The sequence below is a fragment of the Elephas maximus genome, chromosome 3 (assembly GCF_024166365.1).
Source record: "Elephas maximus indicus isolate mEleMax1 chromosome 3, mEleMax1 primary haplotype, whole genome shotgun sequence".
Taxonomy (NCBI): domain Eukaryota; kingdom Metazoa; phylum Chordata; class Mammalia; order Proboscidea; family Elephantidae; genus Elephas; species Elephas maximus.
Window position 1 is genome coordinate 153,211,713 of NC_064821.1, and position 144,179 is coordinate 153,355,891.

The 144,179-nt window shown below is 39.8% G+C and overlaps 2 protein-coding genes across 9 annotated transcripts; both read right to left on the bottom strand.

Annotated features, from left to right (window-relative positions):
- Positions 1 to 899: 899 nt before the first annotated feature.
- LRRC8B (leucine rich repeat containing 8 VRAC subunit B) lies at positions 900 to 88,567 on the bottom strand. Its single transcript, XM_049879850.1, has 4 exons — positions 88,480 to 88,567; positions 19,766 to 19,868; positions 14,626 to 16,790; positions 900 to 6,178 (listed from the first exon to the last, which is right to left on the bottom strand). Exons 3-4 carry the CDS (start codon positions 16,762 to 16,764, stop codon positions 5,906 to 5,908), a joined length of 2,412 nt encoding a protein of 803 aa, XP_049735807.1. The 5' UTR covers positions 16,765 to 16,790; positions 19,766 to 19,868; positions 88,480 to 88,567; the 3' UTR covers positions 900 to 5,905.
- LOC126073312 (translation initiation factor IF-2-like) lies at positions 20,114 to 89,384 on the bottom strand. 8 transcript variants are annotated; one of them, XR_007516715.1, is made up of 4 exons: positions 88,405 to 89,381; positions 37,065 to 37,119; positions 30,708 to 30,751; positions 20,114 to 24,302 (listed from the first exon to the last, which is right to left on the bottom strand). XR_007516715.1 is itself a non-coding variant. In XM_049879857.1 (3 exons), the coding sequence occupies exons 1-2, from the start codon at positions 88,957 to 88,959 to the stop codon at positions 25,068 to 25,070; spliced, it is 633 nt and encodes a 210-aa protein (XP_049735814.1). In that variant the 5' UTR covers positions 88,960 to 89,384; the 3' UTR covers positions 20,114 to 24,302; positions 25,050 to 25,067. The 8 variants fall into 8 exon arrangements, 6 of the variants coding, with proteins under 6 accessions (XP_049735814.1, XP_049735815.1, XP_049735816.1 ...); XR_007516716.1 differs by lacking the exon at positions 20,114 to 24,302 and adding an exon at positions 25,060 to 25,145; XM_049879857.1 differs by lacking the exons at positions 30,708 to 30,751; positions 37,065 to 37,119 and adding an exon at positions 25,050 to 25,145 and having other exon boundaries at positions 88,405 to 89,384.
- Positions 89,385 to 144,179: the final 54,795 nt, after the last annotated feature.

A 144,179-nucleotide genomic window follows, 5' to 3' on the forward strand; every position in this document is an offset into this window, starting at 1 on the left:
TTTTTTCTCCCTTTGCTAAACCTTCTCAGCATTTTCTGTCTTGCTATTCTTTAGCTTTTATCTGCTCCACCTTTCAGGTTAACAAAAACCAAACCAAATCCATTGCCGTTCAGTTGATTCCGACTCATAGCTATCCTATAGAGCTAAGCTAATAGTGGATGGAGAAAGGAGAGCCTAGAAGGGGAGGAGAGAGATGAACTGGTTTGTGGCTATCAGCCCCTGACTAATCCTAAGGATGAACACTATTGGAAAGGTGGATCCATTACTAAAGGGACAGATTTCACCTGCATACTGAGTGGTTTAGTCAGGAAAGGTGTGTGACAGGGTTGTATCCTTTCATCATACCTATTCAATCCATATGCTGAGCAAATAATCCAAGAAGCTGGACTATATGAAGAAGAATGGGGCATCAGGATTGGTGGAAGGCTCATTAACAACCCGAGTTATGCAGATGACACAACTTTGCTTGTTGAAAGTGAAGAGGACTTGAAGCATTTACTGCTGAAGATCAAAGACCACAGCCTTTGGTATGGATTACACCTCAATATAAAGAAAACAAAAATCCTCACAACTGGACCAATAAGCAACCTCATGATAAATGGAGAAAAGATTGATGTTGTCAAGGATTTCATTTTACTTGGATCCCACATACACAGCGTATTCTAGGATCAATCCAGGTCTTTTCAGGTACTTGCTATTTTAGTGACCACTGTAGCATATTTTGAAAATTCCTACTACTGTCTTGAGACTTACACGTAAACCTAAAACACATCATTTGGGGAATAATGTAACAGTACAACTATAGGGGGTGGCATGGGAGAAGGACAGGAAGCACTTTTGGAGCCTGGACCCTAATAAGTGAACACAGGTAAAAAGTAGTCCAGCCAACTTCTTCCAACATTTAATCTGTTTTAATTTGCCATATATTACAAAAATTGAATATTTATTTTACATAAAAGGAAATTCAAAAACAATAACAATTACCAAAAACTACTGAATCTCAGGCAAAGGGATTTACCACAAAAGTGCAGATTTACATGGTAAATCTGAGGGCCAAAACTACAAAATCTTACATTTTCTAATAAGTCATTACCAGAAGCAAAATTCGATTGTATACATGTTTCCAAATATGTGACAAAGATAAAATAACAAATGCTAGACTTCACTGTGAAGCTAACAAAAGAAACTAATTGGCCCATTATTTCACTGAGTGAAATACTTGAAGAATTTTCAAAATCCTTATAAGCTTTCATTTTTAGGTTTATCTGCAACACATATATGGATGAACATATCCACTCTAGCTCTATACTTTATATTTTAAAAATTGTACCATCTTTGTTAGAGATAATATGCAACATGCAGAAGGCATTCGTAACTGTTTTTCTCAGAAGTAATGTATTATACAAGTCAAACGCAAAACTTAAATATGAATTAAATTTCATGGGAAGCGATCTGGATTCAGTATTTTGGCTTGCATATTCTGTTAATGTTTTAGTGCTGACGATATCGTCCATATCAAAAAAAGTTGAAGAGAATGCAGTCCATTACTAAAGGTACTTAGATAGTTCCCAGCAGATGTAGAAATGATGGACAAGAAACAGGAAGAAACCAATTAAATAGGACTGTGGTTTGTTCACTGCTTTCGCTTTCAGTGATCTGAAGAGAAGAAATAATTACATGCAGGGCCTTTTGCAACAGTTATTGGTTTATACTATTTTGTGTGCATAATGTCTTCATAATACAAACCAGGATGCAAAACAACTCCTTCCCTTCCCCACCAGCCTTTGTGTCGTCTCCAGAAAGAAATAAACAGAGATTCTAATGTAACGTGCAGTTGCTGAAAACAAAGTGGACCTACAGTTATGTTCTCATACCTCTGGTAGGGAGTGAGGATCAGTTCTAGACACCGCGGGGATGGGTAAAGTAGAACTCTCAGTCTGGCATAAGTATAGGCTATCTGGCTTTTCCCCAAACAAACACATTCTCAATTTCACTGCAAGTCCTTTAGCACAAATACATTCTGTTACTACACAAGCGCTAGTCAAAGTAATTTATAGAGTGGGTGAGTGAAGGAAAACAGAATATCTTATGTGAGTAGGCCCATGCTAAGAGATGTAAACTTGGAAAGAAAATCTTATTGAAAACAGGAAAATAAAACTATAAATTCATAGAAAAACTGTTTGAGCATTTTAATGGTTTCTGAACCAATCAAGATTATGCAGTATTTTAATTAAACATACAAAATTTGAATCATGAAACACTTGAACAGAAACAAATATTTTCACCATCAAACAGTAACGTATGCACATAAATCACTGCAGCTCACCCCAGCACTCACAGCAGTGCTGTGCCACAGTGTGGGGACCCGAGGTCTCTATTTTTACCCTGTTAACATAAACATTTTTTAAGTGACAATGAAATATGGTGAAACCCAGGGGCGAAAGGTTAAGACTAAGGATGAAGGATGGAAATATAGTATCTATGTACCACACAGATGTATCCTGATGGAGTTAAGGAGAAAACACTGCAACTTAACCAGGAATGCTCATAACATGTAGGTTCTCAAACTGACACTGCGCATTCACTTTTATTTTTAAAGGCCATCATTAAGGGAACAGATCACTCAATGATTACAAGGAATAAATAAAAAAGAATGAATATCCTTAGCATTAACCTACTACCTACCGCAACTTTGGAAAAAAAAATACTGAACTATCAGAAACTAGCATGTTACGTTTTGTCTACATGTGGGGTGTGTTATGTTTGTGTTTGTGTGTAAATGAAATGAACCAATGCTCTTGCTAGCATAGGCCATAAACTTTTGCTCTGAATAACACACTTATTTTGTGAAAAAATGCACTATGTTCTTGGAAACAAATGCTAACTAAAGTATCATAATGATAATTTAACAAGTTTCACTTTCTTCATTTAAAATTCTCTTAAATGAAATAAAGACATGCTCCAGAAATGCAGTAAAGGTGGTTTTAACATCAAATTTTTGTATGTCAAGCGGTAGTCTCTAGAGTTTTTTTAATCAGTGATACAGCCTTTCAAAAGCTACCTAAACACTTATTAAATTTTCAATAAGATAAAAAAATTTTTAAAAAAAGGACAAAATTTATAAATTAACTATGGCATCAGAATAACAGTTGCACCAGTAACTATATCCTAGTGTGTGGGAAGCAGTTTACAATATTCATGAGTGATCCTGCTAATAACCTGCTTCCTGAAACTTAGAGAGGTGGTAAGGAAGACTTAGCCAATGATTTTTGCAATTGAACGTAGTCATGGAGTTCTAGTTTGTCAGGTGAATGACAGCAAATTTGAATTTCGTGTTTTGAAAACTCTTCCTTATAGGCCAAAACCAAAACTGTTGCAGCTGAGTCGATTCCGACTCATGGCAACCCTACAGGACAGAGTAGAATTGCCCCATAGGGTTTCCAAGGAGTGGCTGGTGGATTTGAACTGCCCACCTTTTGGTTTAGAGCTGAGCTCTTAACCACTGCACCACCAGGGCTCCTTCCTTATAGGAGAAGGTGGGATTTTTTCTCACATGTAATGGTTAATTATTGTTAAAAAAAAAAAAAAATTAAACACCTCACCATGTATCACATTCACATCCAAAACTTAAGAGAATGCTATCCAACGTTGGAACCAGAACACATGACAATTCTATTGTGAAACAAACAGGAACAATAAAACGACCATCAACTCATGAAAAAAAATGGAAACACAAAAAAACCCTGGATATAGTCAAAATCTGTTTTCTGAAGTCCTGGAAGAAAGTTTCATCAGTTATGCCTGGGTCCCTGAGAACTTGAATGTTCTGACTAAAGGCAAGTTTTGGTAAGGATTAAAATTTTAAACTGGTTTCCTCCCATTCAGAATAAATATTCAGGTGTTAGGCTGCTTTTGGTGTTCTATATTCTTTACAGCTAATATTATTCAAATTTTAATTTGATGTGAACGAACAATTCTTTTCTCTGAACTTCAGTATGGGAAGTACGGCAGGTGAAGGAAGCTACATTTTGCCATAACTTAAATGTTCACTTTCATCCTTCAGGAACAAAGTAAAAATAATATATTCACCATGCACCACGATTCCATGCTTATAGTACGCTTTAAAAGAAAAACAAAAACAAAAAAACAAACCTATTGCCTTCCACTGGATTAAAACTCACAGCAACCCTATAGGACAGAGTAGAACTGCCCTCCGAGGGTTTCCAAGGCTGCAAATATTTACAGAAGCAGATTGCCACATCTTTCTTCCAAGGAGCAGCTAGTGGGTTTGAACCGCTGACCTTTCTGTTAGCAGCTGAGCACTTAACCACTGAGCCACCAGGGCTCCTCAGTACTCTACCCATAGTGTTTTCCAGTTTTGTTGAGGTGCAACTAACAGGTTGCTTCATAGTTACATCCAAAAATGAGGTGGCATCATAACGTCTAGATCCACAAGAGAAAAACACATTAAAAATGTGCATTTTCCAAAAATGAGTCGGTCCATTTTATTCATTTTACAATAGGCATGATAATAAAAGGCCAAACACAACACTGTTTAGGAAAGGGAGCAAAATGTATTCCAGAAGAGTTAGACAAAGGCATGAGATAAATTTCAGCGTTAAATGGATCTAATTCTTTGTGAGCTTTGAGAACTCATCTTAGCTACTGAATAGAGGCTGAGTGTTTTACATTATAATCATATCTAGAGATCATGCGGATGGAGGAAAAAGAAGTATTGTGCTTTAACTCTTATTAAATGTCCACAAAGTGTTTTAAAATCAATTAAAAAAAATCCAAACCTGTATCTCTGCCCTCCGTCTGAGTCGGTGTAAGTAACTAAGGATTGTACCCGTACGACAGTGCAACAACTAGGGAAGAGAGGCAAACGATGGGCCATCTTCTCAGGAGGAAAGCCCCGGATAGTTCTGGGCAGGGAATACAAGGCCTTTGCTAACCAGATGTGACCAGCTGCAGGGTAGAAAAGCATTTTGGAGCTGACCGCACAGCAACATGAGAATCACAAGCAGCCAAAACCAAGGACGTCTGCAAGTATGTTCTTAAAGAAATGCATATGTTCTCTGTACCTTAAGAAAATTATTCTCACAGATGTTCAATCCAAGATTCTACAATAGAAAATATTTATATGTTTTATATTTAATACAAAAAATTTTAGCAAATAAAAAAGGCTTTGATGATAGACGAGAAGAAATTTTAGAGAATACATTAATTTTCAGGATGCCCCCAAGGTTAAGTCTCCTAAGTACCCTGCTCTTGTTCTATGCAAAGGCCAAAGGCAAGAATTTTCTCAGGGATCATTACTGTTGTTAAGAGAAAACCAGATTAAGAAAAAGTCAAGCAAGCTGGGAAAGGAAGCAAAAATTATGCCAAGAAGGAATTCTGCCAAACACAATGCACCCTGCCTTAAAAAAAAAAAAAAATTAAGAACATTAATCAAAGGCAGCAACGAGTATGTATCACAGAAATTTAATATGGATGTTTTTATGATCTTGGTCATAAATATCAGAATAGGAAGTCAGTTATAACAAGTGTGCAAATAAGTAATGCATTAGGGGAGGGAGAGGAAAAGAACACCCATACAACCTTCAGTGCAAAAACTGCAAGGTAGGGGTTCAATAATTTCATGTCCCCCATTCCACCCTTGACCTGTCCTTCTTGCAACACCTCAATTAGTTAATGATCAGCTATTCACAAAACTTCAGTTCAGTGGTAACACTTTTTACCTGTTTAATTTAGGCCTAGACACTGAGTTGCTTTAGTAAGACATTTGGTTATGGTTAGTCATACACGTTTCATCTTACAATTTGGAAAATTTTACTTCTCATTTAAACCTCTGGAGGTATATTTTAAAAAATGATTTTGAGACATAGGGTCTCTTCTTTCCAGGTCAACATTTATCTAAGCATGTCTGCAAACGTTCTGTTACAGGGAGTGGAAGAGTGTTGAGCAATTTCTCCTCGACAATCAGACAGCTCCGTTTCAAGGACTGACAGCCTTCCAGCTCAGGAGGAAGTGTTTCCAGGTAGTTACCAATGAGCTCCAGATGAATAAGGTTCGACAGCTCACCCACGTGAGGGGACAAACTCATGAGGCTGTTTTTCCCCAACAGTAAACACTGCAGCTTTTTGCACTGAAACAGTCCATCGGGTAGCATCTCAATCTGGAAAGGGAAAAAAAGACGCCAGTAAAACTGGTTTTTGATGCTCTATGATAACACATTTATTTATACCTCTATGTCATTCTGAAAACACTTCTGGAGGTTTAAAAATCAGCCACTGAAAACCCCACGTAGCATAGCTCTACTCTGACACAAATGGAGTCGCCATGATTTGGAGTTGCCTACCAACGAAGATGAATTTGAAGTAAATGAAAACCAGAAAGGAACAAAAACAAAGGCAGGCGTATCACCTGGAGCCAGGATTGAGGTCAGCACAAAAGTGTGCACCATGAACTTCTAAAACTTTGCTTCAGATTGGGCAACAAATTTGGCTCTACACATTCTAACCAGCAATTTTTTTTTTTTATTAACTTTTATTGAGCTTCAAGTGAACGTTTACAAATCAAGTCACATATAAGTTTATATACACCTTACTCCGTACTCCCACTTGCTCTCCCCCTAATGAGTCAGCCCTTCCAGTCTCTCCTTTCGTGACAATTTTGTCAGCTCCCAACTCTCTCTATCCTCCCATCCCCCCTCCAGACAGGAGATGCCAACACAGTCTCAAGTGACCACTTGATATAATTAGCTCACTCTTCATCAGCATCTCTCACCTACCCACTGTCCAGTCCCTTTCATGTCTGATGAGTTGTCTTCGGGGATGGTTCCTGTCCTGTGCCAACAGAAGGTTTGGGGACCATGACCGCCGGGATTCCTCTAGTCTCAGTCAGACCATTAAGTCTGGTCTTTTTATGAGAATTTGGGGTCTGCATTCCACTGATCTCCTGCTCCCTCAGGGGTTCTCTGTTGTGCTCCCTGTCAGGGCAGTCATCCGTTGTGGCCGGGCACCAACTAGTTCTTCTGGTCTCAGGATGATGTAGGTCTCTGGTTCATGTGGCCCTTTCTGTCTCTTGGGCTCTTAGTTGTCGTGTGACCTTGGTGTTCTTCATTCTCCTTTGCTCCAGGTGGGTTGGGACCAATTGATGCATCTTAGATGGCCGCTTGTTAGCATTTAAGACCCCAGACGCCACATTTCAAAGTGGGATGCATAATGTTTTCATAATAGAATTATTTTGCCAATTGACTTAGAAGTCCCCTTAAACCATGGTCCCCAAACCCCCACCCTTGCTCCCCTGACCTTTGAAGCATTCATTTAATCCCGGAAACTTCTTTGCTTTTGGTCCAGTCCAATTGAGCTGACCTTCCATGTATTGAGTATTGTCCTTCCCTTCACCTAAAGCAGTTCTTATCTACTAACTAATCAGTAAAAAACCCTCTCCCACCCTCCCTCCCTCCTCCCCTCGTAACCACAAAAGTATGTGTTCTTCTCAGTTTATACTATTTCTCAAGATCTTATAATAGTGGTCTTATACAATATTTGTCCTTTTGCCTCTGACTAATTTCGCTCAGCATAATGCCTTCCAGGTTCCTCCATGTTATGAAATGTTTCACAGATTCGTCACTGTTCTTTATCGATGCATAGTATTCCATTGTGTGAACATACCACAATTTATTTAACCATTCATCCGTTGATGGACACCTTGGTTGCTTCCAGCTTTTTGCTATTGTAAACAGAGCTGCAATAAACATGGGTGTGCATATATTCTAACCAGCAATTCTTAAAGAAAACTCAATCAGTTACATCCTCATGGTCCCTAAAATAAAAAACAAATCTGTAACTCAGAAGACTCCCAATTGTTCCTGAGTTCTAGATTAGAAATAAATTGCTCTCAAGGGTCCTCATAAACAGTTTACTATGTAATGCAATGAGCAACATCCTCAAAAACATCGTGAAAATTGACACGAACAGGCATTTCTTACAGTGTTTCTCAGTACAGACTGATAACTCTCAGAAAAAAAACGACAGATCTGCAGAGGTAGGGACAAGATACGATGATACATAAACACACATTCCACTCCCCTATACACGCACATGTGCATCTGAGTATTCTCTTCTTGTTCTCTGGCAGGTTCAATTAAATAATTCATTTTACAAGGAAATAATTTTAAGTATGATAAATAGCCTGCAATGATACCAACCCTTAGAGCTGCTCATCTGAATTGCATCCGTATATGATGGGTAGGTTGGATGTTCAGTGTAGACGTGAAAGGTTTACTGGGAAAATTCTCCAGAAAAGGCGGAGCCTGAACAATCCCTGAGCCTGAACAATCCACTGAGAGGTGAGTCTGTGCTGGGCAAAGCTGGACTGCACGCTTCATGGCCATGATCCCTGAGAGAGGCATCCCACACTATAGTGTTCTACATCTTTATAGACAGGGGTGCAGGGACAGCTATGCAACCACGAAACAGCGGAGGTTCCTTGGTTCAGGAAGGGGCCTTGTTAGTAACAGGGATGAAAGGAGGACTCGGAGCTCAGCCTTTTCTTCCAATGGGCTGTTGAAGCCCTGGGAGACAGCTTCCAGGGCCATGCAGATCTGTCTTTCCTCAAAAAAGAATTAAAATGATCCCCCAAAATGATCAAATTGCATTAAAAAAGCTCAGGCTCCCATTCTTTATGTAAACTAAAAATGACCAAATTGCATTAAAAGTTGCTCATTATGTTGGAAATCTCCCTCTCCTCCATCACCCCACACACAGTGTGACATCTTTGAAAATAAATGTAATGATTCCTACTGCTAAGACCAGCATTCAATATAGATGATCATTGTGCGCCAAAATATTAGGTATAAGCAAAGGAAAAATATTTACCCTTTTATCTAGTTCCCTTCTCAAGAATGGACTGCAAAACCATGTATATGTAGACTTGAATATTGAGAAGTGAGGCAGAATGTAGGCTCCTTCTAAAGCAGCCCATTCTGGGCAGAGACTTCGGCAGCTCAGAGGTAGGGTCAATGATGTTCAAATAGAGAAAAAAAAAATGAGACTTGTGCAATGTCTCAAGGTTGACACTGCCTGGTGGTGCCTAAGCAACAACTTAGGGCACACTAGCTGAAAGGAGGAAAGAGTTGGCTCATTTGTATTCGGTTAATGTGTGCCCAGCACCTCCTTTAATGTTAAAAGGCTCCAAGTTAGTGGTGGGAATAAAGTGCTCTCAAGGCAGATGGGCCTGCAAGAACCTTTGTCTTGCACAGTTTCTCAACCTTGGCACCGTTGATATTTTGCACCAGATGATTCTTGTGGGGTGTTGTCCTGTGCATTTTAGGATATTCAGCAGCAACCCTGGCCTTCACCCACTAGATGCTGGTGGCACCACTCCTCCAGTTGTGACGAGCAAAAAATGTCTCCAAGCATTGCGAAATGTCCCCTGGGGGGAAAACTGCCCTCACGTGAGAAGCACTGGTCTAATGTGAGAAACATTAAACAATTACACAAAACATTAGTCTATAATAGGTACTTTCTACCACCTGTTTGTCAATTTGTTGTACTGTGGTGGCTTGCACATTGTTAAGATGCTGAAAGCTATGCCACTGGTATTTCAAATACCAGCAGAGTCACCCAGGGTGGACAGGTTTCAGTAGAGCTTCCAGACTGAGACAGACTAGGAAGTAAGGCCTGGAGATCTACCTCTAAAAATTAGCCAATGAAAACCTTATGGGTCACAATGGAATACTGTCTGACTCACTTGCTTTGGACATGTCATCAGGAGTGATCAACTGCTACAGGAGGACATCATGTAAAGTAGAGGGACAATGATCGTATGGGAGATTCTCAGTGAGATGGATTGGTACAACAGCCATAATGATGGGCTCAAACATGCTGACAATGGGCCAGGACTGGCCACATTTCTTTTTGTTATACAGAACGTCTCCATGAGTCAGAGTCGACTCGATGGCAGCTAACAAGAATGGTGCTATGAGAAAGAGTGCCCTAACCTGCACTCCATAAGGGATCCCACATCTCCCTTCTTTAATCGACTTCCAGATTCCCAGCAAGTATTATGCTTAAGCGGTCTGACTTCCTAGTGAATACATACCCTGAAGCCAATTCCTGTCACCCTCCTTCTGTATGGCTATTAGCACTACCTCGTTCTCACCAAACTCCTTTCAAATCTCTAAACTTGTGATTTTAGTGACTTCTCAACCCTGGATAGAAGAGAGGGGATTTCAGCAGGCAATCAATAAGAGAGAGCCTCTGGGGCTAGCGCATCAACGTCGCTCCTTTGAAGTAAATCAAAGGCTGTGGTTAGTAGCAATTAGCGGTAACACTTCCAATGTGCCAGACATCCGTCTCGGGCTTTCTGTCTGTCAGCCGACAGCTCTTGGCACAGGACCTCAGTTCACCTATACTAATTCAATTTTTCCTAAGGAAGCTGGGAAGCTCCAAAAGAGATTTAAGACATTCCATCAATTTAGCAATTTTATCCTGAAAAATCTACTTACAACTTTAAAAATTGTTTACCTCAAAGCTTATAAGAATACCACACACATTTTGTCTGGGCCAGTACATTTTACAAAAATGTTTAGAAAGCATTTATTTATACCCAATTCGTTCAGAATGCCCTTCCTTAGACTGTACAATATATGAGCCAGAGAAACAATATCCCAAATGGACCACTAATTTCTTATCAGAAATCAAAAGAAATGTTTACAGACCAATTAAAAAAAAAACAAACCCGTTGTTGTCAAGTAAATTCCGACTCATAGTAACCCTATAGGACCTAACAGAACTGCCCCATGGGGTTTTCAAGGAGTGTCTGGTGGATTTAAACTGCCAACTCTTAGCTAGCAGCCATACTCTTAACTACTGTACCACCAGAGCTCCACAGAACAATTGGGAGATAAGAAACTTCCTAATCAGAGTGCTTGGAGCCCTGGTGCTGTACTGGTTAAGGGCTTGGCTGCTAACAAAAAAGTTGGCAGTTCAAATCCACCAGTTGCTCCTTGCAGACTCTATGGGGTAGTCCTACTCTGTCCTATCAGGTCACTATGAGTCCGAACTGACTTGATGTGAACCTAACAACAACAGAGCGCTTGCTGTATTAGTTCCCTAGAGCTGCTGAAATAAAGTACCACAAATTGGGTGTCTTTTTTTAAGAACAGACATTTATTTTCTCACAGTTCTAGAGGCTGGGAGACCAAACTCGGGTGTATGTAGGCTGTGTTGATTCCTTCTGAGGGCTCTTAGGGAGAATCTGTTCCATGCCTCTCTCCTAGCTTCTGGTAGGCCCAGGAGTTCATTGGTTTGCAGCTGCAGCATCACATGGTATTCCTTCCTCTGTGTCTCTTCCTTTTTTATAGGACATCACTCATATTGGATTAGATCCACCCTACTGCACTATGACCTCATGCTAACCTAAATGATAACATCTTCAAAGACCATCTTTCCAAATAAGATCACATTTACAGGTACCAGGGGTTAGGACTTCAACATATCTTCTTGGGGGATATAATTCAATCCATAACAGTTACTATGAAAAAAATAATGGCTACATTATAACTCTGTATCCTAGAATTTCCTGGCAATCAACTGTTTTCAGTAAAACAGATTGGAGGCCCCAGAACCAGGGTGGTTCTCTTTTTATATCTATGGCAGACATTGATAATTAAATGACCCACTGTTTCTCAGAAGTTGGGACCTCAATTGAGAATCCTTCTCAATACCAGGTTTCCTTATTTTTTGGCCACTGACACATGCTATCCCAAGATACGCTAAATAAATCCATAATATCCAATTATTTCAAAAAACAAAGCTGAATAGTTCCATTTCTAAGTAGTGATGACAAAAACAGCAGCAAACATTGTCACATAAATGATCTTCAGAAGGAATTTCTACATTATTCACCTCTGGCTATAAGTCTTGGAATTAATAAAAGGAATGTGTTGAACACAAGAATGTGGAAGTTGGACCTAGATATAAATTGGAGTGGTTCATAAGACTTGGGCCAACCCAAATCCATTGCTGTTGTTGATTCTGACTCATAGTGACCTTATAGGACAAAGCAGAACTACCCGACAGGGTTTTCAAGGCTATAATCTTTAAGGGAGCTGACTGCCACATCTTTCTCCTGAGGACTCGCTGGTGGGTTTAAACTGTTGACCGACCTTTCAGTTAGCGGCCGAGTGCTTAACCACTGCACCATCAGGGATCCTTATGTATATCCATTAAAAAAAAAAAAAAAACCCATACCTGTTGCCATTGAGTCGATTCCAACTCATAGCGACCCTACAGAACAGAGCAGAACTGCCCCATAGGGTTTCCAAGGAGTGGCTGGTAGATTCGAACTGCCGATCTTTTGGTTAGCAGCTATAGCTTGCCATAGTTCTTAACTACTATGCCACCAGGGCTCCATGTATATTCATAGTGACCAAAATATTCATATTAGTCAACTAGATAAACCTCTAGACCGATGGTTTTCAAAGTGTGGCTATTAGACCAGCAGCATCAGCTTTACCTGGGAACTTTTTAGAAATGCAAACTCTCAGGCCTCATATCTGACCTACTGAATCAGAAATCCTGGGAGTAAGGCCCAGCAATCAGCAAAAGCTTTTAACAAGCACTTCTGGTAATTCTGGTACACACTAAAGTTTAAAAACCACTGCTAGTCTAGATCAATCCTAAAGTAGTTTTAAAACCTTAAATTCTTTAAGACCTGAAGATTTTTTATTTATCTCAGAATGGGCTCCATCCTTTTACGTGTGATAAAGGCTCAGGATTTTAAAAACCAGCATGAATGTGCTCTCATTTCCCAATTCTCTGGTATTTCTCCAATAATCTGTGTCTGGTGGTTAATATGTTTATTAGTCAACACCATGCCCACAGCTATATTTAGCATGAATATAAATTACAAGAAGTCTAAGGGGTAACACACATTTTGGATGGGGTAGAAGAAAAGAGCAGCACTCATTTTCAGCCAGAACAGTTGTACTTTTGGCAGACCTGATTTCTTTTTTATTTAATCTTTATTGTACTTTAGATCAAGATTTATGGAACAAACTAGCTTCCCGTTAAACAGTTAGTACACATATTGTTTTATGACATTGGTTAACAACACCACAACATGTCAACACTCTCCCTTCTCGACCTTGGGTTCCCTATTACCAGCTTTCCTGTCCCCTCCTGCCTTCCAGTCTTTGCCCGTGGGCTGGTGTGCTCCTTTAGTTTCATTTTGTTTTATGGGACTATCTAATCTTTGACTGAAGGGTGAACCTCAGGAGTGTCTTCATTACTGAGCTAAAAGGGTGCCTGGGGGCCATACTCTAGGGATTTTTCCTGTCTCTATCAGACCTGTAAGTCTGGTCTTTTTTTATGAGTTAGAATTTTGCTTTGTCCAGGATCCTCTATTGTGATCCCTGTCAGAGCAGTCAGTGGTGGTAGCCGGGCACCATCTAGTTATATTGGACTAAGTCTGGTGGAGACCGTGGTAGCTGTGGTCCATTAGTCCTCCGGACTAATCTTTCCCTTGTGTCTTTAGTTTTCTTCATTCTCCCTTGCTCCCAAAGGTGTGAGACCAGCGGAGTATCTTAGGTGGCCACTTATAGACTTTTAAGACCCCAGACGCTACTCACCAAAGTAGAATGTAGAACATTTTCTTTACAAACTATGTTATGCCAATTGAGCTAGATGTTCCCCGAGACTATGGTCCCCACTGCCCTCAGCCCAGTAATTTGGTCCCTCAGGGAGTTTGGATATGTCTATGGCGCTTCCATGACCTTGGCAGACCTGATTTCTGACAGTGTTTTTTCTTCTTCTCAAATGGACATTACCCTTACCCTATGTCTTGCCTTTTAGATCAGCATGGATTTTCGCTTTTTTCCTCTCCTTTTGCATCATTTTCACCTAGCAAACTACTCATTTATTTTGTTTTTTCTTGTTTCAGTGAAGTTAAGTTTTCCTTAACTTGGCTTCACTGTTGCAAATTATGGTTCAAGCGTGGATGCTTCAAAAAAGCTTCTAGAAGCCCTAGTATTGCATTATAGAACCAGGCCTTTCATTTTAAATTGTCTTTCCAGGCATGCATGTAGATTTCAAGTCTTTCTTACCACAATGCAAAAAAGATCTGTGAATAATTCATGATCATGGCATTTTAAATAAAAAAACTTATTCTCCTACAATAGATTTGAAAAGCTGAAGAGTTTTACCGATGTTCCTAAGTATTTAAGACCTTTCCAAAATAAAAAAGTAAGCTCTATCACAATTGGTTTCAAGTTAAAACACTAATTTAATTTGTTTAAAATATTTTAACTTGATGCTTATGTAGAACATGGGGGAAGAGAATAAAAAGAACTAACATTTGTTGGGCAACTACTATGTGCCAAATGCTTTAAATATTTTTTTAAAAACTCTTTATGACAATTTACTTGGGAGTTAGATTAAAAGCTGATGGTCAGCGTTTTTTGTCCATTACCATATGTCTAGTTGAGTGGGAGCTGGGCCAGCCTCAGAGGACCTCAGTATGGCTTAAAGTCCATTTCCCCACTACATTACACACTGCAAGCGCAGCAGATGCTCAAGAGGCTGGCTGAATGAAGGAAAGAATGCATTTACTTACGTTGTTGTTGGTCACAGCAAAGTACTGCAAATTACTCAGATACTGGATTTCTTCGGGAATGAAGGTCAGGTGGTTATAGCTTAGATCCAAATAATATAGTTTGGTGCATAGGAAAAGCTGCAGGGGAAGATTCTCAATATTATTATGGTCCAAAGAGAGCTGCTCTAGGTTAGATAATGCCCCAATCTGGGCAGGAATATAAGCAATGTTATTGTGCCACAACTTTAAGCAGGAAAGATTCTGGAGATGCTGAAAGCTAATGATCTCCTCCACAGTTTTCAGGTTATTTTCTTTTAGGTCTAACTCATGCAAATTGTTCAGGCTGAAAATGGAGTGTGGAATGCGTTCCAGGTCACAGCTGATCAGCTCTAGGCTTTTCAGATTGACCATCTTTTTCAAGTTGTTCAACACAACCAGTTTGCTTCCCTCATTATCTAGGGACAACTTCTGCAGTGAGGGCAGGAGGTCTGTCACAACTTGTGGGATCCGGGAGAGGCTGCTCTTCAAATAGAGAGTCCTCAGGTTTTTTAAGTCCTGAAAACCCTCCATCTGCACGGTGCTCAAGTGTTCAGGTAGGACACAGCCTGACAGATAAAGTTCCCTGAGATTCTTCAGGTGAAATACCCAGCGTGGAATTTTTCCCATCTCAGTAAATTTCAGGCGTAGGATTTTTAAATTCTCCTCTAGAAAGGCCAGTGCAGGATGGTCTACCACCAGAGAGGAGTGGTACACATGAAGCTCCTTGAGGTTGACCAGCTGAGAGACTGTGGAGGGCAGCTTGACCTCAGGGATAAGCTCCAGGCTTAGCACTTCTATTTCAGTGAGCTCAAAGACATTGTCTGGAAGACCGTTGAGCATGAAAAGACGCAGTTCTACCTTGTCCTGGGAATTTCTCACAAGCTTACTTTTCAGTTTCTCAACCGTCCATTCATTGTTGAGGTTGATCTGTTTTAGTTTGTTCTCACTGACCTCCGACAGGAATATGGAGAAGCGTTTGGAATAAAGAGGATCATACTGATCAGCCAAATGAAGGATGAAGGCAAAGTCATTCTTAACGTCAGGGATATCACTGTAGTTGCTTTTTTCTCTTAATGCCTCAAAGGAATATTGTTTCAGGGAACTCCTCAGCATCCACCACAAGCTGTATGAGGAGGTAAGACCGTAAAGTATTACCAAAATGACATAAAATGAAGCCAGGACTTTAAATATTTCTGCCAAGGAGTAGACACACTGGTAGCGCTTATATCCTGTAAAAGCCTGCACATCGATGGAACAGTCAATTTCAAGAGTGATATAGCTTAAAAAATATGGAACATAAGTTATGATGATGGCAAACAAAATGACCTTGACTATTATCTGCTTCAAATACACCCTATAAATGATATCCTTCTGTTCCACGTGCATGCGGAACCTTTTCACTTTTTCAAAGATGGCTTTGGCCTGTTCCCCCTCCTTCTTGTCTAGGACACTGGAGGTTGGGCTTTCAATGCCAGCTGACTCCAAGCCCGGCTGTGGGTAGGGCAGTGACTGCTTGTTGGAATCAACATCGGCTGAACACCCTGAGGACGAAAGCAAAACCTTGGACTTGGAGAATGTCAGCGGCCTGACGGACTGCTCGGCCACCGTTTCCGATAGGGCGCGGGTAGTCCATGGAGAATCAAAGCACTTGTGAAGGATGGCCACAAAATGCTCAAGCCTGGAACTGGTACTGGGATAGTGAAGCCAAAAGTTGCTGCAGGCTGCAAAGATGAGTGTGTGCAAGAGCACCAGGTAAGGGAAGAACTTGGCGAACCAATGGAGCTGTTTCTCGTAACAGACGGCATCGATGTAGGAGTACTGCTGCCGGTGAAGGTCATTCTGGATCCTGAGGGGGAGCGGGAGCGGGGCTGCACGGTCAGAGGACATGTTCATACTGGCTCTCAGGATGTCCCAAGGCACGGCGCAGTGATTGTCGAATTCCACCTTACATGGAAGACAGCAAAGAACTCTGCTCTGCGTGAGCTGGAGCGCTCCAGCCAGCACAGCCACCAGCAGCATGATCAGGGTGATGTAATACCAGAAGACATCCCACCATGGTTTTAAGATGTGATAAGATGACTGGGCGTCTGCTAAACATTTTAGCTCTGTTAGTGTAATCATGACGTTTGCTTGTAGAAGTACAGAAACTGGAAGAGGAAAACAAAAGAAAAATCACTGAAGCAAATGCTCCAAAGAAACATTTAACTCTAATGCTTGTACAATTTAGCTCTGGGAGCAAAACCTAGGACACAGAGCGGATCCAGGGGCACACAGTCTTCTGGTTTCACCTGAAATTTTAGGCTACCCCAACTCTGCACTGTAAAGTCCTTGAGATGGGATGCCACTTGGTGAAGGTCAGATGGGATGTGTAAGGGTACATGGGGGCAGGAATTGAGGCATTTATCTAGTTACTTCCTGGATCTCGACTCCATGCTGGGTAATTACAAACCAGGAGCCAGTATTTCTTCAACTGACAATGGGAAAACTTCTTTTTATGCTACAGTTTTGTAACAGTCACAATTGATACCCTCCAAAAGGTCTGAATAACCTCTGTTCCATGCCTCACCTCCATGTCTGAAGCATCAGCTACAGGCTAGAGCAGTGTTGTAATACCCACCAGGAACCCCCTTTGAGGAAACACCACTTTATAAAGCTATTCCTTAAGCTTGGAGGGAATCCACTGATTCTATACTCAAAAAAATGTCATTTAATGTATTTTCTCCTTTTCCTTCCAAGTTCTTGGTTTGTAATATAGGTACGTGTCCAGCTTAGAGTATTTAAAAGTTAGGAAACAATAGTAATAGCTTAAAAAGGGATAGGGGAGAAAAACCCAATTAGAACACTCTACTATGGGGAATCCCTCTCATGTTTAATGTTTTGGTTCAAAGTAGTAATAAGATAAATGATTAAGGGCATACTCTACTATTAAATTTTTTTTGCTGTCAGAAAAACAAGATGGATACTGTATTTCCATATTGAAAAGTATTTAGACAATCTCCTAGGAATTCTTCTCAGCCTTACATAAATCAATCTTTAAAAATACTGTTAATTGGTAATAGCTAGACCACCTGTAAGATGGCATAAAGTAAGACAGATGAAGGGAAATATTTGGATCTTATCAAGTATCTTCTAAGAAAATGGAAAAAAAAAAAAAATCATGGAAGCATGGCTACCCTTTGCTCCGGTCTAGCTCTGACCTTATACTCAAGCGTTTCTCCTTAATTTTCTTAGGTCTGAAGTTTTATCATCTTTCCTGGGCTTCAGTTTCTCTTTAGATACTTTAGTATTAGTAGCTTTTCTCTCTCTCTCTCTCTCTCATTAGTTATCCTTCCAGGGAATGGTTTCCTGCTTAAATGCCAGAATCCCATTGCAGAGGCCCTGCTGTCTGTTAATATCTCATGTTGTGCTGGTCAGCCTCAACATATCCCTGACCATCTGATCCTGGACCATATATCTTCATGCTTTTCCAGTAGGGCATCCCACGATCTCTGATTTAACTGATAGACTGAAAAACTACTTTCTGCCTGCATAAAGGATACATACTCATATTAGGGATTCAACTTCCTCATAGGACTTACAACTTGATTATATAATTCTCCAGGGTTTTCCTCCTTTACTCTAGTTTACCAGATGCAGTTGAGTTGCCTTCAACTCATGGCGACCCCAAGTGTGTCAGAGCAGACCCATGCTCCATAGGGTTTTCAATGGCTGATTTTTTTTTTTTTTTTTTGGAAGTAGACTGCCAGTCCTTTCTTCTGGGTGGACTTAAACCTCCAACCTTTTAGTTCATTTACTGTTCGCACCATCCAGAGACTCCTTACTCTAGCTTAGAGTGCCTATTTCTAATTCTAGGGAGCCCTGGTGGCCGAGTGGTTAAAGTGCATAGCTGCTAACCAAAAGGTCAGCAGTTCGAACCCACCAGATGCTCCACAAGAGAAAAATGTGGCAGTCTGCTTTCGTAAAGATTTACAGCATTGGAAACCCTACAGGGCGGTTCTACTCTGTCCTATAGGGTCACTATGAGTCGGAATCAAATGGATGGCAGTGAATTTCATTTACTGAGTTTATTTCTAATTCTCGACTCCTCCCATTCTGCTTCACCTTACTGCAGTTAACTAGAGTTGTGTGCCCAGGCAAGACCAAAAACGCAGTAAGAGGATTACAGGAGACAAATGAAAAATCCTGGACTTAGACCCCAAAAGACCATAAGACATGGTGGGGTGGGGAATGGTAGAAAACATTGCTGGAGAAAGAACATGTAAACAAAATACCTAGGCATTTTAGTTGACTTGTATACTCTGGCCTACTTGTGACAGCTATTATTTTAAAATACCAATTACAACTTTTGGCCATATTAATAATTGAACTCAGATAAAAGGGCCACAGTACTGTGCCTGCCCAGTGAGATCACATCTAGAACTCATTGCTCAGTTATAGGTTAAAGATTAAATGGCAACAAAATAATCAGGAGATACCTGTCTACAAACCATTTCCTACAGAAGAATATAGGTAATGGATGTTGTTCAGCTAAGATAAAAGATGACTGGGGGGTCTGAGAATTTATCTTTATGTTTTTGCACAACTCCTTCATGGATGAAAGAGTTTGTTCCAGAGGCAGAACTAGGTGGGATGAAGTTTTAGAAAGTTGTGCTTTGATTCAATCTGAGGTGGAATGTCCATGGAACTGGCTGCTCTGTGAAATAGTTAAGCCCCCCTGCCTTTAGCAGGGTCTAAGTGAGTAAGATGACTGAGTCAAGAATACTGCAAAGAAATTTTCTGCAATGGAAGAGAGTGGACCAGATAATCTCTAAGGGCTCTTCCAGTTTAAGTTTATGGTTTTGTTTGTCCTCTCAAAAGTCTTAAGAGTTAATTAAACTCATTTAAGATATGCAACTAAAATTGAGGGAGAGTGTAAAGGCAAACAGCTGTAACAGTGATAAAGGTATCTGACAAAGGGATTATTCAACAAAAAAAACACAACAATGTCACTGAACAATTTGTGTAGTAATTGTTAAACAGAACCGAATTTGCTATGTAAACTTTCACCGAAAACACAATATTATTAAAAACAAGGAAATACAAATCAGCATTGACCAAATTTATGCAGTTTAAATATACTTACTATAATAAAAAAAAGTAAATTAAGTAAGTTGAATATGCTTCAATCAGGAGGTCTACACCTTTTGAAATTTCTTAGACACACCATCTCTGTGTTTGTCTTCATTCTATGAAAAAGCACAGATAATCTTGAGATAGCTGTGGTCATTCAAACAAATAAAAAAAAATTAGAGGTACTGTCTTTACAGACCCTCTCCGTTATAAGATGCGATTTAGCCAAGAGGGGCCAGTTTACTTTCCACGCTGGGGCACGTCTGGCAAAGCAGTATATATAGGACTCTACCCTGGTGGCGCAGTGGTTAAGAGCTCAGCCGCTAACCAAATGGTCGGCAGCTTGGATCCACCAACAGCTCCTTGGAAACTCTATGGGGGCAGTTCGACCCTGTCCTACAGGATCGCTATGAGTCGGAATCAACTTGATGACAGTGAGTCTGGTTTTTTTTTGTTTTGGTACCCACACATCAGACCATACTCACTCCCTGAACTCCCTTTCAATTTCAGAGAAGTTTCTACAGAAATTTAGATGGAACATATTTTAAAATCCTGTTTGCAACACTTCGCTTTTTTGAAACAGTCTATATGTGTTTATTTCTCACTCTGTCCTCATACATAGCTGGTCCTACTTGAATTTGCCAGACAGACTGTCAAACGATTGTCAAACCACATGATTCATGCACCCTTATTAGAAACCACACATCTATATAAATAAGCCTCAGTGCTCCTAAAATTTAGCCTACTAATTTTACTAGAAAAAGTCAAAATTTTATATACTTTTTCAGATATAGCTGAGAAATATGGCCAAAATTATGTTATTTTTAAATAGAGTTTGCCTTTATATTAGGTTTTTTTTTTTTAATTTGGAAGTTTATTAAAAGCCATGCTAAACATCTACTTCAAAAAATCATTTGTGATAGTTTAAATTACATATGTATTGATCGGTTTGAACTGTAAGAAAATTCTGAAACACCAGAATCTTTTTAATTAGGTGTGAAAATTGTATTTTTAGTGCCCATGCAACCTCTAAAAAGTTGCTGGAAAGTTTTTTGTATTTGCTGTGAAGATATGATCTTATTTTTGCTTTACTAAACACCTGAAATTTAAGAGTACTGATCCCAAATTGCATTTAGGATATTTTTACCAATCATCTTGGGACTTTGTCATTTCAAAGATCAAAAAGTTGGGCATGTCTAAAATTTATTTGGGATTTACCAATCCATGTGCAAAGCCTGCTTTAAAATTACCATATTTTTATGCAAATAATGCATGTGTTACACTTTTTTTTTGCCAACCACCTCCTCCATTTTTGTAAGTGCTATGCTAATTTTTTTACAGGTTGCTGTAAAAGAAAATTAGCATAGCTGGCTTACGGAAATACCTGGGGGAGGGGGAGTGCGTAGGTAGGGTGAGGTTGGCATTACTTGCTAAAAATACAAAAATCACCATACAGTATCAAATTGTTCTGTTGGCAAGAAAGGACAGTTAATATGTATGACAACCGAGCTGTGCGCTCATAATTAACATGGCACCGCTGGAGTAAACATTTGAAACTCACAATTCATTTTTAAAAGGCTTATAACATATAATACGAGTGCATTTATGTGCAGTGAGCATGGTAAAGACATTTGGAGGTATGAAGCATTTTTCATATTCTTCTATGGCATTGCATCTGTGATGTGCCAGAAAAAAATTTCCTGTGTAATCCAAGCATGCTACTCAGCCATCAAAATATTTCTTACATAATGCAGTTTCCCTTAAATACTACAAATACATTTTCTACTTTAAAAACAGTATCTCCGGGAGAAAAGGACCATGAACCTCAAACTGATGGTAATACTTTTAAATAATCATAATGACAAGCCATTATGAATTTACCTGTCAGAGGACCACAACTGAAATACAGGTTCGCCGTTATTTATTCTAAGTATTTATAAAGAGGTTTTCCTGCTCTTTTTAAAAACTACACACTTCATCTCTAATCACCTAATTTAGATTTTTTTGATGAATTCCTCAACAATAGGAGACCAAATAAAGATCATTATGAATAATCTAATATCTGCCTTCCTACTTTCATAGCACTTTTCACTTACATTAATTTGTTTCCTATTTACAACAATCCATTGAGATAAATATTATTACTCTTCATATTTTATAAACATGGAAAATGATTTAGGAGATAAAATTGGAGTCATTAGTCCCTATCCTTCAGCATAAAGAATGTGACCCAACTGAAGCTGGACTCAAAAGGACTCACAAGGACACATCAACTGGGCCCTGAAGTATAAAGACAATAGCTAGGACAATCTTGGAAAACATCTTTTAGGGAAACTTTCACATAAACAAATCATAAACAGAGCACAAAAGACTCAGATATTTTCAACTCTTCTCTTCTTTATTAGGGTTTAGTAAATAGTAGGAGCCCTGGTGGCACAGTGGTTAAGAGCTTGACTGCTAACCAAGAGGTGGGCAGTTAGAATCCACCAGCTGCTCTCTGGAAACCCTACGGGGCAGTTCTACTGTGTCCTATAGGGTTGCTATGAGTCAGAATCAAAGTGACGGCATTTTTTTTTTTTTTTAGTAAATAGTAATATTTGTTGGACCAATGAAGACCCTCCTAGCTGTCGTTTCTGAAACCTGTACCAGTGATTATTAAGGAACACAGATCAGAATGTAGAATCATAGTGATTTAGCAGTTTTTAGCTAATCTGTGAAAAGGTGAAGCTTTCAATGATTTTACCCATTTGTAATGCTAATATATACTGATGATTATGTGACATGCCTTTGGTAGACATGGCTCTGGCAGCATGCTTGTCCGTTTCCCACTTTTGCCTCTTTGAACACATGCCAAATAAAACTTTTCTTTTTTGCTTTACTATAAATTTGTGGTGATTTTACCCTAGGACAAAAATAAGGCCCAAAGAAGTTACTTTGTCCAAGGTGACAAAACCAGTAAGAAATGAAATTATCTCTAGAGCCTAGGTCCTCAGGCTAAAATCCCAGGCTTTGTCCACTCCAGACCACATTGCCTCATTCCATCCAATTAATTATGCCACAGTCTCAGTGCTCTCAAGACCTAAAGAAAAGGCCGACTACACATCCTTCTTCCCAATCTTACCCTAACATCTATATTGTAACTGGGTTCTACTGTACTCTTGAAAAACAAGAACGCAAATACAGTTTTCTGCAATGCCTTCAGTTACCTAGTATATAATCTTCTTCCTCAGCTAAACAGTTTCTTCTAAACATTTTTTGACCTATGACTTAATATTTAAATATATACCATCTGGATTTGAGGATGCACGAAAAGTCTCAAGCATTCCTATGCATTATATGATGCTAATTTTTTTAATTGAAGTGCTTAACTGGAGAGAAAGAGCATAGTTGTCCTTTGTCATTACTGTATTTTATACTGTTTGTATATATAGGAAATTTTTTCCAGACCGTATTTTAGCAAACAATGAGGACTCAATCCAAATCAGATCTCTGTTTTTAACACACAAATGTACTAAATTATATCAAGGAAACAATGTTAAGAGAAAGGGATTTTATGGTCCTAATCCCATTCTTTTAGTTTTTAAACATCATTAAAATGGCATAAAAACTTTTTCAAGTACATAAATTCATTTGACAAGCTCACCCCAAATTCTCTGAGGCTGGAACAACAACACTCAAGTTAGGCATATTAACTTCTCAGTAGCCTTTATTTTACTTTGAAAGCATTTCCAAAATAACCAGTGAAAAAATAAACAGATGACGATCACCCAGGATTCAGAGTCATTATGTGCTGAGAACTGGATGCTACTTCAGAGATGTCCATCTCTGACTCCAGGCAGGGCTATAGCCAAAGACTTCAAAATAGGGAATTTTTACACCACTGTCACTGAAAATTGATTTAAAAATCACCCTATGTCTTTTCAAAATGTTTTGTGCTACTTCTCGTTAAGATGTTTCTTGGGTCTAACATATATCTAACTGCAATTTAAATTCACATCCTTGATTATTTCTGGGGGAAAAATGCTTCAGTGCTTGATTAACTTGCTTCACTTTATACTAAACCAAACAAAAAAAAAACCAAACCCAGTGCTGTCGAGTTGATTCCGACTCATAGCGACCCTACAGGACAGAGTAGAACACCCTATAGAGTTTCCAAGGAGCACCTGGAGGATTCGAACTGCCGACCGTTTGGTTAGCAGCTGTAGCACTTAACCACTACGCCACCAGGGTTTCCTGTACTAAACCAGTTGCCATCAAATTGAGGTGCCTATGGGTAGACTGGGACCTCTAACCTTCTGGTTGGCAGCCCAGTAAATTAATTGTTTGCACCTCCCCAGGACTCCTTTCTTTATACTCAATAACCGCTTGAGCCACTCTTCAGAGATCTGATGACAAGCATTTAGCATTCCTCAGGTACTTTTAAACGATCACTAGCAAGACACTGGATATACAAGTTTCTTTAGGCCCCTTACCAATCCTTTCAGATCTTGTCAGTACAGTGACTTTCAAATAACAAACACCATTTCCAAACTTAGTCATAGTCTGGAAACCTGGAAGGGAACAAAAAGATTTATCTTGTAGAGTGTTTCTCCAAAGTTAATGTCCATAAAAATCACCAGGAAAGCTTGTTAAAATTCTCAGTGATAGGCTCCATCCTCAAGAGTTTCTGATTCATTAAATTGGGGTTAAGCCCTCAGAATGTGCTTTTTTTAAAAGCAGAAAGAAAGTTGTATTGAGCATATATTCAAAAAGGCAAAAGTGGGAAACAGACAAGCATGCTACCAGAACTAATGTCTTCCCGCGTTCGAGAACATTACAGAATCATCAGTATATATTAATATCACAAAGGCGTAAAATCACTGAAAGCTTCATCTTTTCACAGACTGGATAAAAAATGTTAAGTCACTATGATTCTCTATTTTGAATTGTTTTTCTTAATAGTCACTGGTATAGGTTTCAGTAATGGCAGTCAGGAGGGTCTTCGTTGGTCCAACAAATCTTACTATTCACTAAATGCTAGTGGAAAAGGTAAGAGTAGAATATATGTGAGTCATCTGTGCTGTTTCATTCTTTTATGTGAAAGGTTCCCTAAAAGATGTTTTCCAAGATTATCCTAGCTATTGCCTTTATACCTCGGGGCCTAGTTGATGTGTCCCCTTGTGGGTCCTTGTGAGTCCAGCTCCAACTGGGTCACATTATAGGATAGGGAATAGTGGCTCCAATATTATCTCCTAGATCATTCCCTCCTTTTTTTTTTTTTTTTTGAAGATTGGAGATAACACATCGATGATTAATACCTGGATTTAGTCAAGCTCCTAGATGGTGGCCATGGCAGGCTCTTTAAACTCACGGTACTGGTTTTCACTGGATTCCGTCTGGTTCTTCACCAGGATCTTAAGTAAGATCAATGTTCTCATCAATAGCATTGCCAAAAACAGCAGACTCCATGTACATCAACATTTTAGCCTGAAGCTTTCTTTCGTGTTTTAAGTGTGTAAGATAATAGACGATAAGTTTTATTATGCCTAATATTATCAGTTTGTAGACTAAGAATATTACTATTTTTTTTAATAGTGATCTAGTCTATGTATTTATTCCTGATGGCAACCAGCCAAATAAATCTGTGTTTGTGAGGGTGTTACAGGGTGTAACCAAGTAGGTTGCTGTCTAATTCTACAGCACAGACTACCTTCTTGGACTAATAAAACATCTAAAGCTATTCTACTATCTCATGTCATCTTGGCTTTGATGAGGTCAGAGATAGCTATTGTGTTTCTATCTCATTAGCAACTTCATCTGCTATTCGTTCCATAGTAACTGATAAATTTCTTAAAGATTTCTCCAATTCAACTATATCATAAAAATATCATAAGTAGGAATTAAAGCTACCAATTCTACCCTTAGTGCTGAACCAATGGGTTTTCTTCTGACTCTCATTTTACAATGTGTAGCAATTTAACATTACCTTTCCAATATTTACTAGCATCATTACTATGACTATCTAAAGGTAATCCTAAAGTTCCCAAAGTGCATTGCCCATGCATTCACCAGTAATCTAAATAAGGAACTGCCCATGTAAATTCACTGTCAGTTGAAAAGAGATCATCTAAACTAATATAGTTGGATCTACCACACAAAAACATATATCCATAAAGAGCACACAAAGTTTGTCTAGGGGAAACAGATGGTACAGAAAAATTACATATGAACCAAGTTTCCATTAGAGAATACATGATTAGCAAGATAATACCTATGGACCTCTCCAGTTGGAAGTCTTCAGTTAATCTATTTAAAACAACTTTAAAAAAGTGTTTTTCCTGAGATCAAGCTGCCCCTCCTTGGTTTACCTACTAACAGTCATGGGTCACTTTCTCAGAAGCAGAAGACAAAATAGTGTCTGAGTCATGAGGTCAGTCTTCTCTGAGAACCTAGTTTCTTTAAGATACATAATTTTCAATAGAGCAAGGTGACAGTTTGATTACAAGCATTAGACAGATGTCACAAGACACTGTCTTGAAGACTAATTAAACTAATTACTGATTTAACCTAGACATAGCTCTTGGTCTAATCTTTGGAGTCAGTTCCCCAAAACAGACTGAATTCTTCCAAAAAGCACAATGTTCAGAGCAAAATGGTCTTATAGTTTATCTGGACAGAATGTGCATTTCTAACAAGTTCGTAGTTAATGTTGATGTTGCTGGTCCAGGGATGACTTTCTGAGAACCACAAATCCAAGATCACAGTTCTGTCTTAACCAAACCTAAACCTAGGCCCTACCCCACAATGATTTAATTGGTCTAGATGAGGCTAGAATCTACATCCTACTCCTTCCCTCCCCTCACCAAAATCTCCCCAGGAGAAGAAAGTTCACAAGATTGAAAGGCAATAAAATATCTGGGAAAATACTTACCTTTTAAGTCTTCCTGGAAGTTGCACTATATTTTTAGGATTTCCCCCACCCTCGGCCCCACTCCACAGACGACAAACCAAAGCTACCATCTCCTGCCTAAACCCACCAGACTTAAGTGAGAAAGTAGAAGAATGAGTCACTGACCTACAGAGATTTGCAGGATGGATTTAAAGAGGAGGGATTAGAAACAAGGGGGCCAGTTGAAAGGCTGTTTAAATCATGTGGGCAAGAAATAATAAGGGTGAATTTTGCTGTAAGTTTGAAAAGAGGGCAAAGAATGAAATAGTCACTGCAAATAAAAGTTTAACACTACCTACAGACATCAGATAGAAAGGTCCAGAGAGAAGCAGGAATGAAATGGATTCAGATTTTGAGCCTATGCTATTATAGTATCTTCTACAGTTTCTAGCACATAGTGCAAAGTAAATATTTGCACAATAAGTGAATGAATGAACACAAATGCAAAAAAAAAAGAAAGAATAGGAAGGCAGAAAAAAAAAACCACTGAGATATTTAGACAAGCTGTAATCAGGATAATAGAGCTTTTCCCACGTGGAGGCTAGAATTCAGCAGGATACAGATAGGCTAATGGTTACTGCATATTCTAAAACTTAATGGCTTAAAACAACAATAATGTTTTTATTTCTCGTGGTTTTGTGGGTGTTTCTTTTACTTCATATGGTGTCGGTTGGCACATAAAATGGCTGGAAGGTCCAAAATGTCTTCATCCATTAAGCTGGTTGTTGCTACTAACTGCTGGCTCATAACTCCTTTCATCTGAGGCATTACATGGGTCTTGAGTCTCCTCACATAACATCGTGGGTGGTTTCTAAGAAGGTGCATCCCAAGCACAAAAGTAAAAGCTATGGATCACTTAGAGCATAGCCTTGGAAAAGTCACAATGTCCTGTCCACCATATTCCACTGGTCAAAGGAATCACATGGTCAGCCTAAATTCAAGGGGAGGGGAAAGACTCTACCTCTCAATGAGAAACCAAACCAACCAAAGAGAGAGGAGGGGCAAAAAATTTGCAGACATCTGTAAATCAGCATAGTCTAGACTATCTGGCCATAAATTATTTGCATTCCTCCTACATGTAAAACACACCCAAAACACACTCACCCTCTCCCAAGTAACCAGGAAGTTTCATCCTATTATGGCAACAAGCTCAGGATCTTTTCATCTAAATCAGATCTAGGTGCAGATAAGGATCCTCAAGTATAACGCCCTGGATATGACTACTTGAATACAGAGAGCCATGAACTGACAAAACAACTTACCTGCATCTGTCACCCAACATAAAATATGGTGGCAGAAATAGTATCAATACCCAGATGGCTTGACTGGAGAATTCTACCAAACATTCAGAGAAGAGCTTATACCAGTACTATTCAAACTATTTCAGAACACAGAAAAAGAAGTAATACTTCTGAATTCATTCCATGAAGTCAGCATAACCCTGATACCAAAATCAAAGATGTCACAAAAAAGAAAATTACAGGCCAATATCTCTCATGAATACAGATGCAAAAATTCTCAACAAAATTCTAGCCAACAGAATTCAGCATCGTATCAAAAAAATAATACACCACGATCAAGTAAGATTCATACCAGGTATTCAAGGATGGTTCAACATTAGAAAACCAATCCACATAATCCACCACACATAAATAAAAGGAAAGAAAAAAAATGACGTGACCATCTTGATCAACGCAGAAATGGCATTTGACAAGTCCAGCACCCATTCCTGATAAAAACTCTCAATAAAATACGTATAGAAGGGAAATTTCTCAACATAATAAAGGGCATTTTTGCAAAAACAACAGCCTACATCATTCTTAGTGGAAAGAGGCTGAAAACATTCCCCTTGAGAACAGGAACAAGACAAGGATGCCCTTTATCACCACTCCTATTTAACATTGTGTTGAAAGTCCTAGCTAGAGCAATAAGGCAAGAAAAAGAAATAAAGGGCATCCAAATTGGCAATGAAGAAGTTAAACTGTCCCTATTTGAGGATGGTATGTTAGTACACACAGGAAACCCAAAAGACTCCACGAGACAACTACTGGAACTAAGAGATTCAGCAGAATAGCATGATATAAGATAAACATACAAAAATCAGGTGGATTCCTATACACTAATAGAAAGAACAATGAAAAGGAAATCAGGAAAACAATACCATTTGTAATAATAATAATAAAAAAAAACTTAGAAATAAACCTAACAGAGATCTAAAAGACCTAAACAAAGAAAACTACAAAACACTACTGCAAGAAATCAAAAGAGATCTACATAAATGGAAAAACATACCATGCTCATGGATAGGTAGACTCAACACTGTGAAAATGACAATTCTGCCCAAAGCAATTTACAAATACAGTGCAATCCCAATCCAAATATCAACAACATTCTCTAAAGAGATGGAAAAACTAATCATTAACTTTATATGGAAAGGGAAGAAGCTCCGGAAAAGTAAAGCACTATTGGAGAAGAATAAAGTAGGAGGACTCACACTACCTGACCTCAGAATCTACTATACAGCTACAGTAGTCAAAACAGCCTGGTATCGGTACTGCAACAGAAACACAGACCAATGGAAGAGAATTGAGAACCCAGATATAAATCCATCCACCTGTGGTCACTTGATCTTCGACAAGGGCCCAAAATCCATCAGATGGGGAAAAGGCAGTCTTTTTAACAAATGGTACTGGTAAAACTGGATGTCCATTTGCAAAAAAATGAAACAGGACCCATACCCTAATTCAAAATGGATCAAAGACCTAAATATGAAATCAAAAACTATTAAGTTCATAGGAGAAAAAATAGGATCAATGCTGGAAGCTCTAATGCATAGCATTAACAGGATACAAACCATAACCAACAACATACAAACTCCAGAAGATAAGCTAGGTAACTGGGATCTTCTAAAAATTAAAACCTATGCTCATCAAAAGACTTCACCAAGAGTAAAAAGAGAACCTACAGACTAGGAAAAAAAATTTGGCTATTACAAATCAAAGGTCTAATCTCTAAAACCTACAGGAAAATCCAACACCTCTACAACAAAAGGACAAATAATCCAATTAAAAAATGGGCAAAGGAAATGAACAGACACTTCACCCAAAGAGGGCACTAAAGCGGCTAACAGACACATAGCAGTCACTGGCTCATAGAAATTCTGAAATCCAGCTCGGCACATGTTGCCAATTCCTTGTTCTGGAGTCAGGGAATTTTGTTGATTAGGGTGAAGTTCTGTTCTCTGAGAGTGGATATCACTGGATCTTGGCTCTACCCTGTAAATTCTTGGCACAGCATTCTGAATCATTCTTCCTTTTCCATAAAAAAAATGGCCCCTGTTTGCAGCTGAGTGGCTTTCTCAGTCCACCTCTTGCACATTAAGAATCAGAGTCCAAAAAGCTCTTTTTATTTTGAACCATTTCAGTTTCTTTTAGTCTAAGAGTGTGGTCAAGATAATAAAAATCCACTAAAAACTTTGCAGTTTTCCTATGAAGCTTACTGTGATTCATTCCATTAGAAAGAAGCTATACTCACAAATTTTGTTGACAAGAATATGCCCACAAAGTAGCCTCTCTACTTTGGACTGCAAGTCAGGATGCTGTGAGACAACACCCTTATTATTCTTAGAAGCCCTTCCATCTAGCTGAGAAGGTTTAGGAGGTACTGACTTAAATATATTTGAAATCTGCAAAAGGGTCTTATCTCTATGCCCTTGATTTGAGTTTCACCCTGAGATCAAGTTTTAATGGCAATACTTTGGATTTGAACTTTAGACCTGAAGCCATCCAACTGCTGGGTAGAGGAGCTGGGAATTAAGAAAAAAAATTTTTTTCCCCAACCTAGAAAGTTCTGGATTGGAAATAATTCTTCTAAATTCTGCTTAAAGTCTAAATAATTCCTTCTTTAATTCATTTCTTGTATACTTTAATTATAGGTGGCTAAAAAAATAAATTCAATTGGCATTTCTAACGTTCTGCAGGGAAGTGTCCTAAGCTATATACACAAGTTCATTAGATTTAATTCCTACCTTTTTTTTCCATGTTACTGTAGGTGACAGTCTTTCCAATTTTTCTGTCAATATAAAACAAGGGTGCCTTTTTACAACCTCCAACAGAAATTTCATCACTGCCCTTCCAGTCACCATTAATAGTCTTCTTACCGCCCTTCAGGCCTCCATTGCCACCTGGTCCCAAAGCTAATGCCATATGTTTTAGGTTTCTATTATGGCAGCATCTTATTTCTCAGTACCAATTTTTATTTTGGTTATTTATTGCTGTGTAACAACCACCCCAAAACTTAGCGGCTAAAATAGTGATTCGCCATTTCTCATAATTATGTGGGATGATCAGGCACTTCTTCTGTTTCACACGATATCACTAGAATGCTGGGGTGGCTGGAAGGTCCAAAATGCCTCATTCACATGGTTGGCAGTTGGTGCTGGCTGCTAGTTAGAAGCCCAACTGGTGCTACTGGCCAGGGGCCTTGCCTCTTCTCCATGTAGATGTTTAGGCTTCCTCACAGCAAGGTGGCTATGTTCTAAGAAAGAATATTTCAAGCATGCAAAAGCAGAAGCTCCAAATTTCTTAAAGCCCAGCCTTGGACATTACTTCACACCTGTCGTGGATTGAATTACGTCCCCTAAAAATGTGTGTATCAACTTGGTTAGGCCATGATTCCCAGTATTGTGTAGTTGTCCTCCATTTTGTGATTGTAATTTTATGTTAAGAGGGTTAGGGTATGATTGTCACACCACCCTTACTCAGATCACCTCCCTGATCCAAGGTAAAGGGGGTTTCTCTGGGGTGTGGCCTGCACCACCTTTTATCTCTCAAGAGATGAAAGGGAAGCAAGCAGAGAGTTGGGGACCTCATACCACCAAGAAAGCAGCTCCAGGAGCAGAGCGTATCCTTTGGACACAGGGTCCCTGAGCCTGAGAGGCTCCTGGACCGGGGAAGATTGAGGACAAGGACATTCCTCCAGAGCTGACAGAGAGAGAAAACCTTCCCCTGGAGCTGATGCCCTGAATTTGGACTTGTAACCCGCTGGACTGTGAGAAAATACATTTCTCTTTGCTAAAGCCATCCACTTGTGGTATTTCTGTTATGGCAGCACTAGATGACTAAGGCAACACCATTTCTGACACATTCTATTGGTCAAAAAAAGTAATAAGGCCAGCCCAGATACAAAGGGAGAGAAAACAGACTCTATCACTTCATGGGAGGAGCTTGCAAAGTACTTGCAGCTATCTTTAATCCCTCATAGGAAGATATGAGCATTGAAGTGGTAGATAACCTGTTATCTTTGAGTTGATTCCGACTCACAGCGACCCTGTAAGACAGAACAGAACTGCTCCATAGGGTTTCCAAGGAGCAGCTCGTGGATTTTAACTGCTGACTTTTTGGTTAGCAGCCAATCTCTTAACTGCTGTGCCACCAGGACTATAAGCAGTAGATACAAAAAAAAAAAAACACCCAAACCTATTACCGTTAAGTCGATTCCGACTCATAGCGACCCTATAGGTCAGAGTAGAACCGCCCCATAGAGTTTCCAAGGAGCGCCTGGTGGATTCGAACTGCCGACCCCTTGTTAGCAGCCGTATCACTTAACCACTATGCCACCAGGGTTTCCAAGCAGTACATAGTGCCACAAAAATGAATTAATTTTTTAAAAAAAGAATTTAGTGAGTGAAGAACAGAATCTCTCTCCCCTAGGTAACACAGGTAGTCCTGGCTTAGAACATATTCGAGTTACTATGAACCACATTTATGACTGTCTCTTTTTTTGCTTTTTTTTTTAATATTTTTTATCATTAGTAATATGTACTACATACAATGTTGCAGTGCATAATTTGCTGATGTTATCATTCTCAGATATTCAATGTTATGATTTACTGTTCAAAACACTGCCAGATAGCAGACTATGGGAATAATGAAAACTAAAAAAACAAAAATGAGGTATTCGACTTACGTCAGAACCAACTTACGATGCAGTCATTGGAATGGACACTCTCGTATGTTGGGGACTACTTGCATATCAAATGAGATAGGATTATCAGGCAAGGAGGAGTTCAGAGGGATAGAGAAGCAGGGTATTTCTGGGCACAGAAACCAAAGAATTTTAAGGAAAGAGTCTGACATGGTCAAATAATACAGAGAAACTAAAGGAGAATAGAGACGTATAACTACCATTCTGCAGCTTCTTTCTCAAAGATGTAGAATGGTAATAAGCCTGTGAAACAATCATAAATAGTGTTCTAAATATTAGGAAAATTATCCTAACCATTGGAGGCCCTAAGAGAAACTTACTGAATATTACATTTAATACCATGGAAACAACTCTACAAATCCTAATTTAATCTGAGCTGTTCTGAACTTTAAGGAACACTGCTTCACTTTTCCTTGTTTCTGGAAGTTTTGGAATACATCATGTATTTAATTTAGACGGTAATTTTTGTTTCAGGAAAAGGGCTCTCAATTCTTTGATGCTTTTAGTAAGTTACCAAATTGTCTAGAATATATTTAAAATGAAAGTAGTTGCAGCTACATTAGTGTGCTATTGACACTGGAGCATAAGCACCAGTGACTGGATAATTCTTAGACAGAAGGTAGTCGCAGAGGCAACCTCAAACCCTTGTCTACCATCTTTCATTGTTAATGAAAATAGTTTCCTGACTTGCCCAGGAGGCAAGGCATAAATAAAGTAGGACCAAATCCTGTGCAGTCTCCTGTGAATCATACATGCTCTCCCCTCAAATGACAGGCTGATGGCAGAGATTATAATTCCACTTGTTGTTGTCACTGTTGGCTTCCATTGAGTTAGCCCCCAAAACTCATGACGGCCCCACACAGAACAGAATGAAAAGCTGCCTGATCCTGTGCCATCTCCATCATCAGTTGCACACTGGACCATTGTGATCTATAGGGTTTTCGCTGGCTGATATTTGGAAGTAGGTTGCCAGGCCTTTCTTCCTAGCCCATCTTAGTCTGGAAGCTCCACTGAAACCGGTTCAACATCATAGCAACACACAAGCTTTCAGTGACAGAGAAGTGGTGGCTGTGCCTGAGGTGCGTCGGCTGGGCATCAAGGCCAGGTCTCACACGCAGAAGGCAAAAATTCTACCACTGAACCACCACCGTTCCCTTCTTTCCATTTACTCTTCCTACTTCTTTCACAGGTGACCTACCTCTCTCAAGAGCAGAATCATCTCAACTAATTAAAGCTAGAAGGAACATTAGGGATCAGAGTCCAACTCTTTATTTTACAAATTAGGAAACTAAAGCTCCGAGGAGTTTCAGTGGTTTCTCTATGGTCATACGGTAGTACAGGCAGTCCCTGGCTTATGAACATCCCAACTTACCAACACCTCGCTCGCGCTTGCCCTTTAATGTTATGTAAATTTGCCCTCATTTTGAAATGGCTAAGCCAACCCCTAACCTACTGCTGCTGAGTCAATTCCAACCCATAGGGACCCTATAGGACAGAGTAGAACTGCCCCGTAGAGTTTCCAAGGAGTGGCTGGTGGATTCTAACTGCCGACATTTTGGTTAGCAGCCAACCTTTCGGTTAGCAGCTGAAGTCTTAACCACTGAGCCCTCCAGGGCTCCAGCCCCTACTGGCAACAAATTCTTTATCACAATCACCTTCACTTGCTGCACTGCAGCTTTTAAATCACAGGCTTCAAGCCTTTCCTTGCACTGAAGTAAGGCTAAATAAGAACCATGTGCATCTGTTCTGACTTACTTACAAATTCGACGTAAAGACTTAAATACGCAGTTAGGAATGAATCTCATTTGTAACCCAGGGACTGCCTGTAGCACATACGCCCTATGGCCAAGTCTCCTAGTTTTAAAATAACTGGGAGGTTGGCAGCATTGATTCTGAGCACCTAGCCTAAAAATAAAACAGGGTTTTGGGGTGTGAAGACTTAAATGTAGTCCAGAACACTTTAAACATATATATATCTTTAGGATCCCTGGTGGTACAATGGTTAAGTGCTAGGCTGCTAAGCAGAAGGTCAGTAGTTCAAACCTATCAGTGGCTAATCGGGAGAAAAGATCTGCCGATCTGCTCCCTAGGAAACCTTTTGGGGCAGTTGTACTCTCTCATACAGGGTTGCTATGAGTCAGAATTTACTCAATGGCACACAACAACAACATATATATATTTAGTACAAATCAAAATGAGAGAGATTTAACTCTGAGACAGGCAACCAAGTGCAATCTAGATATATTTAAATATAGATTAACCCACTAGACTTAATTCTTACTCTAAAAAACTAACATTGGTATCCACTCAATCATGGAATGCACCTAGCACAAGACTAAAACCAAAAGCAAACTCGTTGCCATCGAGTCGATTCCAACTCATAGTGACCCTATAGGACAGATGAGAACTGCCCCACAGGGTTTCCAAGGAGTGGCTGGTACATTTGAACTGCCGACCAAAAGCTCTTGACCACTGAGCCAACAGAACTCCATTGTCGCTCCTTTCAAGGGATTTACAATCTTATTGTGGAAAGAAGATGTGTACTTGAAAGCTGGCATCACTATCTAGTACTGTCATTCCATTGCCAAAGTGAGTGGGATGATGGGCCAAACCTGTAAGTCCTACATTTGGTTCTAAGTAAACAAAATGCCCAAACAGCATTGGTGAGAACACTGCTGAATGGTAGCATTTATTAGAGAGGTCCGGATTTTAGTCCTTCACGCAACAAATATTTAGAATGCCTACTACATGCTAAGTGGAGTTCAGAGTGTTAGGGTACTATAGGTGTGTGACAGACAAGATCCCTGCTCTCATGAAGCTTACTCTGTAGGGTGGGAAGAGAGACAATAATCAAATATACAAACACGGTAAGATCAGAAATGCTATAAAGAATACACAGCTGCTTTTGATTGGATGGACAGAGATCTCTTTTGAGGTAACACCATTAGAATGAAGATCTAAATAGAAGCAGCCATGTGAAGATGTTGGGAAAGGTCATTCCAGGCAGAAAGAACTACAAGCTCTGCATGTATGACGATCAGACAAGAAAGTGCTCTGGCTGGAATGTCATAAGTCTGGGGACAGTAGAAGAGTGACAGCATGCAGCCAAGGCAAAGAGTTTCGATAACAGTCCTTGAGTGATGGATAACCACTGAGAATAATCACTTGAGTGATAGACAACCATAAGGAGAAGGGTGGCAAGATCTGAAAACAGCTTTTAGAAGTTTACAGTCAACTCAGTGAATCAGCAGGGGAATGCGGATAAACCCAAGAAGTCAAAGGACCTTCACCATCTATAAAGCGAAGGGTGTTCAGAATGCTGTAGGTTACAGATCCACTGTCCTCATCCTGCTTCACCCAGACTCTCAGAGCTGGAAGACACACATTTACGACACATGCTGCACTAACAAAACAAGAGAGTCCTGCTATTTAATACAGTGCACAAGTTCATCACGGACAATGTCAAAGTCAAAAACTCTGCCACACAGTTAATTTAAGATTAATCTTATAAAGAATAACTATGAAAGAAGAATGATTTGCAGGCACCAACAGAGCATAAAGCTACTGTTTGTTGGGGTGAAACCAAGTCAGCGATCCTGGAGGACAGAGTAGAACTGCCCCATAGGGTTCCTAAGGCTGTAAATCTTTATGGAAGCTGACTGCCACATGTTTCTCACAAAGAGCAACTAGTGGGTTTGAACCGCTGACCTTTTGGTTGGCAGCTGACTACTTTAACCACTGTACCACCAGGGCTCTAAGGGCTTGCTTATTTCTCTGATTTGCCTGTTTAAGGAAAGCATGGCCATGGTTTACTTATGGAAATGTATTTTGCCTCATATGATTGGATTTTCTTGATGTTATCATAAAGTTTCTCTAAACACCCTTTGTACTGGAAGTATAAAAAATAGCTCATTAAGTGGATATGCCATAGTTCACGAAATCATTCCCCTACTGAATCTTATATTACCTTTTAATTACAAACAATACCATAAATATCTCTGTACTCTGTTCATATATTTCCTTTACACAGGCTTTCAAAAGTGAGATTACAAATGCTAACTTAAATAAAAATGAGGATAAATATTGACATGAAGTTTAAGTTCCTCATAGATATTATATTTCTTAGAACTTTAAATAAATGACAAATATCAAATATACACCCATATATGCTTCCTACTCAAGAAACTCATAAAGGACAGGAAGATGACATTGTACCAAAGTGTATCAGGTTCAATTTTCTGTTTATAAAATGGTTTAAAAACATCAAAGGGACTTTACTCAAAAGGTCTGTAAGAACAGAAATCTCTTCTCGTTCTACTCAGTACTTATTTGCCCCAAGCTACCAACCTAATTGTAATTATCTTCACCATGTGTTTGCAATTCAGAATGTTAATCTTACCCTATGAATGTTGGTCAACCGGAAACTCTGCAATTACTTTCTATTTGAAAAATTCCTAAAAAGAAACCATAAACACATTGTTATATTTTACTCAATTTATCCAGGATTGAAAGACAATTTATTCACTTACATGGCTCTAAAATATCCAACATCTATAATGCCTTTAGGAAATATACAACAAATCAGCTTTAAAAAAATAATAAGTGAAAGCTGTTAAAGAGATCTTCTGCCCTCTCACGAAAGCTGTTAACTAATACCCAGAGAGAGAAGCAAATCGCTGTCCCAAGTTAAAATTTAATCCTAAAGTCCCACCCATTTTACAAATAAAAGACAGAAAAACCCACAGGAGGAATCATCTATGGTTCTTATAAAAAATACAGACTATTTGACAAAGGCCCAAAGTCAGTTAAATGGGGAAAAGACAGACTGTTTAACAAATGGTGCTAGCATAATTGGATATCTGCAAAAAAATGAAACAAGACCCATACCTCACTCCATGCACATTTTAAAATGAACTCAAAATGGATCAAAGACCTAAATATAAAACCTAAAACGATAAAGATCATGGAAAAAAAAATGAGGACAATGCTAGGAGGCCTAATACATGGCATAAACATTAAACAGTATACAAAACATTACAAACAACACAGAAGAAAAACTAGATAACTGGGAGCTCCTAAAAATCAAACACCTATGCTCATCCAAAGACTTCACCACAAGAGTAAGCAGATTACCTGCAGACTGGGAAAAAGTTTTTAGCTATGACATTTCCGATCAACGTCTGATTTCTAAAATCTACATGATACTGCAAAAAATCAACTACAAAAAGACAAATAACCCAATTAAAAAATGGGCAAAGGATATAAAAAGGCACTTCACTAAAGAAGACATTCAGGCAGCTGACAGGTACATGAGGAAATGCTCACCATCATTAGCCATTAGAGAAATGCAGATCAAAACTACAATGAGATTCCATCTCACTCCAACAAGGCTGGCATTAACCCAAAAAACACAAAATAATAAATGTTGGAGAGGTTGTGGAGAGACTGCAACACTTATACACTGCTGATGGGAATGTAAAATGGTACAACCACTTTGGAAATCGATTTGGCGCTTCCTTAAAAAGCTAGATATAGAAGTACCATACAATCCGGGAATCCCACTCCTTGGAATATATCCTAGAGAAATAAGAGCCTTTACATGAACAGATATGTGCACACCTATGTTCACTGCAGCACTGTTTACAATACGAAAAAGATGGAAGCAACCAAGGTGCCTATCAACGGATGACTGGATAAATAAATTATGGTATATTCACACAATGGAATACTACGCATCAATAAAGAACAATGATGAATCCATGAAACATTTCATAATGTGGAGGAATCTGGAAGGCATTATGCTGAGTGTAATAAGTCAGTTGCAAAAGGACAAATACTGTATGAGACCACTATTATAAAAGCTCAAGAAATAGTTTAAACAGAGAAGAAAATATTCTTTGACGGTTACAAGAGAGGGGACGGAGGGAGGGAAAGGGGTTTTCACTAATTAGATACTAGATGAGAACTATTACAGGTGAAGGGAAAGACAACACACAATACAGGAGAGGTCAACATAACTGGGTTAAACCAAAAGCAAAGAAGTTTCCTGAATAAACTGAACGCTTTGAAGACCAGAGTAGCAGGGGTGGGAGTTTGGGGACCATGGTTTCAGGGGACATCTAAGTCAACTGGCATCATAAGATCTATTAAGAAAATATTCTGCATCCCACTTTGGAGAGTGGCATCTGGGGTCTTAAATGCTAGCAAGTGGCCATCTAAGATGCATCAATGGGTCTCAACCCACCTGGAGCAAAGGAAAATGAAGAGCACCAAAGACACAAGGTAATTATGAGTCCAAGAGACTGAAAGGCCACATAAACCAGAGACTACATCAGCCTGAGGCCAGAAGAACTAGATGGTGCCCAGCTACAATCGATGACTGCCCTGACAGGGAATACAAAAGAGAACCCTTGAGGGAGCAGGAGAGCAGTGGGATGCAGACCTCAAATTCTCATAAAAACACCAGACTTAATGGTCTGAGACTAGAAGGACCCCAGAGGTCATGGTCCCCAGACCTCCTGTTACCCCAAGACAGGAACCATTCCCAAAGCTAGCTCTTCAGACAGGGATTGGACTGGACTATGGGGTAGAAGGTGATACTGGTGAAGAGTGAACTTCTTGGATAAAGTAGACGCATGAGACTATGTGGGCAGCTCCTGTCTGGAGAAGAGATGAGAGGGCGGAGGGGGTCAGAAGCTGGTCGAATGGACAGGAAACTAGGGAGTGGAGGGAGGGAGTGTGCTGTCTCATTGGAGGGACAGCAACTAGGAGTATATAAAAAAAAAAAAACAACTAGGAGTATATAGCAAGGCATATATAGGTTTTTGTATGAGAGGCTGAGTTGGTTTGTAAACTTTCACTTAAAGCACAATAAAAATTTTAAAAAAGGCGGGGAAGATGGTGGAGGGGAGACTTAATATTTGGAATACTTTTCTCCTTCTGGTTTTTTTTTTTTTTGCTGGCTTGCTTGTTTTACACAATTATGCCATTATAAAACTCAATGGCAGAATCGTGTACTTTTCCCTCTTACATCATTGGATTTTCTTGAAGTTATTATAACATTTTTCTCTAAATAGCATTTGTAATGGAAGTATAACAGCTCAGAAGTGGATATATCATAGTTTATGAAATCCTTTCCCTACTGAATCTCAGAGTTTAACTTTTTATTACAAACAACACTGTAAACATCTCTGTACTCTGTTCATATCTTTCCTTTGCACAGGCTTTCAAAAGTGAGAGTACTGGGTCAAGAGCATGAACATTGTTAAGATCCCTGATACACATAACATCAAATTATTTCTCAAAAAGATTATATTAATTTTATTTTCTATAAACAATACATAAATAGCACCCTCACCAGATTTTGGAATCAGCATTAAAAAAAAAAAAAAAAAAAAAAAAACTTTGCTAATTCCATACATGAAAAATGATCTTATTGTTGCTTTATTTTGCATTTCTTTGATTGAGTTGAGTTGAATGTTTTCCCAACATGCTTTATTAGCCAGTTTCATGTGTCTTTTCTATTTAACATTTACTGAAACCACAGGAACAGTTTGCTGAGAAGATATAAATGTAGAACTTAATGAAAGCTTTCTCATAATGACAACCTGTCATCTCAGGGTAAAGCCACTGCTGTCAAACAAAAGGAACAACAATATGTAGCTCAGTTTCTCCATCCAGACTAAAACCAAACCATTTGAACTAATTTTAGAAACTATAACAAAGTTATGGCTTTTCTTCCTCCCCAGCAGCACACAAAAGCACCAAGTTGGAAGAATGAAATGTGAAAATACTAAATGACGATGATTCTCAAAATAGAATAAATAGACCATATCAGGCAGGATAAAAAAGGATGCTGACTGTCACAGAAACTCTGACAGACCCAGCTGCTGTGACAGGCAGTGGCTTCAATGGGTTCTGCTTGCTATGCTAATGAATGTGACAAAACTAGTTTTCCCTACCCTCAAAAAACATTTTTCTCTCCCCAGAGTCAAGATGCAAGATGTATATATTTTAACTTAAAAACTCAACTCCATAGGGAGGGGGAGAAAAAAGATACAATGTAGAAAATAAAGACTTATGCTTAGGTGAAAAAACAAAGTCAATTCCCAGGATGATCTAAAAAAAAATCATTCTAGAAAATTTGAAGATGACAAGCATTTAAGAATGCTGTTCTTTCTCAAAGAGCTCTTTTCAGAAGGTTCCTAATGGTGGCCATATAAGGAAAGACTCCCAAGTGACTGAGGATTAAGGAACAATAGGGGGCACTCAGCTTTCTGGCAGAAAAACAAAGTGCCCCAGGGCTTTCACTTTGAAAGCTGAGAAGTCTGGGTGCTCTTATTTCCTTCTGGTCAGTGGAGATTGTGAAGACTGGCAAAACAAACTCCTTTGTAGTAAAGCAAAGAGCTACTGTAACATTTTGGAATCAGAATGGTTTTCCATTTGGTTGAATCTGTCTTTTAAGTGACAAATAAAATCTTAGAGGAACGATTTAGCAATAAGTCAAGGAGCTCTGGTCAGAAGAACTGATGTTAAATGCATAGTCATCTGACCATTTTGCAGATCAGGTATGACAAGAATCAACGCAGTATCATACTCCTTCCCACCTTGTGCGATTCCACAGCTTTAGGTTACTTAAAGTTTCCTATTTCCTCAAAGGAAACCCTAGTGGCATAGTGGTTAAAGAGCTATGGCTGCTAACCAAAAAGTCAGCAGTTTGAACCCCCAGGTGCTCCCTGGAAACCCTATGGGGCAGTTCTACCCTGTCCTATAGGGTCGCTAGGAGCCGGAATCGACTCCACAGCAATGGGTTATTTCACCAAAGAGAAGCCCTGCTGGTGCAGTGGTTAGCCCTTGGCTGCTAAATGAGAAGCTGGTGGTCCAAACTCACCAGTGGCTCCAAGGGAGAAAGATGTGGCAATCTGCTTCCATAAAGATTTACAGCTCTGGAAACCCAGTGGGCTTCTACGCTGCCCTATAGGGTCGCTACGGGTCAGAATTGACTCCATCGCACTGGGTGTTTTGGTTTTGGATGTCACCAAAGCTATGAATACCACCCCCAAAAAACAACAACTATGAATACAGGGAAACCTCACTTTATCATCTGTCCCACCCCAGATGAGATGGACTCACTCATGTTAGCCTCCTCTGACTGCCACCGACTGAATTCACTGCTCCCTCATCTGTATTCCTAGAACATTTTTACCAATGTTTCCTTTATACTGTTTTATTGTACATGTCAAGCTATTGCCTTGAGTTCCTTGAGGGCTGGGGTAGTATCTTTTTTGTCTTTATCCCCAAGATCTATCACAGTGTCACTTTCCAGAGCTAGATTAAGGGCCTGGCTGTTATGGTAGCAGCCACGTAGCAAATCATCAAATGGGTATGAACCGTGTCTGGAAATTTAACTAGATTAACAAAAAACAGTATTTACCAGAACTTGTCTCAGGGAAGGTACTGAATGTGGTGGGAAGGAAAAGGTAAAGAGTCTGACTGCTATTTTCCTTTTGGTCAGTTGAGATCAACTGGCAAAAGGGGGAACTAAAAACCAGTTGTTGTAGTCAATTCCGACTCATGGCAACCCCATGTGTGTCTGAGGAGAACTGTGCTCCATAGGGTTTTCAATGGCTAATTTTTTTAGAAGTAGATCATCAGGCCTTTCTGCCGAGGTACCTCTGGGTAGACTTGAAACTCCAACCTTTTGGTTAGCACACTTGGGGCCTCTTTTCTTACACTTTTTTCATACAGTGCTTTAGCCTCTCCTCTTAAAAATGACAGTCTGAAGAGGCATTAAATCTTTAGCCTATCCAGAGTAACAGAGTTCCTACAAGGTCACTGGGTATGCAAGTGGTTTGCAATTGGCTGCTAACCTAAAGGTTGGCAGTTCAAATCCACCCAGCAGGCTCCATGGAAGAAAGGGCTGGCGATCTGTTTACGTAAAGATTACAGCCAAGAAAACCTTATGGAGCAGTTCTACTCTGACACACAGGTCGTCGCCATGAGTTGGAATCGCCTCGATGGCAACAGGTTTTTTTTTTTTTTTTTGTCGTGTGCCCACAGCTCTGTCTTGCTCTTCTCTGCACCATAAATATTTAGTAAATAACTACTGTGCAAATAAATGACACCGGATCAAGATGAACCACTCAGTTAGTAACCAAGGGTATCCAAGAGGAGGCCTGGCTCTCAGAGAGCTCTGTGAACACAGTCAGTGCACATACGAGATGGGTCTAGACGAGTGGCAAAGCAAGTGGTGCCAACAGAGCCTTGGGCAATCAGCGTTTCCACCACCCCATGGCAGATGCAGAGATTCAGAGGCTAAATGTTCACCCTTCACTAAGATAGGAGGAAAATTCATATTTGCCAGCTTACCCACCAAACATGGCATCTCACAAATCTGAATGGAGAATTGCTGTCAATTTCAGCATGACTGGCTGCATTATAAGAACTGTGAGTCATTCTGAATCAGCGATGGACCACTGGATAGAGGCCACACAGAATGACCTTAAATCTTATCAAATTATGACTGCACAATTATTCTTTTGCAGAAGTTAACCTTCATATAATGCAATAAGAATAATACCAGGACCAGTAGAAGTATCAAGTTATCCCCCAAACAAGGATGTTCCATAGCATGCTGTTCTGTGCCTGCTTGTTGTCCTGTCTCCCCTCCTCCAAGACCATGAGCTTTGGGAGGGTGAGGACCATTCTTGTCTCCCAGGGCCTGCCACATGTTAAGTACTTTAAAACATTGTGATTTTAGAACTTTGTGAGCTAAGGTCATGCTGGTAATATGGGCCATCCTAGGTTAGCTTTTGTCTCATAAAATCAATAACTTCTGATAGTGATTGCTGTAAAGAATGCTACATCAGCTGTAACATGCTCTCCACCTACTGACAAAAATCAACCTGCCTTGCATTGCCACATCAGACTTGTGTTTGCTGTTGCTGTTCGGGGCTGTAAAGTTGGTCCCAACTCATGGTGACCGCATGCACAGTGGGCGGAAATGCTGCCTGGTCCTGTCCCATCTCCATGATCAGTTGCAGAGTAGACCACTGCGATCTATATACAGGATTTTCATTGGTTAATTTTCAGGAGTAGGCTGCCAGGCCTTTCTTCATGGTCCATCTTAGTCTAGGAGCTTCCCTGAAACCTGTTCAGCACCATACCAACACACAAATCTCCAGTGACAGATGGGTGGCAGTTGTACGTGAGGCATGTTGGCCAGGAATCGATCAGGGTCTCCCTAACAGGAGGTGAGAATGCTGCCACTCAACCACCAACAATTCAGCTAATTTCTGACAATACAATGCAAAGATTTCCCCACGTTCACCAAGCATTAAATGACTTTTAAACACAAAGGATGTCTAAAATGAACACTGCTATTCCCCCTTGCCCTCCAAAGAAATTAGGTACTCTACTTCTTATGCTTCTTCAGCATCTAGGGGGTGCGTGGTAGCTCCATCATACTTCTATTAAAAACTGCACTACAAATACCTGGCTAGATGCCCTCCTGCCTCACTTACCTTTAAGCCCTTAGAAAAATTCAGTATGTAAGACAGTACTCGACATATAACAGATCCTCGATAATTATTTGTTGAAAGGAAGGGTGGTGGGAGATGGAAGGGGAAGGCTAATATTTACTGTGTGCTTAGTGAGGTAGGTATTCTTATCTCAACTTTAAAGGTGAGAAAGCTAATGACCAGAGAAACTAACAAACTTGTCCAAGCTCACAAAGCAAATCCAGAATTCACACCAAGTCTGACTAAGAGCCATCTGCTACACCACCTCTTCAATGAGCTATATAAAAAGGAGTTTAATATAGAATATGACATCTCATTTCTAAAATCTACAGCCACCTAGAGACACTAAGAGACAACTTAAAAATGAGATCTACATAGTTTTTCTAACTTATTACTTAGTATTCCATCTAGTGAAACAATCAACAAGGGCTTCCTCTATCCTGCTGGCCTATTAAGTAATTATGGTTGACCTGACAGCCAGGGCCAGGAGGTACTCCAGTTGCACAACCTCTTACAGAGAAACATTTACCCGCCAATTTAACGACAAAATGAATAACCTAAGTTTAATGTGCATTGAAATGATAATGTTTTACATGGCTGTTCTTCTTGGCATGCCTATTAAAATGTGGTTAAAATAAATACCATATCACCAAAATATGACATTCTTTCTGAATCATTTAGTAAAGGATTTCCACATGAGTTCTGTAAGTTAATTACTGTGTTAGGCCCACTTTTTATCCTAAAAACCAGATGAACATGTGCTGAAAGTTCAGCAGTTCAAACCCACCAGACGCTCCATGGGAGAAAGATGTGGCAGTCTGCTTCTGTAAAGATTTACTGCCTTGGAAACCACATGGGGCAGTTCTACTCTGTCCTACAGGGTCGGTATGAGTTGGAATCAACTTGATGGCAGTGGGGTTTGAGAGACAGGGAAGGGTGTGCAGAAGAAAGGCTAAGATCCGGTTCTGACATTGTCGCTTACCACCTGGCTTGATCTTTGATAAACCATCTAAGCATCAATTCTCTTATCTCTAAAATAAGGGTATTAATAATGGTTTTGACCTGTAGAGTTGTTTTAAGAATTAAATAAAGTAACTGGAAATCAAACACTTAGCATATAGCATAGCAGCAGGTACTAAGTAAGCTCCCCAGAATGGTAATTTATTAACAGAGCAGCGGTGTTATCTGAAATAAATCCTTTAAAGGTTGGCTTTAAAGCATGATCCTGTAAACAGGAACCAGATTTGATATTAGGGGGTTTGGTTTTCCACCTAAATTAGTGATTTGCATGTGGGATTTTACAATATATCACATGATTCCAGTTGCTAGAAAGTGTTGTGAAATATAACTCATTCAATCACTTAATATACAGCCCACAGGGAAGACAAAGTGTTATGAAATCAAAACAACACAGGGTGATGAAACATCTTTATAAGCTTAACGTGTGCAGGAAAATCCCCACTTTTTGATATACTACCTCTCAGTTAAGATTCATGCTCCAGGCAAGTCAGAGATGATCAGTATCACCCAAACAAATGGCCATGTTTCAAAACCTATAATCATGTAAAATAGGAAAACTGCTGACTGCTTTCAAATGAGCATAAATGGATTACACAGATTCAACGTCCAGTGGGCCCCAATGTACTAGAAAACATACTAAATAGAATGTCACTGGGTCAAATTTGCTTTGTCCATAATTCACTGATTACTGTAATAAATACTAAATATTTAATTATCAGTTTTGCTTGTCACCTTGCATTAGAAGGGTTTGGGAGAGATGACTGCGATCTCTTGTCCAGAAAAGCCTTGGGTCTTCTTTTACACTAGATAAATTGCTATACGTGAACCTAAGGCATTAAAAAAAAAAAATCTACTAGTGACCAGAGAGGAAAGCACACATGTGAGATCATTCTTTTCTCAAATAATACTGAAACACCTATAGATTTATGACATTTCCCAAAGGCTTTAGATGGATCTGGAAAGTAACCGATCCTCTTGTTAATCTGCTTTTATCAAGAGATCAGTTTACCAGAAGGCATCAAGGACAGAATAACAGGGCATGTGAAATGGGGCTGGAGAGGGAGGATGGGGCGGGAGAGGAGAGAAAGGGAGAAGGGGACAGATGACGTGTGTGTTGGGGCGTGGCTAATGGAGAACAATTACAAGCCTCTGCTTTAGTGACAGCACACAGACTTATTGGCTGCTTGCACTTAAAAAGAAAAAAAAAATGGCCTAAGTCTTTTATAATAAACTTACTTTTTGTAGGACTGTCTTGTTACCTCTCTGGTCTCTGGATATGCGGGGTTGAAACGGTCGAAATGTTCATCCAATGCATCAGTGGATAAAAGCAGTTAGCCATATTAAATAAGAGTTCATTTAATAAAAGGGAAAAAAGCTGTTCTACTTTTTTATAGGGCTACACTGAAGGATGAAGGGAATGTAGCAACGTGCCTAGTTGTTTAAATGATGAAAAGTAACCTCACTGTGGCATAGAAGGATCAAGACTACAAGGCAGCATGGCCTAACAGAAAGAACACCTGGCTAGGTGTCAGGAGACCCAATTTCTGCTCCTTCCTTCATATCTCACTGACAGTACAATGTTAGGTCATTTCACCTCACGTGCCCTGAGTTTGGGAACCCTGATGGTGTAGTGATTAAAAGCTATGGCTGCTAACCAAAAGGTAGGCAGTTCAAATCCAACAGGCTCTCCTTGGAAACTCTATAGGGCGGTTCTACTCTGTCCTACAGGGTCGCTATGAGTCGGAATAGACTTGATGGCAACGGGTTTGGTTGGGTTTTTGGCCTGAGTTTCCTCATCTGTGATGTTATAGAGAGAACCCAATAATCAATGAACCCTTTTAGCAAGGATGTATTCTGCTTGCACAACCTAATTGTAGCTGAAACTAGGGGATATGCTATCTGAAAAGACTCTTGGAGTGGTGAGAATTGAGCAGTACTTTAAAGAAGTTGTAGCTCCAGGAAAAGCACTAACTCAAGGGGGACTCATGTATATTTTTTAGAGAGTACACTGAATATATCTACAATTGGCACCTAATAAATCTGTCTTGCTGAACAGAGGACTAAAAGTTGGTTGTAGCAAGAAAAGGTAAACCATATAATGAAAGCAATGATTTAAATCGAAGGTAAAAAAGTAACTGGGAACCATGTAAGGGTCCTGATTCCAATCTACTAAGCACTGAGGTTCAACAGTTTCAGTCGTTGGCTTGTAGCTTCTCTGTTCATACACATGCGGTCCTTGGGTGATACTCTCTACTCCTGGGATTTCATCCACCGCCTCTGTGTAGATGACTCAAAGGTACCTGGCAAGCCCAGCTTCCTAGCCCTCAGCCTCAGCAATCACCTCTCCAGCTTCTTCCTGGTTGTCCACTAAGCTGTATGAAAGCATCTCAAACTTTGCATGTCCCAAACTGAACTTGCCATTTCTTCCCACGCCTGCTCACCAAACCTGATCTTCCTGAGTCCCTGAATCTCAGGTTGATAGAAACACCCAGCCACTTAGGCACCTAACTCAAAAACTTCCTTTCCTCGACTCCCCCAAATCAGTTTTCTTCTCTATGTTCCCAAATACTTGGCATTTTTGGTCAGAAGTTTTCTTATTATTCCTGGTCAGCAGCAGGGGTTGTTATGATAGTTCTGGTTATAGCACAGCCAGTTGCTGACGTGTTGCACTGTAGATGTTCTAGAGATGCTTTAGGTAAGTGTAAACTGCCCAATTATTATAATTACTTTTTAATATCTTTTGTTCCCCTAAGGTCTAGGAGCCTAGCTGCTAAGGGTAGCCTCACTTCTCCAAACCCACCACTGGCAAGAGCGAGAGGCAGGGGCTGGTGTTCCATGGTAACAGTGCAGGAAAACACGCCCTGGACAGAGTCCCAGGCCTGCTTCCTCCACCACCTGCGTGGGCTTAAGCAGATCACTCACCCAATCTAGGCTTCCATCTTCTCGGCTGTAACAAAAGGACTACCATACTGGCTCTAAGTAGGAGTTGATGTTAGTGGGAAAAGAAACAATGTGGGAGCACTGTGAAATCACTAAAGTGGCACATAAATGTAGGGGAGCAATGTTATAAAGAAAGCCAATTCTTTTGACAGCAAAGTGATTTGACTAGAGAATGCCTTTGGCCTTGGAATATTATCTTAGAGTGAAAACAAAACAACCCATGGAGTGAGTTTAATTACATCACTTTAGTTCCAAGAAAACAAAACAGCGAAGGTCACTGACACCCCCTAACGTTTAAGTCTTACCACAAAGTCAAAAAGAACTTTGCAAAAGGTGCAGCAGTTCAGATAAAAATATATGGCCCGCACCCAGAAAGGTAGTAAGCTCTTTCACTGTGGGAAGGCAACAACCCCAGTAGAAAATTCCTTTCCAAATTTACCTTACAATAATGGACCAATAATGGACCACTTGTATTCCATCAACTGGGGAGGGGAGGGAGGGGAAAAGAAGAGAGGGGAGGGAGAGGAGGAGAAAAGAAGGAAGTTAGGGAGGAAGGAAAAAGCAAAAAAAAAAAAAAAAAAAACCCAAAATCTCTGGCTCAAAGTGTCAACTAAGTGTAGCCATGCCTATCTGCCCAATCCACAGAAGGTCTTTTAAAACATTCCAGTCAGCCAACACTGCTTATCTCTTCCAGCACCCATTTCCCAGGAAGAAGGTGTGGGAAATGGAGCACTGGGCAATTAAGAGAGAAACAGATCAGTTTCAAAAGAGCAAGCTCTTATGTCATCTACGTTTCAGGTAAAATGTCTACTTTCACCCTGGTGTTACGTCAATGCTTTTTATTTACAATGTGGTTAATGGCTGCTGGTGGTCTAAATCATTGGTTGCCATTTGTATTACCTCAGTAGGGGCAGAAAAATGTCTGGTTTACATTTAGGGCAAATGCAACATGACACTGCAAAAGAACAATCTCATACAGGCTACTTTTTTTTTTTTAAGGGTGGCGGTTTAGAGCTGAGAACAAATAATTGCTGATGACTTCATAAATTTCCAACAACTGCGTAAGGAGACTAAGAGTTCTCCTTTCTTTCGTTTTTTCTCTCTCTCTTTTTATTGTACTTTAGATGAAGGTTTACAGAACAAACTAGCTTCTCATTAAACAGTTAGAACACATACTGTTTTATGATATCGGTTAACAACCCCACAACATGTCAACATTCTCCTTTCTTGACCTTGGGTTCCCTATTACCAGCTTTCCTGTCCTCTCCTGCCTTCTAGTCCTTGCCCCTGATCTAGTGTGTCCCTTTAGTCTCGTTTTGTTTTATGGGCCTGACTAATCTTTGGCTGAAGGGTGAACCTCAAGAGTGACTTCATGACTGAGCTAAAAAGGGTGTCCAGCAGAGACTGGAGAAACCCTGAGAGTATGGCCCGCCGATACCCTTTCAGTTATGAGGTCACTACTGAGGTTCACCCTTCAGCCAAAGTTTGAACAGGCTCATAGGGCAAAACAAGGCTAAAAGGGCGCACCAGCCTTGGGGCAGGGACTGGAAGGCAGGAGGGAACCGGAAAGCCGATAATAGGGAACTCAAGGTTGAGAAGATAGAGTGTTGACATGTCATGGGGTTGTTAATCAATGTCACAGAACAATGTGTGTACTAACTGATGAGAAACTAGTTTGTTTTGTAAACCTTCATCTAAAATACAATTAAAAAAAGAAAAAAATATATATATAAAAAGAAGCTAACAATTTAAGATATAGAAAAAAAATCAGATAACTCAATCCAAAACATAATGAAGTCCTACGAACCAAAATGGAGCATTAATGTTGACTTTAATTATAGGTAGCAAGCCTTCATTGAGGAGATGGACTTGAGATGCACTTAATGGAATGGCAGTATCCAGACAGATGGAGAGGACTTTCATTATTCCAGCTTTATAATACCATGGAGAACTGCAAAATATTCCATACCTGTGTCAGTGATCTATTGCTAAGTAACACACCACCCCAAAATTTAGTGGTTTAAAATAAACATATTTGATCATAAAAAAAAAAAAAAGGTCAGGTTTCTACAGTCTCTGCCATGCCAGTAAGTCTGGTCTTTTTTTGTGAGTTAAAATTTTGTTCTACATTTTTCTCCAACTTTGTCTGGGACCCTCTATTGTGATCCCCGTCAGAGCAGTCAGTGGTGGTAGCAGGGCACCATATAAGTTATACTGGACTCAGTCTGGTGGCGGCCATGGTAGTTGTGGTCCATTAGTCCTTTGGACTAATCTTTCTGCATACAGGCTACTTCTTATTCAAAATGGTTGCAATTTGAAACAGTGCCAAGTAGTTCATTTAGAAGGTCAAGTTCACCTTCAAGGCCAAAGCAGGACTGTCACTTAAGCCACTGATGTCCTGAGTCAATGTCTTAAGTTACTTCCTCAGGGACCCTTCCCTGACCACTCTGACCAGATCCCTTCCCAACATGCACTTCAGTTCTTTATCCCTTCCTTTCATAGAATTTATTACACTGATTCCTGCAATTATTTGGTTAGAGGTTTATTTTTCTCCCATGAAATCATGAGCTCCATGAAGTCTGGACTACATGTGTTTTGTTCTTCATTGTACCCTCAGGGCTTAGCATGTAGAAGCTGATAATAAACATAAAATGAACAGATAAATTAGACCCTTTGCTTGAAGCAAAAACCACAACTTCTTATAATCTCCGTATCATCTTGTCTTCCATTTTCCAAATTCTACTTGACATGCAAATGCTCCTGAATCCTTTAGCAGAAAGACTCCCTTCAAACCACATCAGCAAAGAAGGCAGATTTAGTTCAACCAGGGCATCAAGAATAACATGTTGCAGCCCTGGACACACAGAAATGATATAATAAAGTGAGGCTTCTAAAAGAATTCATAAATAACTAATAGGAATCAGGTAAAAATGCCCACATTCCAGAGACAGCAACACACAGGGTTTCCGCAGAGTTAGCTTTGGACTTCAGAACTCAGTAGGATTCTGCAGCTTTATTTGGTCATAGCAAATGGGAGAAACGATGTTCTCTCTGGGAATTTTAGAGTTTTGAGGGCCTTCCGGGAGACAGAAGCCACACTCTCCATCTGGAGAGTTAACACATGACTTCTGAATCAGGGTGGGGCTGCGTCATGGCTCGGTGACACATTCAGCTGTACAATATTGTGAAGTCTCCAGTCAGTGACATGTTTCTCTTTAGTACACAGGAAATCAATCTACAGGTACTTCTTAGCAACTAAATTTGAAGGCCAGAAGGACTGCACCAAGAAAGCTAGTGGTGTTTTGTTTTTTGTTTTTTTCCCCTAACCCACACACAAGAAATAATATTTTCTACTTATATTTGACAACACCATCTGTTTTTATTATGGAGAGTATTATGCATTTAAGGAAGGCAACGACATAGTCCCTGTAATTGAACAGTGGTAGAAATGAAGAGGGCCCTGTGTACCACCAATTCCTGTCATGGCAAGAGATGGGTCACCAAGAGAAGAAGGGGCAAGAGGAATGTCACATCTTGGATCCACTGTGATTCCACGTATATGCAAAAATCATGACCTAGTTTCTGCTGTATGCAAAGCATTGTCCCAGATGCTACAGGGGTTAAAAACATGTCAGACTGAGACTTGACTCTCAAAAGGAGCTTATGCATTAATGAAATAAAACATGAATAAAAGAAAAATCAAACAAATTGTTTACATAGCTCCATCTTAAGGCAATATACACCAAACCAATCATAGTTGCTGCATGGGAGATATGAGTTGGGTCAAGAAAGATGAACAGACTTTATATAGACCAGAGAGGAAGGGATGAAGGATAGAGTAGGGGGGATTAGTAAGGTCCATAATATTTTAAGAGGAGGAACAAATAAGGAGGTAAGAGGAAGCCAAGATGAATAAAGGCGTTATTGAAGAGACATATATATGGGTTGGGTGGAATTTTTGAGACAGAAATAATGGGAGATAAGAGTGGAGAGTAAATTAGAGTCAAATATTATGGAAAATCTTGAATGTCACACTAAGATATTTCAAGACGTAGTCCAGGTCTAGCATATAACAGATACCTGAGAAATGATTGCTTCGGGGATGAAAATACCACTTTGGGAATTAATAGCCAAGTACTTCAAAGGAGAGCAGGAAGATATTTAGACATAACCATATAGGCAGCATGGAATCACTAATGGTATCTGAACAGGAGAATGGCAGGAAAAAAGACATTTAAGGATACATTAGTATATACTAGGAAAATTAACTTGAAAGCAGGAATAATAATTTGAGACTGAGAACAGAAAGCCTAATTCTTTATTAGGTATATATCAGATCCCCTTGTGAAATAAGGCATAAATGGACTTCAAAATTAAAATCCCAAGTAGAAAAATAGCCATCCTTTTAAAAATTAAGAAGCCCTAGTGGCGCAGTGGTTAAACACTCGGCTGCTAACCAAAAGGTGTAGCTCTTTGAGAGAAAGATGTAGCAGTCTGCTTCCATAATGATCACAGCCTTGGAAGCCCTGTGGGGCTGTCCTCTAGGCTTGCAATGAGTCAGAATCGACTCAACGGCAACAAGTTTAGTTTTGTTTTAATTAAAACTTTCAGATTAGCCAGTCAAAATTTTGCAATTGGACAAAGGAATTAGATTTTGAGGAGGTAGGCTCTTCCTGAAATTCTTAATAAAATTTCTCAAAGGAGAAATGATTTTGATTTTTGTCTATGTTTTCTTCTGACTAGATAGTACCCAAGTACTTTGGTGAAATTAAATGCTTTGGGGAAAAACATCAGTTTTAGAATTCGAAGCCAAATATTTCATGCAATGGTGTAATACACAAGAACAGTCATTTAAGACATACACACATGCAAGGATGGCAGTTATTCTACCAGCCATGTTAAATACACTGTGAGCAAACTATTAGTTTAAGAATATACCAGCCCCTTCTTTTGGAATGGAATACCTAGGTGGGGCAAACGGTTAACACACTGGGCTGCTAAACCACAGACTGGTGGCTCAAGTCCACCGAGACGCGCCTCAAAAGAAAGGCCTGGCCATCTACTTCCGAAAAATTGGCAATGAAAACCGTATGGGTCACTGTTCTACTCTGCCACACACGGGGTTGCCATTAGTAGGAATCAACTCCAACTGGTGTTTTACTTTTGGAACAATCATTAGGCATTATGTCACATACTACACAGTCAAACCTCTGTTTAAGATCAAGTTACAATTACTCTAGTTATGGACCAATATTGTATTTGTTTCACAACTGGTGCCTAATCAAACAGTTCTGTAGAAGAGATGACTTCACCACAAGGTAACTTAATGAACTTCAGCTCCAAAGAAGTTTTTCTAACAAGGTTTTACTTAAGCAACTGATTTACCAGTTTAGGCATCAGATATCTTCTTTTTTTAAAAATGACTACATGAACTCAATCTACATTGAACCAAAATGTTTTCATCCATTATAAAACAATATTCTTCTCTCATAAACACTTTATTTAAATACTTCCTAGCAACAGGCTTGTGTGGACAAACCAGGAAGTGAAACCAAACATGATCGTACTGTGAAAGCCAAGTAAAATAAAAGAATACATTTGGAATCAGCTGACGCACTATTAAAAATTTCATTTAAAAATCCACTCCCTTGGAAACATCAATTTAATTAAAGCAGTAATAAGAGGAATTTCAACAGCATAAGTCTTCATTTTGTTGTTTGGCAGTTTCTCCAGTCTTCTTACACAAATGTCTTTCCGGTAGCTGGGCTGGCTGATCTGAAACGCGATTGCTCGCCCAGCCTGCCTGGTGAATGGAGAACCAGCTAAGCTATCATTTTCATACTAGACATTTACTCTGAAACAAAACAGTCGCAAGCTTTATCAACTTGCTTTTGAGAAAGTGTACCATTTGGCTTCTAAGGTAACAAGCAAATCCCATTTCTCCTAATTGTTTTGCTGGGGTCACTATCTTTAAGTGACTTTTATTCTATTGTAAATTATAAACTCCCTAAAAACAGGAACTGTGTTTCACTGATTAATTTGTTTTTTTTCCTGAGTACTAAGACTCAGTGGCCTAGGCATAGCAAAGGTTATAATAAATGCCAATGATTATTCTTATTGTCCAAAGATAGTGTTACTAAACAAAACATGCTATGGTTTACATTTTCTTTCTAAAATGGGTACTAAGAGGAATCATAAATTCCCATGCTCCACCACCATTTCGCTCGCTCCTAGGAGCTTGGGTGTGGGGAGGGGCTAGAAGATGTCCCAGGCACCAAATAAAATGAATTCCCATTTACTGATTACTTTTAACTTTCAGCAGGATTAGAGTAAGTTTACTATTACATCCAATGCAATAGTTTATGAACATTTCAATTTAAATAAATAAGAAGGTAGTTCCTGAGCTATCCATGACTTCAGCAAGTGATCAGATACCCCATATCTGACACTGCACAAACACAATGCAAACGTGAATATGCATGCTCCTCTGCAGACAAAGCAAACACACTGCTGCTGTGCATGAAAGTGAAATTTAAAAGAAAAAAAAAACTGCGAACAACTAGTGATCAACAAATCCACTGGCATATATATGCATGTGTATCTAAACATATGGAAACCCTGGTGGTGTAGTGGTTAAGTGCTACGGCTGCTAACCAAAGCGTTGGCAGTTCAAATCCACCAGGCGCTCCTTGGAAACTCTATGGGGCAGTTCTACTCTGTCCTATAGGGTCACTATGAGTTGGAATCCACTCGGCGGCACTGGGTTTGGTTTGGTATTTTCCATAAACATATATATATACACACACACATACATATAATATGTGCAAATCATGTTGACAGTGAATTCAATAAACATTTAAGAACCTACTTTGTGCAAAGAATCGTGTCGATCCTAAGAAAGTGACAATTTCATTGCCATTGTGTTAAGAGGTTGAAAAAACTGGTTAGGGTTTAATTTTGAGCATGTTTGTAGACCCATAAAGGCAGGCCAGTCCTCTAGTCTTCCCATTACTCCCTCACTCCTTTTATCAAATACTATATTTTCACTATAGTGCCTGAAATTTTATAGTTGTGTTTGCTGGATTCTCGACAGGGGAAATTTACGGAACATCTGCGATGGTATGAGCTGAACAGGACAAGGAAATGTATTTCAGATTATGTCAACCTTAAAATACTCAAAAAAGGTATGAAGATAAGAAATATACACAAAGTGAGTAGGGAATAGGAAAATATATAACCAAGGATTAACAGTACAGCTGAAATAACTCTTACCACATATATAATGCTTTAAAGTTTATGGAACATTTTTCATAAATAATCATTTAAATCATGCACTTTGTTTTAGGACAAGGACACCAGCTCAGAGAGAAAAATTAAGCTGCCTAAAGGTTACATGATTAGTGAGCAAGAGCTTGAACCCCCATCCTTGACACCAAACACCGTGCTCTTCCCATCATCCCCAAAACTCTAAGGTTAACAGCTATAGTTATAGCAACCCTATAGGACAGAGTAGAACTGCCCCATACAGTTTCTATGTAATCTCTATGAGAGCAAGTCACCAGGTCTCTTCTTCTGTGGAACAGCTGGGCGGTTCGAACCACTGACCTTTCAGTTAGCAGCCGAGCACCTTAACCACTCTGCCACGAGTGCTCTCTTAGGAAAATTAACCTGGCAGGGTATGGAAGATACACTGGGACAGAATGAAGGTAAGGGAGCCAGGTAGGGTCCTCCTGTAGTAATTAAATACAAAGTAGTGAGGACCTTGAAACAGAGAAGTGACAGTGAGAATGAAGAGGAATGAAGGAATTTGAGTGGCACTGTGATGAAAATATATAGGGTCGCTATGAGTCAGAATTGACTCAATGGCACTGGGTTTTTTAGGGGTGACGAAAAACCCATGGAGCTGTTCTACGCCGTAACACATGAGGTTGCCATGAGTCAGAGTCAACTCCACAGCTATAGGTTTGGTTTTTTTGGTACGATGGATAATTTGACAACTATTGGCTGATGGGAGGGATGGCGAAACGGAAGAGGAATGATGTTGGGCTGGTGAGGGCTCTATCATAAAGTACTAGTCAATGTTCAAAATGAGGAAAATCAAAAGCAATCTGATGAGGTTGCTCATTCACTTGAGATCAAGGCTAATTATTAACATAATTAAGGTTCTATACCTTTATTAGGGGTGTTTTGACTGAGTATTAGCTGTTTTGACTGAGTACAATTCTTAACAGTAAACCTAGAGGGAAAGCTCAATAAAGTGAGGTGAAAAGACCATTTGGGTCCAGATCAGAAAGGGACATGAGCACCATACTATGGGAACCAATAAAGGAGTGACATGACCAGTTAGCGTATCAGAATAATCACTTTAGTGGCAGCATTGAGGATGGATTAGAAGCACGGAGGACGGATTGTATGTAGGGAGGTGAGCAGATAGATCAGTAGTCCAGAGGATAAACAAGGAAGGAGGCTTGAACTAAGACTGGGTGTGAGAAGAGGGGATAAAAGCAAATGCACTACCACCACTTTTAAGTACTTTCAGATAATGCTTGAAACAGTGCTTGAACAGGGTAAATACTTTATGCGCATAGATTCTTGGGCTCCTTAAGTATAAGCAGAAGGGCCTGGTGACAAGCTAGATGTTAAAAGTTAGGATTCAAGGACAAGTGACCACATTAGTTTTGTCCATAGGGTCAGTGGTGAAAAAGGTTAGTGGAAGAGGGTGATGAATGCTAGTTTTAAAACTGAGTTTGTAGTACTTATGAAAAAATTTTTTTTTTTCTTATGGACCATGCAGGTGGTGCGGTCTAGCAGGCAGCTGGAAATATAAACTTGAGCTCTGGGAGAAGACATGAGTGAATTTGTTATACCGTTCTTGTCTGCTGCAGACTCTGGCCAATATTGGGTTTAACGATAATTAAGGGGGAAAAAAGAAAAAAGAGAAGGTATTTAAAATAAAGAACTAAATGTAACTTTGGTCCATCTCCCATATGAAGGAACTCATGCAATACTTTCTGTCTTAGTTATCTAGTGCTGCTACAACCAAAATAGCACAAGTGGATGGCTTTAACAAACAGAAAATTATTCTCTCACAGTCTCTACAGGTCCAAATTCAAGGCATCAGCTCCAGGGGAAGGCTTTCTCTGTGGGCTCTGGAGTAAGGTCCTTGTCACCAGTCTTCCCCTGGTTTAGGAGCTTCTCACTGCAGTAACCTCGGGTCCAAAAAACACGCTGTGCTCCTGGCTTTGCTTTCTTGGTGGTAATGAGGTCCCCCTGTCTCTCTGCTGCTTTTCTCTTTTATATCTTAAAAGAGATTGACTCAAGATACAACCTAATCTTGTAGATAGAGTCCTGCCTCATTAACACAACTGCCTCTACATCATAGAGCTAGAACTTACAACACACAGTAAAATCACTTCAGATGACAAAATGGTGGACAATCACACAATACTAAGAATCGTGGCCTAGCCAAGTTGACACAATTTTGGGGGGACACAATTCAATCCATAACACCTTCCTTTGTGAATATTTCTATTTACAGGTGGGGCAGTTTCATTATTTATGAAGACAATGGAGTCAACATTAAGACATAAAGTCTCTGTAAGTTATAAAACACACACGCGCACACACACACATACACAACACCTCTTTAATGCCTTCTACTTTTCTGCCGATCTGGAGGTAAACAGGATTGGAAGCAATCAAAGACTTTGTTTTTAAATACCTTCCAGTTTCCCTACTGTAGATGCTCGTTGTCTTCCTGATAATGAACTGCCAACAAAATATGTAAGGGCATATTTTTCATTTCACTTCAGTGTGAAAAAGGTGTTACCTCTCTCAAGTTACTTTTAAATTCGTGCTCTAAACTTACTGGTTGTAGAAACAGTAAATATACTTAGCTTACCAACAGGGTTAAAGGAAACAGGAGGGAATTTCAGATGTGATATGTTTGTATTCTTGTAAATATTAAGTCTCTTCTTTGCTAGCGCTGGCAGGGTGAAAATGTATCCTTAGGGAATCTAGTTCTGAAGAATTGTTCCTGTTTGATTTTTTTCTCTACAGAATTCATCTCTTTTTAATTTACTATACTTATTGATTTGGTCCCCCCCCCCCCCACTAGGCGGTAAGCTCCAGGAGCACAGGGATTTTATTTGGAGGGTTCACTGATGCATTCCCAGCACTTAGCCCAGAGAGTGGGGGCTTAATAGGTATTTTTTGAGTGAATAAATCACAGTCTTGAGATTATTACCCTTGAAGTGCTTAACACATTTTTCATTAGCACTCATGCTGTAATTTAATTTCTAACCATGACTTCCACTTATATACCCCAAAGAATTTCTTTCAGGATCTATCTTGTGGTGGGATTCTGCAGGGCATTGGAGGTTACAGGAATTAACATGGAGAAGCGTCAAAGGCCCTGAGGTTCTCCAGAGAATTTCTCTCTACAGTGCAGTCCTGTGAGGCGGAGTTACAATGATTCTTCTCTTATACTATTCGGACTTCTGGTTTCTGTGATCTCAATTCCTGTTTGCAGTATCTGTTTCTGCCCAGGCCCTCATTTGGTATTTCTGATCCAAAATTACCTGAGTTTGACATCTGCTGTTTTCACTGCTTGATGCTTTTTTTGGGGGGGGGGGGGGGGGAGGGTAGGAGGGGCAGGAGGTTAAACCGAATAGTCTGAGCCTGTATTTTTACACAAACCAGAGCTACTCACAGAACTTAAAATCACAAGACCTATTTTGGACTACTGTCCGCTCAACACTCTTATTGTCTTCTCTCCTCTTTATAAAACCTATTAATTTTCTCACTACCCTGTTTGATGGGATAATCACCACGACCACTTGCATTCATTACCCAACTTTTTTTTTTTTTTCTGGTCAACTGGATTTAGTCAGTATGAATAATTTTACAACCAAATCCAGGAGAGACTATTCCTATGCTCCAAATTCATATTAAGAATGAGAACAAAAGGACTTCAACCTTGGGTGAGGGGGATGCATTCTAAGTAAGTTTATGCTGTTTTGCAATCAACATTTCTTTTTGATGTCTAGATATATTAGGAAGCCCTCGTGGCATAGTGGTTAAGAGCTACAACTGCTAACCAAAAGGTCGGCAGTTCAAAAAACATTGTCCTTTTGCACTCTCTGTGAAAATGCAGTCACGAGCCCAGGTGGTACAGTGGTTAAGAGCTATAGCTGCTAACCAAAAGATCAGCAGTCCAAATCCACCAGCCTCTCCTTAGAAACCCTATGGGGAAGTTCTACTCTGCCCTATAGGGTCACTACGAGTCAGAATCAACTCCATGGCAATGGGTTTGGCTTTTTGGCTTTATATAACCTAAGACTTTTTAAGACATCAGATTGGGTCTAATTTGATTCGTAGGCCAACAATTCTAAACATATCAATTGTATCAGCCAGGCAATATTTAGAAAGGCTCTCGTCACCTGCACTGAAGACGATTCACTTGTGAAAGCACTCCTTTCTCAGCCGATGACTCAAATCAGCTAGACTGAAAATAAATCTAAAGGGTACACAGCTGTCATGTAGCCTCAGTAGCCCTCTGAGCAATAACTTGATTCATTTTTCCCTATTTGTATGACTGGTTCTACAAACAGGATTACAATCCCACAAATGTATTTTTCCCCCACTGTGAAGAAAAAGCTTTTTAGTGTCCTAGGGTAGGCTGATTGGGCTCTTTTGCCCTTAGGGGTATGGTAAACAGCACAGATTTCTTGACTTTATTTAACACAAAACAGACACTTAAACGAAATGATCTTTGTAAACCAGTTAAAAAAAATTGGGGCTTTAAAATGCGAGATTAAGGCTTTGTCAAAGAAATGTGAGCATCAAAGTTTGAGGGACAGACAGGTAACAGGCTGGGTTTTGTTTGTCTACAGGGTGTAGGCAACTTATTTACTTTCATTGCATTCCTTAATTTTTAACCTTTTCTTATGGGAAATTTAAAACATACACAAAAGTAGAGAGAATGGTACAACAAACCCCACGTACCCATCACTCTGCAACAACAGTCACGATACCCACTTCCACTAGGTTATTTGAAGCAAACCCCAGATACCATATTTCATCTGTAAATATTTCGGTATGTTATCTCTAAAAGATAAGGAGCCTTTAAAAAATATAACTACAATAGTAAAGTCACATGTAATGGTGTGATGGTAGATATTTAACATCCAGTTCTCTGGGGAGGGGGGAAGGGAGGGTTGTTGTTGGGTGCCATCTAGTCCATTCTGACTCATACTGACCCCATGTGACACAGCAGAACTGCCCCATAGGGTTTTCTAGGCTGTGATCTTTATGGGATAGTAGGTCTTTCTTTCTCAGGGCCGTTAGATGGGTTCGAAATGTCAACCTTTTGGTTAGCGGCTGAGGCCCTGGTCTGTAATTTTACCAGCCAAATCCACTGCCATTGAGTCAATTTCGACTCATAGCGACCCTACAGGACACAGGAGAACTGCCCCACGCGGTTTCCAAGGAGCGGCTGGTGGATTCGAACTGCCGGCCGTTTGGTTAGCAGTCAAACGCTTAACCATTGCACCACCAGGGCCCCAACTGCCTGTAAATATTCCCACATGGCTGCTTTCAAGCTACAAACATGATGTCACTGAATGTGGAATTGAGAAGACGTGTGGCATGCCATTATATAGCACTCCCACTATGCAGGTACATTACACTATATAGCACTCTCACTACTCAGATACATTACACATAAACAACCTGAAAAGCATAGATAATGGCAAATTATAGTAAAATAATAAGGAAGTGATGAGTTTTGAGTATTATATTTGCTTTTAATATTTTAATTGGAAGTTTATATAATTAAAGTTTTTTTTTTAATGGTCTAACAACCAGCTAGCAAAATTCCTGAAAATTTAACAATCACCTCTTGTTAGTCTGTTGTGTGCCACCTCACCACTGAATCGCACCTAAAAATAAATAATTTCTTTATGGGTGATAATTGCACAACATGATTAATGTAATTGATATTACTAAGTTGTACACTTGAAAAACGGTGAATTAGCAAACGTTGTGTTATATGTATATATTTTTACAGAAATAAAAAATAAACAATTTCTCAATAGTATTTAAGTAGCTAGACTCTCTGATGTGTCTCTCTCGTTTTTTCTGTAGCAATTAGAAAAACATTTTAAGCAGGAAGAGAGAACTTTGCTTTTGAAAGTCGCACCAAAGTATTGGGCTTTCTAAATGGTTCAGTGCTATTTTCTGTATATAACCCAGACTGCTGTTAAAAGACTAATTCCAGGTTAAATTAGCATCTATCATGAACACATTCCTTCAAATCACTGGGGAGTCATAATATTGTTTTTACTTTTCTTTTACTGCCCATTCTCAAGCTCAAAAGAAAAAGAAAGTCTGAACAAGGATCTCTGAAAAAAGGGGAAAAAATCTTTTCCCAGATAGACAACTGTCATGGATTGAATTGTGTCCCTCCAAAATATGTCTACTAATTTGGCTAGGTCATGATTTCCAGTATTGTGTGATTATCCACCATTTTGTCATCTAATGTGATTTTCCTGTATGTTGTAAATCTTATCACTATGATGTTAATGAAATGGATTAGTGGCAGTTGATGAGATCTACAAGATCAGATTGTGCTTTAAGCCAATCTCTTTTGAGATACGAAAGAGAGAAGCAAGCAGAGAGACACTGGGGCTTCATACCACCAAGAAAGCAGCACCAGGAGCAGAGTTCATGCTTTGGACCTGAGGTTCCTCTCAGAGAAGCTCCTAGACCACAGGAGGATTGATGACAAGGACCCTCCTCCAGAGTCGACAGAGAAAGACAGCCTGCCCCTGGAGCTGGTGCCCTGAATTTGGACTTCTAGCCTACTAGGCTGTGAGAGAATAAATTTCTGTTTGTTAAAGGCATTTATTTCTGTTACAGCAGCACTAGATGACTAAGACAACAGCCATAATTGATGGAGTATGCTAAGAGGAAGAGGATTCCTAAAAAGACATGAGATGATGGTCTTCTGTGCCTGATATGTCCCACCACTGCTACTTGGTTTGTAAATAATCCTCCTAAAATATGCCTTCCAGAACTGAATATGGTGCATCAGACATGGCAGGGCCAAAAGTAAATGGTGAAGAGGGGTTGATGCCATCTGTGATGGGGACACCATGCTGAAATGCAACCTCATCTTGACCTCATGGTCAAGTAAAACTCAAGTCCAGGCAATGAACCAGTGTCCACTAGAATGTACCCAGACTCCACAGTGTACATTCATGAATACCTACCCACCATCAAATTTGGTCACAAGCTGCCTTTCCAACATTATTTCCCACTATGTTGTTGGTGTTGGGCACCATTGAGTCAGGTCTGTCTCATAGCAATCCCAGGTACAACAGAACAAAACAATGTCTGGTCCTGTACCATCCTCACAACTGTTGCTATGTTTAAGCCCATTGTTGTAGCCACTGTGTCAGTCCACCTCCTTGAGGGTCCTCCTCTCTTTTGCCGACCCTCTATTTTACCAAGCATGAAGTCCCTCTCCAGAGATTGGTCCCTCCTGATAACATATTCAAAGTACGTGAGAAGATGAAGTCTTGCCATTCTCACTTCTAAGGAATAAACCCTCTATTCTAGGTAGGTCAGCCTATACACTGTCCCCAAAACACATTATATGCCATTTTAATTTTATTTGCTACTTATTCTGAAAAATTTCTAACACATACTAAAGTATAAATAATAATATAAGGAACCAACATGTACCTATCACCCAGCTTCAACAATTAGTAAGTTATATCTCACCCATGTCCAGGGTTATTTGGAAGTAAACCCTAGATTTATGCATTTCAGCCATAATTATTTCAGTATAGCATATATTCATTCCTATACACCTCTGTTCAAACATTTTTCTTCCACCCCGCCCCCTTCTTCACCTTTCCAAGTCCTATCTCATCCTGCCAAGCTTAGCTCAGTTCTCAACTCCTACACTGTTTCTACTGAAGTTGTCACTTAGTCATATGTCTTCTTGGGACATCTCCCTTGTTGCTGCTCTGTTGTTTATTACCTAAGCTGCGTACTCACAATTTCATTGGCCTGGAAACTAGGACACTTCTCCCACTATACATATGGTGCAATAATAACTGCTTAGTAGGGGAAAGAACTAAAGGATAGCTACTTGGTTTTGTACAGTTTACTAAAATGTGGTATCACAATTTTACACAGCATATTGACCAAACGCCTAATGTGGGAAATGTTTCATGGCGCAAGTTAGGGCATACAGACACAGTATGACGGGGCGGAAAGAACACAGGGCACCCAGTTAAAAAGGCCTGGATTCCTGTGCAGGCCTTTCTGTTTGTGCAGTATTTTGGATATACTGTGGGACTTCTCTGAGCCTACCCGTCCTGTGAAATAGGAATTAACTGCAGCCCACCCTTCCTCTCTCCCTCACTGGCTTGTCAGAACCCAATATGATTATATATGTAAAGACGCTTTGTAACCCACAAACCTCACTGTTGATGTACATCATTACCTGTAAATGCAGAAACTATTGCCCAAATGGCTAGAAAACAAGGAAGCTTATTGCTTCGGGCCCTGAATATATGAGAAGTAATATAAAATCTCAACAGGAAAAAAGAGAATGTGATATATGAGTTTAGAGATCAGGAAGAATTCAGACCCAACAGAGCTAGTATGGGAGGAATGTATAAGCATACCTAAGTTTCTTCTTGAGACCTCAAAAACCATTGCCTTATAATTAAGACAAATTGAGGGGACCCCCTAAAAAGAGACTGCAAAGAAGCAAGATATATTGTCAGCTGTTTATGAAAATTTCCTGTTAAATAATTAAATGAAAACACAAATTTCAACGTCTGACTCCCTCTTTGAAAAAAAAAAAAAACGTAGAATTCTTCAATGAACAGTTATCATTTTATGTTTATGCTCTCTAAGGGCATTCTCAAACATATCACTTCTCAACTTCGCACTCTGCTCTGGCAAAGAATAATAATTGATGCTAAATTGCAAAATATTTATCTTATCATACTGAATACTGCCAACCTTCTGGTTAGCAGCTGCAGCTCTTAACCACTACTCCACCAGGGTTTCCCGAATACTACTTAAATCACTGTGAAATTGAGGTCTCTTCTTTCTACAGGAGAAAAGAGACTAGGTGGCTTTACCAAGACAACGCTCTTCTACAACCACACTGCAAGCTGCATTAGTGTCGTATAAGAGATCCACAAACAGGTTCGGCCTGTCTAAAATTCCATCTGGAATAATAATATCAGTTTTCTTGCAAGTAAATGAAAATAACACGGGTTGGGGAAAAGGCTCACATTTTATCAAACTCAGAATAATTGAGGCCCCACAGAGGAAAAAGCGTTTTTCAACACCGGGCATTAATAAAATTTAGCAACAGTCGGCAAAAACAACAGCTGCTAAGCCTGTAAATCCAAATGAGATTATTAGGTCAAAATCACAGAAATACACATACAGAACATTTCAAAATTCCCAGCACACCAACAACAATGTACCAAAACAGAATCTCATTAGGAAGGAAACATTTTGTTTAGAAAGAGCTTTTTATCAGACTTTCCCATGTATAACAACTCTGAGGACCTCAGTGGAGAAGTAAACACGATCAGAATCAAAAGGATAAACTAGAGAACAATAGTTTTCCTCCCTCGCTTGCCTCTCACCAAACCTCAGTGCACACACCAGGTAACTCCATGTATCTGTATCATCTTGTATCTTATAAAGATTTTAAAGTTAGAGTTTTTCAAAAAGGAGAAAATATTAGAATAAATTTTTTCATATACTTTGTTTTAAGACAGATAAATCACTGATTTAGTTACCTTCATTCACAACAGGAAAAGAACAAAGGAGTCCCAAGGCTTCTAAAACAAAAATGAAGATTTACACCATTTAGACTTGTGTCACTTTGAGCATCATTACCCATGCTGATCAATTAGCATGAAAGACTTTTCCAGGTCAAAGTCTACATTACTCAAAATACGCTTTCAAAATGAGAAAGCCAACAGTTTTGCTTGTTTTATTTATCTATTTTTTAAACTTCTCCATTTGTTGACTATTGCTGAATTTCAGGGAATGTGAAACTGAATAAGATTCAGGCTATGAAAAAAATTGAGCAGCTTTTCTGATTTGGTCCTGAAACAGCTTTAACTTCTCCTAATTTGCCTGTAGTGTTCCTATTAGTTCAACAACTACACAGGCCTAATTTTTCAGCATCAAGTAATCTGACTCTACCTAAAAAATAACCAGGAAGAAGTCACCTTGAGCCTAGTTAACTGAAGAGACAAATTATAAATTATCAAAAGACAAATCAGTTGGAGCCTGCTCTAATAGTTCTGATGAAGAGTAACCTAAGCAGATAAAACAAGCCCGGTGTGAGGAGACGTAAGGCCCTAAGAAGTAGTTGATGTGAGGGTGAAGTAGTTGAATATGCTCGGTATATTATAATAATCATGGACGCTGATGCTCATCACAAGATAACCATGTGTTAAATGTTCCTCTAAGTGCTTTATACTGGTTAACTTATTTAATGCTCCCAACAACCCCATGAGGTTGCCTTCACTTTACGGATGAAGAAACTGAGGCAGAGAGTTATATGACTAACCCAAGTGTGCTAAAAATTATCAACACAAGGTTAATCCCCATAATGTGAAGATAATTTGTATCCCCACTTTCTCCGTTTTCCATCTCTTGACACCAGCCATCCACGGAACATTTTCTCTCTCTGACCCTAATCACCCAGAGTTGGGTCTTTACAAAACAACTGCCTGAACGGCTGTCCTCTGTCTACCAGCCATCCAAGGCTGGGGTATTCACAAGTTAGACTTTGTTCTTCTAATCAACTGTCAGATAAACAGACGCCAGGCCCTACTGGCCCCCAGTAAAACCAAAAACTAAACCCACTGTCATCGAGTTGATTCTGACTCATAATGAGTCATAGTCTCACAGGAGCGGCTGGTGGATTCGAACTACCAACCTTTTGGTTAGTAGCTGAACTCTTAACCACTGTCCCTCCAGGGCTCTCAGGTTTCAAAATTTACTAGAATGATTCACAGAACTCATAGAAAGATCTATACCTACTATAACCTTTTTAATATAACCACAAAAGGATATACACGACGAGATGCACAGCCAAGGCCTGAGAGGAGTTTTTGGCATGGACTTTCATGACCCCAGATATGTGCCAGTCCTCTCATGTGCATTATCAGTCAGAATCTCAGGAGGAAGCTCCAAGGCCCAGGGTCATATATACTAGTTATTGGGGCCTCAATGTATATGCATGGTATCTAAGTCATCTAGTGCTGCTACAACAGAAATACCACAAGTGGATGGCTTTAACAAAGAGAAATTTACTTTCTCACTGTCTAGTAGGCTACAAGTCCAAATTTTGGGCATCAGCTCTAGGGAAAGTCTTTCTCTTTCAGCTCTGGAGGAAGGTCCTTGTCATCAATCTTCCCCTAGACTAGGAGCCTCTCCACACTGCAATTCCAGGTCCAAAGGACACACTTGCTCCGGGTGTTGCTCTCTTGGTGGTATGAGGTCCTCAACTCTCTGCTTGCTTCCCTTTCCTTTTACCTCTTGTTAAGATAAAAGGTAGCGCAGGCTATACCCCGGGGAAGGTCTCTTTACACTGGATCAGGGATGTGACCTTAGTAGGGGTGTTACAATCTCACCCTAATCCTCTTTAACATAATCTAATCTGTCCTCATTAACCTCAGGCAGAGATAAAGATTTACAACACATAGGAAAATTACAATCACAAAATGGAGGACAACTATGCAATACTGGGAATCATGGCCTAACCAAGTTGACACATATTTTGGGGGGACACAGTTCAATCCACGACACATGATAGGGCTTAATGCACAGTCAGTGATTTACTGAATCACTGAATATGCATGACTGACTGCATCATGCTCACCACACCTCCTTTTTCCTGACGTTAGTTCACCCGGTGTGGTCCTTGGGCTCCCACCTCACTTACAGGAGTTTAAGTGTTGCTATTTTAGAAAAATCAAAGACATCTTGGATTACTTGGCAATTCCTAGGGCTATTTTCAGAAACCAGAGACAAAAGGCCAAATCAAGTTCTTTGTTCCATAAACCAAACCTACAGAGTAATAGTAAAACTAGCATCAACATGCAGCCCTGGTGGTGTAATGGTTAAGAGCTCAGCTGCTAACCAAAAGGCTGGCAGTTCAAATCTACCAACTGCTCCTTGGAAACTCTATGGGGCAGTTCTACTCTGTCCTATAGGGTCACTATGAGTCGGAACCAACTTGACAGCGCCTAACAACAACAACAACAGCATCAACATGAATATTCTTCAAAGAAGTCTTTCAGGGGAATATAAAGTAACTTAAACCAAACCAAACCACCAAACCCACTGCTGTCGAGTCGATTCCGACTCATAGCAACCCTATAGGGGAGAGCAGAACTGCCCCACAGAGTTTCCAAGGAGCGCCTGGCGGATTCAAACTGCCAGCCTCTTGGTTAGCTGCCGTAGCACTTAACCACTATGCCACCAGGGTTTCCATAAAGCAACTTAACTCAATGAAATTAACAACAGACTAAACATGCATTCATTCATCCATCCATCCATTCATTCATTCACTCAACAAGTATATAGTGTCCATTATACGGCAGGTGCTATGCTAGGCGTGAAAACCCTGGTGGCGTAGTGGTTACGTGCTACAGCTGCTAACCAAAAGTTCAGCAGTTTGAATCCACCAGACACTCCTTGGAATCTCTACGGGGCTGTTCTACTCTGTCCTATAAGGTCTCTATGAGTCTGAATCAACTCAGCAGCAATGGCTATGTTAGGCGTTTGAGACCCATAATGCTAAACAAAACCAATGAGGTTCCCTAACAGAACCAATGAGGTTCTCTGTCTCGTAGAATTTACAGTCTGGTAATAGAGACAAAGATTAAACAAATACTTAGACAACTGTTTTGTTACAATCGAAATAAGTGCTGGGGCACCCTGCTCTGAAGACAGAATTAAGCAGAACTAGAAGGATGTGTAGGAGTCATTCAGAAAGAAGAGGAGGGCAGGTAGAAGGACCATCCTGAAAATCCAAAGGCCTGTGGGTGTTGCAAAGGAGGCAGGGCTTGGCCCACCATGAGGCCTGTGCCAGAGAATTCAAAAGTTTGTCCTAGCAGATGGCACTCTTCTCTGTCACTGATACAGAATCAAGAAGTAAAAAACCACCACAAAGCCATGTTCAAAACCAGGAGATCTTTGTCTAGTTCCATCTTTGTGGTACATGGCAGTCACCTAGGATTTACATTGGAATTTCAAATGTTCCCAGAATTTTAGCAAAATCCATATCTTATATTTAAATGTTAAAACAACAAATTCAAATTACGGATCTGTCAATGCCAAAAGTGTTGTTAGCTGCCATCAAGTCAGCCCTCAGACTCATGGTTACCCCATGTACAACAGAGCAAAACACTGTCTGGTCCTGCGCCATTCCCATGATTGGTTGTGGATGGGACCATTGGGATTCATAGGATTTTCGTTCATTGGTTGATTTTCAGAGGCAGATTGCCAGCCAGGACTTTCTTTTTAGTCCTTCTTAGTCTGGGTGCTCCACTGAAACTTGTTAGTCTGGGTGCTCCACTGCAACTTGTTCAGCATCATAGCAACACAGAAGCCTCCACTGATATAGGGCAGTGGATACGCATGAGGTGTACTGGCCAGGGATTGAACCCGGGGTGGAAGGCAAGAATTTTACCACTGAACCATTACTGCTCCTAATATTAAGAGCAGTTGCTAGAATTATCATGAAAACAGACAAACCTTTGTGTTTAAAAGACTATATGAAGGCTGCCTGAGCCATGTGTATAGCAGTAAAAGTCAGCGAAAAAACTGAGGAGATGGAATCCTTGTCTATGATCTGCCTTAGCCAACTTAGGAAGACTTTCAGAATGCCAGCTTCTTAATTGGTAAAAATAGAAATGATTCTACTGGCCTACTTTCTACCTTCACTTTGATGATAACAGCAAAAGCGACGGACACTACTGCCCAGTAGGCATCAGAGAACAGTCATCCATGAAGGCGTAAACTATGCACAAATGAAAGCTCCGTTCTCCCATGCTACGAGGCCTACCCAATGTGTCCACGGCTTTCATGCCTTTGGGAAGTCAAAGTGCCATCCTGCATGGAGTGATTACCCCGTTCCAGCAGACCTCTTTTGTGCAAAAGGAGTCGTTAATCTTCACACAGAACAAACACTGTTGTTGTTGTTGTTAGGTGCCATCGAGTCGGTTCTGACTCATAGCGACCCTATGTACAACAGAATGAAACACTGCCCTGTCCTGCGCCATCCTCATAATCATTGTTATGCTTGAGCCCATTATTGCAGCCATTGTGTTAATCCATCTAGTTGAGGGTCTTCCTCTTTCTGCTATTCTCCAATCTTTCCTCATTTCCAATTAGAAGACTTTCATGTTTAGAAGCTATGATTGTTATTGTTGTGCTACCATAATGAATATTCACCGATAACCTGAGATTCAAGGATTTGGGAGACCTAATAAATACTTGGAGTGGACTTAAGCCATTTCTTCTCTGAAAGAAAACTACTAAAAAGTCAGAAGTTACAGCAGAACTTCACTAAGCATAGTTTGACTTAAGTAATTACCATAGGATCCCTGCGATGAGAGCAAACGAGGATATGTAATCCTGTCGACGCCTCAAATGTTTTTCATATTATCTGCTCTACTCCATTGTCTCCTACTGCCCTACTTGGTCTCCCAATACGATCTCCCTCCTCTCTAACACATCCTCCATATAGCTGCCAGCTACTTCTCAAAATAAATCTAATGTCACCTTCTGCTTCAAACCTTCCTTGCAGCTCCTGGTTTCCTGCTGGTGAAGCTGTGTGCTGATTGTTGTTGGTGTTTCCCATAGAGGAGATTCCAACTCCTAGTGACCCTGTAGTACTGAGTAGAACTGCCCCATAGGGTTTCCTAGGCAGTAATCTTTACTGGAGGAGATCACCAGGTCTTTGCTACCTCGGAGAAGCTGGTGGGTTTGAACCACTGACCTTCCGGTCAGCAGCCAAGCACTTAACTGTTGCGCCACTAGGGCTCCTTCGTGTGCTGATTACGGGGTTAAAAATGCATCTCTAAGCTGACCCCAGGCAGAGGCTGAGCCAAAGTCAGCACTGGGTGTTCCAATTCCCACTCCAGTGCTCTTCTTTCATTCTCTCCAAAATGGGGAAAAGCATTTACAAGCATTTATGAGCAATGACTTTGGCAGGAAGGGGTGCACTGGGTAGGTACTTAGAAAGTTCATAAAGTGTAGGGTCGATTCCAAGTATAGCTTCACAACAGTGTCAGAATCATTATAGGAGAAAACAAATCCAGCAAAATATGGGTTCATCAGGCAAAAGTAAAGGAGCTACATGGGCAAAGAAACATGAGTATAGAGCTGGGAGGAACTTCAGGCCTTCATGCCATATTGCAATAGGCACATGGAAATTCAGCTTATTTAGCTCCAAAATGTGCTTCGCTTACCACAACTTCAAATTCTAAAACACTGTGTTAAATTATTTTAAATGGTACATGACCCTCAAACATAAACAAGGCAACTCAAAATTTAAAAAATTAAAATAAATTTAGTATTAACTGTCCAAAAGATGAAATGAGCAACTAGGATATTTTATTTAAACTTTGGGTTATTCATTATGGCAGTCTAAGACACATGGAGATGTAATTTGTGACAGAACAAACATGCATTTAGAAGCTTAAAAGACTATCTGTGGGCATCTTCTCCTAGATCTTACAGAAAACACTAATTTCCACAATATCTAGGGAATATTTCACTGTACTTCCAAAACAAGCACAAAATAAGTGTCCATCAGTAGTTTAAGCAACTTATTTAAAAGAAAAAAAATTTCAATGGTCAGGAGTAAATACTGCAAGCTATAAGTAATCAAGATAGATTTTTATTTATTTTTACGTCTAATATAGGCTAAGTACCTTGAAGAGGGGAAAAGCCTAACCTGGTAAATCTTTTCTATTGTGAAGATTAAGTTTAACAACACAAACTCAAGAATTAGGATTAATGACTGTGTGGCACAAATAGCAGATAACCAAAAGGTTGGCCATTTGACGTGCCCAGTGACAACACGGAAGAAAAGCCCTAGTGATCTGCTTCCTTAAAGATCACAGCCAAGAAAATCCTATGGAGCAGTTCTACTCTGTAACACATGGGGTCACCATGAGTTGGAATAGACTTGATGGCACAATGACAACAAACCTTAAAACTGGCCCAAGAGATTCCCTCCCATGTAACATGCAAGTACAGGTTCTTTGCAGTGGGTTGACTATTTCTGGGGCAGCAGCTTCTTTGGAAAATATTAAATGATGCAGGAAGCTTCTAAAGAAGATGGAAGGAACACACAGAGTCACTCTCCTAAAAAGAATTGGCCGACGTTCAACCGTTTCAGGAGGTGGCATATGATCAGGAACTGAAAGCACTGAAAGAAGAGGTCCAAGCTGCACGAAGGCACTGGCGGAAAAAGAAGGCTCCAGGAATTGACGGAATACCAAACGAGATGTTTCAACAAATGGATGTGGCGCTGGAAGTGCTCACTCGTCTATACCAAGAAATTTGGAAGACAGCTACCTAGCCAACCAACTGGAAGAGATCTATATTTATATCTATTCCAAAGAAAGGTGATACAACAAAATGCAGAAATTATCGAACATCATTAATATCACATACATATAAAATTTTGCTAAAGATCATTCAAAAGCGGCTGCAGTGGTACATTGACAAGGAACTGCCAGAAATTCAAGCCGGATTCAACAAGAGGATGTAGAATTAGGGATACCATTGCTGATGTCAGATGGATCCTGGCTAAAGGCAGAGAATACCAAAAAGATGTTTACATGTGTTTTATTGACTATGCTCAGGCATTCGACTGTGTGGATCATAACAAATTATGGATAACATTGCGAAGAATGGGAATTACAGAACACTTAATTGTGCTCATGAATAACCTGTACATATATGAAGAGGCACTTGTTCGGACAGAAAAAGAGGATACTGTGTCGTTTAAAGTCAGGAAAGGTGTGCATCAGGGTTGTATCCTTTCACCACACTTACTCAATCTTTATGCTAAACAAACAGTCTGAGAAGCTGGACTATATGAAGAAGAATGGGGCATCAGGATTGGAGGAAGACTCATTAACAACCTGTGTTATGCAGATGACACAACCTTGCTTGCTGAAAGTGAAGAGGACTTTAAGCACTAACTGATGAAGATCAAAGACTACAGCCTTCAGTAAGAATTACACCTCAACATAAAGAAAACAAAAATCCCCACAACTGGACCAATAAGTAACATCATGATAAATGCAGAAAAGATTGAAGCTGTCAAGGATTTCATTTTACTTGGATTCATAATCAGCCCTCTGGAAGCAGCAGTCAGGAGATCAAAAGACGCATTGCATTGGGCAAATCTGCTGTAAGAGACCTCTTTAAAGTGTTGAAAAGCAAAGATGGTACCTTGAAGACTAAAGTACACCTGACCCAAGCCATGGTGTTTCAATTGCCTTGTATGCATGGGAAAGCTGGACAATGAACAAGGCAGGTGGAAGAATTGACGCCTTTGAATTGTGCTGTTGGTGAAGATTATTGAATATACCATGGACTGCCAAAAGAACAAACAAATCTGTCTTGGAGGAAGTACAACCAGAATGCGCCTAAGAAGGGAGGATGGTAAGACTTCTTCTCACATACTTTAGACATGTTATAAGAAGAGATCAGTCCCTGGAGAAGGACATTATGTTTAAAAAAATAGAGGATCACCAAAAAAGAGGAAGACCCTCAATGCAATGGACTGACACAGTGGCTACAACAATGGGCTCAAGCATAACGATTGTGAAGATGGCATAGGACCAGGCAGAGTTTTCTTATGTTGCACATAGGGCCTCTATGACTCAAAGGCACCTAACAACAACTTCTTCTCCACTGGCTCCCTTCACCTTCATGACTACTGGGTAGTGAGAGGACTGGTATAGTACAAGACAATGGAAGTCATAAGGCTCAAATCAGTCTGAGTCACAGTGGTCCCATCTAAATTGGGCTGGTCCAGCACTACCACCAATAAAGAGTAAGCCATGCCTGAAAAACTTGGATCCCTTTTTAGCATGGTAAGCTATGTAGCAGAAGCTTATTACATCTGCTTTGTTCTCTATTTCTATGGTGCCCATCACCATAGTAACAGGGCACACAGATGAAAAAGCAGGCCAGAAATACCCAAAAAGGTTGGGGCGGGGTAGGATATGAAGGAAAGGGCTAGAATTTCTTCTATCCAAGTTGTCAGTGCATTAAGGAGCAATTTAACTGAAAAAGTAGAGTTTCTGTGCCTTTAAGAGAGCAATAGAAAAAAAAAAAAAGCAGCCTAAAATTCAATTAAACATCAATGTCTAATTGGAGGTAGAGTTGCTAGGCTTATGTGGTTTTAAAGCCAGATGTATTTCATTAGAAAATCTTGAAGATGGAAATTGAAACAGCATCTAATTTGAGAAGTTATGCACTCATTCCACAGTACAGATGATTACAACTTAAAATTTTTGGTTACAATACTAAAGTCGAGACATCTGTTAAGGAAGTGTGGCTGGGAAGGTAAGTTGATACAATGAATATTTTCCTGAAAGTGACAAGTTTATCTTCTAAGTGCTGTTCTGTCTAAATGTCCCAAGAGGGTCGGTGGGACAGTGGTGTAGAGGGAGAACTGTTGTTTCACCCTAGGGAGTCACTGCCCCTGTTGAAATTGGGGTAAACAAAACCTTTCCCATCCCAACCCTCTCTACGTATGCGTTTAGGGACCTTCGAAGGCATTGTCAGTTCCCATTCCTTCTTTCAATGTTCAATATTCTTCACCAACACCATAATTCAAAGGCATCAATTCTTCTTCAGTCTTCCTTATTCATTATTCAGCTTTCATATGCATATGAGGCGATTGATATCAAGGCTTGAGTCAGGCTCCTTAGTCTTCACTGTGACATCTTTGCTTTTTAACACATTTAAAGAGTCTTTTGCAGCACATTTGCCCAGTGAAATTCAGCGTTTGATTTCCTGACTGCTGCTCCCATGGGCACTGGTTGTGGATCCAAGTAAAATGAAATCCTTGACAACTTCAATATTTTCTTCATTTATCATGAGTCCCTGGAGAAGGACATCATGCTTGGCAAAGGAGAGGGGCGGTGAAAAAAAAGGAAGACTCTCAACTAGATGGATTGACACAGTGGCTGCAACAATGGGCTCAAGCATAACATCAATTGTGAGTATGGCGCAGGACTGGGCATTGTTTCATTCTGCTGTACATAGGGTCGCTATGAGTCAGAACCAACTTGATGGCACTTAACAACATCCATTCTTTAGAACAATGACTTGCCAAAGCCTATTTACAAGAGAAATCTTCCTACTCCAAGATCTCCATTTCTTTCTTTTTCCTCCCCTGCTGCCAGTCAGTATTCTCAGTCATATTTTTCTAGGATATTTGGAATCCTTGGGATGTTAAGTTATGTTACCGGTCAGGAAATGGAACAGGACCAAACCAGCCCCATAAACTATTTAAAGAGGTTGTGCTCTATATAAATAACAGTATCACATATACAAACAAAGCAGGAGACACTGTATTGGACTACAATTGCTTTTGTTTCTAGATCTCAACAGTCAGTCACTGACTGTAGCCTTTAGAGAATTTTACACTGCAACTTGCAGATCTTTATGAATAAAAGCAATGGACAACTCTGAGAATCTTAGGTCCCTGATCCAGCCACTAACTAGTTGTGACACTGTGGGCAATTTTTACTTTACTATCAACTTTGGTGTCTTATCAGTTACAAAAAAAAAAAAAGGATTGAACTTGAACAAGAGTATGAACTGGGTGTGGGGGAGAGTTGAGAAACTGTTTTAGTTCTCCTGGAATCCAGATTTCTGAGTCCATGGAGTTGGGGTGACCCACCCAGGTCATCTGCCCGTAGGTGTCCTTTTGAAGTTTGAGTCTTTAAAGAACTGTTTTCCTAAACCAAAAAAAAAAAAAAAACCAAACCCACTGCCTTCAAGTCAATTTCAACTCATAGCTACCCAAGCCAAAGAATAGCCTAGTAAACAGCTTAGAGACGGTTTTGCCTTAGGCACTGGGCTCTGTTGGAGAATTACAAATGATCTTCAGGAGACTGCCTGGATGATCCTCAGTGGTCTGGGGTGCAGGCCTCAAACCTGGAGCTGTCTAGCGACAGAATGGTTCATTTCCACCTCTGGAAACCCTGGTGGCATACTGGTTAAGAGCTACGGCTGCTAACTCTTCAGACAAAGATTAGACTGGACTATAAGACATAAAATGATACTGGTGAGAAGTGTGCTTCTTAGCTCAAGTAGACACATGAGACTACGTGGGCAGCTCCTGTCTGGAGGCGAGATGAGAAGGCAAAGCGGACAGGAGCTGGCTGAATGGACACAGGAAATACAGGGTAGAGAGAAGGAGTGTGCTGTCACATTGTAGGGAGAGCAACTACGGGTACATAGCAGTATGTGCAAGTTTTTGTATGAGAAACTGACGGAATTATAAACTTTCACTTAAAGCACAATTTAAAGAAAAAGAAAACCTTATGGATAACAACAGAACATTGTGCAACTAGCTTGCATTAGGAGGGATCAATCACTAGAGGAGGACATCACGTTTGGTGAAGTAGAGGGTCAAAAAGACCCTTGGTGAGATGGATTGGCACAATGGCCACAGCAATGGACTCAGATGTTGGTGACTGTAAGGATGACACAAGAACAGGCAACGTTTCCTTCTACTGTACCATGACTCAGGGTTAATTAACCCTATCACAGCTCCCTATCTTTATCTATATTTAATCATGTGATTCAGATTAAATGTTATAAAAACATGAATGGTGTGAGAATAATACTGCCATGTGAGAGGCAGAAGACCATCTTCAGAGGGTAGTAAACTCTTTGAAGTCAGACAGGTCTGGACTGAAGTACTGCCTCTGCAAGTCATTAACTTTGACCTTATGCTAAGCTCACCTCTCTAAGCCTCAGTCTCCTTATCTGTGGGGCAATTCATTTATTACATTGACTTGCCAATTGTACACCCTCCAGAGTTTTCTTCCATGTTTTGTCATCAGACGTTGTAGGTGGGGCAATATGAACCCACAAATATGGATGATTCTGACCAAAATCAGAAAGAGATACACATCACCTCTTCCCAGGAGGTCCATGTACACTCAGACTCAGTCCAAAACTTATAAGCAAAACCCCAAATCACTCCCTTTATGATCTACTACTTTGAAATTTAAAATTCTCAATGAATCCAGATTTTCTGGAGCCACTGAGGCTGGATGAACCCTCAAAACTATTGCCCTGAGATAATCATTAAACTTTAAATCTTAACGTATCCCCTGAAATCTTCTTTGAACCAAATAAATAGCTTATCTTAATAAGTATGTCTGCCTTGAGCATTGTGCTCTTTTAAAGTATTATCTATGTCAGATCCAATTGATAATGGCAACTCAAAAGGATAGATGAGAAGCTTAGGGGGCAGTGAGTTTAAGTCAATGGTGGTAGAACAAACCAGAAGATGGTGAGAATGTTCACACAATTTGAAGATTCTAATCAATGTCATTGAGTTGTACACATAGAAATTGTTGTCTGTGTATATTTTCACCAAAAAAAAAAAAAAGAGCTACGGCTGCTAACCAAAAGGTGGGCAGTTTGAATCCACCAGGTGCTCCTTGGAAACCCTACAGGGCAGTTCTACTCTGTCTTATAGCGTTACCATGAGTCGGAATCGACTCGACAGCAGCAGGTTTGGTTTTTTTGGTTTTGATTCAGGAGTCTGGAAACCCTGGTGGCATAGTGATTAAGTGCTACAGCTGCTAACCAAAGGGTTGGCAGTTCAAATCCACCAGGTGCTCCTTGGAAACTATGCGGCAGTTCTACTCTGTCCTGTAGGGTTACTATGAATCAGAATCGACTTGATGGCAATGGATTTGGTTTTGTTTTTGCCTTCAGGAGAGTACACTGCCCAGACCCATCTATATAACCTGTTTTCAATATCCTCTCATCCTGATACCTTCGGGTTGGCCCTGCCTGATTTGAATCGTATCTACTCACAATAAATACATTTTATTACACTAATTTTGGTGTTTCTGTGAAAACATTTCCATTTCTGACAGGATCTAAGAATGATTTCAAGGCATTTTAAAATTTTATGTATGTATTCTGGGAGAAACTCTCAAAGACATCTATATAAAAAAAATAAAAGTTAAAAATCAATAGATACTCTCTAAGGTCTCTTCTATGCAACTCTAAAATGATTTGAATCAACTACCCAAATAAACTCAAGGCCTTGAACTTAGACTCAGGTGAGCGTAATACTCAGGTCTTCACAAAAGTCCCCAGCCCAAGGAGGCCTTTCAAGCACCTGATCTAAGCCCCTCCCTCAACCACTCTGGAGCCCTCTGCCGTGTTTTACTTTTCTTGTAAAAATAAAATGTTACACTTATAATGTAACATTATATCTTACATTAGTTTATTGTCTGTCTTCCTTCCTCTAGAACGTACACTTATAATGTAACATTATATCTTACATTAGTTTATTGTCTGTCTTCCTTCCTCTAGGACGTACACTCCATGAGGGTCTTTTTGTTTTGTTTAACGCTGGATTTATTCTCAGTGCCTAGCGCAATGCCTGGCACATATTCAGTGCTCGAAAAGAAAAATTTGTTGAATGAATTATTTTTCTTAAATCTATAAAATGAAGCACATCAGAGCAAAAGCTCAAATACATTATTTTTCTGTTCTAAAAATCCGGGGGCCTGCTATGAGCCAGGCACTCTACTAAGCAATTTACAAGCAATTTATTACAAGTTTTCCAATTTGTAGAGCCTTTTATAAAATAATACATCCCTGAAAAGAAGCCAGGCATTACAGAAAAAGTCACTTTATCAGGATGTGAGTGCTAGATCTGCCACTATCTTGTGGGGTCTGCTTAGACAAGCCACTTATGCCCTTAAGAACTCAGCTTCCACATCTGTATCCATCAATGGGGCAAGTACTATCCCCATTATAAACAGAGTAAATGTGGAGATAAAAGTACTTTAGTATGTTGGAAGCGACATACAAATGTTTAATATAAGTGATATGGTGGAGTTCCTGTAGATTGTTTCCGGAGAGATTTGCTGTAAGCTGTTGGGAGAATTCAAGAGATCAGGGAATAGCTGTGCAATGTCTTCTCACACAGGGCCAAAACATTCCAGGCACAGGTGGAGCCCCACAAAATGCTTAGAAACCAGTCACCAACTGACCCAACTGACTGTCAGTCAAAACTCTGGTGCCCTTTAGCCAATGTTCTTTCTGTACCTAGTTTAACGAGGGGTATTAAAAAATTATATATAATTTCTGGACCTTCTAGAAGATTTTGTTCATATGTCCTTAAAATATATGATGGTGAGGATTAAAACCACTATGGTTTCAAATTAGTTTCCATGGGGTGTATTTAAAAGAGTGATGTGCTCTACCCATGCTCTTTTTCTGTAAAATGTCCCTGTCTACCAAAAAGCAACCCTTAAATTGGCCTACTAAAGGCCTTTGCCCTTATAGTTGATAAGTGTTAGCACCCCAACACCAGTGATCTTCAAATGGAGATATACAGTTTGAGCGCCTTTTTTTTAAAGCAAGAAGGGCATAGTTGATGATTTCCAGGTGGTCAACTAACCCTTGCCTAAAAGCATGTGGTGTAAACAGTTAATATGATTGGTTGCTAATCAAAAAGTTGGAGATTTGAGTCCACCCAGAGGCACCTCAAAAGAAAGGCCTGGCAATCTACTTCCAAAAATTTAGCCACTGAAAGCCCTATAGAGCACAGTTCTACTCTGATACATGTGAGGTCACCATGAGCCAGAAACAACTCCCTAGTAACTGGTTTTAACATCCTGCTGGTTCTTTCGTTATTTCCTCTCCTCCTTTTTCTCATTCATCCTTCTCCCACATTACAAAAGAAAGGTAAACATTCCACTTCTCAGGAGTCTGCTCATGGGACATTGTCTTGAGGTATAAAAATCTCCAGAGTACCAAACAGAGGACCACTTTGAAATATCTACAGGCTATAGATGTTGAGAAAGTGAATGACTTTCAGGACTGAGAAAAACATCTTTTTAGGAGTAAGGCGAATGTTTCCATTTCTTTGCTTTGAACACTGGAGGAGGACTTAGGCAATAGAAACTAAAAATCATTTTTGCGATCAATCATCAGTTAATTTTTGGCATATAACTCAGGAGTTTAAAAAATAGAGTAGAATTAGGCTCTCTTCATTCCCATCTACTATGTAGCAAGATTTCTTAACAATATTTCTTAAAAAGGAGCACTAGCTTTAGGCCCTCATTTGTTCTAAGTAGGTAGAACCAAACAAAACAAAACCCAGTGCTGTCAAGTCGATTCTGACTCATAGGTAGAACAGGTATTATTTTTTCCAGTTCATGTTTAAGGGGATAAAATCATTTGTCCAATACCACACGCAGCAGTTTTGGGAAGCATGCTACACGCCAGGCTTAAGAGCAGGTAAACAAGGGAGACAAGATCTTTGCTTCCACAAAACTTATATTCTGGTAGGGTGGAGGGACGAGAACAAAGCAAGCAAATAAACCAAGGTACTATGAAAGAGTATAATGGGGATAGGTGTAGGGTACTTGAGCTAAGGTGGTCAGAGAAGGCTTCTCTGAGAGGGTCACATTTGAGCTGACTTTTCATCTATGAGAAGGAGTCAGGGAAATTCATAAAGAAAGGGCATTCCAGGCAGTTGCTGTTAGGTGCTGTTAAGTCAGTTCTGACTCATAGCGACCCTGTGTACAACAGAACAAAACACTGCCCAGTTCTGGGCCACCCTCATAATCGTTGTTATGCTTCAGCCCATTGTTGCATCTACTGTGTCAGTCCATCTCATTGAGGGTCTTTCTTTTTCACTGACCCTCTACTTTACCAAGCTTGAGGTCCTTCTCCAGGGACTGGCCCCTCCTAATAACATCTCAAAAGTATGTGAGATGAAGTCTCATCATCCTTGCTTCTAAGGAGCATTCTGGCTGTACTTTTTCCAAGACAGATTTCTTCTTTCTTTTGGCAGTCTGTATATTCAATATTCTTCGCTGACACCATAATTCAAATGCATCAATTCTTCTTCTGTCTTCCTTATTCATTGCCCAGCTTTTGCATGTATGAGGTGACTGAAAACTCCATGGCTTAGGTCAGGTGCACCTTAGTCCTTAAAGTGACATCTTTGCTTTTAACACTTTAAAGAGGTCTTTTGCAGCAGATTTGCCCAATGCAATAATACCTATACTATCTACTTCTTAGAACAAAGGCAGGATTAAAGCTAGTGCTCCTTTTTAAGTGTAAGTCCTTATGAAATCTTGCTGCATAGTAGGTGGGAATGAAGGGAGCATAATTCTATTTTATTTTTTAATTCCAGTCAGAGAGAACAACAATGAAGTCGCTGAGTAGGGAACTAGGTTAGTGTGTCCCTGAGGGAGGAATTCCAAATACCAAGGAAAGTGGAAAGCAAGAGGAAGTTCAAGTTACAAGGGTAATTTGGTGGGATGAAAGTGAAAAACCTCTGGCCCCTCCGGACAGCCCTGGTATAGCACAAACTCTCCAGGTAGTCTGCGACCACCACACATAACACTGTGCCTCTGAGAGACTGCATTATGACTCACAACGCTTTTGGAAGACAAGTCATTGCTCAGTCAAGGACTGCCTATTTCGGCATTGAAATAGGGCCAGGAGCATACTCATTTAGTTTTGCCTAGGGAGATGAGCTTTAAAAAATTTTTATATGAACAGAACTAATCTTAAATTTATCCACTCAGAGCAAGAAACAACCTGCAGTCCAATGGCTGACAGATTGTCTCCAGAAGCTCAGTCATGCCATATTATGCCACATGGGAGCAGAGCCTCCTCTGCCTCCATCAAGGCTGTTACAAGATTAAGAGAGAACACAATTCCCAACAGGCTTCCCCATTAGCTCAGCTGGACAGGGCAAGGAGAAGTGATACCTAATGTGCCAAGCTGGTTTCTGGTTTAAGCAAACCTGAAACCCCCGGGGGGCAGTGGATGTTGAGGCTGCCCACTGGTACCCTGTGGGCCTCACAAGCACTGTGAGGTAGGCCATCTCAGGCACGGTAGTCCAGCCAGCCCTCCAGAACACACGGCCCAGGTTTCCCAATCTGTCGTCATTTTGCATTGCTGCTTTATAGGCTGCCTATTCTTCTGTCAGAGTCTCTGGGAGGTGCAAATGGTTAATGTGCTTGGCTGCTAACCAAAAGGTTGGAAATTTGAGTCCACCCAGAGGCACCTCAGAAGAAAGGTCTGGTAATCTACTTCCAAAAAATCATCCATAGAAAACTCTATGGAGCACGGCTCTACTCTGACACACGTGGGGTCATCATGAGTGGGAATCAACTTGATGGCAACTGGTACAGGTATTCTTCTGACAATGGTCCTTCATTTGGCCCCCATTCAGCCAAACAGCCTCAAATTCCACCTTGATAAGAGTGATGCACATCGACCCTTCATCCTCCCTGAAAAGAATCCCATTTTACAACCAATCTTCTCAGACTAATCTGCTTTGGGTATCAAAAAAGTATCTGCATTTAAAGATAGACTGTATAGCATAAATAAACTGTAAAAGAATTACATAAATTATTCCTGAACTATTTAGCCCCTTTCAGAGTATCACAATGAGAAGTTATATACACTCACTGTAAAGACTGCCCCAAACATTATGAAATGCTCCTTTGGAAAGGTTTTGGAAACCTGTGGCACATTCTGGTCCTTGCCTACATGTCTAAGCTCATATCAAACAATATTCCTCCTTCCTTTCTTCACTTCACCCACAATGCCTTACCACACACTCTCCACACCACAGGACCTTAGCACATGCTTCCCTTCCTAACGACTTTCACAGTTGCAATTTTGCATTTCCTTGCAGTAATTGATTCACCAATCTCCCTCAGTAACCTGCAACCTCCATGAGGGCAGGGACCATGCGCATTTTTGTTTACCATTGCATCCCCAGGACCTAGCACAGTAAACAGTAGGCACTTAGTAAACAGCTGCTGAAATACATGCTCAGTACCATAAAATGTTTTTTTTCAGCTTCTGAGAGTGGATCAATTCAAATCAAGCCTGAGGAAGGTAAATCATCAGGCCAACATAATCTGTTTTTGATCAGAGGCAGGAAAGATTTCGCTGCTATTTGGGTTATAAACTTATTTTGGAGACAATTCTCAAAAAGTTTGACTGGCAATTTAACAGCACTCAGTTGGATATGTATGATGATTGTCATGGATTGAATTGCATCCCCCCAAAATATGTGTGAACTTGGTCAGGCCATGATTCTCAGTATTGTGTAGTTGTCTTCCATTTTGTGATTGTAATTTTATGTTAAAGAGGATTAGGGTGGGATTTGTAACACCCTTACCAGGTCACATCCCTGATCCAATGTACAGGGAGTTTCCCTGGAGTGTGGCCTGCACCACCTTTTATTTCGCAGGAGATAAAAAGGAAAGGGAAGCAAGGGGTTGGGAGGGGGGGACCTCCTACCACCAAGAAAGCAGTGCCAGGAGCAGAGTGCATCCTTTGAGCCCAAGGTCCCTGCAGGAGAAGCTCCTAGTCTGGGGGATGATTGATGAAAAGGCCGATAGAGAGAAAAAGCCTTCCCCTGGACCTGACGCCCTGAATTTGGACTTTTAGCCTACTTTACTGTGAAAAATACATTTCCCTTTGTTAAAGTCAGCCACTCGTGGTATTTCTGTTAGAGCAGCACTAGATGGCTAAGACAGTGATTACCTAATTTTAACTTTTTCAAAAATGAGTCCATTTTTTAAAAGAATAATACAGATTTGGTCAAATTAAAAAGAAAAAAGAAGATATCACTGTATCAGGTACAGTATTAATCACTTTATATACATTATTTCATTAATCTTCATACTCAATTATTACCTACGTTTACAGATGAGGAAACTAAGACTGAGAGAGGCTGAGTTTGCATACTGAGCAAGTGGCAGAGCCAGGATTCGTATTCAGGCCTATTTGATTTCAAGAGCCATGTTTTTAATCTGGGTCATATTTTTAAGCTAAGAAATAAATGCAGACCTTGAGCAATAATGTGTTGCTCCTTGCCACTCAAACCTCCCATTTCCCTACCATGAAAAAGGTACAAGAACAAGTCTGGTACCACCAGTTCAGACAAATGTCCAAGAGTTTTAAGGTAAGAGTTTAAGAGCCCAATGATTTGGTAGCAGGGAAACTAGACAATCCACAAAAAGGAAATAAGGAGGAATACAAAGTAACATTTACTGAAGGTTTATTTTAAGCCAGATACAGTATTAGATGCTTTACCATGCAATATTTCTTTAAATCTTAAGAATCCGGTAAGATAGGTGATATTAGTCAAGAAAAAAGAAGTTTAGAATAACTGTGGTGTTCGGCTACCTCAATGTTCATTTCTACCTCTCTTTTCTTTTTTCTTCCTCAGGATGAGAACTCCCACTTTATAGCTGGGTGCAAAGCTGCCTACAGTAAAGACAATATTCCCCAGTTTCTACTGCAGTGAGGTGAGGCCATGTCACTAAGTTCTGGCCAATGAGATGTAAGAGGAAGTGTTGTATGACAGCTTCCATGAAACTTCCTTAAGAGACCATAGGCTCTTGCCGCCCCCTTACCCCAACTCTTTTTCTCTTTCTTCGTTCCTCTGTTCCTGCTACTTGAAACTTAGATGGGATGGATGAAGCTCCACCTTGGACAATGTGGATAAGAGCCTTATCTTATGTATGGTGGAACAAAAAGGGGAAACCCACCGAGGTTTCAGAAGACTGTGGAACCATCATACCAGCCCTGGATTGTTTCTCTACAAATTTTTTCTACATTTGAGGGAAAAACAAACATCATCTTGCTTAAACCATTGTTCTTTGCGGTCCCTGTAACTGACAGCTAATCATAACTAATCCAGTAATTTATCCAAAGTAACAGCACAGGGTTCAAACCCAGGCCCATTGGTCTGGAAAGTCCACGCTTTTTAAATAAAAGCCTGAAGAACTTGTGCTTATAATTTGCAATATATTGTGGGGTGGTGGGGAGTGCTTCAAATGCTGAAATGGCATTTGCTGAGGAAAAGAAGGAAGTTTCAAATCTGCATACCCAAGAAAGAATCAAAAGAAATATGTTACTCAACAATAAAGAATTTAGTCTCCGTAAGAGAGGCCCAGAGGAAGATCTCAGTCACGTGCATGGAGCTGGAAAGAGAATCACAAGCTGTGTAGCTGACAGCTTCTGTGAGAGATGCTGTTGGCCAAACAGTAGACACAGCAGAATGGAGCCATGGAGGATGGCCACAGGATGAGACAGACAAGAAGGAAGAATTACAAGGCACTCTGAAATCAGAGAAGCCAGAGATGAAGTTCAAGGAGGAACAGACTGGAGTGGAACACGCACAATCACGTGACCAATATCAAAGACAGTAGAAAGCTCAGAAAGGCAAAAATGAAAGGTCAAGGCTGAAATTCTGACAACTCATTTTTATCCATTTCCTTTACATGGGTTCACAACCACATGGGAGGGGTGAACTTAAATTGTGCTGAAATTGAGTGGAATCCTAAATGAAAGGAAGCCGTAGAACAGGGAGTCTGTTAATACCCTTTGTGCAATTTTTAAATGAACAGTGGTGATAAGAACTTAGGAGTGAGATTCAGTGATTGCGGTTACACCTAATTTTATTTAAGATTAATCTTAATGATGCAAAAGAAGAAAAACAGATTATTATAGCTGCCATAGGGCATTACTTTTAACCTCAGAGAAAACAAAGTCATATTAAAGGCACGTAGGAAAGTTTAGAAAGTAAAGATGGGAAATGCAATGAAAGTAGGCAACAGCAATAAAAGAAAAAGCAGCAATATGACAGCAGACACAACACAAATTAGAACGCATTTTACAATTGCTTAAAGAAATTCTGCACTATCCATGAGCCTCCCAAGTTCCATCTGGGTGGTCACAGGTCTAATTTTTTTGTCAGAGCTTCCAGTATACCTGAGTCAAGACAGCACTGAGAGACATTCTACACAAAAGGCAAAGCAAACCATTCCTCCAAGTCTGGGGTGACATGATGGAGTCAGAATGCGTTAGTTCCTGATAGTATTAGCATATGCTGGAAGGATGCTAGAAAAGAGAAATAAAAATGAAATATGGGAAATCGACTTGTGAGGCATTAAATGGAAATCATGGATTGGATTAAACAGTCTATTTTTGTATGGACAGTAGAAAACCAAAAGGTAAGATAAAAATACTCAGATGCCATGAAAAGGATTGAAAATTAAAGTAAAAAACAACTTGAGTCTAAATAAAAACAAAATTTGGGTTAAAGCAAGAATCTTTGAAATATTAAAATGTCCCCCTTCAACTTCAGAAACAAAACAAAAATGACAAATATCAAGTCACTGCCAATCTCATAGGTCAGAAGCAGAGGAAGTGTTTTAGGAAAACAACCACACAGATTAATACAAGAAAACTTGGAGGATGGTCTTTTCCACATTTTATTGATTGTGGCAGTTTTCCTTTTAATTAATGTTGGCAATTTCATTTTGAGGACCCTAAAGACTGAACCAGCAATGGGGAACACTGGGAGAGGCAAGAAAGTACCTTTTTTTTTTTTTCCTTAAATTTTACTGTGCTTTAGGGGAAAGTTTACAGGGCATATTAGTTTCTCATTCAAAAATTTATACACAAATTGTTTAGTGACACTGGCTGCAATCCCCGCAACGTGTCAGCACTCTCCCCCTTTTCACCCTGGGTTCCCTGTTTCCATTTGTCCAGGTTTTCCTGTCCCTTCCTGCCTTCTCGTCTTTGCTTTTGGGCAGAAGTTGCCCATTTAGTCTTGTATACTTGGTTGAACTAAGAAGCATGTTTCTCAAATGTGTTACTGTTTGCTTTATAGGCCTATCTAATCTTTGGCCGAAAAGTGAACTTGGGAAGTAGCTTCAGTTCTGAGTTAGAAGCTTCATAGTCTCAAGGGTTCCTCCAGTTTCTGTCAGACCAGTAGGTCTGGTCTTTTTTGTGAATTTGAATTTTGTTCTACATTTTTCTCCCACTCTGTCCGGGACCCTCTATTGTGATCCCTGTCAGAAGAAAGAATCTTAAAAAAGCAAATCTTAACTACACCCATTGTCATCAAGTCGATTCCGACTCATAATGACCCTGATAGGACTGAGTAGAACCGCCTCAAAGAGTTTCCAAGGAGCGCCTGGTGGATTTGAACTGCTGAGCTTTTCATTAGCAGTCAAGCTCTTAACCACTACACCACCAGGGTTTCCAAATCTTAACTAGTCAAATAATATCACTTAAAATGGAGAAAATATTCATGTTAGGCTGGACATGTTGGAACACCTTTTCAATTGCAGAAAAACAGAACCAGTTTCAAAAAAGTAATAAACTTAATTTTAACAGAATTTTTTTTTCTGTAACAAAAACTTTTTTTTTGATTGTAGGTATAAGAAAAAAGACGCCATGATTCATCTGTACACTCAGTGTTAACTTTGCCCCCTTCACTACCTGAACTAAGAGCCCTCTTTTTAGCTAAGAGAAATGTCAGACCTGTTAGAGCTTATATCCTTAAATCACACAGGCCCAATTATCCAGAGGATTAACTGTCATTTTATATTCTCTTCAAGAGTGGAACTGCTGACTACGCAGCCAGGGGCAAAGGAAAATCACCTCTGCACCAACAACCGAAAGGGCATTCTGGGTTCTCAGGAGGTGTAAACTGAACACATCGAGGGTATTGGAATTGTTAAAATAACCATACTGCAGTTTGACTTTTGCGTACTTCAACCTTACACTTAAGTTTAGGAGATGGAACAATCCGATAAAGACACATGGCATTTTCTCTCCCCTTGTAAAGCACTGAACAAACTGCCTATTTTAAGTTGGTTATATATTTATGGAAACCCTGGTGGTGTAGTGGTTAAGTGCTACGGCTGCTACCCAAAAGGTCAGTGGTTCGTATCCTCCAGGTGCTCCTTGGAAACTCTATCGGGCAGTTCTACTCCGTCCTATAGGGTCGCTATGAGTCGGAATCGACTCGAGGGCAGTGGGTTTGGTTTTTTGTTTTCTTTCTTTTTTTTTTTTTTTTTTTATATATTTATAGGAAATCCTGGTGGCTTAGGGGTTAAGTGCTATGGCTGCTAACCAAAGGGTCGGCAGTTCGAATCTGCCAGTCGCTCCTTGGAAACTCTATGGGGGCAGTTCTACTCTGTCCTATAGGGTCGCTATGAATCGGAATCGACTCGACGGCACTGGGTTTCGTTTTTTTTTCAAATATATTTATCATTTAAAATTTTCATACTGATCTTTTTTACAGAGTATATTTTGAGCTTTTTGGTAAGGTGAAGTTTATCCAAGTAAGTTAAGGCATAGTTTTTTTAAATTTAGGTTTGTCCCTTTTTTGGCGGCGGGGGGGGGGGTTGTGGAGAATCTTTTTCTTTCTGACCACAAAGAAAAGTCTTCCACAAATGTCATCTGATCAAAGGCAACCTTTATGGACTTTGGGAAGTCAGTTGAGGACACAATGGAAGAGCCAACACCAAGCCCCACCCTTCGGACCTCTCAGCACCTGCTCTACTGCAGCCCCGGAGGAGGGAACTCTTGAGCTTCTCTCTTTAAAAGGGTATCGGTTGCCCTCTTCTCCCTCAAACAAATTAACGTCGAACACCTCCATCAAAATGCAGGCAAACAACGAGTAACCAAGGAGCAAATGATGTTTGCCAGCAAACAGCTACCAGGGCAGGGGGCAAAAAGGAACGACCAAACGAGGATGTCCTCGGGGCGCGGGGGGGGGGGGGTAGGTTCTGCTCACCTGGGAAGGGCAAGCCTCTAGCCTGGGAAACCAGAATATCTTTCCCCGTACCAGCACCAGGACTCACATTCAGATGCCGCGCCTCAACTGCTAAGGTAAAGAGAAGACCGCCTCGACGCGGCCACCCACTCCTCTTGCCCCAGATGACCCCAGCACCCAGAATAGGTCCTCTCAGGGGTACCAACCCGTCACTCCCAGAGACAAGAAAGCAGGGAAGCCGCGGCTCATCGCTCCACTCGGGCACCTGCCCACAGGCGAGGTGCGGACAGGTAACCGCACCTGCTCGGCCAACCCCACCTGCTGCGTCCCCTTACCGGGTCCTCCTCCTCCACCACTTCGGTCGTCTTGGCTCCTCCTCCGTAAGCGGGGGGCGTTACGCTCCGACCTACCTGCACGACTCCAGCCCCGGGTGCCAGCGCTGCCTGCGGGGTGCGCCCCGCGCCGCTAGGGCGCCCCAGCGGCGGCCCCCGCGCCCGCACTTTCCCGGCTGCCGGCTGCTGCGGGCTCAGCGGGAAGCCCAGCGCTGCCTGGCTCACCGCCTCCGACCGGATCCATTGTGACGCGGCGGGTTCCGCCAGCCAATGAGGGCGCGGCGGCGCGAACCGCTGACTGAGTTCGCGGGTGCAGGAGGAGGGGACTGGGCGGAGGCAGGAGGCGGAGGCAGGAGGCGGAGACGCCCCGGCGGCAGTGGTGCTGGTGGTAGCGGAGGAGGAGGAAGAGGCTGCGGCCACTTCGGTAGCTGTTCTTGCTGTTAATTTTGCAGCAGCCCTGGCCGGAGCGTTTGCCCGGTTTAGGGGCTGCGGGGCCTGGTGACTCACCCCTCGCTGCTGGAGACAAAGCACAGCTGCCATCTCCGCGGAGCGCGCCATGTGCCCGCCCTGGCTCACTCGCCCAGCCTCTGGTCTGCAGGCAGCAGTGCAAAGCTACATCTCGCGGGGGTGCTGGACAGAGCGGGGGCTGTTTTCAAGAGACCGGAGAAAGGGAGAGAGGTTTGGGCTGTTCCCCAAGCGCGCCGCGCAAGTGACTTTGAAAGTATGGCATGTCTGTGTCGAGCCCCCGCCTTCTCACGAGTGCATTCTTGAGTAACTTCTTATTTACATAACGTGTGTTGGGCCCTAAGGGAAAGCTCGGTTGAGCACGCGGGAACCTACCTCGTACAAGAAATTCCTTTACCTTTTTTTACACTACATGCTTAGAAAGGTTGCAGGGCGAGCCCCTATGCCATGGTGTTTATAGCTTAACAAAACTAAGTGGCTTCAGTAAGAATTCTGGACCTCCGATACCAGCCTCTCCAATGGTGAGGAAACAACATGGTAGAGGGACCATGCCTATGCTCATACCCAGGGTTTTCACTAAGAAACTAAACACCCCATCTCCTGCCCCACGCTTTTAGTGAAAAGTAGCAATGCGCTTTACAAACCAAACTGTTCCAAATCCAGCACTCAAGAGAACTTAGTATTTTTATCATTCTCATCCACTCCCCACTGTCTCATTCACCTTCTGTCTTAACTCATTCTCTTTGCCCAGGCTATCATCTCCAACACAATGATTCAATTAGTCGAAATTTATATCTCTGAGTTGCCATGGTGATCACATCACCATTAAAAGAAAAAAAAAAGTTTGTACGGGGACCTCCCAAAGGAATAAAATGAAAATCGTAACAGACTCATCATTTGTGGCATCTAATCAGTTTGTGCAAAGGGGAGTAAAGAAAATGATACTACTGAGTTAAATGAGACCATGCGGTGTCCCACAGAAAGACTGTTCAGGCTGGGAAGACAACATGAATCACCTCGAAAGGGAATAAAAAGGCTGTCTTTGTGTTACTGCTGTATTCTGTCCTTCACCCCTTCATTCTGGGTTGGCAGCTGTCTGCTTTCTGTGACTTGGAGGAGAGGCAGAAAGAGCATTCCTTCATTTGGTCATTCAACAAGTTTTTATTGAGTTTAGGTGTGTGACGCTGTGTAAGCTAATTTATACTTAATACTAGTAGCCCCAACAACAGATTCACACATACCAACTATCACGAAGATGGCACAAAACCAGGCAACATTTTATTCTATTATATGTAGTAGTGTTGCCATGAGTCAGAGCCAACTGAGGGCAACTAACAATCACAACAACTTTAGATTTGGGTTTGATCATCAAGCTGCTTATCACCTGGAAAGGGAGGTAAAAAAAGTATACAGAATAAATAATGAAACAAGGTAACAGGTGCTGTAAAAATACCGATTATAAAGTCATGGCATTAAAAGATTGAAAATGTCCACTTTTGAAACTATCTTTGAACCTCACCAGATGGAGTATGCAGGAATTTAAAATGTTTACCTGAGTTTTATTGACTATGCAAAGGCATTCAACTATGTGGATCAAAACAGATTTTGGATAACATTGCAAAGAATGGGAATTCCAGAACATTTAATTATGCTCATGTGGAATAGTACATAGACCAAGAGGCAGTCGTTTAAGCAGAACTAGGGGATACTGTGTGTTTTAAAGTTAAGAAAGGTGTGTGTCAGGGTTTTATCCTATAGTAATACTTGTGCAATCTGTATGCTGAGCAAATAATCTGAGAAGCTGGATTATGTGAAGAAGAACACGACATCAGGATTGGAGGAAGATACATTAACAACCAGCGATGTGCAGATGACCCAACCTTGCTTGCTGAAAGCAAAGAGGTCTTGAAGCACTTACTGATGAAATCAAAGACTACAGCCTTCAGTACGGATTAAACCTCAACATAAAGAAAACAAAAATCCTCACAACTGGACTAATAAACAGCATCATGATAAATGGAGAAAAGATTGAACTTGTCAAGGATTTCATTGTACTTGGATCCACAATCAACACCCATGGAAGCAGCAGTCAAGAAATCAAGTGATGTAATGCATTGGGCAAATGCTGCTGCTGAAGGTCTCTTTCAAGTGTTAAAAAGCAAAGATGTCATTTTGAGGGCTTAAGGTGTGCCTGACCCAAGCCATGGTATTTTCATTCACCTCATATGCATGGGAAAGCTGGAAAATGAATAAGGAAGACTGAAGAAGAATTGATGTCTTTGAATTATGGTATCGAGGAAGAATACTGAATATACCAAGGACTTCCAGAAGAATGAACATATCTGTCTTGGAGGAAGTACGGCCAGAATGCTCCTTAGAAGTGGGGATGGCAAGACTTCGTCTCACATACCTTGGACATGTTATCAGGAGGGACCAGTTCCTGGAGAAGGACACCATGTTTGGTTAAGTAGAGTGTCAACGAAAAAGAGGAAGACCCTTGAAAAGATGGATTGACTCAGTGGCTGCAACAATGGGCTCAAACCTACCAATGATTGTGAGAATGGAGCTGGACTGGGCAGTGTTTTGCTCTGTTGTACATAGCGTTGCTATGAATGAGAACCAACTCTGTGACACCTAACAACAACGATACCTTTGAATGTTAGAAAAGGGATATTCTCCCCCTCCACCTCTCCTACGCCTCCAATCTATGAGCAACCAGATACTTCATTCCATCACAACCTGTGTGATTTCAGGTGAATTACTTATCCTCCTTGGGAGTCAGTCTCTTCATCTAAAACGTGAGAGATTATACACTAGATGGTCTGTAAGATTCCAATTCCAATGGTCCTATGAATAAAAAGTGACTTCTAGGTAACCCAAGTTATCATTAGCAGGAAGTTAAAGTGATCAAGTTCATTAAAACTGTATTAACTCTAGCTTAAGCTCAGATATGTAGCTTATAAATGTACTTATCATAATTTTATTCCTAATTCTCATTAGCAAAATTACTCTTGACGGTTAAAGCATTTATTAGTGGCACTGGAGAAAGAAGACTTCTGAATTTGTGATTTTGCTTCCAGGGATCCTACTCTGAAACTGGAGCATCACATAAATGTTTCTTTTGTTTCTTCTACCTTTTATGAGGCATCGTACAAGCTTCCACTTGCATTACAGTGAAGAGAAAGATGAATAACCTCAAATATTCTCATAGAACTTTTTAAATACTAGGCCTATAATATGGGCCGTAAAGAAGAGCGACTATTTAGTAACTAGAAATTGTTGATATCCCAGGGTAGACCTTGGAATTAGAAATACAAATAATATTTGGCTTCTTTGTGTGTGCCCAGTTTCTTCACTACATTGTAATCTCTGTGAGAAAGGACCTTATGGGATCTTGGGATATTTAAGCCCCTATAGAAGTATCTGAAACACTCTAAAGTTCTCTCTGATCAATTCGTTTTGGTAAAATTTTAAAAGACTCAAGCAACATTTCTGTAGTCAAATTCATCCAAGTCTAAAACAGTGATCAAAAATTCAAACGCAGATGTTAAGCACCTATTTTGTAGTCTCTGGGTGGCATAAACGGTGAAGAGTTAGACTATTCACCAAAAGGTTGGCGGTTCAAACCCATCCAGAGGCACCTTGGATAAAAGCCCTGCAATCTACTTTTGAAAGGTATCAGCCTTGAAAACCCTGTGGAGTGCAGTTCTACTCTGCACACATGGGTCTTCAAGAGTTGGAATCGACTCAGTGACAATTGATTTGGTGTTTTGTAAATTTTGTACCCAGCAGTGTACAAGATATCATGGGCAATACCCCAAAAACATAAAACTTGGCCCCTGACTTCAGTACCTTGTAACTGAAGAGAGAAGTCACAGGAAACAACCAAGTGCTAAACTGGGCAGTACTACTGACACTAAAAAGAAAGAGCAATGGGGGTGGGAGGTATCAGGAAAAGCCTTAGGAAGAGAACTTTAAATATTGAAAAAGAAGCAGGATTTAGATAAAGTTCTATGCCTTTGCCCAGTCTGCTCAGACATTGTCTTAAAATGATCGATCTGCCCTCAGGGCCCATTTAGTTTCTTTCCAAAAAGCTGAGGATCTAGAGAAGAGGAAGAAACGTATTCTGCTTTCTGTAGCACCCTATTGAGTAGAAGAAGAGCTAGTGGTAGACTCCTTACATTCACATGACAAAGAGGATGAGTATGAACAGCAAGTGTGGCCAGTTCCTCTACCCAATTAAGCAAGCAAAGTCACAAATAATAGAAATGGTCATATGGCACTGAATTCTGTGACCCACCGTGATATAATCACCTAACTTCTAAGTTTAGCAGGTCCCTTCTGGGGTGATTTCCTGAAAGAAAAAAAAATACCTGAGTGTCATTAGCTGTGTTCCACGTGGCTGCCTTGATAAGAGTTTAGTTTTCTTTGAGTCTTGAGAAAATGTTTATGATTCATGGATGACAGGATAATACCCATTATTAACAGCTCTTTTCCAGTTCTGTACTCTGAAATTTCCTTATGATAATGAAGAATCCTCTATTTCCTTAAAGTAATTGAACATTCCATGCCTACAGTGTGTAAAAGAAAGCACTGGGGATCTGACAGAAGTGAGGGCAAATATCAAGGGAAGTATAAATAATTTTTTTTCTTAAAGATCTTATACTGTAGTGAAACCATAACCTATTATTGACGAGTCTATTCCAACTCATAGTGACTCTATAAGACAGAGTAGAATGCCCCCACAGGGTTTTCAAGGCTGTAATCTTTACAGAAGCAGGCTGCCACATCTTTCTACCCCGGAGCCGCTGGTGTGTTCAAACTGCCAGCCCTTGGTTAGCAGCCCGAGAGCTTAACCACTGCCACCAGGGCTCCTATACTCTAGCAGGGAAAGTACATTCAGATGGTATCCAAAAAGAAGCTAAACCCTTTGTCCTTGAGTTGATTCTGACCCATGGTGACCCTGTGTGTTACAGAATAGAACTGAGCTTCATAAGGTTTCCTTGGCTGTAATCATTATGGCAGCAGATTGCAAGACCTTTCTTCCGTGGCACCTCTGGGTGGGTTTGAACTGCCAGCCTTTCAGTTAGTAGCCATTTGCATCACTCAGGGACTATCAGATGGAATACAGCATCCTAAAGGTGAGGGGAAGTTGGTGGGCAATGTAGGGTTGAGAGTCATACTGAACGTGCGCCTGAGGCTAGAAGTTTAACTAGCTTCCTGGTTCTAAATTGGGATGTTACTCTAACAGTACATTAAAAAAAAAAAACAAAAAAAAACCACTGCAGTCGAGTCAAGTCGAGTCAATTCCTACTCATAGCAACCCTATAGGACAGAGTAAAACTGCCCCATAGAGTTTCCAAGGAGCGCCTGGTGGATCCGAACTGCCGACCTTCTAGCTAGCAGCCGCAGCACTTAACCACTATGCTACCAGGGTTTCCCTGATAGTACATTAAAGAAAAACAGTACATATTACTCTTAAATCTTGTCTCGGTGCCATGGCTCTAGTTTGTTCGTTCTATTGAGGTATCAGGTCATGAGAAAAGAACAAAAGTTAGGAACCAGTCATATTTTTGCATTGTCAGAAAGCTTGCCAGAATCTTCCTGGTTCAGTTGTGTATGATGAAGCACACTGCCATTGATAGAGGATTTCTAAAAATTTATTTTTGGCCAAACGATTTACCATGCTTTCCTGATGTTCTCAATCTCATGGCTGCCGAGGTTTAAAATGAGTTTTCCTTGGGCGTGGTGCTAATTCTGAGAATGACCCCTGAGAATGAGCTCAGTGGTGAGAATTCTGAGGACAGGATGAGTAAGTCTCAATCTGAAATATTCACAAGTAGTTACTGTATTCTCACCACCCTCTGTGCTGACTGCCACCTTTGCCTTAAGTACACACTGCCCCTTCTCTATAGGACACATGCTATGAAGATAACCTTTGAAGCCTTTCTCCTAAGGAAAAAACACGATTTCTGCAGCAGGATGCTTGACATCCCCAGTGGATCTGTCTTCTGGGAAGTTATCCAAATATTTCTTTGAAAGTTTCCCATGCCTCCCATTTAAAGAATACATACTGTCATTTGGGTCACATATTGGAATCCACCATATGGCAGCCAGCCAGCCAGTGACTCTTGTCCTTTTCCTACCCATAAAAATGGAGGTGACTTCTAAGAAAATATTTGCAAGTGAAGCCAGGTTGAAAGCCCAGAATTAAAGCAAAACTGTGCTCCTTAGTGCCTGGGAAGTAGTCTAAAAAAAGCCCCGATGAGTTCTACTAGTGACTGAGACAGTCAGTGCTTGCTGGAATCCCTTTGAGAATTCAGTCTGTGCTCACTGAACCATGTTGAAATCTGGGCAAGAGGTTTCCTGGTGTTGTAAAAGTGGCTGCCTTCTGAGGTTTCTCAGAGTAAACCCTTCTGTTTCTTTGGTTTCAAGTAACCCATGTCTAACACCAGGCAGACCTTGATTTCCTCTTTTTTTCCCTCAGCAGTTGTGTTACCTACCCCCTCCCCGCAAGCCTAGTATAAAGCCATTTGTTAATTATAATACACATTGAATACTGAACTTTATTTCTAACCAAACTGATTTCCTAAGAATTGATATGTATGTGTGTATTATTAAGAATTTGAAAAAAAAAATCAAAATAAGTTGTAAAAGAATGAGAATCAGGACATTTTAGAGCTGGAAAAGAGAGAGATGCATACTAGAGAGAGGACTGGACTTGGAGTCTTATCTTGGGTTCTAGTGACGATTTTTTTGGCTACGAGACCTGGGGCAAGCCACTAACAGTCCAGGCAGGAGTTTCTATTTCCCAATGTGTGTACTATATCTATCCTGGAATATACAAGAAAGAGGATTTGGGAATAGGTCATAGTTCAGAAGTCTCAGACCCCGTTAATTTTATGTATTCATTTAGTCCACAAGTATTTATTCTGTGCCTACCATGTGCAAAGCACTGTTACAGTTGCTGGGGGTAGACTAGTCCATGTGATGCATGTAGCTTTTCCTCCTAAAGCCCAAAGTCTTACAGCATTTTTCCCAAGGATGTTAGGGGTAAACCAAAAACTAAACCCACTGCTGTCAGGTTGATTCTGAGTCATAGTGACCCTGTAAGTCAGAATAGGACTGCCCCATAGGGTTTCCAAGGCCATAAATCTTTACAGAAGCAGAGCTACCACATCTTTGTCCTGTGGAGGAGGTGGTGGGTTCCAACTGCCGACTTTTGGTTAGCAGCCAGGGGTAGATGTGATAAATTAATTAGAAGTGCAATGAACCAAATTTCCATCTTCTTTCAGTTCCTTCCCCACAACACCCTCCTCTTTGGTCTTGTCTCTTGCATCCTACATACCCAAATGCAGATACATACCTTCCAATTGTCTGCTTATTCTTTCTGTTATCTCCACATCCTTCTTTACACCCAACTCACTCTATCCACCAAATTTTTCTTTTTAGAGTATATAAGGGCAATCGGACTCTTGCCATAAAACGTTTAAAGTTTTAAAACCTTAAATCTTAAAAAACAGAAGCAAATATGTAGCCAAATTCATAGACAAATATGGGGTCCAGTAGAATCCCCTGGGTGGCGCAAAGGTTAAGTGCAGGACTGCTAACCCACCCAGAAGTGCTTAGGAAGCAAGGCCTGGAGATCTGCTTCTGAAAGCTCACAGTCTTGAAAACTCTATGGAGCAGTTCTACTCTGCACACATGGAGTTGCCATGAGTCAGAACTGACTTGACGGCAACTAACAAGAAGAATCCCCTACCACAGGATATTAACATGGCTCAGAGCCTATAACTCAAATATGCTTTATAGTAGATAAATACAACCTGGTTAGCTTATGAGAAAGGGCAGTAAAATACTAAATACAATGTTCTTATCTTACTGCAAAATTGATGGGTAAAAGTGGTCAGGTCTTCACTTGGAAATGTGGTATCTGGGGTCTTAAATGCTAACAAGCAGCCATCTAAGATGCATCAATGGGTCTCAACCCACCTGGATCAAAGGAGAATGAAGAACACCAAGGTCACACGATAACTATGAGCCCAAGAGACAGAAAGGGCCACATGAATCAGAGACCTACATCATCCTGAGACCAGAAAAACTAGCTGGTGCCCGGCCACAACCGATGACTGCCCTGACAGGGAGCACAACAGAGAACCCCTGAGGGAGCAGCAGATCAGTGGGATGCAGACCCCAAATTCTCATTAAATGACCAGACTTAATGGTCTGACTGAGACTAGAGGAATCCCGGCGGCCATGCTCCCCAGACCTTCTGTTGGCACAGGACAGGAACCATCCCCGAAGACAACTCATCAGACATGAAAGGGACTGGAGAGTGGGTAGGAGAGAGATGCTGATGAAGAGTGAGCTAATTATATCAGGTGGACACTTGAGATTGTGTTGGCATCTCCTGTCTGGAGGGGGGATGGGAGGATAGAGAGAGTTGGAAGCTGGCAAAAATGTCATGAAAGGAGAGACTGGAAGGGTTGACTCATTAGGGGGAGAGCAAGTGGGTATACGGAGTAAGATGTATATAAACTTATATGTGACAGTCTGACTTGATTTGTAAACGTTCACTTGAAGCTCAATAAAAGTTAATAAAAAAAAAAGCTTGTGAGCAGCCATCTAAGATACTCCAGGGGTCTCAGTCTGTCTGGAGCATGGAAGAATGAAGAAAACCAAAGAGATAAGGGAGAGATTATTCCAAAGGACTAATGGACCACAACTACCACAGCCTCCACCAGACTGAGTCTAGCACAACAAGATGGTGCTGGGCTGCCACCACTAACTGCTCTGAAAGGAAGTACAATAGAGTGTCCTGGACCGAACTGAAGAAAAATGTAGAATAAAATTCTATTTCACACACACATACAAAATGATGATCAGAATAAGTGGTCTGACAAAGACTGGAGAAACCCCAAGAATATGGCCACCGGACACTGATTTCACTCAGTACAGAAGGCACCTCTGAGGTTCACCCTTCAGCCAAAGATTAGACAGGCCCATAAAACCAAACAAGACTATATGGGCATCGAACCCAGGGGCAAGGATGAAAATGCAGGAGAGGACAGGAAAGCTGATAATGGGGAACCCTAGGTCAAGAAATGGAGAGTGTTGACATGCCTTGAGTCTGACAACCAATGTCACAAAACAATACGTGTATTGATTACTCCACGAGAAACTAATTTACTCTGTAAATCTTTATCCAAAAAAAAAAAAAAAAAAAGCACAAAATAAATAAATATGTGTTCATTTTGACACCCAAAAAAGAAAAAAAGTGGTCAGGTCTTATGTTGGTGGATGAGTGTCATGAATTGAATGTGTCCCGCCAAAATATGTGTCAACTTGATTAGGCCATGATTCCCAGTATTGTGTGTGTGGTTGTCCTCCATTTTGTGATTTTTGTATGTGTTAAAAATCATAATCTCTGCCTGTGGTTAAAGAGGATTAGGGTGGGATGTAACACTCTTGTTCAGGTCACTTCCCTGATCCAATGTAATGGGAGTTTCCCTGGGGTGTGCCCTGTACCACTTTTATCTTACAAGAGATGGAGAGGAAGCAAGCAGAGAGTTGGGGACCTCATACCACCAAGAAAGCAGTGCCAGGAGCAGAGTGTGTTCTTTGGTCCCAGGGTTCCTGTGAGGAGAAGCTCCTAGTCCAGGGGAAGATTGATGACAAGGGCTTTCCTCCAGAGCTGATAGAGAAAGCCTTTGCCTGGAGGTGACACCCTGAATTTGGACTTCTAGCCTAGTAGACTATGAGATAATAAATTTCTCTTCTTTGAAGCTATCCACTTGTGGTATTTCTGTTATAGCAGCACTAGATGACTAAGATAATGAGAGAGTGGGTCATGGTTGGGGAAGGCTTCTTAAAGGAATTGAGACCTGAGGAATGAAGTAAAGACTAGGAGGAGTTCAGAGAAGGCCAGCTGTATTTGTGTGTGGAACAGCTTTTGGTGACTGATAAAAGCCTCCTAGTAGGTGGGGGAAGTTACAGACAGCTTGATTGCTAGGAAAGATGAAGAGGAGATACACTGGATGAAAACAGATACACAGATGGGAGGAGATTTTACAAGAGGATTTAGCAGTTTACACAATATTACACTGGTTGACTTCATTTTAGAGTGAACCCGATTGTGAATAAAAGTCCTGAATTTACTTATCAATTCCATAAGCAGATACAGTATTTTGCTCCCAGTGTCCCCAAGGACAAAAAGGATGTGTTCATTTGACAGAATACAATCATGAAGTAAATAATTTCTATATCTCTTTATAGTTTAACACATATTATTAAAAATAATGTAGTACAGTCATTTTAAAACAATATATATCTACGACTATGGTCTACGTATCTCCCAATGATATAATCTATTAACAGTCCTAAGCCTTGCTGAGTCACTTTTAAACCTCCTTACAGCTCAGCAATCCTTCAAAGGCCCAGTAGGCTGAAAGATGACTATTGCTTAACTGCAGATCCTTGACATCCTCAGGAGGTATTCTGCAAAACTGTGGGCTTCAGGAAGGCAAAGCCACGTCGGTTACATGGACTAGTGTAGCCCCAGCAACTGGTACAATGCTTTGCACGTGGTAGGTACAGAATAAATATTTGTTGAATGATGAATGAATGAATGAAACGAAGTCTGAGACTTTTGAAACATGCACCTTCTCTTTCTTGTAAATTCCAGGGTCATCTCAGGATTTAACCCCCAGCTCTGCCCACTTCAGGTCTCACAGATTAGCATGACCTTACTTGATTGAAGAGTCAACACATTTAAAAGACTGGGATTTGGAGGTGGCTGGGGGTACAGGGAGTGATTAGAGACAATAGGAAAATGACATACTTATATATAGGTGGCAGCATTTGCCAAAGTTAACAGAAATTTCCTTAGTACTCATCACAGATGACTTGTTATTTTTCTCATAGGTTTAGATGTCTTAATCTCCTCCTTCTGGTAACAAGCACATCCACATTGGCGTTGGACAACTCTTTCAAATTTGGATGACTTGTGACTTTGATGTATCATGACATATTGAGATGTCTTTAGTAATTCTTGAACAGAGTACTGGAGTTAGAGATGCTGGGAACTATGCTGATTAGCATAAAATTGCAGTCCAGTATAAGAAACTAAACTTGGAAAATTATGACTAACTTTAGAAATAGCTACCTATACATAGCACAGTAAGTAAAAGCATGGATTCTGGACCAAGATTGTCTGGGTTCAGATCTTAGCCTTGCCCTCATGAGCTGTTTGATCTTTGCCAAGTTACTTAATTTTTCTGTGCCTCAGTTTTCTATTTGAAAAACGGGTTGTAGTGAGGATTAATGAATAGTATGGTTACAGTGTTAGAGCAGTTCCGGGTACACATTAAGTCCCATATTGGTGTTAGTTGTTATTATGATCTCAGGTAAATCACTTACCCACTCTGGGTTTAGGGTTTACATCTGTAAAATGAGAGGCTTAACTACATTATCTCTAAGGCTCTCCTGAATCCACTGTTTTCAAACAAGGGACAGTTTGCATGGGCATTTTTCTACATATATGTGTGTGGTTAGGGATAGGAAACTGGACAGTTAGTAAATGCATCCCTTGATTGACTGAGGAAGGGAACTGTTGAGAGATTGGAGCAACCTTCTTCACTAGACTCTAAATCCCAAGGTTTAACATGGTCCCTGGGAATAGTGAGTGCTCAATAAACTATTATTGAATGTTGAATAAATGCCCTCGATTCTTATGTTCCCAACTTGTGAGGATAGGAAAGGATGCTAATGTCTTCCTAACAAGAAGCCTTTTCAAGCTGTAAGTCTACTTGTACAAAATATTTTAAAAACATTAATGCTCTCTACTGGAGATGTTAATATTGCAGGAATTCCTGGTCATTTGGTTTTTGATGGCAGATATTTATTTGAGTTAAGAAGTTCTGCATTTTAGAAGTAGAATATGGCAAATAAAAATACAGAGTTGTTTTTGGTATTACGGCATTGAGGATGTCTTGATGCTCACTCGTAGGCCAAGTTTCATATTTTTGCCATGTATTCCTGCCGTTCCTTTAGAGTATTTGCATCTTTATGTTAATACAGATATAGTGTTCTTTCTCATCCTTTGTAATTAAAAGATACAACACTAATTAAAATACCAAAGCCAAGGAGTTGAAAAGATAACCCACAGAATGGGAGAAAATATTTGCAAATTATATGTCTAGTAAGGAACTTGAATCCAGAATGTACGAAAACACAACTCAAAAAAAGATAGATGACCCAATTAAAAAATGGGCATTGGATTTGAATAGATATTTCTCCAAAGAAGATACACAAATGACCGATAAACACACAAAAACATGCTCAACATTGCTGGTCATTAACTAGCTAGCTAGATAGCTGCCCTCAAGTCTATTCTGACTCATGGGGACCTTACGTACAACAGAACAGAACAAAATGTTGCCTTGTCCTACACAATCCTCACAGTAGCTGACATGTTCAAGTCAACCATTGTAGCTATTGTGCCAGTTCATCTCACCAAGGTCTCTCTTGCCCTCATTGACCCTCTTCTTCACCAAACATGAAGTCCTCCTCCAGTGATTGATCCCTCTGTTGATGTGTCCAAAGTAAGCAAGTTGGACAATGTTCTATTGTGATCCATAAGATTTTCACTGGTAATTTCCAGAAGTAGCTCTCTAGGCCTTTTTTCCTAGTCTGTCTTAGTTTGGAAGCTCTGTTGAAACCTGGCCACCATGGGTGACCTTGCTGGTATTAGAAATACTGGAGGCCTAGCTTCCAGCATCACAGCAACACACAAGCCACAACAGTATGACAAACCAACAGATGGACAGTAGCATAAGCCATTAGAGGAATGCAAACCAAAACCACATTGAGATAATATTTCACCACTAATAGGATGACTAAAATAAAAAGACAGACGACAGTGTTGAGCATACGGAGAAATTGGAACCTTCATACATTGCCGATGGGATTATAAAATGGTGCAACCACTTTGATTAAACATGGAGTTACTATATGACTCAGCAATTCTACTCGTAAGTATATACCAAAGAAAATTGGGAACATATGTTTACACAAAAATCGGTCCACAAATGATCCTAGAAGCATTATTCATAATAACTAAAAAGTAGAAAAAAACCCAAATGTCCATCAAATAATGAGTTCATAAACAAGTTGAGGTATATTCATAAAATAGAATATTATTTTGCCACAAAAATGAATGAAGTATTGATACATGCTATTGCATAGATAAACCTTGAAAACATTATGCTAAGTGAAAGAAACCAGTCACAAAAGGCCATATACTGTTTGAGTCCATTTATCTGAAATGTTCAGCATAGTCAAATCCATAGAAACAAAAAGTAGATCAGTGGTTTCCAGGTGCTAGGGGGAGAAGGAAGAGGTGCTGGTGGCTGCTAATGGGTAGTGGGTTTTATTTTTGGGGTAATAAAAAATATTTTGAAATCACATAATGGTGATGTTTACGCAACTCCATGAATATGGTAAAAACCACTGAATCATACACTTTAAAAGGATGCATTTTACGTTATGAGAATTATGTCTCAATAAAGCTGCTCTTAAACAAAATCAATGGAGTCTAAAAATACCAATTCCAGTAACAATGAGCACAAAATTTTACAAAGTTTCGTGGTTCTTTTGAATCTGGACTTTGCCACATACCAGGTCTTCTAGAGAGTTAAGCTTGTTAAGTGATTTCTTGTTTTTTTCCTACTAATGAAATAACTGGATATTACTTCTGGATGATGCCAAAAGAACTGATTAAGAAGTGGAAAAGTAACCTAAGCGCTTATTTTGATTTTATTGAACTTAACTTATTTGCCTTTTAATTTATTTCAGGTACATTACTTTTTTTAATTAAATGTATAAAAGAATGCATCCTATTCTGGTATTTCCTCACGTGGGACTTAAAATGAACGCTGATCAGGAGTTGAGGATAACATAAACCAAAACCAAACCAAACACTTTGCCATTGAGTTGATTTCAACTCATAGTGACCCTGTAGGACCGAGTAGAGATGCCCTGTAGGGTTTCCAAACAGTGGCTGGTGGATTCGAACTGCTGACAAGCAGCCAATCTCTTAACCACTGTGCCGCCAGGGCTAAACTTTTTTTTAAATAGTACCTTTATTGAGATATAATTCACATACCATAAAATCAACCCATGTAAAGTCTACAATTCAATGCTCTTTAGTGTCTTAAAAAGTATGTGCAACCATCACCACAGTCAAATTTAGAACATGTTCATCACCTCAAAAGGAAACACTGTACCCTTTTTGCTATCACGCCTACCCACCACCCCTCCTGTCTCCCATCCCTTAGTCCACCAACAGTGTATGAGAGTTCTCATTTCCCCACATCCGTACTAATGCTTATTATTATCTGACTTTTTAATTATAGCTATCCTAGTTCGTGTGAAGTGCTATCTCAATATGGTTTTGATTTGCATTTCCCTGATGGCTAATGATGCTGAACGTCTTTTCATGTGCTTATTGACGAATCATATATCTTTGGGAAAATGTCTATTCAGATCCTTTGACTGTTTTCTAATTGAGTTGTCTTTTTACTGTTGTAAAAATATTTTATATATTCTAGATGAAAGTCCCTTATCAGATAAATGATTTGCAGATATTTATCCCATTTTGTACGTTGTCTTTTCACTTCCCTGTTAGTGTTCTTTGAAGTATAGAAGTTTTTTAATTTGATGAAATACAATTTATCTATTTTTTTCTTTTGTTGTTCATGCTTTTGTCTTATCTTCCTGATGGATTGATCACTATAAAATGTCCTCTTTTATCTCTGATAACACTTTTTTTTGTCCTAAAGTTTATTTTTTCTGATATTAGTATAACCACTCCAGCTTTCTTTTGGTTGCTGTTTCCATTTATATTTTTCCCCTCTTTTACTTTCAATTTATTTTGATCTTTGAATCTAAAGTATGTCTCCTGTAGGCCGTATATAGTTAGATCTTGTTTACGTTTTTTTTTTTTCAATCCTGCCTGACAATCTCTGCCTTTTGATTGGATTGTTTAATCCATTCATATTTAATATTATTGCTGCAATTAGATTTAGATCTGTCATTTAATTTTTGCTTTATTCTTGTCTCATTTCTTTTTTTATTACTCCATTCTTCCTTTACTGCTTTCTTTTGCATTAAGTGAATATTTTCTAATATGGTATTTTAATATGAGTTATTTCTTTAGTGGTTGTGCTATGCCTTACCATATCCATCTTAATTTATCAGGGATAACTTCAGATTTATACTAACTTAATCCCAGTGAGACATAGAAATGTTATTTCTATATAGCTCTGTTCTCTTTTCCCTCTTATTATGGTAGACATATTTATTATTGTTAGACATATTACATTTATAAGTGTTACAAATTCAACAATACATCCTTATAATTATTTTATGTCTTTTAATGAAGATAAATGAAGAAAGGAGAATGTGTATACATTTATTGCTTTTGCTATATTAACCTTATTTATCATTTCTCATTCTCTTCATTTATTCTTACGGATTTAAGTTACCATCTGGAGTCATTTCCTTAGCCCAGTGCAGCTTTCTGCTATCCACTTACCTTTGTGCTGTTATTGGCAAATATATTATACATATATTTCTGTATGGTATAGACCCAACAATATATTATATACATATTATTATATACAATTCCTTTTTACATCAGTTATGAGGAGAGTAAAGAAAAATATGCATTAATATTGTTTATAATTACATAATTGCCTTACTCATGCTCTTTGTTCACATGTATTTGAATTACTCTCTAGGGTTCTTTGTTTTCAACCTTAAGCACTTTCTTTAGTATTTTCATTAGGAGATTTCCTAGCAACAAATTATTTCAGTTTTTTTTTTTTTAATCTGGGAACATATTTATCTTGATTTTGTTTTTGAACTGTAGCTTTGCTGGATACACAATTATTTGTTGACTTTTTTTTTCCTTGAGTACTTTGAATATGTTATCCCACTGTCTTCTAGCCTTCATTGTGTCTGATGAGAAGTTAGCTGTTAATCTTATTGGGGTCCCCTGGTAAGTGAGTAGTTTTTCTCTTGATGCTTCAAGATTTTCTTCTTTATTTGACTTTTAGCATGTTTACTATGATGTACCTACTTGGAGATCTTTTCATGTTTGTCTTACTTAGAGTTTTTTTTTTGTTTGTTTCATGGATATATAGATTAATGTTTTCAATAAATTTGGGAAGTTTTCAACCATTATTTCTTAGAATTTCTTTTTTCTTCTCTGCTCCCTTCTCTTTCTCTTCTCTTGGTGGCACTTCCATTATGTATATGTCGATGGGTTTAATGGTGTTCCATATTTCTCTGATGCTCTGTTCATTTTCCTTCATTCTTTTGTCTCTGTTCTGTGGTTTACATAATCTCTATCAGTCTATCTTCAAGTTTGCTAATTCTTTTTCTGCTAGTTCAGATCTACCTCTGAGCCCATCTAGTGAATTTTTCTTTGGTTACTCTACTTTTAACTGCAGAATTTCCATTTGGTTCTTCTTTATAATTCAGTATCTTTGTTGAAGTTTTCTGTTTGATGCAACATTGTCATTATACCTTCCTTTACATTTTCATTGTGTGTTTTTTTAAAGTTCTTTAAACATATTTATAATGGCTACTTCGAAGTCTTTGTTAAGTCTGACACCTGGTTGCTCTTATAGGCAGTTTCTGTTGCCTCTTTTTATCCAGTGTGTGTGTTATATTTCCTATCTCTTTACATATCTTGTAATTATTTTGTTAGACACTGGGTATTTTAGATAATATGTTATAGTAGCTCTGGGTACTGGTTCTCCCCCTCTGGGGCTGGTTAATGTTATTTACTTGTTTAGGGGGTACATCCCTGGATATGCTGACAGACACCTTGGGATAAGAATGGTTTTGGCAAGACTCTCTTTGACTGTCTTGCTTCCTGACCACATGCAGCTATTAAACTTAACTAATTGCTGGACAATTGCACTATCGTTTCCAACAATTCACTGCAGCATCCATTTTTTTTTTTTTTTTTTTTACTGACTAATCTAATCAAACTAGAGCTGCTTTGAAGGGATAGTTCCTGAGGTTGGTGTTTGAAATTTGTTCTAACCCCAGAAGGGCTCTTCTTAGCTGTTTCTTTCCACATTTCTCTCCAGCACACAAGTTGGTCTACAGTTTAGCCTACGAATCTATCAATCTTCTCTTGATGGCTTTCATTACACCTTGCACCGTGTTTGAGTGTGCCCTTCTTCACACTGTGTTACAAATGAAGCCAATTTCCTTGGGGAGGAATTTGGAACTCTCTGTTCTGTGACCTGGTTCTTCCACCAGGGCAAAATCTCTGAGTGATGGCTCTGCTACTAGGAGCAGGGACAATGATGTGCTTCTCTCTGAATGACACCTCAGCTTTAGAGCGAACAGCCAAAGGGCAGCTGAACACTTGGCAGACATCATGGATTGAATTGTGTTCCCCCAAAATATGTGTCAACTCGGATAGGCCATGATTCCCAGTATTGTGTGATTGTCCACCATTTGTCATCTGATGTGGCTTTCCTATGTGTTTTTAAATCCTACCTCTATCATGTTAATGAGGAGCCCTGGTGGCATAGTGGTTAAGAGCTTGGCTGCTAACCAAAAGGTCATGAGTTCAAATCCACTAGCCACTCCTTGGAAATCCTATGGAGGCAGCTTCACTCTGTGGAATCAACTTGACAGTAATGATTTTTTTTTATTTTGTGGTGTTAATGAGTTAGGATTAGAGGCAGTTATGTTAATGTGGCAGGACTTAATGTCCAAGATTAGCTTGTATTTTGAGTCAATCTCTTTTGAGATATAAAAGAGAGAAGGGAGCATAGAGATAGGGGGACCTCAACACCACCAAGCAAGGAGAGCCAGGAGCATAAATATCCTTTGGACCTGGGGTCTCTGTGCTGAGAAGCTCCTAGACCGGGCAAGATTGATGACAAGGACCTTCCCCCAGAGCTAACAGAAAGAGAAAGCCTTCTCCTTGAACCAACATCCTGGATTTGGACTACTAGCCTCCTAAACTGTGAAAGAATAAACTTCTCTTTGTTAAAGCCACCTACTTGTGGTATTTCTGTCATAGCAGCACTAGACAACTAAGACAGTGGATCAGAGACAGCATTCCAGGTCTTAGTTTATCTCTCACAGTGTGTAATCCCCAACCCATGAGCCAGAGCAAGGGAGATCAGGGTCTTAGAATTTTCAGTGGTGCTGTGCCCAAGGTAGAGACTCTCATTTATGAATGAGAGCTGGATGGAAAAAGTGAGCCTCCATCTATCAGTTGCACTCACCTGAAACTTAGCCTCAGCAACAAGTAGCTGGAGGCAGTATGATAAATGCTTATGTTCTGCCACTCCCAAGGAGATAGGCCCATGATTCAGATCTTTGGGGAGGAGAAGGTGTGTGTTCTTGGCTTCACCAGCCTGGAGTAGAGTTTCCATCTCATTAGTTTGGAGTGAGGAGAAAAGGGGCAGATCTTGGTTCAAATACCACAGACTCTCACTGCTCTTACTGAGTTTTAGTAGATTTTCTTGAATAAATGTTTCTTCATTTACTGTATTTGTTTAGGGCCTTTTCCAGAGAATTTAAGTAGTTATTTTAAAAAATAACTTTTGAGGTGGGGCCAAGGTGGCAGAATAGCCAGATGCTTCCAGCCATCCCTCTTACAACGAAGACCCAAAAAATCAAGTGAAATAATGATATTTATAACAACTTAGGAGCCCTGAACCTCAAAGGCAAAGTCAGAAAATGGACTTAGTGGCAAGGGGAGAGAGAGACCATTCAGAAGGTGAGAGGAGTTGCTGGACCTGAATCTTTGGGATCCCTCAGGCACCATTCCCAGAAGCAGCTGCAGTGGGCTGGTGGTGGCGCTCGACCACAGTTTTCTCAGGGTGAAGCAGCAAGCTGCACAGCCTACTCACACCTCCAGAACCAGAGAAGAACAGTCTCTTAGCAAAAGCTAAGTACGTGTGTATATTTTACCACGTTCCCCCACCCCCAAGCCAGCTTCAGTGGCTGTTGATTTCCCTGGGCCTGAACTAGGCCTTGTTGGGCACCTGGACCCATCCTCCTGGTCTTGGAGAAGGAATAAATTCACAACAGGGGGAAAAGATAATTTGCCAGCTCCACTAACCTGGGGAGCTCGGGACAGAAGCAGCTCCTGTCCAGGCATAAATGGTCTGTAGACTTTGAATACCTTTCCCCCTACATGGACCTGTGTAGGCCTATTTCAAGAGAACGGGCCCTTGCTGGCAAACTGCAACTGTTTAAGCTGTGTGGTGGAGAGGTGGGTGTTGGATATTTCACACCATTTTGCCTATTAAACAGGGTCCACAAATACCCATATCAGGGGCCTAAGGACTGGTACTTCCACTCAGGTCACCAAGCCACCAGCAACAGGAGTCCAAGGATAACTGGTACCTCCCAGTCCTTACAACCAAAAGCATTAGTTGCCCATGGTCTGTCTGCAGAACCCACCCATCTGTACCCTCTAGGGAAGAGGGACACACTTTCCTCAGAGACACTCAGGAGATGGTTCTCAGCCCCCTGCCTTGTTCAGAGCGTGACCCCTTGCTGAAATCAGATACCAGTGCCTACACCAAACACCCTTGCCCCTCTCAGACTGTAGAAAAGAGCCTCTACCACACACTTGATGACCATCTACCTGGACATCTGAGCTAAATCCACACAGGAAAAGTGAATGGACTCATAAGCTCATATACCTGATAACAGCTCTAGTCATCTGGTGACAGGATGTCAGAGCCCCAAAGGCAAAAATAATCAAGCTAGCTCACTCAAGCAACCCATCTGGGCATATCAAAACAAAACAAAGCAAGAAACTAGGATTTAGTAGGCAAACATAAAATAAACCAATACAATAACTTTTAGATGGCTTGGAGACAACAGTCGATATCAAACCACATAAAGAAACAGACCATGATCACTTCAACAAGCTCTCAAAACAGAGAATCAAAGGATCTTCAGGGTGGAGGTGACTTCCTGGAATTACCAGATGCAGAATTCAAAAGAAAAATATACAGAACTCTTCAAGATATCAGGAATGAGATCAAGCAATATGTAGAACAAGCAAAGGAACACACAGATAAAACAGTTGAAGAAATTAAAAAGGTTCTTCAAGAACATAGTGAAAAACTTAATAAACTGCAAGAATTCATAGACAGACAGCAGTGAGAAATTCAGAAGGTTAACAATAAAATTACAGAATTAGACAATTCAATAGAAAGTCAGAGGAGCAGAATCAAGCAAGTGGAAGTCAAAATTGGTGATCTTGAAGATAAAGCACTTGGCACCAATATATTTGAAGGAAAATTAGATAAAAGAATTTTAAAAAATGAAGAAACTTTAAGAATCATGTGGGACACTATCAAGAAAAATAACCTACGAGTGATTGGAGTACCAGAACAGAGAGGGATAACAGAAAATACAGACAGAATTGTTGAAGATTTGTTGGCAGAAAATGTCCCTGCTATCATGAAAGATGAGACAATATCTATCCAAGATGCTCATCAAACTCCACATGAGGTAGATTTTAAAAGAAAGTCACCAAGACATATTATAATCAAACTTGCCAAAACTAAAGATAAAGAGAATTTTAAGAGCATCTAGGGATAAACAAAAAGTCACCTACAAAGGAGAGTTAACAATAATAAGCTCAGACTACTGGGCAGAAACCATGCAGGCGAGAAAGCAATATAAAACATTGAAAGAAAAGAATTGCCGGCCAAGAATCACATATCCAGTACAATTGTCTCTCAAACATGAAGGTGAAATTAGGATATTTCCAGGTAAACAGAAATTTAGGGAATTTATAAAAACCAAACCAAAACTACAAGAAATACTAAAGGGAGTTCTTTGGTTAGAAAATCAATAGTATCAAGTATCAACCCAAGACTAGAACACTGGACAGAGCAATCAGATGTTAACCCAGACAGGGAAATCACAAAAATGAATCAAGATTAAAAAATGCTCAAAACAAGGGAACAGTGATGTCATTATGTAAAAGAAGACAACATTAAAATAATAAAGATAGACTAATAAATGTAGTCATAGATCTTTCATATGGAGAGGAAGACAAGGCGATACAAAGAAATAAAAGTTAGGTTTAAACTTAGAAATATAGGGGTAAATATTAAGGTAACCACAAAGGAGACTGACTGTCCTACTCATCGAAATAAAATACAAGAAAAAAATAGAGACTCAGCAGAAACAAAATCAACAACAGTGGATAAGAGGAAAAGATAACATAAAAAGATAAACTACTCAGCACAAAACATTAAGTGGGAAAAAGAAACTGTCAATGACACACAAAAAAAGACATCAAAATGACAGCACTAAACTCATACCTATCCATAATCACGCTGAATGTCAAACCAAAACCAAATCCACTGCTGTCAAGTCGATTCTGACTCATAGTGACCCTATAGGACAGAGTAGAACTGCCCAATAGAGTTTCCAAGGAGCATCTGGTGGATTTAAACTGCTGACCTCTTGGTTAGCAGCTGTAGCACTTAACCACTACACTGAATGTAAATGGGCTAAATTCACTGATAAAGAGACAGAGTGGCAGAATGGATTGAAAAACACCATCTGCCTATATGCTGCATACAAGAGATACATCTTAGACTTAGAGACAAAACGAAGTAAAACTCAAAGGTTGGTAAAAAAAAATATATCAAGCAAACAACAATCAAAAAAAATACCAGGAGTGGCAACATTAATTTTTGACAAAATAGACTTTAAAGTTAAATCCACCACAAAGGATAAGGAAGGACACTATATAATGATTAAAGGGACAAAATACCAAAAGGATATAACCATATTAAATATTTATGCAGCCTACAATAGGGCTGCAAGATAGATAAAACAAACTCTAACAGCATTGAGAAGTGAGATAGAAACCTCGACAATTATAGTAGGAGACTTCAGTACACCAACTTCGGTGAAGGACAGGACCTCCGGAAAGAAGCTCAATAAAGCCACAATTTACCAACTTGACCTTATAGATATATGCAGAACATTCCACCCAACAGCAGCCAAGCACACTTTCTTTTCAAGTGCCCATGGAACATTCTCTAGAATAGACCACATATCAGGTCATAAAGCAAGCCTTAGCAGAATCCAAAACATTAAAATATTACAAAGCATCTTCTCGACCATAGGCCATAAAAGTAGAAATCAATAACAGAAAAAGCAGGGAAAAGAAATCAAACTCTTGGAAACTGAACAATACCCTGCTCAAAAAAGACTAGGTTATAGAAGACATTAAGGAGGGAATAAAGAAATTCATAGAATCCAATGAGAATGAAAACACACCTTAGGGACACAGCGAAACCAGTGCTCAGAGGTCAATTTATTTCAATAAATGCACACATACAAAAAGAAGAAAGGGCCAAAATCAAAGAATTATCCGTACAACTTGAAAAAAGAGAAAGAGAGCAACAAAAGAAACCCTTAGGCACTAGAAGAAAGGAAATAATAAAAATTAGAGGAGAACTAAATGAAATAGAAAAAAAAACAATTGAAAGAGTTAACAAGACCAAAAGCTGGTTCTTTGAAAAAATCAACAAAATTGATAAACCATTTGCCAAACTGACAAAAGAAACAACAGGAGAGGAAGCAAATAACCCAGGTAAGAAATGAGATGGGCGATATTACAACAGACCCAACTGAAATTAAAAGAATCATATAAGATAGGTAAGAAAAATTGTACTCTAACATACTTGAAAACCTAGAAGAAATGGATGAATTCCTAGAAACACACAATCTACCTAAACTAACACAAACAGAGGTAGAACTAAACAGACCCACAACAAAAGAAGAGATTGAAAAGGTAATCAAAAAACTCTGAACAAAAAAAGGCCCTGGCCCAGAAGCCTTCACTGCAGAGTTCCACCAAACTTTCAAAGAAGAGTTAACACCACTACTACTAAAGGTATTTCAGAACATAGGAAAGGACAGAATACTTCCAAACTCATTCTATGAAGCCAGCATATCCCTGATACCAAAACCAGGTAAAACCAAACCCAAACCAAACCCACTGCCATCGAGTCAACTCCAACTCATAGTGACCCTATAGAACAGAGTAGAACTGCCCCATAGAGTTTCCAAGGAGCGCCTGGTGGATTTGAACTGCTGAACTCTTGGTTAGCAGCCATACCACTTAACCACTACACCACCGGGGTTTCCAAGACCACAAAAAGAGAAAACTACAGACATATATCCCTCATGAACTTAGATGCAAAAATCCTCAACAAAATTCTAGCCAATAGAATTCAACAACATATCAAAAAAATAATCCACCATGAGCAAGTGGGATTCATACCAGATGATTCAACATTAGAAAAACAATTAATGTAATCCATCATATAAATAAAACAAAAGACAAGAACCACATCGTCTTATCAATTGATGCAGAAAAGATATTTGACAAAGTTCAACACCATTCATGATAAAAAACTCTCAGCAAAATAAGAATAGAAGAAAAATTCCTCAACATAATAAAGGGCATTGATACAAAGCCAACAGCCAACATCATCCTAAATGGACAGAGTTTGAAAGCATTCCCCTTGAGATTGGGAACCTGGCAAGGGTGCCTTTTATCACCAGTCTTATTCAACATTGTGCTGGAGGTCTTAGCCAGAGCAATTAGGCTAGATAAAGAAATAAAGGGCATCCAGATAGGTAAGGAAGAACTAAAAGTATCTCTATTTGCAGATAGCATGATCGCATACACAGAAATCCATAGAGAATCCTCAAGAAAACTACTGAGACTAATAGAAGAGTTCAGCAGAGAATCAGGATAGAAGAAAAATATACAAAAATCAGTTGGATTCCTCTACACCAACAAAAAGAACATCAAAGAGGAAATCACCAAATCAATACCATTTACAGTAGCCCCCAAGAAGATAAACTACCTAGGAATAAATCTTACCAGAGATATAAAAGACCTATACAAAGAAAACTACAAGACACTACTTCAAGAAACCAAAAAAGACCTACTATAAGTGGAAAAACATACCTTGCTTATGGATAGGAAGAATTAACATTGTAAAAATGTCTATTCTACCAAAAGGCCATCTACAGATACATTGGAATTCCGATCCAAATTCCAACAACATTTTTTAATGAGTTGAAGAAACAAATCACCAACTTAATATGGAAGAGAAAGAAGCCCCAGATAAGTAAAGCATCATTGAAAAAGAAAAACAAAGTGGAAGGCTTCACTCTACCTGATTTTAGAACCTATTATACTACCACAGTAGTTAAAACAGCTTGGTATTCGTACAACAGACAGATAGACCAATGGAACAGAATTGAGAATCCAGGCACAAATCCATCCACATCTGAGCAGCTGATATTCAACAAAGGCCCAAAATCAGTTAAATGGGGGAAAGATAGTCTGTTTAACAAATGGTGCTGGCATAACTGGATATCCATCTGCAAAAAAAATGAAACAAGACCCATACCTCACACCATGCACAAAAACTAACTCAAAATGGATCAAAGACCTAAATATAAAATCTAAAACAATAAAGATCATGGGAAAAAAAAATACAGACAATGCTAGGTGCCCTAAAAATACATGGCATAAACAGTATACAAAACATTACTAACAATGCAGAAGAGAAACCAGATAACTGGGAGTTCCTAAAAATCAAACATCTATGCTCATCCAAAGAGTTCACCAAAAGAGTAAAAAGATTACCTACAGACTGGGAAAAATTTTTTAGCCATGACATTTCTGATCAACGTCTGATCTCTGAAATCTACATGATACTGCAAAAAACTCAACTACAAAAAGACAAATAACCCAATTAAAAAATGGGCAAAGTATATGAACAGACACTTCACTAAAGAAGACCTTCAGGTGGTTAACAGATCCATAAGGAAATGCTCACTATCATTAGCATTAGAGAAATGCAAATCAAAACTACAGTGAGATTCCATCTCATTCCAACAAGGCTAGCATTAATCAAAAAAACACAAAATAATAAATGTTGGAGAGGCTGTGGAGAGACTGCAACACTTCTACACTGCCGGTGGGAATGTGAAATGGTACAACTACTTAGCAAATTGATTTGGCCCTTCCTTAAAAAACTAGAAATAGAACTACCAAACAACCCAGCAATCCCACTCCTTGGAATATATCCTAGAGAAATGAGAGCCTTTACATGAACAGATATATGCACACCCATGTTCATTGCAGTGCTGTTTACAATAGCAAAATGATGGAAGAAACCAAGGTGCCCATCGATGGACGAATGGATAAATAAATTATGGTATATTCACACAATGGAATATTACATATTGATAAAGAACAATGATGAATCCGTGAAACATTTTATAACATGGAGGAATCTGGAAGGCATTATGCTGAGTGAAATGAGTCAGTTGCAAAACGACAAATACTGTATGAGACCACTATTACAAGAACTCAAGAAATAGTTTTAAACAGAGAAGAAAATATTCTTTGATGGTTACAAGAGAGGGGAGGGAGGGAGGGAAAGGGGTTTTCACTAATTAAAAAAAAATAGATACTAAAAAAAAAAAAAAATTTTTTTTTTTTTTTTAAATTAGATACTAGGTGAGAACTATTTTAGGTGAAGGGAAAGACAGCACACAATACAGGAGAGGTCAGCACAACTGGACTAGACAAAAACAAAAGGGTTTCCTGAATACAACCGAATGCTTCGAAGGCCAGCATAGCAGGGGCAGGAGTTTTGGGACCATGGATTCAGGGGACATCTAGGTCAATTGGCATAATAAAATCAAGAAAACATTCTGCATCCCACTTTGGAGAGTGGCATCTGGGGTCTTAAACGCTAGCGAGTGGCCATCTAAGATACATCAATTGATATCAACCTACCTGAAGCAAAGGAGAATGAAGAACACCAAGGTCACACGATAACTATGAGCCCAAGAGACAGAAAGGGCCACATGAACCAGAGACTGACATCAGCCTGAGACCAGAAGAACCAGATGGTGCCCAGCTACAACCGATGATTGCCCTGACAGGGAACGCAGAAAGGAACTCCTGAGGGAGCAGGAGAGCAGTGGGATGCAGACCTGAAATTTTCATAAAAACACCAGACTTAATGATCTGACTGAGACTAGAAGGATCCCAGAGGTCATGGTCCCCAGACCTTCTGTTAGCCCAAGACAGGAGCCATTGCTAAAGCTAACTCTTCAGACAGGGATTGGACTGGGCTATTAGATAGAGAATGATACTGGTGAAGAATGAGTTTCTTGGATCCAGTAGACACATGAGACTATGTTGGCATCTCCTGTCTGAAGGGGAGATATGAAGGTGGAGAGGGTCAGAAGCTGGCTGAATGAACACAAAAAGAGAGAGTGGAGGGATGGACTGTGCTGTCTCATTAGGCGGAGAGCAATTACGAGTATATGGCAAGGTGTTTATAAATTTTTGTATGAGAGTCTGACTTGATTTGTAAATGTTCACTTAAAGCACAATAAAAATTTAAAAGAAAAAACAAAAACTTTTGCCAGCTCCCCAGGAGAGTGGGTTTGTGGAGCTCACTCTGTCAGGGGGAGGTGGAACCAGGAGGGAAAACTCTGGATCCAGTATGGACTAATATTGTCTTTAGCTGAGTGCTTGAAGTATCTCTGAGTGCTATCAGAAGGCCTAAGGTGTATTTGTCGTCATCATCATCATCATCGTCATCATAATTTTCTTAGGTTAAAGTCCCTACAAGCAAAGCCTAAGATGGGGATTATTGTATAGGTAATATATCGAGCGAGTTCTCTAAGAAAAGTCTTTAGAGAAGCTGGGACATTGGGGGCCTAATTTCCCAGGCATCTCTTGAGGGAGGTGGTCTGAGCCTATGGCACCTAACACCCACAGCAGCAGGGGTGGATACTCTGTACTGGTGAAGAGACTCAGAATGGGGCTCTAAAGCAGCTACTGTGTAAATTTTAATCCACTTCGTAATAATAGTCATCACAATAACAAGTAATCAAAATAACATAACAGCTACTTTTGTTGATCGCGTCCCACTTGTTTAGGAACTTTATACTTATAGCTCTAATTCTCATAATGACACGGTAAGTTAGATATTACTCTTTCGTCTACAGATAAAGGAGATTGAGACATTAACTGATCTGTTCTAGGTAATTCAGCTTGGTGCTAAAGCTTGGCCTCAGATGCAGCACCTCTGACTCCATTACTTACCCAACACCTTCCAAGAAGAGAGAAGTAGAAGAATAAGGAAAATAAATAGAGAAGAGAATGATGTAACGAGTGAAAAACAGAAGGCCTACATGGGAGTGCCAGGGCAGGACTGACAATGGCCTCGACGGCTGTTCAGTAGCACAAATACCTTTGCTTTTGGCCTTAGGTTCCTGAGATCAGCTTTGTCACATGCTCAGAAATCCTGAGATTTCATCCAAGAGGTGAGAATTTTGGGAACTTTGCAGATAGGTCCTATCTACCAACCAAAATGCTTTAATTATTTGGTTTAGCAAGGGTTAGGGGATCTTTTCCCAAAGTAAGAATGCTTCATGGAAAATATTCTCCTTAAGCTAAGTATCATCGGAGAGACTTCAAGTGGTACTACATACCACCTAATCCCCATTGTGGTTCAAGCGAGAAGTACTTAGGTGGGACATGAACATCAATTTGAACAGCACCCTGAAGTGACTTCTTCAGAAGGAGCTATATATTTTGTGAATAGTGTACACCCGGTCTCTCTTTATTAAGTATAATGTGATATTTCTTAATTAGAAGAAAGTGAAGGAGAACCTACAGATTGAGCCATACTCTTCGTTAGGTGTTAACAAATGCTGTCTTCTTTCATTGAAGATGTTTAGTGAAGTACATCTTAGAGACCATTTCGAAAGTTTTGTTTGCTTTTTTAGATTGGGTTAAAGAGAAATTGCCCATTCAGTAATAATAATAATAAAAAAAAAGACATTGAAATTATGAATTGGAAGCTTAACCAAATCGATATGTCAGTGAGAGCATACTGCCAAATGAGGAATCACTTTCTCACTTTATCTTGCTCATTTAAAATGTATTACCAAATAAGTAACTCTCTCAAAGTAGTCTTCAGGAAACAAAATCCGTAATTCCAAATGGTGTGCTGTTTGAATACCATAGAAATATTTGAAAGTGATGATTTTAGTTATGAAACAGTAACTCTCCTATTCTCCTGAAACAGAAGTTATGATTTCAGATGCAGAATAACCAGTGCAATCTGACAAATTAATAATTCTAACAACAAAATCACAAAGACCCCATTGGCATATGAGTATTGTGGGAGGTTATAAAAAAGACATTTGGGGGAACAATTACATCTATTATGTTCCAGTGGAATGCTTTCTGAAGTTGCCTCTAACATCTGCCTTTTCAATGCCAGCCAAAGGATGGTAACATGATTGAACCTCGATTTTATTCTCTTGGGTTTCTCATTGTTTAAATTTGTCAAGCCAGATTTTTTTTTTTTTTTAGCAGATAGAATTAAGATTTCTTAGAGAATTTTCTAGGAGAGCTTAAAACTAAATTCTCCACTGAATTGTAAAGATCATTGAAATGGTAAATATTTTGTTACCTACATATTTACCACAAAAAAGTATTAAAAAAACCAAACTAAATTCTCTTTAGGAAATGATTCTTTAGGGTACCAGTAGAAATAGATTCAGAAATTATAGCTGGATTAAGCAGAACATATGAAGCAATTATACTAATGATTGGTATCTACTGCTAGATGACCACTTACGTTTAATTCCTTACAAAACCAGATTGGTCTGTAGTTTACTATTGTTTTGACTATAATTTTGATTCTATGATACGACTAGCAAACTCTAATCTGTACTTTGAATATATCAATTTTGTTTTAATATTATTGTGTTTTAGGTGAAAGTTTAAAGCGCAAATTAGTTTTTCATTCAAAAATTTATACACAAATTGTTTTGTGACATTGGTTGCAGTCCCACAATGTGTCAACATGGTCCCCCTTTCCCTTTCCACCCTGGATTTTCTGTGTCCATTCATCCAGTTTTCCTGTCTTTTTCTGCCTTCTTCTCTTTGCTTTTGTGCAGATGTTGCCCATTTGGCCTCATATACTTGATTGAACTAAGAAGCACTTTCTTCACATGTGTTATTGTTTTATAGGCCTGTCTAATCTTTGGCTGAAAGGTGGACTTTGGGAGTGGCTTCAGTTCTGATTTAGCAGAGTATCTGGGGGCCATAGTCTTGGGGGTTCCTCCAGGCTCTATCAGACCAGTAAGTCTGGTCTTTACTTTTTTTGTGAGTTTGAATTTTGTTCTACATTTTTCTCCTGCTCTGTCTGGGACCCTCCACTATGATCCCTGTCAGAGCAGTGGGTAGTGGTAGCTGAGCACCATCTAGTTCTGGGCTCAGGATCTTGGAGGTTGCGGTTCATGTCATCCGTTAGTCCTTTGGACTAATATTTTCCTTGTGTCTTTGGTTCACTTCATTCTCCTTTGCTCCTAACATGATAGGACCGACAATGTATCTTAGATGGCTGCTAGCAACCTTTTAAGACACCAGATGCTACTCACCAAAGTAAGATGTAGATCATTTTCTTTATGAACTATGTTATACCCTGAGACAATGGTCCACAGCCCTCAGCCCCTGTAACTTGGTCCCTCAAGGTGTGTAGATGTGTCTAGGAAGCTTCTACAACTTTTCCTTGGTCAAGCTGTTCTGCCTTCCCCTGTGTTGTCTGCTGTCCTTCCCTTCACCAAAGTTAACCTCTCTACTATCTAGTCAGTGATTTCCCCTCCTCACTGTCCCCTCCCCATGCATCTATCAGTTTGTCATACTGTGGTGGCTTACATATTACTGTGATGCTGGAAGCTAGGCCACCGGTATTTCAAATACCAGCAGGGTCACCCATGGTGGACAGGTTTCAGCAGAGCTTCCAGGTTAAGATAGACTAGGAAGAAGGAACTGGCTGTCTACTTCTGAAAAATTGGCTAGTGAAAACCTTATGAATAGCAGTGGAACATTGTCTGGTACAGTGCCAGAAGATGAGCCTATCAGAATTGAAGGCACTCAAAACATGACTGGGGAATAGCTGCCTCCTCAAAGTAGAGTCCACTTTAATGACGTGGATGGGGTAAAGCTTTCAGGACCTTCATTTACTGACATGGCATGACTCAAAATGAGAAGATACAGCTGCAAACATGCATTAATAGTCAGAAGAAGGAATGTATGAAGTATAAATCTAGGAAAACTTGAAGTTGTCAAAAATGAAATGGACTGCATAAAGATCAATATCCTAGGCGTTAAAGAGCTGAAATGGACTGGTATTGGCCATTTTGAATCAGACAATCATATAGTCTACTATGCTGGGGATGACGAATTGAAAAGGAATGACATCACATTCATCGTCAAAAAGAACATTTCAAGATCTATCCTGAAGTACAGTGCTGTCAGTGATAGGATAGTATCCATACGTCTACAAGGAAGACAAGTTAATTCAACTGTTTTTCAAATTTAAGCACCAAACATTAATGCCAAAGGTAAGGAAATTGAAGGTTTTTATCTACTTCTGCAGTCTGAAATTGATGAAACATGCAATCAAGATGCGTTGATAATTACTGGTGACTGGAACGTGAAAGTTGGAAACAAAGAAGGATCAATAGCTGGAAAATAGGGCCTTGGTGAAAGTAATGAGATCTGAGATCACATGATACAATTTTGCAAATCCAACGACTTGTCGTTGCAAATACCATTTTTCAACAACATAAACGACAAATATACACGTGGACCTTGCCAGATGGAATACATGGGAATCAAATTGACTACATCTGTGGAAAGAGATGATGGAAAAGCTCAATATCATCAGCCAGAACAAGGCCAGAGGCTGACTGTGGAACAGAACCATCAATTGCTCAAATGCAAGTTCAAGGTAAAGCTGAAGAAGATTAGAGCAAGTCCATAGGAGCCAAAATCCAACATTGAGTATATCCCACCTAAATTTAGAGACCATCTCAAGAATAGATTTGACTCGTTGAATGCTAATGACTGAAGATCAGACGAAGTGTGGTATGACATCAACTACATCATACATAAAGAAAGCAAACGGTTATTAAAAAGACCAAAACCAAACCAAACCAAACCCAGTGCCGCTGAGTCAATTCTGACTCATAGCGACCCTATTGGACAGAGTAGAACTGCCCCAGAGAGTTTCCAAGGAGCGCCTGGTGGATTTGAACTGCCTACCCTTTGGTTAGAAGCCATAGCACCTAACCACTGTGCCACCAGGGTTCCCATTAAAAAGACAGAAAAAAAAAGATCAAAATGGATGTCAGAAAGAGATTCCGAAACTTGCTCTTGAAGGTTGAGTAGCTAAAATGAACAGAAGAACTGATGAAGTAAAAGAGTTGAACAGAAAATTTCAAAGCGTGGCTTGAAAAGACAGTATAAAGTATTGTAATGAAATGTGCAGAGACCTGAGTTAGAAAATTACAAGGGAAGAACACAGTTGACCTCATTCAAGCTGAAAGAACTGAAGAAAAATTCAAGGCTTGAGTTGCACTGTTGAAGGATGCTAGGGGGAAAATATTGGATGGCACAGGAAGCATCAAAAGAAGATGGAAGGCATACAAAGAATCACTGTACCGAAAAGAACTAGTTGAATTTCAACCATTTTGTGATGAAGCATATAATCAAGAACTGATGGTACTGAAGGAAGAAGTCCAAGCTACACTGAAGGCATTGGGAAAAAGCAAGCGTACAGGAACTGATAGAAAACCATTTGAGATGTTGCAACAAATGGATGCAGTGCTGGAGGTGTTTACTCATCCATATCAAGAAATTTGGAAGACAGCTTCCTGGCCAACCTACTGGAAGAGATTCATATTTGTGCCCATTCCAAAGAAAGATGACCCAACAGAATGTGGAAATTATAGAACAATATCATTAGTATCAATCACATGCAAGTTAAATTTTGCTGAAGATCATTCAAAAGCAGTTGCAGCAATACATCAACAGAGAACTGCCAGAAGCTCAAGCCTCATTCAGAAGAGGATGTGGAATGAGGGATATCAACCCTGATATCAGATGGATCTTGGCTAAAAGCAGAGAATACCAGAAAGATGTTTATCTGTGTTTTATTGACTATGCAAAGGTATTTGACTGTGTGGATCATAGCAAAGTATGGATAACATTGAGAAGAATGGGAATTCCAGAACACTTAATTGTGCTCATGAGGAACCTCTACATAGACCAAGAGGCAGTCATTTAAACAGAACAAGGAGATACTGCGTGGTTTAAAGTCAGGAAAGATGTGCGTCAGGGTTGTGTGCATTTTCCATACTTATTCCATCTGTATGCTGATCAAATAATAAAGAAACTGGACTATATGAAGAAGAACACCCCATTAGGATTGGAGGAAGACTCATTAACAACCTGTGTCACGCAGATGACTCAACCTTGCTGAATGTGAAGAGGAATTGGAGCACTTACCGATGAAGATCAAAGACTACAGCCTTCAGTATGGATTACACCTCATCATAAAGAAAACAAAAATCCTCACAACTGAACTAATAATCAACATCATGATAAATGGAAAAAATATCGAAGTCGTCAAGGATTTCATTTTACTTGGATCCGCAATCAATGCCCATAGAAGCAGCAGTCAAGAAATCAGATGAAGTATTTTGTTGGGCAAATCTGCTGCAAAAGACCTCTTTAAAGTGTTCAAAAGCAAGGATGTCACTTTGAGGACTAAGGAGTGCCTGACCCAAGCCATGATGTTTTCAGTTGCCTCATATGCATGCGAAAGCTGGACAACGAATAAGGAAGATCGAAGAAGAACTGACACCTTTGAATTATGGGGCTGGCAAAGAATATTGAATGTACCATGGACTACCAGAGAAATGAACAAATTTTCTTGGAAGAAGTGCATCGAGGATGCTCCTTAGAAGCCACGATGGCGAAACTTTGCCTCATGTACTTTGGACATGTTATCAGGAGGGACCAGTCCCTGGAGAAGGACATTATGTTCCGTAAAGGGGAAGATCAGTGTAAAAGAGGAAGACTCTCAGTGAGATGGATTGACACAGTGGCTACAACAATGGGCTCAAGCATAGCAAAGATTGTAGGGATGGTGCAGGACCAGGCAATGTTTCATTCTGTTGTACATAGGGTCGCTATGAGTTGGAACCAACTCGACAGTAGTTGACAACAACTACCCCTCCCCTCCCTCATAACCATCAAAGATTGTTTCTTTCTGTGTGTAAACCTTTTCATGAGGTTTTATAATAGTGGTCTCATACAGTATTTTCCTTTTGTGATTGACTTACTTCACTCTGCATAATGGCCTCCAGACTCATCCATGTTTTGAGATGTTTCGCAGATTTATCATTGTTCTTTACAGTTGCATAGTATTCCATTGTGTAAATATACTATAGTTTTTTTTTTCCATTCATCTGTTGATGGGCACTTAGGTTGTTTCTAGTTTTTGCTACTGTGAATAATGCTGCTATGAAGGTGGGTGTGCATATGTCTATTTGTGTGACAGCTCTATTTTTCTAGGATATATATTCCTAGGAGTTGGACTGCCAGATCATACGGTATTTCTGTTTCTAGCTTTTTAAGGAAGTGCCATATTGTTTTCCAAAATGGTTGGACCATTTTGTACCACCACCAGCAGTGCATAAGAATTCCAAGGTCCATTCAGCCCTTCCAACATTTTTATTTTCTGTTTTTTTGATTCATGCCAGTAAAGCTGGGGTGAGATGGTATCTCATTGTAGTTTTGATTTGCATTTCTCTAATGGCTGGTAAACCCTCGTGGCGCGGTGGTTAAGAGCTATGGCTGCTAACCAAAAGGTCGGCAGTTCAAACCCAGCAGGTGCCCCTTGGAAGCCCTGTGGGCAGTTCTATTCTGTCCTATAGGGTTGCTATGAGACAGAATTGACTTGACAGCAGCAAGTTTGGGTTTTAATGGCTAGTGATCGTGAGTATTTTCTTTTGTGTCTCTTAGCCCCTTAAATGTCTTCTATGGTGAATGCCTGTTCATGTCCTTTGTGAATTTTTTAATTGGATTCTCTTTTTTTTTTTTTTTTTTTGTAGAGGTGTTGGATTTTCCTATAAATTTTAGAGATGAGACCTTTGTCTGATTTTTCATAGCCAATAATTTTTTCCCAGTCTGTAGGTTCTGTTTTTACTCTTTTGGTGAAGTCTTTTGATGAGCATAAATGTTTAATTTTTAGGAGCTCCCAGTTAACTAAATAAAAATAATTTTTTATTTTTTTCCCAGTTAACTAGTTTATCTTCTGATGTTTGCACATTATTTATGATTTGTATTGTATTTATGCCATGTTTTAGGACCTGTAGGGTCCCTATTTTTTCTTCCATGATCTTTATCATTTTAGGTTTTATATTTAGGTCTTTGATCCATTTGACTTAGTTTTTGTGGATGGTGTGAGGTTTGGGTGCTGTTTCATTTTTTTTTACAGATGGACATCTAGTTTTGCTAGCCCTGTTTTTTTAAAAAAAGACTGCCTTTTCTGCATTTAACGGACCTTTGTCAAAGATCAGATTACCATAGGTGGATGGGTTTGCACCTGGGTCCTTGATTTGTTCCGTTGGTCTTTGTGTCTGTTGCTGTACTAGTACCAGGCTGTTTTGATTACCATGGCTGTAGAGTCTGAGATGAGGTAGTGTGAGGCCTCCTACTTTGTTCTTTTTCTTCAATAAAGCTTTGCTTATCTAGTGTCTCTTTCCTTTCAACAATGTTGGTGATTAGTTTTTCCATCTCATTGAAGAGTACTGTTGGTATTTGGATCAGGATTGCATTATTTTTGTAGATCACTTTGGGTAGAATTGATATTTTCAAAATGTTGAGTCTTCCTTATGTATGAGCATGGTGTGTTTCCATTTACGTAGGTACCTTTTGTTTTCTTGCAATAGTGTTTTCTTTGTATAGATCTTTTATGTCCCTGGTTAGATTATTCCTAAGTATTTTATCTTCTTGGGAGCTATTGTAAATGGTATTGTTTTCCCGATTTCCTTTTCGAAGTTCTTTTTGTTGGTGTATAGGAATCCAACTGATTTTTGTGTATTGACCTTGTATCCTGCTACTCTGTGGAATCTATCAGCTCCAGTGGTGTTTTTTTGCTTGGGATCTTTGGGATTCTCTATGTATAGGATAATATCCATGAATAGGGACAGTTTTACTTCTTCCTTTTCAATTTGGATACTCTTTATTTCTTTTTCTTGCCTTATTGTTCTAGCTAGGATTTCCAGCATGTCAAACAGGAGTGGTAATAAAGAGGATCCTTGTCTTGTTCCCATTCTCAGGGGGAATGCTTTCAGCCTCCCTCCATTGGCAGTGATGTTGGCTGTTGGTTTTGTATCCAAAAACCTGTTGCTGTTGTGTCTATTCTGGCTCACGGCGACCTTATAGAACAGAATAGAATTGCCCTGTAAGGTTTCCAAGGAGCAGCTGTTGGATTCGTTCTGCCAGCCTTTCAGTTAACAGCCAAGCTTTCAACCAGTATGCTACCTTAGCTCTTGTTGGTTTACATGTTTTGTTTTTACGTGTCATCAAGTCAGTTCTGACTCATAGCAATCCTAGGTACAACATAATGAAACACTGCCCGGTCCTGGGCCATCCTCACAATCACTCTTATACTTGACCCCATTGTTGCACCCTCTGTGTCAGTCCATCTCGTTCAGGGTCTTCCTCTTTTTCTCTGACCATCTATCTTACGAAGCATGATGTCCTTCTCCAGCGAGTGATCCCTCCTGACAACATGTCCAAAGTATGTGAGAGGTCTCTTCATCCTTGCTTCTAAGGAGCATTCTGGCTGTATTTCTTCCGAGATAGTTTTGTTCGTTCTTCGGCAGTCCATGGTTCAAAGGCATCAATTCTTCTTTGGCATTACTTATTGTCCAGCTTTCACATGCCTATGAGGGAATTGAAAACACCATGGCTTGGATCAGTCTTCAAGGTGGCATCTTTGCTTTTTAACACTTTAAAGAAGTCTTTTGCAGCAGATTTGCCAACGCGATGTGTTATTTGATTTCTTGATTGCTGCTTCCATGAGTCGGAATCGACTCGACGGCACTGGGTTTTGGGCTTCCATGGGTGTTGATTGTGGATCCAAGTAAATTGAAATCCTTGACTTTAATCTTTTCTCTTTTTTTCATCATGATGTCGTTTATTGGTCCAGTTTTAAGGATTTTTGTTTTCTTTATGTTGAGGTGTAATCCATACTGAAGGCTGTAGTCTTTGATCTTCCTCAGTAAGTGCTTCAATTCCCCTTCAGTTCCAGCAAGCAAGATTGTGTCATCTGCATAACACAGGTTGTTGATAAGTCCTCCTCCAATCCTGATACTCTGTTCTTTTTTACATAGTCTTTGGTTTATAGATGCCCTTTATTATGCTGAGGAATTTCCCTTCTATTCTTATTTTATTGAGAGTTTTTATCAGGAATGGGTTTTGGACTTTATCAAATGCTTTTTCTGCTTCGACTGGGATGATCATGTGATTCTTGTCTTTTGTTCTATTTACGGTGTATTCCAGAACCAAACCCAAGTGACTCTTATTTTACTTAATTATTGTTCTATTTTATTATTAGTTATTGTTGTTAATCTCTAACTGCGTCTAATTTATAAATTAAACTTTATCATAAGTATATACGTATAGGAGAAAATATATATAGAGTTTGGTACTATCCTTGGTTTCAGGCACCCACTGGGGGTCTTGGAACGTACTCCCCATAAATCAAAGGGGGCTACAGTAATGTGTTTTCATTCTCATTTAATTCTAGTAAGTTTTTATTCCTTCTATGATTTCTTCTATTACCCAGTTGTTTTTAAGCAAGTTGTTATTCAGTTTCCACGTATTTGATTTTTTCCTTGCTCTTCCTGTTATTGATTTCTACTTCTATTGCATTGTGATCAGAGAGAATGCTTTATATTATTTCAACGTTTTGGATTTTATTGAAGGTTTCTTTATGGCCTAAGTTGTCTATTCTGGAGAATGTCCAATGTGCATTGGCAAAGAAGGTGTACTTTACTGCTGCTGGGTGGAGTGTTCTATATATGTCTAGGAGGTCAAGTTGGTTGATTTTGGTCTTTGGATTTTCTGTATCTTTGTTGAGTTTCTAGATGTTCTGTCCTTCATTGAGAGTGGTGTGTTGAAGTTTCCTACTGTCATTGTGGAACTGTCTATTTCTCTTTTCAGTGGTGTTAGAGTTTGTTTTTTGTATTTTGGAGCCCTGTTGTTGGGTGTGTAGATATTTATTAAGCTTATATGTTCTTGATGAATTCCCCCTTTAATCATTATATAATGTCCTTCCTTGCCTTTTTTAGTACATTTTGCCTTAAAGTCTATTTTATCTGAGGTTAATATTTTTTTTTTTTTAATATTGCCATTCCTGCCCTTTTTTGGTTCATGCTTGCTTGATATATTTTTCCATCTTTTGATTTTTAATATATTTATGTCTTTTTGTCTAAGGCATGTCTCTTGTGGCCAGCGTATTGATGGGTTGTGCTTTTTTGTCCATTCTGCCACTCTCTGTCTCTTTATAGGTGCATTTAATCCATTTACATTCAGTGTGATTATTGATAGGTATGAGTTTATTGCTATCATATTATTGAGCTTTTTTTTTATGGTGGTGACATTTTCTTTTACTTTCTTGGCTGAGTTCCTTTTGTTTGTGAATTTTCTTTTATTTCATCATTATAGATTGTATGTTTACTGAGACTTTATATTTTTCTTCTTTTTTCTTTTGATAAGTAGGTTTGTTAACTTTTACCTTAAAATTTACCTTTATCTTCCTAAGCTGGAACCAGTCTTTTATTACTTGGAATTGCCTTAACTTCCTCTCCATTTGAATGTTTTATATCTACACAGTTCATTCCCCCTTTTGTTGTTTTGATGTTGCCGTTATTTACAGATTGATGTCTGTTTCCCTGTGTTAAGTCTTTTAGCTTTGTTTTATTATTGAGAATTCATTACCTAGGTTGGTATCTGGCTGATGCTGTCCTGTGTCCTAGACTCCTGTTGTCTGATGTTGTTGGTTTTCTAACCAAAGGACTCTTTAACATTTCTTGTAAGCTTGGTTTGGTTTTTAGAAATTTCCTTAATTTCTTTTTATCTGGAAATGTCCTAAATCTGCCATTGTATTTGAGAGAGAGTTGTGCAGAATATATTATTATTGGTTGGCAGTATTCTTTCAAGGTTTTATGTTTGTCATCCCATTGCCTTCTTGCCTGTATGGTTTCACCGAGTAATCAGAGCTTAGTCTTATTGTTTCCCTTTTATAAGTGACTGTTTTTCTTCAGCTACTCTCAGGATTCTTTCTTTGTCTTTGGTTTTGGCAAGTGTGATTATGATATGTCTTGGTTACTATCTTTGGTGTCTATCCTAAATGGGTTTCGTTGAGCTTTTTGGATGGTCAGCTTTTCGTCTTTCATGATATTTGCAAGTTTTCTGACAGCAAATCTTCAACAATCTTCTGTTTTCCATTTTCTCCCCCTGTTTTGGAACTCCAGTCATGCCCAAATTTTTGCTCTTGGTTTTTGTGTCCCAGGTTTTTTCATTTATCTATATTCTTTTCTCTGATTTTTTTTTTTCCTCAAAAAGTGGCATCCATGGATTTTGTCTTCAATCTTGCTGATTCTGCCTTTCATTGTTTCAAATTTGCTCCTAAAACCTTCTATTGAGTTATCCATTTCTGAAATTTTGTCTTTTATCTTTTGGATTTCCAGTTGCTGTTTGTGTATGATTTCTAGTTGTTTATTTATTTGGATGTTTTGTTCTTGTATTATTTTCCTTAGTTTTTTATTGCTTTGTCTGATTTTCCTTGATTTTGGCTACATTTTTGTTGGTTTTGCCTGTGTTTTCCATGATTTTGTCTATTTTTTTCCTTGTTTTTTCTGATCTTTTTTCTCATTTCTTGGAGAGCCCTAAATATTAGTCTTTTGGATTCCATATCAGGCAGTTCCACTGCCTTTTTTTCTACCAGAAAAGCATTTGATTATTTTGGTCACTTGCTGTACCCATCTTGTTCTACTTTTTTATATATTTTCATATTGTCTGCTGTCTCTGAGACACTACGATATTATTTTCTTTACTTATTGATTGTATGTTTGTTTGTTTCACCTTGCTTCTTTTTTTTTGTCTTGATACGTCTGGTCAGTCAGGCCAGGCATGGTTTGCTGCTTGTTTGCCTGTGGGAAAATAGCACCCACCACCTTACCCAGGTGGGCAGGGGAGCAGTGGCAGGATGAGCCCACTTTGCTGTACACTGGTTTGGCGAGATGGCTTAGGGAAAACTGGGGGGGTGCTGTCTCCCTGCTGACATTGGTCCAGTGGTGTGAGAGTGCTCACAGCCTCTTGCCAGATAGTTGGGGGTGTTGAATAGGGAGTGGTACTGGTTAATTTCCCACCATCCAGCAGCTGCTCTAGTGGCAGGAGAGGAGAGGTACGCAGGCACAATGTGGTAACAGGATGGAGCTGGGTAGATTCTAGCAGTGGTGGCACAATGAGGTTTGGCAGGTAGGGGAGTGGTGTACAGGGCTAAGTGGAGGGAAGATAGAAAAAAAAATTATCCAACAGGTTCAGGTGAGGCAGATATAGGGCTCAGCAGGAAGGTGGGGGAGGTGACATACTGGGCTAGATGAGAAGTAGATTGCAACAGGCTAGTGGCTTTCTTGCTACGGTGGTGCATGTGGCACAGCCTGAATGGGAACAGGTGGTGTACATGGCTATGTGGGAATGAGAAAGAAAAGGTAGAAAGGGAAAAAAGAAAAGAAAAAAATGGCATGGTGGGAGCTGGCACGTGGGGGGTTGGTGGTACATGGGATGCTGGCAGGCTTGTGGCTGTCTACCCATGGCGGCGTGGTGTGGCCTGGTGCAAACGGGTAGAGATGGCATATGGGGTGAGGTGGGAGTGAGAAAAGAAAGGAAGAAATTGGAAAAACAAAGAAAAAATGGTGTGGTAGCTGGCTAGTCAGATTTGGGGTGGTGGCAGGCTGGTATCTCTTAAGTCAAGGTGGTGTGGTGTGGTCCACTAGGAAGGGGTGGGGATGGTGTACAGGGCTAGGTGGGAGGAAGAAAGAAAAGGAGGAAAAAGGGGTAAATGGCAGGGCAGACTTGGCTGGCGGCTCTCTAGCCAAGGCAGCATGGCTGGGTGGGAAGGAGAAAGAAAAGGAAGAAAGGGAAGAGGAAAAATAATGGTGTGGCAGGAGGCTGTGGGTGGGGTGGGGCAGACCCGGGATGACAGTGGGCTGGTAGCTCTCTAGTCAAGTGGCGTGGTGTGGCCTGTAGGGAAGAGGTGGGGGTGGCATACAGGGCTAGGTGGGAGGGAGAAAGAGAAGGAAGAAAAGGAAAAAGAAAAAAAATGGCATCTCAGGAGCCAGTGAGTGGGGGTAGGGCAGATCTGGGGTGACAGCAGGCTGGTAGCTCTCTAGTCAAGTGGCACAGTGTGGCCTATTGGGAAGAGGTGGGGCAGTATACAGGGCAGAAATGTGAGGGGTGGAAAGCATATTTCTCTGGTTACCGGGTACTCTGTCTCCTGTTGGGAACTCCATGAAGTTGCCTTCCCACACCCCCGGTCTGTGGTCATTGCTGGCTGTGCTCCAATATAGTGACCCTGTGCTGTGTTAATTGGCAGGAGATCTCCACTCTATACCTCTCCTGGTCATTCTCTGTTTTCTTTCAATTTCTTCTTCCATTTGGTGTTTGATCTAGTTCTTTATCCCTTCATTTGATGCTTAGGGTTCCAGGATCAATGTTTATATCTGTTTTATTTAGTTTTTGAGTCTTTGCTACAGAGAGACAGCATGATGCATCTGTCTAGGGTGCTGTATTGGCTCTGCCCTCTGCATATATCAATTTTTAATATTTCAATGTGTTTTTGCTCAGGTATTCTATTTGTAGTGAATTTTATCTTCAATGCTCCATACACTAAGTGCTCTGTATCACTGTCCCGATTAGCTTCACAACAATTGATGAGGTGAGTATTCCTATCCCTATTTGTAGATAAGGAACAGAGGCCTAGAGCTAACAATGGTTACACAGCTAGCAAGCACTGAAAAGAAGTTTAGAATTTTAGAATCCAGATTGTTACATTCCAGATACATGTATATATATATATATACATATACATATATATATACGTATATATATATATATTCTAATTAGCTAGCTTTAAGGTAAAACAATTTATGCCCTTGCAAACTGTGGATTTAGCATTTTGGAAAAAAAAACACTGAAAATTTACCATGCATTAAGAAAATTGATTCCGTGTACCAATTATAGCCCACTGACATATTAAATGTTCAGTTTTTGAGTAAGCCACGCCAAATATAGAGCCATTTTAGCCATTGAAGTCTGTCTTTATGTAAATGGATGCCTGGTCTCATTTTTGCTGTCTCCAGCAATACAGTTGGGCTATTTTTTGCATGGTGCCAGCCCGTAGAAAGATCTCAGAGTGCCCCAGATTGTTCTGCTGTTTGAATTGGATCTGACCCAACTGCCATATGATGATTCCGGTCATCTATTTGGATAGTCAGGCCTCTTCATTAATATGTATTCTTCCTCTGGGGTTTCAGCCCTCACACAAAGGGCAGATCCCTGAAAGCATCTTGTTTCCTTCTTCTATGTCACTGGCCTCAGATATTTTATTAATTGCAATTGAGTTGGCCCTATTTACTAGTTTCAAAATCTCTTCAAATGCCATCTGTATAAATTCTTTGTTTCTTCTTTATGAAAGGATCACAGGAGTTCAAAATCTGGCCTGTTAAGATACTGCCTATTTTATTTCATTTTTCATATGGAGCGAGCATTGCCAAACTCTCACAATGTGCTGAAAAATTTTTGCATATGACTACAGCATTTTTCTCACATTTCTACACCGACTTTCCTTTAATTTACCCTGATTACTCCTGGCATTTCTGCTATTGCCCCTCTCCAACTTTCTATTCTTTTTCAGTGTAAGAGATGTCACATTCCACTTCAGAACTTTCATGTGTCTAATGAGTATTTTTTTTTTTTTTTTTGGCTTTACTTTTATTCTGGTGGTAGGTTGGGTCACAAAAATGATAATCTATTCATGATATAGCATAGATCCCTCATTTGTCTCTTTCGCCCCCGTTATGAATTGAATTGTGTCCCCCCAAAAAATATGTCTAAGCCCTAAATGGCTGGTACCCGTGAACATAATCTTGCTTGGATATAGGGTTTTTGAAGATGTTATCATTTAACGTGATATCATACCAAAGTAGGGTGGGGCCTAATTCAATCTGAGTGGTGCCCTTATAAAAGAGAAGAGGCACACACAGGGGGAAGATGGCCATGTAAAGATGTGTCTACACAGCTAAGGAACTCCAAGAAATGCCTGGGGCTATCAGAGGCTGGAAGAGACAAGGAAGGGTCTTCCTCTGGAATAGACAGAGAGGGAGCATGGACCTGTCAAAGCCTTGAATTTGGACTCCTAGCCTCCAAAACTGTGACACAATAAATTTTTGTTCTTATAAGCTACTCAGTTTGTGGTTTTTGTTATGGCATCCATAGGGAACTAATACAGCCCCTATACAAGTAATGGTAAAAGGGTGGAAAAGAGGTGATTCCTGTGGTGTTATGCACAGTTCTGCATGCTCTATGCTTCATGGGCTCCTAGGTGTTGCAGACTTTAAGCAGGGTCCAGTGCTGCTGCTATACTAGGATGCTGCAGGGCTGCTCTAATGCTTTTCTAATGCTTGAGAAAGATTCGTCAAGGGACACGAAGGCTAAATCCCCTAGACTGATGTCCAGAATAGACCTCCAATCCTTAGGAAGTGACTTACAAAGAGTTTTAGAAAAAGGCATTGGGATAAAGGCAGGTTGTCAAGATTTCAGAGACAAGCAGAAGACAATTGTAAACCACAGAGGTAGATACCAGAGCTCAACAATGTAGGGAATGCCCAGATATCAGACCAGAGTCAGATCCAGAACAAGGGAAGGGACATGGAGCTCTGGGACATGGTGCTAAGGCCGTCTCAGACTAGGACTGAGCCAGTGAGTATCTAAGGGACCCAGATCCAGTGCTTCTGGGTGGGGAGAAATTAGAGGTGAATAACCAGACTAAGCTGGACACTAGACCATTTATAAATCTAATTCTTTATTTTTCTACATTATAATCTCTAAGAATTTAGGTAGTTACGTATATGCTGGTCTCTTGTATGGTGCATAGCTAATATCCTATTCTGCTACTACTGCAAAGTTTTGTAGAGATAATGAAATGATGGATGTAAAAGTGCTTTTTAAGTTTTTTAAAATACATTTTAAATGTAAGGCATTGTGGTTGTTATTTATAATTTTTTTATGATAGGAATGAAATTTACCGTTTAGATTCTTGTTTTTATGCATAATCTGGACTGAATAATATTTTCATTAATGTAAATGTAATTGGTATATTGAATAAGCATAGTTTGAAGGATATAATAAAAAGGAGCAATTTTATTTTTTGCCTCCCACTGTTACTTTAAAGTGTATTCATAGGACAAATGTTTTCTCTTCTGCTGGTTAAAAATTCAAGGGGATTTAACAACAGAAAATCCCGTGGTTACTTTAACTTGTAAAACAGATATTGATTCAGAAATTAGAATGCCTAGTCTAAATTTTCATTTTCATTTAAAGGTAAGACTTCCTTCCCTTCCCTTTCCCCTTCCTTTTCTACTCTCTCCTAGTATGAAGCTCAGTGAAGGACAAGGGGTAAGGACCAGAGAATTCTTAATAGACTGGTACTTTCACTGTCTATTTATTCTCTGGGCCTGGCTGATGTTGAAAGCTGATATTTTTGTTTCTGGGGCACATTCTGGATTCTTTGACAGCTCCCCAGCTGAGTCCCTCTAACCACAATTCACATGTGGACAGTGCCCCTCATTCTGCTGGCTACTTGCACTACCCTCTAGCGTCTGGAATTTCAAAGGTCCATCCCAAGCCTCAGACTCTGTTAGGACCCTCTTGCCTCCTCCCCTAAACCCTGTTGAGAAGGTAAGTTTCCTTTAAATTGACTCCAGACTGAGTTCTCCCAGCCCTCATTCTCCATTGAACAGCAAACAGCTGTAAATCTCTTAGATGTCTCTGTCCTCATATCTCAGGCCAATAGCCACAGCATCTGGCTTTTAGAGTCCTGAGACCTGGGTCACAGTGATTCCATAATTGCATGGAACACTTCCTAAGGTCTTCAACTGTCTCCTTCTCACTTGCAAATAGAAGATAGTATTCTCATGCCCACACCTCACTTGAAGAAAGGGATATAACTTACCAGGACAGAGCTCTTTTTAATAGGTAAAATTTCTTTATAAACCCACCCTCAAAATCTATTCTTAAATTTTGTATCATCAAAGTGGGTGAGGAGTTTCAAACATACCAAAACTGGTTCTCATAATTTTATTTGAAAATTTGAACATGGACAGGCATCTTACTTTGGGAATTTCTTATCTATTGTTATCTTGATGTATGGGGGAAAGCTTCCAATTTTGAACTCCTATCATGTAAACAAAAATTTATCATTCAAAAAAAAGTCTCAATTATTTATCCTTGGGAATTTAGAATTTGTGGGGCTATAGATCAATGGGAAAAATAAGAATTTTTATTTACCTTTAAAAACTCAAGCCCAGGCATCATCTCCTGATTATAAGATAATAGGGTAAATGCCCCTACATTTTGCTATCACAGTGCTTGATTTATTGCCACTATCATTTCTCTTATCTCTTTTTTTTTAAATTTCTTATATTTTAAGTTTCTGGAGAATAAGGATGCCTACTTCTTTTTCTTCTTATCTCCTATGCTGTTATGATTGAATTGTGTCCACTCAATGTCATCCTGTTTGAAAATAGGGTTTTTCCTTTGTTATGTTAATGAGGTCATACTAGTGTAGAATGGATCCTAAACTTAATCACTTCTGAGTTATAAAAAGACCAGAACAGACACAGACACACAAAAGACCAAAACAGACACACAAATGGGGGAAGGCAGACACCATGCGAGGACTGTCTACAAGCCAGGAATGCCAAGAAACACCCAAGGCTACCAGGCAGAAAGGAATCGACATGGTCGAGACCCTAATTTGGTTTTTTAGCCTCCAGAACAGTGAGAAAATAAATTGCTGTTCTTTGAAGCCACCCACTTGTAGTACTAGTGTTACAGCAGTATTGATGACCAAGACATATGCCTAACCTAACCCAGTGCCGTCAAGTCGATTCCAAACAGTGCCTGGAATATTGATGAAGTCCAATAAATGTTTATAAAACTAAAATAAAGAGGTCTAGATTTTTACTTGGACCCTAATGATAAACCTCCAAGTGTCTGTGGGGGCTTGTGTGCTGCTTCGATGCTGGAAGCTATGTCACCAGTATTCAGATACCAGCAGGGTCACCCATGACAGACAGGTTTCAGCTGAACTTCCAGACTAAGACAGACTAGGAAGAAGGACTCGGCAGTCTACTTCTGAAGAGAATTAGCCAGTGAAAACCTTATGAATAGCAGCAGAACACTGTCTGATATAGTCGTAGAAGATGAGCCCCCTGGTTGGAAGGCACTCAAAAGACAGCTGGGGAAGAACTGCTTCCTCAAAGGAGAGTTGACCCTAATGACGTGGATGGAATAAAGCTTTCAGGACCTTCATTTGCTGATGTGGCACAACTCAAAATGAGAAGAAACAGTTGTAAACATTCATTAAAAATCAAAGCCTGGAATGTACAAAGTATGAATCTAGGAGAATTGGAAATTGTCAAAAATGAAATGGAATGCATAAACATCAATATCCTAGGCATTAGCAAGCTGAAATGGACTGGTATTGGCCATTTTGACTCTAACAATCACATGGTCTACTATGCTGGGAATGACAACTTGAAGAGGGATGGCATTGCATTCATCATCAAAAAGAACATTTCAAGATCTATCCTGAAGTACAATGCTGTCAGCAATAGGATAATATCTATATGTCTACAAGGAAGACCAGTTAATACAACTATTATTCAAATTTATGCACCAACCACTAAGGCCACAGATGAAGAAACTGAAGATTTTTGCAGGTTCTGCAGTCTGAAATTGATCAAACATGCAATCGGGATGCATTGATTATTATTGGTGTTTGGAATTCAAAAGTTGGAAACAAGGAAGAAGGATCGATATTTGGAAAATATGGCCGTGGTGATAGAAATGATGCCAGAGATCGCGTGATAGAATTTTGCAAGACCAACAAATTCTTCATTGCAAATACCTTTCTTCACCAACATAAATGGCTACTTGTACATGTGGACCTTGCCAGGTGGAATACACAGGAATCAAATTGACCACATCCGTGGAAAGAAACTATGGAAAAGTTCAATATCATCAGTCAGAACAAGGCCAGGGGCCGACTGTGGAACAGACCACCAATTGCTCATATGCAAGTTCAAGATGAAACTGAAGAAAATTAGAACAAGTTCATGAGAGTCAAAGTACGACCTTGAGTATATTGCACCTGAATTTGGAGACCACATCAAGAATAGATTTGACTCATTGAATACTAATGACTGAAGACCAGACAAGTTATGGAATGACATCAAGGATATCGTACATGAAGAAACCAAGAAGTCAATAAAAAGACAGGAAAGAAAGAAAAGACAAAAATGTATGTCAGAAGAGGCTCTGAAACTTGCTCTTGAATGTCAAGTAGCTAAAGCAAAAAGAAGAAATGAAGAAATAAAAGAGCTGAACAGAAGATTTCAGTGTGTCTCGAGAAGACAAAGTAAAGTATTATAAAGACATGTGCAAAGAGCTGGAGATACAAAACCAAAAGGGAAGAAGGACACACCCTGCATTTCTCAAGCTGAAAGAACTGAAGAAAAAATTCAAGCCTTGAGTTGCAATAGTGAAGGATTCTATGGGGAAAATATTAAACAATGCAGAAAGCATCAAAAGAATATGGAAGGTATATATAGAGTCACTATACCCAAAAGAATTGGTCGATGTTCAATCATTTCAAGAGGTAGTATATGATCAGGAACCGTTGGCACTGAAGGAAAAAGTCCAAGCTGCACTGAAGGCATTGGCGAAAAACAAGGCTCCAGGAATTGACAGAATATCCATTGAGACGTTTCAACAAATGGATGCAGCGCAGGAAGTGCTCCCTCATCTATGCAAAGAAATTTGGTAGACAGCTACCTGACCAAATGACTGGAAGAGATGCGTATTCCCAAGAAAGGTGAGCCAACCGAATGTGGAAATTATCAAACAATATTATTAATATCACATGCAAGCAAAATTTTGCTGAAGATCATTCAAAAGCAGCCACAGCAGTGTATCGACAGGGAACTGCCAGAAATTCAAGCCAGATTCAGAAGAGGATGCAGAAACAGGGATATCATTGCTGATGTCAGATGGATCCTGGCTGAAAGCAGAGAATACCTGAAGGATGTTTACCAGTGTTTTATTAACTATGCTGAGGCATTTGACTGTGTGAATCGTAACAAATTATGAATAACATTGCAAAGAAAGGGAATCCCAGAACACTTAATTGTGCTCATGAGGAACCTTTACATAGATCAAGAGGCAGTTGTTTGAACAGAACAAGGGGATACTGGGTGGTTTAAAGTCAGGAAAAGTGTGCGTCAGGTTTGTATCTTTTCACCATACCTATTCAATCTGTATGCTGAGCAAATAATCTGAGAAGCTGGGCTATATAAAGAAGAATGGGGCATCAGGATTGGAGGAAGACTTACTAACATCCTGTGTTATGCAGATGACACAACCTTGCTTGCTGAAAATGAAGAGAACTTGAAGCACTTACTGATGAAAATCAAAGACCACAGCCTTCAGTATGGATTACACCTCAACATAAAGAAAACAAAAATCCTCATAACTGGACCAATAAGCAACATCATGATAAACAGAAAAGATTGAGGTTGTCAAGGATTTCAGTTTACTTGGATCCGCAATCAACATCCGTGGAAGCAGCAGTCAAGAAATCAAAAGATGCATTGCATTGGGCAAATCTGCTGCAAAATACCTCTTTAAAATGTTGAAAAGCAAAGACGTCACCTTGAAGACTAAGGTGGGCCTGACCCAAGCCATGGTATTTTCAATCGCATCATAGGCATGTGAAACCTGGACAAGCAATAAGGAATACCAAAGAGGAATTGATTCCTTTGAATTGTGGCATTGGAGAAGAATATTGAATATACCATGGACTGCCAAAGGAACGAACAAATCTGTCTTGGAAGAAGTACAAGCAGGATGCTCCTTAGAAGCAAGGATGGTGAGACTATATCTTACATACTTTGAACGTGTTATCAGGAGGGATCAGTCCCTGGAGAAGGATATCATGCTTAATAGAGGGTCAGCAAAAAAGAGGAAAACCCTCAACGAGATGGACTGACACAGTGGCTGCAACAATGGGCTCAAGAATAACAAAGGTTGTGAGCATGGCACAGGACCCGGCAGTGTTTCCTTCTGTAGTACATAGGGTTGCTGTAATCAGAATCAACTCTACGGCACCTAACAACAACAGAATAACTAATGACAAATGCTTGAGTGGTTTGAGTGGTTTAGGAAGGTAAAATTCCTGTTTCCCAGGATCATTATCAGTAAAATGGGTGTCTTAGTTATCTGGTGCTGCTACAACAGAAATACCACACGTGGATGGCTTTAACAAAAAGAAATGTGTTCTCTCAGCGTTTAGGAGGCTAGAAGTCCAAATTCAGGTGCTAGATGCAGTGGAGAGCCTTTTCTGTCTGTTGGCTCTGGGGGAAGGTCCTTCTCATCAGTCTTCTCCTGGCTTAGGAGCTTCTCAGCACAGGGACCTGGATCCAAAGGACACACTCCACTCCCGGTACATCTTTCTTGGTGATATGAGGTCCTTTTCTTCTCTGCTTGCTTTTCTCTTTTATATTTTGGAAGAGATTGACTCAAAATGCAACCTAATCTTGTATATTATGTCCTGCCTCATTAACGTAACTGCCTTCAATCCTGCCTCATTAACATCGTGCCCATTGCCTTTGAGTTGATTCCAATTCATAGAGGTCAGGATTTATAACACATAGGATAATTACATCAGATCACAAAGTGGAAGATGACCGCACAATACTGAGAATCGTGGGCTAGCCAAGTTGACACATATTTTTGGGGGACATAATTCAATCCATAACAATGGGAAAAGAAACATTATACTAATTAATAAAGATGAAAATTAATAAAAATGATTTACAAAAACTCTCCTTAAAACAAAGTGATTTATAAATGCTAGTCACTAATTCTATCCTTTCAATCTTTGGCAGTACCATCTCCCCAGATGTGCTGTCAAAATGACCTAAAGTCATAGATCTTGCTCAATCTATTGGACAGAGAGCCTGTGTTCTTCTATAAAGTTTATTGATCTTATAATCCTTGCTTACCCATTCCCATTGCTATGGAGTTGATTCCCACTCACAGAGACCCTATAGGCCAGAGTAGAACTGCCCCATAGGGTTTCCAAGGAGCAACTGGTGGATTCAAAATGTCGACCCTTTGGTTAGCAGCCAAGCACTTAACCACTGCATCATCAGGTCCCCAATCCTTGCTTTGTCTTTACTTATTATATGGATAAAAAAAATAAGAAGTATGCTAAGGGAACTTTTAAATTGAATTATACTTTTTATTTTCTTAGTCATGAAAGGTTATGTAGTGACAACAGACATGGTAGAAAAATCATATAGTCTATTCATCTGACATCCTTTATTTAAAAATCTACAAAACCAAGAGGTGCCCAGTCTGTTGGTCATTTTTGCTTCCATGAAAGATGCTCATCCAATTGAGTGTATGTCAATGTCCTAATTATATATTGCTATGCAACAAATTACCTCAAAACCTGCCAGCTTGAAACAACATGCCTTTATTGTCTGTTTCTGTGGTTCAGGAATCTGTGAGAGGCTTAGGTGAGTGATTGTGTTTCAAAGTCTCTAATTTGGCCACAATCAAGGTGTCATGTCCACCAGGGCTATAATCATCTGAATTTTGACTGGGTCTGGAGGACTGTTCCTTCTCTCCCTCATATGGCTGTTGGCAGGAGGCTTCAGTTCCTGTCCACCATAGGGTTGTTCGTGACATAGCTTCTCCCAGAGTGATAGAGAGAGCCCAAGATTGAAACTTTATTTAGGTTTTTTAAAATTTAAAAATTTCAGAAGTGACATACCATCACTTCTGCCATATGCTCTTGGTCACACAAACCAACCTTGGCACAGGGTGGGAGGGGACTACACAAGGGTCTGAACACCAGGAGGCAGGGATCATTGTGGCTTCTAGTAGGCTAGCTACCACAATCTTTTTTTTCTGGCCCCTAATGATTCATGTCTTTTCCACATGCAAAGTGAACTCACCTCCCACTAGTGCCCCCAAAAGTCTCATCCCATTACAAAATCAGATTAAAGTCTACAATCTCATCATCTAAATCTGTTCCAGGTGTAGATGAGGCTTCTTGGGTGTAGTTTCCTAAGTACACCTTCTCCAGTATGGTTCCTCTCGATCTGTACACCTGCCAAAATAAAGACGCAAGTATCTGTCCTTCTCAAAACACTCAACAAACAATGGTGGCACAGACATAGGGTAACCACTATAGACACTCCTGTTCAAACAGGTGGAAAGGGAAGGTCACTGGTTTATACAATTCTGAAACCCTGCCAGACAAATGTGAAATTTCCTTGGTTAGGTCTGAAGGCGTGGGAAAAACTCTCCATTTTTCTTGGTGCCTTTCTTTGGGCTCTGTCCCCTGAGTAATCCTTCCTCTTATATGAAAGTTAGCATGTGTTTATAGCTGAGTAGTTTCCTGAGGCTGTTTCCTTCTAGTAGAATTTTGGTAGTACAAAACCTGCTTTTCATTTTGTATTGTTTATGTCCCCTTCAGTCAACACGGGTGGTGTTTATGAATGTGTAATTCTTTTACACATTATGGATTTTCTGTGTATCTTATTGTGGTGTACCATTAGGCAAAAGCCATACCCACAAGTTCCTTCAATGTAATCCTATCTTCACCTTGGGTTTCTGGTGAGAAGGCTGAGGGACAGCACCTTAAACTCCACAGAAGCTCTATTGTTTGATTAAGAGCATCTGTTATAAACCCAAATCCACTGATTCTGATTTATAGTGACCCTATAGAACAGAGCAGAACTGCTCCATAGGTTTCCAAGGCTGTAAACCTTTACAGAAGCAGACTGCCACATCCTTCTCCTGTGAAGAGGGTGGTGAGGTTGAAATGCTAACCTTTTGGTTAGCAACCAAGCTCTTTAATGACTATGCCCCCAAGGTTCCTCACATCTGTAAATCTCACACTGTAAATCTCTTTGTTGTTGTTATTTGCCGTCAAGTTGGCTCCAACTCGTAGCAGCCCTATGTACAACAGAACAAAATGTTGCCCAGTCCTGGGCCATCCTCACATGTTGGTATGTTTGAGCCCAATGTTGCAGCCACCATGTCAATCCATCTCATTGAGCATCTCTTTCTTTTTTGTTGACCTTCTGCTTTACCAAACGATGTCTTTTTCTAATGAATCGACTTTCTTTTTTCTCTTAATTTTTATTGTGCTTTATGTGAAAATTTACAAACCAAGTCAGTTTTTCATACAAAAATTTATACGCATCTTGCTATACAGTCCTAGCTCCTCTCCCTCAAATGAGACAGCACACTCCTTCCCTCCACTCCTTATTTTCGTGTCCATTCAGCCAGCTTCTGACCTCTTCTGCCCTCTCATCTCACCTTCAGACAGGAGCTACCCACATAGTCTCATGTGTCTACTCGATCCAAGAAGCTCACTCTTCACCAGTGTCCTTTTCTATCACATAGTCCAGTCCAATCCCTGTTTGAAGAGTTGGCTTTGGGAATGGTTCCTATCTTGAGCTAACAGAAGGTCTGGGGACCATGACCTCTGGGATCCTTCTAGTCTCAGTCAGACCATTAAATCTGGTCTTTTTACAAGAATTTGGGGTCTACATCCCACTGCTCTCCTGCTCCCTCAGGGGTTCTCTGTTGTGTTCCCTGTAAGGGCAGTCATTGGGTGTAGCCAGGCACCACCTAGTTCTTCTGGTCTCAAGTTGATGTAGTCTCTGGTTTATGTGGCCCTTTCTGTCTCTGGGGCTCATAATTACCTTGTATCTCTGGTGTTCTTCATTCTCCTTTGCTCCAGGTGGATTGAGACCAATTGATGCATCTTAGATGGCGGCTTGCTAGTGTTTAAGACGAATGTTCTTTCTTGATAATGTGTCCAGTGTAAGCAAGACAAAGTCTTGCCATCTTTGCTTCTAAGGAGTATTCTGATTGTACTTCCTCCAAGACTGATTTGTTTGTTCTTCTGGAATTCCATGCTGTATTTTGATATTCTTCACCAACACCAAAATTCAAATGTGTCAATTTTTCTTTGGTCTTCCTTTCTCATTGTCCAGCTTTCACAAGCATATGAGGTGACTAAAAATATCATGGCTTGGGTCAGATGCATGTTAGTCATTAAAGTGACTTTAAAGCCAATCCTGATGCCACATTCTTCTTCATATAGTCTAGCTCCTAAGTGTATTTGCTTATATAGTAAAACTCATTAGACAGCTTTTTTTTTATTATTATTATTTTTTTTTTTACTAAATTGTACTCTGAGGAACCATCTTTGACATCCCTGAGGCCTTAACAAAAGGTTTTCAGTTATACACTTGGCTTCATATTTAAACCATATTTTCCCATTAGTGCCCTAGGTTTGTTCTTTTTTGGAAGCAATTTCTTAATTTTCACATTATTTACTATCTTGAGAAGCTAAAAATTTCAAAACCATCAATTCTTGGCTCCTTTTTGTTTAACAATCCTTTCTTCATTTTTCTCTTGTTGCATTTTACTAGAAGCAGCAAAAAAAGTGGTGCTTTAAAAACCTTGTTGGAAATCTCCATAGCTGGACAAGCCAGTTCATTAGTTACATTTTCTACTTTTCATATAATTACAGGCAATACTGTTGCTGAACTTTCTGCTACTACAATACAAAGATCTTCCTGATTCCAATTTCCAGTAACATTTACTTCATTTCCCTGAGAGCCCTCACCTACATACAGCCTTGTGAAAAAACCAAGTCTTCTACTAATAGCCACATCAAGGCACTTTAGGCTTTCATTAATGCATTCTTCAAAACCCACTACTCAGACTATGTGGCCAGCTCCTGTCTGGAGGGGAGATGAGAAGGTAGAGCGGGACAGAAGCTGGCTGAATGAACATGGGGGATACAGGGTGGAGAGAAAGAGTGTGCTATCTCATTAGGGGGAGAGCAACTAGGAGTATATAGTAAGGTGTATATAAATTTTTGTATGAGAGACTGACTTGATTTGTAAACTTTCACTGAAAGTACAATAAAGATTAAAAAAAAAAAAAAAAAAACCACTACTCAGGTCCTAAGTCATTTCCAACTTTGATATTTTTGTTATGGCAGTACCCCTGTCTTCGGTTGGGTTCTCTAGAGAGGCAAAACTAATAAAGCATATAAATATCTATATAGAGACTTATATAAAGGAAATGGCTCATGTAGTTGTAGAGGCTGGAACGTCCCAAGTCTGTGGGTCAGGATACAGGCTTCTCCTGATTCATGTGGAGAGTGATTTAAAGAGTTGAAATATCTTGAAGTAACCCCCCTCCAAAGACAGACCAGTAATACTAGCTATACAAAGGTATTAGGAATGAACAAATCTGTCTTGAAAGAAGTACAGCCAGAGTGCTCCTTAGAAGCAAGGATAGCGAGACTATGTCTCACTTACTTTGGCCATGTTGTCAGGAGAGATCAGTCCCTGGAGAAGGATATCATGCTTGGTAGAGTAGAAAGCCAGTGAAAAAGAGGAAGACCTTCAATGAAATGGATTAACACAGTGGCTGCAACAATGGTTTTAAGCATAACAATGATTGTGATGATGGCACAGGATGGGGCAGTATTTCATTAGGTTGTACATAGGCTTGTTATAAGTCAGAATCTACTTGATGGTACATATCCACGACAACAACAGCTCAAGCAAAAAGTAGAGGGGAAAAAATATCTTGCATTGGTGGCTGCTTTAAAGCATTGACATCAGTGATTTGAGCGTGTTCCTGTATGAGCAGTGAAAATGAACAACTCCCACTGCAGCTTTATCTTGTGGCATCTTTCTTTCAGATTTGTGGTTAAATAATATGTAGTCAAAGGGTTTTCATCACCCACCTTGTCATTATAAATACTTCCTCTTCGTTGACCTCTAGTTACCTTTGAATCCATGCCAACCAAAATACGTCTTTTATAGCGAAAATTCATACATTTGAAAATGGTATGTAAAAATTATATAAAAGCCACAATTGAATATCATTACAGACATGGCATGGACATGGTATAGTTTTGTCTCTTACATGCTCAGAATTGTAGAACCTTGCCAACCGTTAAGTTTCAGTCATGTTTTTCTTTTTTGTACATAGATACAGAACAGTGTAGTTAGAATACTTATAAGGCAGTTCTGTTGTCATGCATTGTTCTGGTAGGAACAGGAGTTCACTAGGAAAATTGAGGACTGGTGGAAAGGAGCTTATCCAGTCCTCCCTAATATACCCACATAGGCTAATTCAATTGAGTATTCAACATCAGGGTCCTAGAAAAGGAAGAGAGATTTATTTACTGAGTATGGTAGACAATCAGCACCGATTACCCACTTTCCTAACTTACTCTCCTTCACGCAGGGCAGAAAAATGTACAGCATTTGGAATTTTCCCTTGGAATGGCTGCAGCTAGCAATGAATGTGATGTTAGTGTTTGTCTTGTAACGCTGGGCAGCAGTAGTCTCAGAATAGACAAGCTCTGCACCTCACAACACCCTCTTGTGGCCAGAGCTCAATCTTCTTACAGAATTCCTCCCTGCTTCTGTACCTCTTCCAGTTACATTAAGAAAAAAAAAAAAAAGAAAGTATTATTTTTCATTGCTTACTTACTCCTCATTAGAAGTGTAAATTTTATTAATTTGAATTAATCTGTTTTAGTGTAGCAGTTGTACGAATCAAAACATCCTTGTCAGCATTGACTGGTTCGAGACTGTCACTGTAACCCGTAGAGAAATACATGGCTTGTTCTCTTTTCTTCCTTCCCCAATACATGATAATTACAAACAGACTTTAAGAAATTCCTATATGCGTGTTGACAAAATTTTAAAGTCACAGGAGATAATAACATTATTAAACTCTCAGTACTTTTTGTAAATCGCTCATCATGATATTGGGGTATACAGAACATCCTACAGATATCAGAAGTCAATAATATCATTAGAAAAGCAAAGATATCCAA

What these genes read in the sequence shown, in the direction of transcription:
- LRRC8B (XM_049879850.1), bottom strand. Translation starts at nt 16,764, where the DNA reads ATGATTACACTAACAGAGCTAAAATGTTTAGCAGACGCCCAGTCATCT. An exon ending in TTGCTGTGACCAACAACAAC is followed by an intron (nt 6,179 to 14,625) that starts GTAAGTAAATGC and finishes TTCCCTTTCCAG; the next exon opens with ATTGAGATGCTACCCGATGG.
- LOC126073312 (XM_049879857.1), bottom strand. Translation starts at nt 88,959, where the DNA reads ATGGCGCGCTCCGCGGAGATGGCAGCTGTGCTTTGTCTCCAGCAGCGA. An exon ending in TGGTGGAGGAGGAGGACCCG is followed by an intron (nt 25,146 to 88,404) that starts GTAAGGGGACGC and finishes ATCTTACTTAAG; the next exon opens with ATCCTGGTGAAGAACCAGAC.